A 144,179-nucleotide genomic window follows, 5' to 3' on the forward strand; every position below is an offset into this window, starting at 1 on the left:
ATGTCTCGGCAGCGTTTTGTATCTGGCCGTTTGTTGCAGCGTTGGAATGTATTGCAGCTTGTTTGTTGTGTGAGACATTATTCTTGCCTATAATGTTCCTCACACATTCATTGACCACGAATGCATGCCATGGGACTGGACAGTGCTGAGTCGGCATATCAACCACGCGCGACGGCTCTGTCACCAAATGAACATGATGGGTCCACTCTCCCTTGCGGTGACTTCTCGCCCGCTTATAAATAAACAATTATGCCTAAACAATTATACCTAATCAGACAGCTCCTCTCCCGGCGTATGGTCCGTTTTAATGCCTTGCGAGTTCTGGCAAAAACTACATGAAGGGAGGGTTATTTGCCATCATTCCTTTTTTCGCGCCCGTTGGTAACACCGTCTTGTTCTAAAGCAAGCCCGCCGTGCTTCTGCAATGTTGTCGTTCCGTTAGAATACCTATGGTGGCCTCGGTAAGCTTTACGTTGCTGCATGCTTTTGCCACACGCCTCGTCTAACTTTCTAGCCAATTGGATTGCCATACTCTGGCCGACTCCGTTGCCTACACTATTCCAGTATCCGCTTTGTAGATTTTATATGCCACCGGATGCACATCTCTCTGATCGATTGATCCTCCGATATCGGAAAGAGGAGCGCCGAAAAATGCTGCTGCTAAGGTCAATAACCGATCCTACACATGCTCGGCTGAATGTATTTTGATTCTCACTGTTTAGCAGGGCAATATCAAGTTAAGCAAAAGTAATAAATTTTACGGTGCACCCAAATCATTGAGTTTGATTTTGTTCATGCGGTCCTATGTATTGAGTGAATGAGCTTTATCGGTATCACGAATGCTCACAAAAGTAATTCTAGTAGTTCATATGACCGCATATTTATGTACATTTTTGTTTTCCTTCTTCCCAAATGCCCAACACGGTTCTGTTATACTCAATAATTGGGACGAAATCAACAACATTTTGAAAAACAACGAACGAGGCCAACGTATGTTGCATATTAATATAACATTACATTTAAAAAATTGCAACACTGCAGCTCCCCATCGCTGTGGTATGTGTACCCGTCGATACATACAATTAAGACCCTTTGCATGGCAAAAGCTGAGCATAAAGATGCCATTGCAGAACTGAAAGCAAAGACTCTTCACAGTGTTGATGAAGTTTGGGTCGCCAATTTAAGTATCTGGCATAAAGCTGCATTCTTTTTGATATCCACCAGCGATAAATTTGCAACTTGAGGATTTAGCCTACATCAAAAGATTTTGCAGTACCCACATTTTGGATGCAACACCGTAGGGTGACTTTTTGCCTCCAACTACATCTTCCAGCGCTTCGTCAACACAATTTTCTTTCGGGGAGCAAGCTCAGAACGATTCAAACAACCATGTCTCACGATACAATGCTTTAGGCGATTCATTTTTCTTCTCTTATTTGACAACCGACAAACCGACAAGAAACCCATTCGACACACCTGAAGAAGAAGTTGAAAGAAGTTGCAAGGAAGTTGTTGAAATAAGCGACAAGTTTAATTTGAAGGAGTGGTGACAAATGAACAAGAAAAAAATATCCTGGCTTATATAAGTTGGCGTTCCGAATTCACTCCATCCCAGCTAGTAGCGCAGCGGCTGAGCGATCTTTTTCTATGGCTGGCAACATTATTACCGAAAAGCGGAATAGACTTGGATCGAAAGCGGTTAATAGGCTTGCTTTTCCTAAATTCATTTTCAAAATTTTTTAATACATAAACGTAATCTGCTCCATATACAATTTTTTTTCTTTAATATGTTATGTTTATTTACTGCTTTCCACATTTTTATTTTTTTTTTCCCTTTATGTTTGTACATCTTAAATACATACATACACTCACGATGAAAATAATAGTTTTTATTAAATACTTTTCGTTAATTGAAGAAAGAGTGAAATGGAGGATTCAATCCTTTTTAAATATCATAACGAACTAGGTCATATCGGCAGAGATAAAGTAATGGAAAGTTGTGAAACACATTAGCAATTGCTTAAAGTGTGTTGCGTATTCGCCAAAGTCTGGAAAAGGGGAAGGAATGTTGCACATTATTCCTAAAGGGAATTGACCCTTTGAACTAATTCACATTGATCATTGTGGTCCTACAGCATCAGGCATATGCAAGAAAGACTTGTTTGTTATTATTGACGGTTTTACCAAATTCCAACAAAGACGACGCATACTTAAGAAGAGGGAGCTGTTTTACATTATCAGATTTTGAGAAATTTGTAAATCAGAGGGTCCCCTCAAGCTAATGGTCAAATTGAGATTGTGAATGGTACCTTGGGACCCATGTTTGCTAAATTGACGGAACCAGAGAAGGGTATATATTGGGGTTGGAGATGAGTTAAGAGAAGGACTAGAGAAGTTAGGAATAATAAATAATGATGCAAATTTGGATACAATTAGAAAGGATGGGGAAATACATCAAAAGCAAATCCAGAATTACAATGAGCAGCAAAGGGTAAATTCCACAGGATATAAGGCAGGTGAAGAATTGATTCAACTATAGCAGCGTCAAAAAAGCTAATCCCAAAACACAAAGGGGCTTATGTGATGACAAGGTTCTCAAAAATGACCGATTTCTAAGGATGTGGAAGGCTTTCAGCTTAGTCGTAACAAGGATCAAGGTGTGTGGAGTAGCCATAATATAAAACATTGGATAGTGGAAAGAAAAAGTGGCTAATGGATATAATGATAACTGTGATAGACTTTTATGTAATGTACCTTAATTAACGTTAGTCATGTAAGAATCAGGAGATCTTACGGTCAGGATGGCCGAGCTGGCACACAGGCTCTCATGCTAATCTTAGATCTCGGTTTTTAAGCACTCTCTGAGAGAGAGGTAAGTTGGGCGCGTCTGGTGTGAAAGTCAGTCTGTGTCGAGAGTTCAAAAAATAAATTTTAATAAAATAATAAAAAAATTGTTGGAAAGACTGTTTCCGAGAGACCCCGCGATATCGATCGCGCAGCTATGTATAAGTGAAAAGGTCAATATACTTGTTTGCGAATATACATATGTAACTTTATTGGAACTTTAATACACGTCTGTACAGTGCCAAGAACAGAAGCCGACTCTTTTTCTCTCTGTTAAGCGCTGCCAGATCTCCTTATAATACTAGGGATGCCAGATTGCCACTTTGATATGAACAGCTGGCGCTAATATCGAACACACCCCCACAAAGTTGCAATCTTAAATACAGCTTATTCCTAACGAAATGATACATTCATTATGTTTCTTGCCGCTTAAACCCTTCGTTAGGACGTCCGCCGCCATTAGTTCCGTAGGCATATACTCCACGGAAATATCACCACTCTTGTACATCGCTTGAATGAAGTGGTGACGCACGTCAATATGTTTTGTGCGTGGATGGAATCCAAAACCTTTGACCATATGTTGTGCGCTTTGATTATCATTAAAAATACGCACAGATCCACATTCTATACCGATTCTGTTTAGTAGGGCCTTCAGGTATAGAGCCTCCTTTACTGCCTCGGACATTGCCAAGTATTCTGATTCCGTACTAGACAATGCAACAGTACGTTGCTTTCGTGCGCTTGGCCAGAGTAGAAGCGGCGGTCCGTTAAATTGCCACCCCAATCTGCATCGACCACGCCAAAAAGATCATCTCCTGTCTTTCTGAACATAAGTCCGGTCATCTTTGTGCCTTGAAGATAACGTAAAACGCGTTTTGACGCCTTCCAGTGATCAGATGTGTAACTTGAATTAAACTGGCTCAAGAAACTCACTGCATATGCTATGTCAGGACGAGTGGTTACTGAAAGAAACATTAAAGAACCTATTAATTTTTGATAAGGGTACTTTCCCATTTCGTCCTCATTAGATTCAGCCGCAATGCTGATTTTGCCTCTATAGGTGTCGTTGCCGGCTTGCAATCTGTCATGTCTTTTCAATATGGCATCGATGTACTTCTCTTGGGATAGAAAAACGCTCTGCTGCTTTTTGATCTGATTAAATTCTATGCCCAAACAAGTCTTTACTGCGCCAAAATCCTTCATTTTAAAAGTCTTCTTAAGATGCTCCTTCGTTTGCTGCAACCATTCCGGATGATTTGATGCTATTAGCAAATCATCGACATAAATCGTGAAGATCAAAAAGTTTTCCTTTTATCATTTTATCTCGTTGTCAGTTTACAATACCATTGTAGTCCGGACTGGCGTAGTCCATATAGAGCTCTTCTTATTAGACACACGGAAATCTCATCTCAGTTATAGCTTTGCGCCATTGAATTTGCTGCTCTCTTATACTCTGCGTCGGGGCGTTGTTGATTCGATCCCATGAGAGCTCCAGAGTTCACCTTTTGCATAAACTCGTTGAACTTTTCTGGAATATCCATGTATACCTTCTCTTCCAGTTCACCGTTGAGGTACGCTGTGACCACATCCATTTGATGGATCTCCATGTCATATTCAGCTGATAAGGCCGCTAGCAGTCTAACCGATGTAAATCGCGCCACGGGCGAATACGTTTCGTGAAAGTCTTCTCCTGGTTTTTGTGCATAACCCTTTGCAAGTAAACGCGCCTTCTTTCGTCCTGTTGGAGTGCCGTTGTTCTTTGTTTGGAACACCATTTTGTTTCCAATCACCTTTCGGTCTTTTGGCCGCTCAACAATTTCCCAGGTCTTGTTAAGAATTTGAGCCATAAACTCATCTTCCATAGCTCTTGTCCAGTTCTCAGCATCGCCACTGCCTTGGGCTTCCCTGATGGTTACTGGATCTTCTGTAGCTACTGCAAATGCCATTTCGCACTCCTCGAATAAATCCTCAGCTGAGTCTAGTTCATCCTGATGACCAATGTGTTCGTCTGCCGAAACATTTCTTCCTTGTTGATAGACTTTCCGTGGCCTACCACGCTAACCGGTTCTTAGCAACTTTGGTCGTCCTCTGCCATGTCTCTCAGGTTGATTTACCTCTTCGGTATCATCCTCGTAGCTTGATGAACTTCTCTCAGTCTCATCCACTTGGTCACCTAGTGGAATATCTACGCCATTTTCTGGCTCTTCATAGAATTCTTGAAATTCGCTTTTGAATCCTGAAATATTCATAAATTTAACATCATTGCTTATTAAAATCTCGCGCCGTTTTGGTTGATACAGTCGATAGGCTTTCGACTCTGATGAATATCCCAATAATATACATTCCTCCGATCGTGACTCGAACTTGCCCTTGATTTTGCCCTTCATTAGTGCATACGCTTTTGTGCCAAATGTACGCATGTGTCTCACACTCGGAACTTTTGCAGTCCAATACGTGTATGGCAACTCTCCAGATAATTCTTTTGTTGGACATCTATTCCTGATATAGCACGCCGTGTTAATTGCCTCTGCCCAAAATGATGGTGGAGCGCCCGCTTGTTTCATCATACACCTGGCCATCTCTACCAGTGTACGATTTTGACTTTCAGCTATACCATTCTGCTGGGGTGTGTGGGGGCACAGTGAGTCGTCGGCCAATTCCATGCTCGCTCAAGTACTCATCGAATTTCTTGTTTCGATATTCCGTCCCATTGTCAGTCTGTAACATTTTGTTGAGGGGGGAAGGGGACGCACAACCCGAATAACGCAGGCAGAATAAAAGAATAGAGATAGATAGATGTATGCGTTCAAATACATACGCAATTAGAATACATGTGTGCATTGCTCTGGAAAGTTTTTGAACGTTACTTTTTTAACACCCTTCCTCAATGCAACCATGTTTACAAAGTTAGCTCAAATTTAACATACTCACAAAGTCATTATGCTTTTTCTTTGGCAAATTCTTAGTTAAAATATCCGCTATCATTAAATCAGTCGAAACATACTTCAACTCAACAAAACCTTCAGATACAGTTTGTCGTACAAAATGATATCTTATATCTATATGTTTTGTCCTAGAATGATGAACTGGATTCTTCGCCAACTGTTGGGCACTCAAGTTATCTCCATATACAACTGTTGGGGTCTCGGCATTTCCACATCCCAGCTCAATGATTAAGCGTCGCAAAACGATAGCTTCTTTGCATGCGGTCGACAAAGCTATATACTCAGCTTCAGTGCTACTTAGCGCCACACTGCGCTGTTTCTCAGATTTCCAAGATATTGGGCCTCCGGCCAAAAAGAAAACATAGCCGGTATAGGACTTCCGGTCAGTTTTGTCACCACCCCAATCGGCATCTACATATCCAGAAAAAGCTTGGCCGGTCCTTTTATAGCGTAGCTTTTTATCCATCGTTGATGCCAAATACCGCAGGATGTGCTTCACACCTGCTTCATGCTCTGAATGCGGATCTTGATTTCGCTGAGCCAACTTTGCAACTGAATGCAATATATCCGGTCTGGTGGTTAGAGCCAGCCACATCAGTTCGCCAATTTGAGTCTGGTACGACCCTATGTCAACCCTCTTGCACTGCTTATTGTCGCATGCCACTTGATGCCCTGCGTCAAGAGGAGTAACCGCCGGTCTGCAGTTTTCGATACCGTATCGAACCAACATATCGTTGATATATTGGGAATGGCCTAGAGTAATAGGCCCAAGCTCACCGTCTCGATGAATCTCCATACCCAGGAATAGCTCAGTTGCACCCTTGTCTGTGCAATCGAACGCGTTTGATATCGCTGCTTTGATGGCATCCATCTTCTGTTTTGAACGACAAGCTATAAGGAGATCATCAACATAAACAAGAATTAATGTTAAGTCTTCTTCACCATGGTTTTGGTATAGACACGGCTCACTACTACATGGTTTAAAACCCAAATCTCGTAATACAGCGTCCAGCTTAGAGTTCCATGCCCTTCCCGATTGTTTCAAACCGTAGATTGCCTTCTTCAAATGTAATGCATGTCTTACATGGAGTATTGGGCGCGAAGTTGGTCACTTAGCCCACGTACCCTTACTTGCGATTTGCGTCAGACTTTTATAATTAAGATGACCAAAGCGTTTGTGCCACAATGATACATCTTCTCCGACAGCAGCAAAAAGATTTTCCGATTCAGCTTCAAAAACAAAGTTGCCTATCTTTTTTGCTTCTAAAATACATTCACCATTTTGTATGATCTTGGCCATATGTTTTTCGAAATGTACAACACTTTTATATTCAATAACACGCGCCACTGACATAAAGTTTCCTGCCAGCCCTGGTACATAAAGCACGTTGTTCATTGTTAATTTACATATTCCAGTCCGAATAGTGACTTTTCCTTTGCCTTCTGCACGTAAATACCCCGCATCTGCCAGACTGATCTTCTCATCATGTACAGAGAAATCTGAAAACATACTCTTATCGCAACACTTATGACTCGTCGCACCAGAATCCAAGCACCACTTCTCTCTTTTCATATTCTCTGCTTCCAAAGCATTTATCAAGCTACATTGCTTGTTCTCCATTTTCTCAGTGTATTTGTACTCTTTCTCTCTTTTTATCGACTCTCTCTTTGCCGCACTGTGCTTTGACATGCCCTTGCCTGCCGCATTTGTAACAAGTAATTTGCGAACGATTTCTCTGTGTGCGTGCATTTTGATTTCTGTTTCTGTTCTGCATAGCAACAAATGCCTCTTGCCCATTCTCTTTCGTTACAGTTAGACGTTTTCGTTCTGCTTCCTCCTTTAATTTTATGCAGAGAATTTCAAAACTGGGCAAATCGTCGCGCGTCTCGATGGCGACAACGAAATTCTCATACACTGGTGGTAAACTCGATAACAAAATGATAGTACGTAACTCCTCATTTATTTGTACACCGGCGCCTGCAAGCTGATCTAACACATCAGAGAAACCATTTATATAACTGGGCATATCTTGACCGTCTGTCATGCGTAAGCTTAGCAACTTATTGTACAGCGATACCTTCCGCACCGGTCCCTTTGGCTGATGGACATCTCGTAGTCTTGTCCACGCCTCAAATGCCGTTAAACAATTTTTTATGTATGCCAATTGCGATGGTTTTACGCTCAACGTAATACTTGCTAGGGCCTTCCGATCCAATCCTCCGAGATCGAAACCTTCCACCGTGGGCAAATTTCCAGCCGTTACATCCCACAAGTCTGAATGCACCAACACGCTGCGCATTTGTATATTCCAAGAATCATAATTCTTTTCGTCCAACTTCTCGATGTGGTACAGATTACTCATGTTGTCTTTTGAGTCTCTTCCCCGAATAAAGTTCGTAACTTATTCGTAGCTTTAATGCTCTCTGATATAAATCGTTAAATATATCACTTCATTACTTTACTATTCAAAACCGTGCCCTGGGCCCATAACCTGTTGAGGGGGAGGGGACGCACAACCCGAATAACGCAGGCAGAATAAAAGAATAGTAACACGTCCGTACAACTCAGAAGTTTATTAGAGACTAATTGCGCGTGCCAGTAATTCAGTCGGGCAAGCGCAGTATTCAAATACAAAAAAGAGATAGATAGATGTATGCGTTCAAATACATACGCAATTAGAATACATGTGTGCATTGCTCTGGAAAGTTCTTGAACGTTACTTTTTTAACACATTTTTATATTGTGACCTGTAACATTCTCAACGAAAGATTTGTATGATTTAAATACTTCGAAAACTTCAGATTTTTGCTTGAGAAAATAAACTGAACAATATCTGGAAAAATCATCTGTGAATGTGATAAAATACTTATATCCACTCATAGACTGAGTACGCATCGGTCCACACAGATCGCTGTGCACAATCTCCAGTGTCTGCTTTGACCTTTTCACCGTCGAGCTCTTGTAGGCATTTGCTGCCTGCTTTTCGCTTATGCAAATCTCACACTGCGAGAGTTTTGCATTCTCCTTTATGTTCATACCATGTACCTTTCCGTCTTTGGCTAAACACTTCAGGTCAACCTCATTTAGATGACCCATACGGTCGTCACACACATTATTTGATTCGTGTTCCTCGGCATTAACGTAATACAGATTTCCGTATCTCTGAGCTCGAAACCAAACTTGCTTATTATTTTTCATAATAACTGCTTCATCCTTACGAAATATAACTTCGTATCCCTTGTTGGTAATTCGAGATACCGAAAGCAGATTTTGTCGTAGGTCAGACACATACAAAACTTCTTTTAAGGTAATTCCATTTGTATGCTGCTTCTCTTTCACTTCAATGTTGATCTCGCCGACGCCTTTCACCTCTGCGGTGTCCTTGTTGGCCAAATGCAATGTCTTATCACTACCTTGTACTTGATAAAATGCATTTTTGTTGGAACTCATGTGTGCGGTCTAGACACCACAAGTTACTTTTTCTCTCAGCATTATACGCACATTCCTCAACGTTGATCGCTTCGTTCTTCATTTGCCTTTTGTTCTCTTTTGGCTCTTTCTCTCTCTTTCTTTGCATGAAGTCTCGCTTTAGTTGGACAGTTACGAGCGAAATGTCCGATCTTGTCACACGCAAAACATTTTCGTGTCTCTTTTTTCGTGCTTCCCTCTCTGTCGTTGCCTTTGCGGCGGTCGACGTATAACGCACTCTGCTCTTCGCGCGCTTTTTTGGCTTGTCGCGCTTCTGACTCCTCCAATATCTTCACACGCAAAATATCAGGGCTGGGCAATTCGTCACGTGTTTCTATTGCGCATCGGAAAGTCTCATAGGTATCCGGTAAACTATACAATAATAGAATGGCGAGTAAGTCGTCGCCTATAGTTACCCCTATTTCTTTTAATTTCTTAACCGCGCCAAAGAAGTCATTTATATGGAGACGCGCATCACTACCCTCACACATACGGGATAGCGCCACTCGTTTGAGTAAACTGGCCTTTCGTACCGGCCCCTTGGATTGAAATGTTTCCTCTAATTTCAACCAATAATCTCTTGCTGATGCACAGCTTTCAATTAGTCCCAATTCTGCTGTACTGATGGATAGCATCGAGCTTTTTCATCTTGTGTTTACCACGCCGCTCGATCCGCTGCCGCTTCTGGGCATACCTTGGAGCCGTTCACATATTGCCATAAATCGTTTTTCACGAGAATGGCACGCATTCGCAATTTCCACGTGTCATAGTTTTCCGCGTTGAGCGGTTCTATCTTTATGAGTGCACTTGCCATTTTGCACAGCTTTTGCATTCACTTATTGTCTTTTCAATTATACGTATGGGTCTGGGCCCATAACCTGTTGGAAAGACTGTTTCCAAGAGACCCCGCGATATCGATCGCGCAGCTATGTATAAGTGAAAAGGTCAATATACTTGTTTGCGAATATACATATGTAACTTTATTGGAACTTAACTACACGTCTGTACAGTGCCAAGAACAGAAGCCGACTCTTTTTCTCTCTGTTAAGCACTGCCAGATCTCCTTATAATACTAGGGATGCCAGATTGCCACTTTGATATGAACAGCTGGCGCTAATATCGAACAAAAATAATTACTCGGTGAACACGTTAAGAATAACTATAAGTACAGTTAAACAAACAAAATAAAAGCTACTATTACTCTAAGCAATCAACAACCCGAAACTCTTACCAAGTCGTTTAATTTATCTACCGCCCACAAATGTATTTTGAAGTGTGCAAATATGCAAATTACATTTTACCGATTAATAATTTTATTATTATCCATCTCTGGCGATCGTCCATCGCTAACCATTCGTCGCTTTTTTCCTATGTACATACTCTTAATAAATCGTTTGTTGTGTACATATTATTTGAATATATTGAATATGAATTTGTCTTTTAATTCCTTTGCTTGTTGTATTTATTTGTTATATGTAATGTCTATTGGCGTTAAATTCACTTTTAAATAATGATATTCAAAGTTTGTCAGTAGATTCCTGATTTAAATATTAAATAACAGATTGGTGGATTATGACTTTAAATTCTAGTGCTTGTTGCATTAAATTGTTATATGTAACAGAGAACTGCAATGAGTAATAAAATTTACGGTGCACCCAATCATTGAGTTTGATTTTGTTCATGCGGTCCTATGTATTGAGTGAATGAGCTGTATCGGTATCACGAATGCTCACAAAAGTATTGCTAGTAGTTCATATGACCGCATATTTATGTACATTTTTGTTTTGTTCGAACGATTTATCGTCTGTTTGCTCACAATCACACTTTTCACTGACTATAATTATTTATCGAATTTTTGTCATCGCCAAAACAAAAAATATAAGTTCTTGGAACAAATGGATTAAATTAATTCGAAGTTCATAACAGAGCAAATCAAAAATGGAAACTTTACTCGGTCCACCAGGTCTGATTATACGATATTGCCAAATTAAGTATTTTGCCGCATTTGCTGTGCTGTTCTGAAATTCACGGCGAATTTGACATCCAATTTGGCTAGGCATGGCTGTTGCAAAACAGCAAAGCAACCACAATGCCTAAAAATAGCATCCACATTGGATAAGGCTGAAGCCGTTGAACGATGTGCAACGTGGGTCAAAGAAGATAAGCCTTATATATGAAGATGCCATTGCAGAACTGAAAGCAAAGACTCTTCACAGTGTTGATGAAGTTTGGGTCGCCAATTTAAGTATCTGGCATAAAGCTGCATTCTTTTTATATCCACCAGCGATAAATTTGCAACTTGAGGATTTAGCCTACATCAAAAGATTTTGCAGTACCCACATTTTGGATGCAACACCGTAGGGTGACTTTTTGCCTCCAACTACATCTTCCAGCGCTTCGTCAACACAATTTTCTTTCGGGGAGCAAGCTCAGAACGATTCAAACAACCATGTCTCACGATACAATGCTTTAGGCGATTCATTTTTCTTCTCTTATTTGACAACCGACAAACCGACAAGAAACCCATTCGACACACCTGAAGAAGAAGTTGAAAGAAGTTGCAAGGAAGTTGTTGAAATAAGCGACAAGTTTAGTTTGAAGAAGTGGTGACAAATGAACAAGAAAAAATATCCTGGTTTATATAAGTTGGCGTTCCGAGCGATCTTTTTCTATGGCTGGCAACATTATTACCGAAAAGCGGAATAGACTTGGATCGAAAGCGGTTGATAGGCTTGCTTTTCCTAAATTCATTTTCAAAATTTTTTAATACATAAACGTAATCTGCTCCATATACAATTTTTTTTCTTTAATATGTTATGTTTATTTACTGCTTTCCACATTTTTATTTTTTTTCCCTTTATGTTTGTACATCTTAAATACATACATACACTCACGATGAAAATAATAGTTTTTATTAAATACTTTTCGTTAATTGAAGAAAGAGTGAAATGGAGGATTCAATCCTTTTTAAATATCATAACGAACTAGGTCATATCGGCAGAGATAAAGTAATGGAAAGTTGTGAAACACATTAGCAATTGCTTAAAGTGTGTTGCGTATTCGCCAAAGTCTGGAAAAGGGGAAGGAATGTTGCACATTATTCCTAAAGGGAATCGACCCTTTGAACTAATTCACATTGATCATTGTGGTCATATAGCATCAGGCATATGCAAGAAGGACTTGTTTGTTATTATTGACGGTTTTACCAAATTCCAACAAAGACGACGAATACTTAAGAAGAGGGAGCTGTTTTACATCATCAGATTTTGAGAAATTTGTAAATCAGAGGGTCCCCTCAAGCTAATGGTCAAATTGAGATTGTGAATGGTACCTTGGGACCCATGTTTGCTAAATTGACGGAACCAGAGAAGGGTATATATAGGGGTTGAGTTAAGAGAAGGACTAGAGAAGTTAGGAATAGTAAATAATGATGGAAATTTGGATACAATTAGAAAGGATGGAGAAATACATCAAAAGCAAATCCAGAATTACAATGAGCAGCAGTATAATAGCAAAAGGGTAAATTCCACAGGATATAAGGCGAGGATTATATTATGGTGAAGAATTGATTCAACTATAGCAGCGTCAAAAAGCTAATTCCAAAACACAAAGGGGCTTATGTGATGACAAGGTTCTCAAAAATGACCGATTTCTAAGGATGTGCAAGGCTTTCAGCTTAGTCGTAACCCTCATCAAGGTGTGTGGATTTGGCACAATCATTAACAGATATATTAAACTAACAAATGTTACATTTGAAAGCAATCGCGTTAAAAGTAACGAAGTTATTTACAAAGGCACTGTTTGCGACCGATCGTTCCTATGGGAGCTATATGATATAGTCATCCGATCTTGATCAAATTTGGCACAGTAGTTTACTGGTGTAATAAACTCTCTAATATTAGGTTTCACGATAATATCACAGAAATTAACGAAGTTATTGAGAAAAGTCACTGTTCGTGACTTTGGGGTTTGTATGGGAGCTATATGATATAGTGGTCCGATCCGGCTGAACCCGAGATATACAACCCCTGCAGTATATACAAGTGCTCTTAGCATTCAGCTCTGTAGCTCTTACGGTCTAGGAGGAGTTTGCGTTGATCCAGACGGACGGACGGACGGACGGACGGACATGGCTATTTGAACTTGTCTCGTCGTGCTGATCAAGAATATATATACTTTGTATGGTCGGAGATGCTTCGTTCTATGCGTTGCACACTTCTGACCAAAATTAATAGCCCCTTTTTGCAAGGGTATAAAAATTGTAAAAGATGAGTCAAAGTTTACTGATAAAAAAGCACTGGCTTATATTGAACGTAAATTCTTCTCAACTGAACTACGTGTAAAATTTTAAGACCTAAAAAGAAAGCATGCCCATTTCTATGTCTTCAATGTATTCTGTGAAATGCTTAAAATAAAGATTTACTGATTTTTCCTTTTCTTAATAATGTCTATTACGTAAGTTAGTTCGATTGCTTGTACGCTATTGCTTTCAAGATTATTTATTTTTTTCTTCTAATTCGTTTTTATCGTCCTGATCAAGAATACCAATTTCTCGTTTGTTATGTTTTACAATTTGTAATCCATTAATTGCTTAGTTTTTTTGTTAAGTATTGAATATGAATTTGTCTTTAAATTCCTTTGCTTGTTGTATTTATTTGTTATTCACTTAAATTCACTTTTAAATAAAAAATATTCAAATTTTGTCAGTAGATTCCTGATTTAAATATTAAATAACCGATTGTTGGATTATGCCTTTAAATTCCAGTGCTTGTTGCATTAAATTGTTCTATGTAACAGAGAACTGCAATGAGTAATAAACCAATCATTGAGTTTGATTTTGTTTATGCGGTCCTATGTATTGAGTGAATGAGCTGTATCGGTATCACGAAAGCTCACAAAAGTATTGCTAGTAGTTCATATGACCGCATATTTATGTAGATTTTTGTTTTGTTCGAACGATTTATCGTCTGTTTGCTCACAATCACACTTTTCACTGACTATAATTATTTATCGAATTTTTGTCATCGCCAAAACAAAAAATATAAGTTCTTGGAAAAAATGGATTAAATTAATTCGAAGTTCATAACAGAGCAAATCGAAAATGGAAACTTTACTCGGTCCACCAAACGAAAAGGACGCAGTGCGATTTGGTCAATATTGTCGGAAATAATAAGGTCTGATTATACGATATTGCCAAATTAAGTATTTTGCCGCATTTGCTGTGCTCTTCTGAAATTCACGGCGAATTTGACATCCAATTTGGCTAGGCATGGCTGTTGCAAAACAGCAAAGCAACCACAATGCCTAAAAATACCATCCATTGGATAAGGCTGAAGCCGTTGAACGATGTGCAACGTGGGTCAAAGAAGATATGGTGAAAGCATTGGAGAACAGTGTCTAAGCTGCAGCAGCCGCAGAGATCACCGATATGTTAGAAATATGCAGAAAGACCGTGAAATATTTTAAAAAGGCTAGTTTGCAGCACCTTCTTCCCACCTCGCTAAAAAGCAAATGCCCAACACGGTTGTGTTATACTCGATAATTGAGACGAAATCAACAACATTTTGAAAAACAACGAACGATGCCAACGTATGTTGCATATTAAAATAACATTACATTTAAATGAAGCAAGTAAGTCGACTCGTCGACTTGGGTATACCATACACCAGGTGAAACAAATATTTCAAATTTCGAAAACCAAATGTATGTCTATTAAATTGTTTTTACATGTTTTATAGTACATATGTGCTTGCTCACTCTACGAACACACGAGCACTCTAGCGCCGCCACTAGCCAACGGCCAATTCTGGCCTTGTGGACCGCTTAGTAAAATACGTTCATACGCATATTTTGCATGTTTCTAGTCCGATTTCAATAAAATTTGGTAGTTTGGTAGAAATAGATAAGATTAATTAGTTTGCCGAATTTGAATGCGATAGTCAAAAAAAGACAGGAGAAAATCGGTTTTTTCTTAATTATGGAGGCGGAAGTGGTCGTGGCAAAATATGAAAATATATATACTCTGCGCGCATACTAAGCCAGTATACATACAAAATTTGGTGACTTTAGCTTTGTTTGTTTTTGATAAAATCAGTTGTTTAATTTGCGTGGGCTGAAGTGGGCGTGGCAAAATTTTTAAATAGCCAGTTTCTGCGCGTCTATTAGCTAGCTGGTCTGCATACCAAATTTGATGTCTCTATTATACTTTTTAAGAAAAGCAGTTTTATGTGATTCCTGGGGGCGTAAGGGGGCGTGGCAAAAAGTATGAACAATTAATTTCTGCGCGCTAACTAAACGGGTATACAAACTAAATTTGATGTCTCTAGCTGTTATACTTTTTAAGAAAAATAGTTTTATGTGATTCCTGTGGGCGTAAGGGGGCGTGGCCGAAATTCCAATTAACTCTATATATGTACATAATACACGAGTATACATACCAAATTTGGTGGCTCTAGCTCTTATAGTCTCCGAGATCTCCGTGTTCATACGGACGGACGGACGGACGGACGGACGGACAGACGGACAGACGGACATGGCTAGATCGACTCGGCTGTTCATCCTGATCAAGAATATATATACTTTATAGGGTCGGAGAAGCTTCCTTCTGCCTGTTACATACATTTTGGCGACTTTAATATACCATTTCACCCTATGGGTATGCTATAAAAATTGCAACACTGCAGCCTCCCCATCGCTGTGTTATGTGTACCCGTCGATACATACAATTAAGACCCTTTGCATGGCAAAAGCTGAGGATGAAGATGCCATTGCAGAACTGAAAGCAAAGACTCTTCACAGCGTTGATGAAGTTTGGGTCGCCAATTTAAGTATCTGGCATAAAGCTGCATTCTTTTTATATCCACCAGCGATAAATATGCAACTTGAGGATTTAGCCTACATCAAAAGATTTTGCAGTACCCACATTTTGGATGCAACACCGGAGGGTGACTTTTTGCCTCCAACTACATCTTCCAGCGCTTCGTCAACACAATTTTCCTTCGGGGAGCAAGCTCAGATCGATTCAAACAACCATGTCTCGCGATACAATGCTTTAGGCGATTCATTTTTCTTCTCTTATTTGACAACCGACAAACCGACAAAAAACCCATTCGACACACCTGAAGAAGAAGTTGAAAGAAGTTGCAAGGAAGTTGTTGAAATAAGCGACAAGTTTAATTTGAAGGAGTGGTGACAAATGAACAAGAAAAAATATCCTGGTTTATATAAGTTGGCGTTCCGAACTCACTCCATCCCAGCTAGTAGCGCAGCGGCTGAGCGATCTTTTTCTATGGCTGGCAACATTATTACCGAAAAGCGGAATAGACTTGGATCGAAAGCGGTTAATAGGCTTGCTTTTCCTAAATTCATTTTCTAAATTTTTTAATACATAAACGTAATCTGCTCCATATACAATTTTTTTTCTTTAATATGTTATGTTTATTTACTGCTTTCCACATTTTTATTTTTTTTTCCCTTTATGTTTGTAGATCTTAAATACATACATACACTCACAATGAAAATAATAAAAATAATTTTTATTAAATACTTTTCGTTAATTGAAGAAAGAGTGAAATGGAGGACTCAATCCTTTTTAAATATCATAACGAACTAAGTCATATCGGCAGAGATAAAGTAATGGAAAGTTGTGAAACACATTAGCAATTGCCTAAAGTGTGTTGCGTATTCGCCAAAGTCTGGAAAAGGGGAAGGAATGTTGCACAGTATTCCTAAAGGGAATCAACCCTTTGAACTAATTCACATTGATCATTGTGGTCCTATAGCATCAGGCATATGCAAGGAGGACTTGTTTGTTATTATTGACGGTTTTACCAAATTCCAACAAAGACGAAGAATACTTAAGAAGAGGGAGCTGTTTTACATCATCAGATTTTGAGAAATTTGTAAATCAGAGGGTCCCTTCAAGCCCCCCTCAATGGTCAAATTGAGATTGTGAATCGTACCTTGGGACCCATGTTTGCTAAATTGACGGAACCAGAGAAGGGTATATATAGGGGTTGGAGATGAGTTAAGAGAAGGACTAGAGCAGTTAGGAATAGTAAATAATGATGGAAATTTGGATACAATTAGAAAGGATGGAGAAATACATCAAAAGTAAATCCAGAATTACAATGAGCAGCAGTATAATAGCAAAAGGGTAAATTCGACAGAATATTAGGCAGGGGATTATATTATGGTGAAGAATTGATTTAACTATAGCAGCGTCAAAAAGCTAATCCCAAAACACAAAGGGGTTTACGTGATGACAAGGTTCTCAAAAATTACTGATTTCTAAGGATGTGCAAGGCTTTCAGCTTAGTCGTAACCCTTATCAAGGTGTGTGGAGTAGCCATAATATAAAACATTGGATAGGTGAAAGAAAAAGTGGCTAATGGATATAAAGATAACTGTGATAGACTTTTATGTAATGTACATTAATTAACTTGTAGTTATATTTCACCTTGTTGTAACGTTTGTCATGTAAGAATCAGGAGATCTTACGGTCAGGATGGCCGAGTTGGCACACTGGCTCTCATGCTAATCTTAGATCTCGGTTTTTAAGCACTCTCTGAGAGAGAGGTAAGTTGGGCGCGTCTGGTGTGAAAGTCAGTCTGTGTCGAGAGTTCAAAAAAATAAATTTTAATTAAATAATAAAAAATAATTACTCGGTGAACACGTTAAGAATAACTATAAGTACAGTTAAACAAACAAAATAAAAGCTACTATTACTCTAAGCAATCAATAACCCAAAACTCTTACCAAGTCGTTTAATTTATCTACCGCAAATATGCAAATTACATTTTACCGATTAATAATTTTATTATTATCCATCTCTAGCGATCGTCCATCGCTAACCCTTCGTCGCTTTTGTCCTATGTACTTACTCTTAATAAATCGTTTGTTGTGTACACATTATTTTGTCTTGTGTTGTTATTTTACAATTTCAATGTGCAGATATTTTTCACCCAATATTGGTTATCGGCCAGAACACGAAATAAAAATTGTAAAAGATGAGTCAAAGAACGTAAATACTTCTCAACTGAACTACTTGAAAAATTTTAAGGTCTAAGATCTAAGACCTAATGTATTCTGTGAAATGCTCAAAATAAAGATTTACTGATTTTTCCTTTTCTTAATGGTGTCTATTACGTAATTTAGTTCGATTGCTTGTACGCTATTGCTTTCCACATTTTTATTTTTTTTCCCTTTATGTTTGTACATCTTAAATACATACATAAACTCACGATGAAAATAATAGTCACAACCCTTTAACTTAATTGAATTTAGATTAGCATATTTTTTTGGTGGAAAACAGTGACTATTATCTGATTGTAGGCCATTCTTTCGCAAACATAAGACTTTTCAGATAAAACGTTCTTCCGCATTGATGACTAATAGGTAAGGAAAGAGTTACCAAAAAAGTTGCAAGGGTATACAAACTTTGACGCGGTCGAAGTTAGCCCCGGCCCTCTGGTTTTTTTTTTTTTTTGTTCACATAGTTAAACTGGTTTTTATAACTGTAATAATTACGTACACAGTCATATCGCAATTCATATCAATTTTGAATGTAAAACTCTACTCATATGATAACGATCACTTCGGGTTAGCGTTTTTGCTACAACAATCAGGGTTGCGACTTGTTCGAGAAGCTTTTGAGTAAACGAAGAAAACATGTTGTAACATAGGTGTTGAGCGGAATGATTTCATTTTTTAAGTTTGATTGATCCTCTAATATCTTATATCTATTAGCTTTAAATTCACTTTTAAATAATGATATTCAAAGTTTGTCGGTAAGTGCATTATGGTAGATCCAATGTTGACAATGTCCAAATGTATTATTTTTGAGAGAAAGACACAACTAACTATAGCTAAGACTGCGTAGCTGCGCTGCCAGTGGCGCCGACTCAGTAATGTCCAGCACCATGCACTCATGGGTGGTCATGTTACTTAAGAGGCAATGCACTTGAATGTTGTATACATAAATATGTTTGTAATATTATTGGTGTGTTTTACTGAGTACAGTGATCACTTGATATTTCAGAACACGCTACAACATGGTTCCAGTCTTAAATATTATGTATCCCTTCGGTGCTTTTACTGGTTTTAGTATTTATTGTTGTTGTCGATATTTGTTAAAGTGGTGTTATTTCAAAAGTTAGTTTTGTATTTTCATTTTCTGTCTTTGCGATATTGCATACTGAGCATTCATTAATAATATTTTGAATTATATTTTCAATAATATTTTGAATTAGGTTTTGAAAATCGGTTTTTAAATCCTGTATGTAGAAATTCTTTGTTCTTCAGGATTATTTCTTTAAATTATGCAAACGTTTAAAGTTCCTCCAACTTAATGCTAGACTTCGAGGTTTTTGTATTTGCGTTCGATCTTATTATTTTAATAAAGGCTTGTTGGAATATGAGAAAATCTTGTTCATTATGAAAATATAGTACAGTTTTCTTACTGCAAAGATATCCTTTAATTATATGCCTTGCGTAAGCATTGGTCATATCTCATTTTCTAATATTGGAATGTAATTTTTATCCTCATGAGCACTATGTATTGTGGCTGCTGTGCTTTCTGTTGATCATAAAAAGTTGTGATCTATATTAATTCTGGAAAGGGCATCTGCTACGTAATTTTATTGCCTACTTTAAGGCAGATCGCAAATAAAATTTAAAAGAAAAAAAAAAATGTAGTTTCCTTCTTAAATATTCTTCTTCAAAATGTATTTAGCCTTTGCAGGCTTTTAGGAAAGTTCTGCCTGTCAACTTCTCGTATTTATTTAAAAATTTATGGATATAAAATTTGTGCTGTTAAACAAAGTTTGCTGGGTGCAAGGAAAATGATTTCTTTTAATTCTACTGCTCTTTTAATCATGAGAATTTAGAAATTAAAAAAATTTTCAAACATTATATTTATTGAAGAGCCTGAGTCGACTACACATTTCAAAAGCTTATTATTCATCATTATTCTGATGAAGGACTTGTTCGGATATGTTCATTTTGCAAATTCCACTATTACTTTCTCTTTGCCTTTTAGTAGGCTGGTTTGCTACATTATTTTTTGGATAATTATTTTGCTGTTGACAATTCATTGGTTTTTGAGCCCTGTCAATATTTAATTTTTTGTTGAAATTCCTGGAAAAGTTGTTGGTTTTGTGTTGTATCGAACTGTTTTGTTTGGGAGTTGTACTATAGGGTACAAAAGGGTTTTCCACCTTTTGATTTTGGCTTTGATTTGATTTTCTGATTTCTGTTATACAATTCTCGTATAACCCTTCTCTTTGAGCTACTTGCTTCAACTTGCTGACTGTGGTTATATCGTATCTAGCTAACGCCATAAATAATCTATCGGGTAATTTTTTGTTTATTACATCTTTAATAGTGTTATTTAAAGCATTTGTATAATGAATGGTGTTATTTGCATCGTTTTCTAGACTTAGTTTGTTTGTGATAATATAGGACTTATCTTCTAATTCTGTTACAAACTTCCGAAAGTTTCCTGTATAGCGTTGTAGAGGCGTCGAAGAAGTTCCATACAGGGGATCTGCGTCTTCAATTAATTGATGAAGAGTGACCTTAGTTCCGGGTAGGTGTTGGCTTGTCCAATTTGAGAGATCCGTTGTGCCTCTACAGTGAGCTGCATCTCGATTGCATTGAACAATGTGTTATGTTACTTTATATCACTTGTTGGATATAAGTGCATGATGAAATCTATCCTCCTTATGAATGAATTTGGATAGATATGACCTGATACCCAACTTGCTGCAGCAGCAGCTGCAGGTCAAGCAAGTGGTCAGTGGAGTCATACTTTAAAAGAGCGAACGAAAAATTGAAACAAGTCCAACAAAATTTTGCATATACTTTGTTGCAAGAAACACCAACAAGGTAGAACGGCTTCCACCGTAATGAGTTGGGCTGGTTCTTTTTTTTCATAAATTGCTTCAATGAAGTTAAGTACACTATAATGTCATCCATATAAACAAGGCAATCCTTATAAATAAGGTCATCCAAAAGATTACTCATGCAGGCCCATTTTTAAGTGTGTGTTTATGCCCAACCGGGCAACACAAGGGTTAAAGGAGGCGGAAGCTTTCACCTCGCGCCGCTCTCCCGATGGTGCCCATCGCTCTCCCCACGAAAGAACTCCCCACACTCCGCTCCAAGCGGGGCTTGGTGCCCTGCTCTTAAGCTAAGCTAGAGTTAGTTGAAGTTTATACCTGAATACATCAAGTGAAGTGAAAATACTCTCTGCGTGTCAAATAATTTACTGGGAGGAAAAAGGGAAAAGGAAAAATTCACCTAGCTGCCATCAACCAGAAGGAAGTTCGACCCCCTACATAAACATTTGGTCCTTCGAGCCGGATACTAAGATCCTCTCGAACCACTAGCATCGGTGGAATTTCATCCATATTTCAAGCTAAGTAATTTTTTTTGCAAATTATAGGTATATGAGTACATGTACATGCCTCCAGCATCCGTACCCATACTCACATACATATAATTGTTGCCATTGATTCTCCTAATCCAAGTAAAAATTACTTTCACGCAAATTTTTCCTCCTCAAAGGAGAGAAAATTTTGGTCCCCAAATTTTCATACATATATATGTGTCCAGTACATAAGGCGCCATATTGGTTCGCCCACTTCAAGTTTTTTTTTTCTCGCACTTTGGCATATATAGTGAATCAAACCTACGGAAAAAGTGATCTCCTACATATAAAATATATATATATGCAAGCAGAGTGTGTGAATGTGACAAAAATTACAAACATATCCAGTGCTACATTAAATCCAAAAATAAAGGGTTTGTGCAAATACAGTCCACTCCTGGGAAAAGTGTGCGCGCAGTGAAAGGTGGTTCCAACGAAGAGAAGAAAATTTTCAATACGAATAATAAAGATTTAAAAAAAAAAAAAAAAAAACGAAAGTGAACCACCCTCTCACATATAAAAGCCACACTTAGACATTTCTGGTGACCAGACACCCTATAAAGTTGGGGGCATATCGGTTAGACACAGCAAAAGAAGTCATATTAAAAAAAAAAAAAAAAACCATTAATTTATATAAAGAAATCCGATCCATTCACACCTCTGCATATCGCCATTCCATATTTTCATATTTAAAAAAAAAAAAAAGAAATTTTTAAATACATATATATACTCCAACATTTTACATATCCATACACATACATATATATACATATTTTTCCATACATAAAATTTTACATATATATATTCATATCCATATACATATACATATTTTTTTACATACATAAAATTTTACATATTGATTCTCATATACATATCAATACATACATATATTCCACAAAAATTTCTAATTTTTTCGCACACAAATATATTTTTCCATCACCGCGAACAAATCCCGCTATCCCTTGCAGCCTATATACATACATACATACGTGCATACATAAGTACCGCTTAACTGCAGTATACCAGCACAGCTGCAAGCTCATGTGCCAAAGACCGGCACAAAGCAAACGACCAAAAGTAGCTGTGCTGTATACCCTAGGTTGGCAGGCACTTTGTGGGGTATATATGTTGAAGGGTCACGTTGAGGAAAAAATCGAATAATATTTAATTGGTAAAAATTTGTGTTCCGCGTTTTTGTTTATTCTATTCCCACGCGTTCCAAGTCGTATCTTTGGAGTTAGATTCCAATTCCAAAGTGTTTCCACGCGTTCCAAGTCGCATTTTTTGGAGTTATATTTCAATTCCAAAGTATTCCCACGTGTTCCAAGTCGTATTTTTGGAGTTATATTTCAAGTCCAAAATATTCCCACGTGTTCCAAGTCATATTTTTGGAGTTATATTTCAATTCCAAAGTATTCCCACGTGTTCCAAGTCGTATCTTTGGAGTTAGATTCCAATTACAAAGTGTTTCCAAGCGTTTCAAGTCTTATCTTTGGTTCTATTTTCAATTCCAAAGTGTTTCCACCCGCTCCAAGTCGCATCGTTGTAGTTATATTTGAATTCCAAGGTGTTCCAAGCCGTTCTTAGGGTTTTTTGGCAGTGTTCCAAGTCATTCCAAACGTACCAGCTCGTTTTCAGGTTTTTCAATCTATTTCAAGGCGTTTCAAAGCCGTTCGTCAGGTGGTTTGGTAGTGTTCCAGTTTTTCCCAAACGTTCCAGTTCGTCTTTTTGGCTAATTTTCAAGCCGTGCCAAGCCAGCTCACCACTTTATAACCGCCACTCTCTGGGGTTATGAGCACGAGCCCGTCAAAAGACGAGAAAGCTGCTGAGAACACTTCCGCCCCGAGCAAATCCTCAATTGCTGCTCCAGGTCAGCGCCAGAGGAGTACCAGCCCTACTACTCCTCCTTCCCGAGCATTTCAGACCCTCTCTAGTCCACTAACTCTCAAGTCCGCACCATCGAGCACGACCTTTCAGCAAGCCACGTCAGAGCCACGACGAGCAAGCCAAAAAGAGGTCAAATCATTGGTACCACTTCCACAGATTTTGGTAACCGCCCCAAGAGTCACTCGGTCCGAGACCAAAAGGGTTTTAGCTGCTTCCACCATGGCTTTGAAGAAGTTTGTTTCCATTTGCGATAAACTAAGTCAGTTTGAAGTCGACACCCACGTCACGTCACTGTCCGAGGTCAGCGTATTTACGCTCCAAGTCCGTCGTGACCGAGTTCAAGCGTTGTGGGAGAAGGTCGAGCAGGAATATGAGAAATGCGAGGCACTCTCAGATGGTAAAGACGATAGCTCTGAAGATTTAGCCATCCAAGCTAAATATGACAAATGCTATCAAGTTTACGAGCGATGCACGGCTCGATTAAACGAGCTTATCCATGAAGGGTCTGCTCCGACTCCTCCGAACCGTCATGCGCCTACCTCTGCACCAGCAGAACGAGGCTGTCGATTGCCACCCATTGACACAGAAGTCTTTACGGGAGATTATTTAAAATGGCCCACGTTCCGTGACTTGTTTACAGCCATCTACATAAGCGATTCGCGAATTTCCCCTGTTGAAAAGCTGTACCATCTCCTAGCGAAAACGAGGGGTGAAGCCAACCTCATTGTAGCAAAATTCCCGCTTACAAATGATGGTTTTGAAACGGCATGGAATGCACTTAAACAGCGTTTCGAAAATAAGCGACTCATCGTGAACAGCCAATTCCGAGCACTTCTTGACCTGCCTCAAATTTCCCATGAGTCCGGAAAAGCATTACAGGATCATCAGAATGCTCTGCAGGCATCCATTCGCGCTTTTGAGCACTGTGGCCTGCCAGTAACCACTTGGGGAGGCATGTTCGTATTTTTCTGTTCCATCAAATTGCCAAAGAATACCCTTTCATTATGGGAGCAATCTCTGGGAGACAAGACTGCCATTCCAGAGTGGCAAATGATGGACGATTTCCTCACTGAGCGGTTCCGTACGCTCGAAGCGGTGGAAAATACAACTGCAATGGCTATTTCGGTTCCCACATCGAAACCTCCACGAAATCCGATTCCAGCCACCCGAAAGGCTAATACATTTGAAGCCAAGGTGACCACCAAACCAAAATCCTGTGATCTCTGTATGAAGGAGAATCACCCGGTGCGTCGATGTCCCCGCTTCCTTCAGATGACGGTGCCAGAGAGGGTGGCATACATAAAGAAAAAGTCCCTTTGTCTGAACTGTTTCGCAAGAGGACATCAAGTAAAAGACTGTCCGAGTCAGCACAATTGCTTCACGTGCAAGGGGCGTCACAATACGCTCTTGCACAAGGACGCCCGACCGGAGAATAATCCAACGTCGGTCCCAGCCCAGCCCAGTTCGCACAATATTGTCCGGACTTACTTTACCTCTGAGGCAAGGTCCTCACGAGATAAGTTGCTAGGTACAGCGATCGTGGACTTTTGGCACAAGGGCACTACTTATGCTTCACGGGCGCTATTAGACCCGGCTTCTGAAGCCAATTTCATATCCGAAAGAATGTTCCGACTCATGAAGTTACCATTCCAAACTGTCAGGGCCGAAGTGACAGGCATTAACGGAAAGGTCAATAGAACCTTGAAGGTCTGTCACATAAGCATTCGGTCATCGCATGGACCTCCAGTCCAGATCGAGATAGAAGCGTTTGTCTTGTCCCAAGTTGCTGATGATTTGCCGTCATGTACGATAGCCCAAGCCACACTGGAAGGAATGCCCAATATTCCTCTAGCCGACCCCTCCTTCAGATTAAAGGCAAAGATCGATCTACTCCTTGGCATTGATGTAATACCAGCGGTGACTCTTTCCGGCATCCAGACCGAAGTGTGCGGATCTTTAATGGCTCAAGAGACGAGATTCGGTTGGGTCATTTCAGGCCCGTTGCAAGGGGTCCCCGTCAGTTCATGTGCCGCGTTCACCACAAGGGTCGCAGTTAGCAGAGAGGAGGGACTTGAAACTCTTCTCACAAGGTTTTGGGAGGTGGAGGATCTACCGGGCAAACCGGTAGGAGATTCTGACTCTGTTTGCGAGGTCAATTTCCAGAAGACCACAAGAAGAGATGTTTCGGGGAGATATACGGTCTCACTTCCGTTTCGAGATCCAACCAACATCAACCTTGGTCATTCCAGACCAGGGGCATTGGCTCAGTTCCTAAAAAACGAAAGCCGACTCCTTAAAAATATTCCGGCAAAAACTGAGTATGACGCCGTCATCCAAGAATATTTGGACTTGGGCCACATGCGTCAGGTTCCATTTGACGGCACTAATAACAATTTTTATTTGCCACACCATGCGGTTTTCAAGCCCGACAGCACCACAACAAAGGTACGGGTAGTTTTTAACGCCTCTAGCAAGTCCACCAACGGAGTAAGTCTCAACGACATACTTTACCCTGGTCCGGTACTTCAGTCCGATCTCACTACTCAGATTCTCAAGTGGCGTTTTTTCCGAGTAGTTTTCAATGCCGACATCACAAAAATGTACCGCCAAATTATGGTCGATCCAATCCATACGCCATTTCAGAGGATCCTGTTCCGAAATAAAGAGGGGCAACTTGGTGATTACGAGCTGAATACCGTCACGTTTGGCATTAACTGTGCTCCGTTCTTAGCCATCCGAGTACTTCAGCAACTCGCAAGTGATGTACAATCCAAATTTCCTTTGGCTAGCGATATTATCAAGTCCTATATGTATGTCGATGATGTCCTGGCAGGGGCTCATAATGAAACAACGGCAATCGCAATGGTCAATGAACTTCAAGACGCTCTGGGTTCAGCTGGCTTTCCCTTGCGCAAGTGGACATCGAATGTGAAGAGCGTGCTCAGTTGTATTCCAAAGAGTCATTTACTGAATGCTGATTTCCTCGACATCGAAGAGGCCAGCACAGCGAAAACACTGGGAATCCGATGGAAAGCGACTACGGATGAATTTTATTTTGTCATCTCACCCCAAGATGTCAAGTCAGCTTATACTAAGCGAGAAGTCCTCGGGCAGATTGCCAAGTTATTCGATCCCGCTGGCTGGCTGGCTCCCTTTGTGATTCAAGCCAAGGTGTTTATGCAAGAGCTCTGGTTACAAGAGCTAGGGTGGGATGATCAATTGCCCAGTGAACTCCATCACAGGTGGCAGGATTTTACAAAGAGCTACTCCTTCCTTGACCAGATCCGGATTCCACGATGGGTTCTTCATGACCCAAATTCCGACATCCAATTCCATTGTTTTTGCGATGCGTCACAGCGGGCTTATGGTGCCGCAATTTACGTGCGCGTTAGCAATGACCAAGGCATATCATGCTGCCTTCTTGCAGCGAAATCTAGAGTCGCCCCGGTTAAAACGGTTTCATTGCCCCGCCTTGAATTATGCGGAGCTACACTTTTAGCGGAACTGGCAGCTGCAGTTCTTCCGCAACTTCCAGTTGATAATGCGGAGGCTTTTTATTGGTCAGATTCCACCGTCGTACTGTCGTGGTTAAATAAGCCACCCTGCACATGGACAACGTTTGTCGCAAATCGGGTAGCAAAGATTGTGACGGCAACAAATGACGCCCCATGGAATCACGTTAGTTCAGAGGACAACCCAGCAGATCTCCCTAGCCGCGGCCTGAGTGCGCAGGAATTGGTACACAAGGATTTGTGGTGGCACGGCCCACCATGGCTACGGGAACCACAAGAGTCCTGGCAGCGAGCGACACCACTCCCACTAGACACTGCCTTGGAGAAGCGGGTAGTGAAGGTCCACGTCGCAATCGCTAAGCCAGCCAACGAGATATTATCTCGTTTTTCCAATCTGGCACGTGCCTTACGAGTGATAGCATATGTGATCCGTTTCGGCAGAAGGTGTCGTAAACTTCCAAACGATTACCCGGGGAGGTGACCTCTAGCGAGATCAATCAAGTACTCCAGGCGTTGATCCGAGTCACTCAGCGTGATTACTTTCCGACGGAACATCGGTGTCTACAGCAGAAGAAATCTCTGCCCACGTCTAGCACCATTCTCAATTTGAATCCTTTCATTGACGTATCAGGTGTGATCCGGGCATGTGGGCGCGTGCAACAAGCAGCGGCCCTTAGTTACGATGAGCGTAACCCCATTCTGTTGCCAGTAGTAAGTCCGTTGTCCCGGCTGTTGGTGCTTTTCACGCATCAGATCTCTCTCCATGGGGGCAGCCAACTGGTAGTCCGTCTCATCCGACAGAGATACTGGATTCCAAGACTGCGGAATCTAGTAAAATCGGTGGTCAATTCATGCAAAGTCTGTGTGATTTATAAAAGAAGGCTGCAATCACAGCTAATGGGCACCCTTCCGGCCCAGCGAACTACCTTCGCACGACCTTTCACGACCACCGGGATAGATTTCGCAGGTCCTTTCGACATCAAGAGTTTCACCGGCCGCGCTTGCCGCATATCAAAGGGATATGTGTGTGTCTTTGTTTGCTTTTCCACCAAAGCCATTCACCTTGAGGCAACTTCGGATTTGAGTACCGAAGCATTTCTGGCAGCATTCGCTCGCTTTGTATCGAGGCGAGGGTGTCCCCAGCAAGTGCAGTCCGACAACGGAAAAAACTTCGTAGGTGCATCCAGAGTGCTTGAAAAAGATTTCCTAAGTTCTACCCAGCAGAAAATATTATCCCACTACAGCCATCAGAATCTGTCCTGGCATTTCATCCCTCCCGGGGCACCACACATGGGTGTGTAGAACTCTGTTCTACAAGGCCACTTGCAACCAAAGGTATACTTTTGAAGAGTTCTCTACGCTGCTGGCTAAGGTAGAGGCGTGTTTGAACTCGCGGCCGATTTCTCCTATGTCTGAAGACCCCACCGACTCTTTAGCTTTGACCCCAGGCCATTTCCTAGTTGGCGGGCCATTGCTATCCGTGACGGAACCTGAAATCAAGGATCAGGTACCGTCTATCATTAACCGGTGGCAGCGTCTGAAGGCCGTGAGTCAGCATTTCTGCACCCGATGGAAAGACGAGTATCTGAAGGAGCTACATAAGCGCAATAAGTGGCGATTCCCTTCTAAAAATCTTGAAGTGGGCGATCTGGTGGTACTCAAAGACGACAATCTTCCATTTAATGAATGGCGTCTCGGGCGAATCCACCAGACACACCCTGGCAGTGACGGCAATGTCCGCGTCGTCGAACTGCTTACCGCTCGCGGTATTGTGAAGCGTCCCGTCGCAAAGTTGATCTTTCTTCCTCCAGAAGAAAGAATTCAAACCCATTACGTAAAACTACAGTAGCGTCCAGCACTTGGTCCTTCCTCCCAAGTAAGAAGGGCCGAGCTGCCAGTAGTAATATGTGTTCTATCGTCCTACATTAATCCGCTCTCTTCATTATTTGTCCCGGCAGCTTCCTGATATTCGTCAACCTAGATCCCGTTTCCATGGCTCCGAGACCGCGTTCAGTACAGGCATCGAAAGAGGAGCGCAGATGTTCGCAAAGAACTGAGTCCTTCCGTTGCCGAGTCTGTCGCGGAATCCATCCTCTGAAGCGATGCCGTCGCTTCCTGCGGCTGAACGTGGAGAAGAGGATGAGGGCAGTGCTGGCGAATAAGTACTGCGCCAATTGCCTGGCCCACCAACATTCCGGAGGAAGCTGCTTAAGCGGTGATAAGTGCCGAATCTGTGAGGAGGATCACCACACGCTGCTTCACTTCCATGAACAGCCACGTCGACGCACTCCAAGCTCCGTCGTACGCCGAGTCACCACCGAGTCCTCCAGACGAAGGGTCGCGCCAACGCCAGCCTCCGATCCGAAACTGACCTTGACCACACTGCTGCAGCACCGCAATCCACATCTGATGCCCACCGCGATGGTGCGTATTGAGACGGAGGGAAAAACCTTCGACGTGAAGGCCCTGGTGGACCCTTGTTCTGCGGTATCGTCGATGGCGACGTCATTGGCCACGGCCTTCAAGTTGACAGCCGTCAATATAGGGGCAGAGAAAGCGGTGGCAGCAGTGATCCGGTCCCCAATCAGTGAAGGATGGCGATTGGAGGCGATCCTGAAGGTGGTCGATGGCTTGTGCTGCCGCACTCCAAGCGCTCCGGTGGACCCACAGATCGCCAAAAAGTTTGAGGGCATCGTCCTGGCGGATGAGACGTTCTACCGACCGTCGTCAGTGTCTCTGGTCCTGGGCGCGGATGTGATCACGGAGGTCATGCTAGAAGGGAGTCTACCTGGGGTTGGCGGGCGGCCGATTGCGATGCGCACAGTTTTTGGCTGGACCCTGTCCGGAGCGTGCCATTAAACTGCCTGGGTCTTGCACTCCTGCAAGGGGGGAGCATGTTTATGCCCAACCGGGCAACACAAGGGTTAAAGGAGGCGGAAGCTTTCACCTCGCGCCGCTCTCCCGATGGTGCCCATCGCTCTCCCCACGAAAGAACTCCCCACACTCCGCTCCAAGCGGGGCTTGGTGCCCTGCTCTTAAGCTAAGCTAGAGTTAGTTGAAGTTTATACCTGAATACATCAAGTGAAGTGAAAATACTCTCTGCGTGTCAAATAATTTACTGGGAGGAAAAAGGGAAAAGGAAAAATTCACCTAGCTGCCATCAACCAGAAGGAAGTTCGACCCCCTACATAAACAGTGTGTATTCGTAGTGGTTTTAGTTGAGAAACCTGTTTTTGCTAATCTATTGATTATGGATCCATTTGAATTTAATGAAATCTTTTGGCTAAATAAATTTGTCGAGAATTTCATCCATGACTGGAATTGGGAATTTGTCATCTATTGTGACTACTTTATTGGAAATATTCTTGGGAACGGATGTTTGCCCGGACGGTTCGGAAACTACAACATGAAGGCACACGCAAATTTTGAAAACTTATCTAATAGTGTAAGATTATAGTTTTTGTTTATCGTGTATATGTCTATGTGGACTATGTCCATTGGTTTGCAAGGAGTTTCTGGTACTTCAAAAGGTGGTTTCTGCGGCTGTCTATCGTATTTAAGTGTGAGGCAAATTTCACAACCCTTTATTATTTGCGCTATTTTGCTTTTTTATATGTGGAAAGTAGACTTTTCTTTTAAGGTGCAATAATGTTGCATCAATACCCCGGTAATTGTTATTATTGTGATAATCATTGACTATTTTTTCTTGATCGGTCGTATTAGTGATATCGTCTAAAAGAGTTGTACACCTAAGTAATTTAAATAATTTATTGTGAGAAAAATATTTAGAGAACACTTTTAGTCTTTTACTTCTTTCTTTAAGGCATAGGGGTATCGATATGATTTAACAAAGATTGGCGTGTCGTCAGTTGTGCGTATATAATGTTTAATATCGCTGGAAAATGTTAGATTTTGATTGTCGTCATAAAAAAGGTCTGTTGATGACCAGGATGACTTCAATTCAGATGCTTTATTTTCTTAACCTAAAATATAGTACAATTGTCGGCGGGCACAGAAGGTGCAACCGCCTCGAACGATAGTAATTTTAAGAGTAAAATCAAGTACACCAAACCACGCTGTCTTTTACAAAATTCAAAGTTCTGGAAATTTCCATAGAAGAAATAAGAAAGAAAGAATTGAAGTAACGGATCTCCAAGTTTGTCACTTAAAAGTAACTTGCGCTGTTCTTGGTCTCTCTCTCTCTCTCTTCGTTCCTTTTCTCCTTTTAGCAAAGAGAGTCTGGCTTCAGTTGGAGCCCAAACATTCTCCCCCCTTGTTTGTGTTCAAAGTCACCACTCTAACTAGTCCATCGGGTCCTGCATGTGTCTCCATAACCCGACCTAGAGGCCATTGATGAGAAGGGAATCGCTCGTCCCTGATGAGCACTATGCATCCAACTGTTAGATTTTCCTTGGTCTGCAGCCATTTTGGTCTCCTTTGTAATCGTGATAAATATTCGGAGTCCCATCTTCTCCAAAACTGTTGTGCATAATATTGACAATTCTTCCATCTATCAATCAGAGTAACTTTAGCCAATTCCGGAGCAGGAGGTGCTATAGGCGCTTCACCCATCAGAAAGTGTTAATACCATTAAATCGTCAGGATCATTTGATAGGGGACATAACGGTCTTGAATTTAAACAAGAACTTCAAAGTAACTTGCGCTGTTCTTGGTCTCTCTCTCTCTCTTCGTTCGTTTTCTCCTTTTAGCAAAGAGAGTCTGCCTTCAGTTGGAGCCCAAACATTCTCCCCCCTTGTTTGTCTTTAAAGTCACCACTCTCACTAGTCCATCGGGTCCTGCATGTGTCTCCATAACCCGACCTCTTCAGATACTTCATGGACTTCACTCCAGCCTCCCACAATCCACCAAAGTGTGGCGCTGATGGTGGTTTGAAATGCGATTTGATTCCTTTTCTCAATAATGTTGGCGCAATATGTTTGGTAATGTACGAACAATATGCCAGTTTGTCCACTTGCAATTTTTTGTTGGCTCCAATAAAATTAGTACCGCAGTCACTATAAACGTCTGTGCATAGGCCACGTCTGCCAATGAAACGGTTAAATGCTCCTATAAACGCATCTGAGGTCAGATATCCAACTGGTTCCAAATGAATGGCCTTTGTCACTAGACATACGAACACAGCAATATATCCCTTCTGGGATACACGTCCTCTTCCTTTGCAGGGCGAAATATTTACGGGTCCAGCGTAGTCCACTCCAACGGATGAGAATGCTCTAGAAGGGCGTACCCGTACTGCAGGTAACATTCCCATTTTCTGACCTGCAAATTGAGGCTTCATCTTAAAACATGTGATACATTTATGAATTCCAAACCGAACTGCATTGCGTCCATTAACAATCCAGAATTTCTTCCTTATAAAATTCAGCGTTAGTGAGGTTCCACCATGCAAGGTGCAAATATGACTGTAAGATATGACGAGATCTGTGAAAGGATGTTTATACGGTAATATATAAGGATATTTTTCATTTATGGGCAACAGGGAATCTCGGAGCCTGCCTCCGAGACGTAAAACACGTTCGTTCGAATCAAAATACGGATTAAGAGACAGGAGTATGCTGTCCTTCGCTATTACCCTGCCTTCCGATAGCGCCTTCCATTCAGAGTTAAAACAATCCTTCTGCACCATCCTAATCAATTCACGTAGGCCCTCTTCTAATTCCACAATTGAGAGTCCAGGTCCTCTTCGTTCTGCCACAGATGTTCGACAATTATATACGAAACGTTTTATATATGATATAATCCAGACGAGTCGTGTATACGATGAATACTTGCTGATAAATGCTACACTTGGCATTTCTTCCACTGATATCTTATGGCACGTCACCCTTTTGACTTCAGTGTCAACAACCGACAGCGAATCCTGATCAATAGCATTACAAGGCCATTCGATGTCCGATCCTTGTAGCCATGATGGCCCATGCCACCATAATTCACACGATGCCAACTTGGTTGCACTCGTGCCACGGCTTAGATAATCTGCAGGGTTATCTTTCGAGGCGACGTGTCTCCATTGCCTTTCGTCTGAGATTTCCAGGATTTTGTTTATTCGATTAGACACAAATACTTTCCAGTTGGCAGCTCCACCACGGATCCAACTGATGGTTATCATAGAATCTGACCAAAAAATAGTGTTCGAATAATTAATGTTAATTCTTAGATTCTCTTTTAGATACTTATACATTTTGGCTGCTTCAAGCGCAGCACATAACTCTGCCCTAGGTATGGTTAGTTGTTGTTTAGTTGGCGATACTCTCCCCTTTGACAATAGCAACTCTGTGTGATACTTATCCTCTCCAATTGGGAAGCGCAAGTAAGCCGTAGCTCCATATGCTCGTGACGAGGCATCGCAAAACAGGTGCAATTCAGCCACACCACCCGGTAGCCCCCATGTAACATGCCGTGGTATTCGTATAGTTACTATGTTTGGTAACTCTTTTACGAATTTCTCCCATTCTCTTTTAATAGTGTCCGGTAGTGTGCTATCCCAGCCAATTTTCTCCTTCCACAGTTGCTGCATGAGAATTTTGGCAGTAATCATTATCGGACTAAGCCATCCCATGGGATCAAACAGTCGTGCAATTGCTGATAGTATTGTCCTCTTTGTTGGTGAGCTCATTGGTGGAACGACATGCAAAGCAAAACGGAACTCATCTTCTTTGGGACTCCAGTATAGACCTAACGTGCGAATAGTATCATTACCTTCCATGTGTAACAATCCGCTTGATTCTCGATGCTCAACTGGTATGTTCTCTAATAGCTTTGTGCAATTACTCGCCCACTTCCGTAGTTCGAATGTACCACTACGAAGCATTCCAATCACTTGGTTCTTGACATCCTCCGTTTCTGCAATACTGTCGCCACCAGACAGTATGTCATCTACATCCATTTGATGATTTATAAAATCCACAGCCAGTGGATACTTCTCGCATTCATCCATAGATAATTGTTTCATAACTCTCATGGCTAAATAAGGTGCGGAGCTCGTTCCAAACATCACCGTTGTGCAGTCATATTCTTCCACATAATCACTTGTGTCCGGATTCCATAGAATACGCTGGTACTGCGCGTCGTCGGGTGGAATATTAATACATCTGTACATTTTTTCAACATCCGCCATAAATACCCATTTTAGCCCTCGCCAATTGAGAATGACTCCTTGAAGATGTACGTGCAATTTTGGACCTATTGCTAGAATCTCATTAAGCGATTTTCCATTACTCGTCTTGCTCGATCCATCGAAGACAACTCGTACCTTCGTAGTTGATGACGATTCCTTTATGACTGGGTGATGCGGTAGGTAGCAATGATCGACTCCCCCAATGCAGGATTGCCCGTCTTATTAGCCCGTGACGTTACACGTTCCATTTGACCCAGCTCCAGATACTCATTTATCGTGCCAACATAAGCGTTCTTCAAACTCGCATCGTTACGCAACCGTCTGTCCAGAGAATGTAATCGTTTTAACGCGCTCTTATATGATTCTCCAATTAGCATTGATTCGTCCAAGTATGTTAGAAAAGGAAGACGAACACAATATTTCCCAGACGGCATTCGGCTATGTGTCTTAACGAAGAAATCTTCGCACCAGTTATCCTCTACTGAAACCCCCCGTGGCTCCTCGTCGAATTGTTCTAGCTCCCAAAACTTACATAACAATTGTTCAAGTATCTCATCAGCTTCCTTCCTTCGTACCGTTATGGTGTAGGACGATCTCCTACCAGATTCTTGATTCGTTTTTCCTGATACAATATATCCCAAATGCGTATTTTGCGCCAGAGGCATACCACGTATTCCTCGATGCACTTCTCCCAACATCAGCTCATCGTAGACGTCATTTCCCAACAAAATATCAACTCCTTGTGGACTAAAGAAGTTAGGGTCGGCCAACGGTAAGCCCTTCAGATGAGTCCACTCTTCAAACGGCAGTCGTTTGATTGGCATGCGCTTACTCACTAGAGGTATTACTGACGCGAGCAGTTTGTATTTCGCATGTGGGTTGTAGATTGATCTTATGACTAGCTCCACCTCTGCTGCCGCATCTGTAATTTTTGTATCTGCTAATCCAGTAATCGTGATGTGAGCCTGTTTGCGCCGTAAACGTAGCTGCTGAGCTGCATTCTCTGAAATGAACGAAACTTGTGAACCTTGATCCAAAAACGCTCTAAACTGTAAGGGATAGCCGTCTATCGACTCTACCCACACCATTGCTGTTGGTAATAAAACCTCGTCTTTGTGCCTTACCGCAGTTTCTGTTGTACTCTTTCCAATTAAAGCATTCGCAGATGCTGTTGGGATAACTCCCTTCCTTAGTGTGCCAAGCGGCCTCTCGCATCCTGATTTGTCTACATGAAGTAGTGTATGATGCCGTCCTTGACGGGTCCAGCGTAGTCCACTCCAACGGATGAGAATGCTCTAGAAGGGCGTACCCGTACTGCAGGTAACATTCCCATTTTCTGACCTGCAAATTGAGGCTTCATCTTAAAACATGTGATACATTTATGAATTCCAAACCGAACTGCATTGCGTCCATTAACAATCCAGAATTTCTTCCTTATAAAATTCAGCGTTAGTGAGGTTCCACCATGCAAGGTGCAAATATGACTGTAAGATATGACGAGATCTGTGAAAGGATGTTTATACGGTAATATATAAGGATATTTTTCATTTATGGGCAACAGGGAATCTCGGAGCCTGCCTCCGAGACGTAAAACACGTTCGTTCGAATCAAAATACGGATTAAGAGACAGGAGTATGCTGTCCTTCGCTATTACCCTGCCTTCCGATAGCGCCTTCCATTCAGAGTTAAAACAATCCTTCTGCACCATCCTAATCAATTCAGGTAGGCCCTCTTCTAATTCCACAATTGAGAGTCCTAATCCTCTTCGTTCTGCCACAGATGTACGACAATTATATACGAAACGTTTTACATATGTAGGAATTTGTTTTATTCACTATATTTATTTGTAGTATTTTAAATTATTTTAACGTAAAACTATTTATTGGATTATTTTAATTACATTCAGTTGGAAATTAGTCTTCTTTACTGTTTCACGTCGTTTCGTCTTTCGTCTTTTTTTGCAACCGCTCTCGCTCGTCTCTTCGGTTCGACTGCCCGTCTTTAGCTCAACTAAGCAGAGTTGCCAGACCCAATCCCACAACTCGGCCATCCTAGTACGCATTCGCCTCGAATGCATCCTGGTCGTCTATGTCAAAGGGAACCCACGGCTTCATATAGGCAGCGCAAGTCGTAGTTCGCCTAGGACCATCGTTGAACAATGTATCTTTGACCACGTCGTAAGTATCTCTGGCCGTTACCATGGTAATGCGGTACGGACCTAAATATTTGGGCTTCAGGTTCAAACCTACTCCAAGTTGGGTTCTTTTAATAGCTACCAGATCACCGACTTTGTATATGGAAGCAGGTCTGCGACGTAAGTTGTAGGTCTTCTTATTTTCTTCTTGCATACGAAGGATCTGCTGCTTCGCTATATTCCGTAGATCATCTCTGTTGTCGTTAAAAATCTGAATCATCTCATCGTGAATTATTTCTTTCAGCTTAAGGTCGTGTTTTGTGTGCATCTTTGTACCAATCAGTAGTTTGAACGGCGTTGAATGTGTGCTTCTGCTATACGTTGAGTTAATCGTTTGTTGCACTTTGCCGACAAACTTAAACCATTTGCTAGAGCCTTCTATCGAAATCTTAGACAACACGGATATAATAACAGCGTTAAGGCGTTCGACTTGTCCGTTTGCTTGTGGAAGACCAGTCGTAACTGCGTGAAGTTCGATATTTTCTGCCTTGCAATACTCTTTAAACTCCTCAGAAGTAAACGCAGAACCTCTGTCAGAAATAATTTGAACTGGATTTCCAAAAATTAAACTTTGTTGTTGTAGTCTTGTGATTACTTCCTTCGTAGATGTCGTTTTCGTCGGGTACAACCAGCAAAATTTTGTAAAACCATCGATAACTGCAAGAATGTGCTTATACTGCTTGTGAGTTGACTCTAAGGGTCCAAGAAAATCGATGTGGAACGTCTGAAAGGGCATTTCTTCTTTCGGATGGATGCAGTTCTCCTTCTTTTTTACCAAGCTTTCGATTAAGTGTTAGGCATGGAATGCAGCATCTTATTTGGTGTATTTTCTCAGGTGTTTTTGTAGAGATGGTGAAAAAATTATAATGTCGTCTAGGTATACTAAACAAATGGAACCTACTAGACAAGGACATGGTCCATTACTCTTTGGAACGTCGCAGGTGCATTCTTTAACCCGAACGGCATACGGATGAATTCAAAGTGGCCACCTTCGACTGTAAAAGCTGTTTTGCTCCTATCTGTTTGGTTCATTTCACTCTGGTGAAATCCACTAGCTAAATCAAGAGTTGAGAAGTAATTAGATTTACCAAGCTGGTCTAAAATCTCATTTATATTTGGAATTGGATAACGGTCTGAAATTGTTGTTTCGTTAAGTTTACGATTATCTAAAACTAATGTCCATTTCTGCGTTTCAGGGGAGTCATAATGTTAGCAAAAACAATAAGCCCTTTAACATAAAATGCAGGAAAATCGAGGTCTCTAAATATTAAGCGGTCTTTTTTTTTTTTTTTGTGTGTGTCTGTGCATGTACGCGTGTATGTGTGTGTGCGTGCGTGCGAAAGCGAGACTGTTAACGCCGCCAGAGATATGTTAAAATTAAAACTGACACTGTGGGAGACAACGCCAAGCTAAAAAAAAAAAAAAAAAAAAAAAAAAAAGGAGAAGAAAAATAAAAAGTGAATCTTGAACAAAACGGAACTAAAATAATATAAAGTAGGCTTTTGTTTTCTTGTTAAAGCATGACTAATCGAAGAATAATAACTAATCTAACAATTGGTTTCAAATATTTCCAGTAAAATTTAGGTGATCGGTTTTTAATTTGGTAACGTATTTGTGGACATGTGGGAGACTTTGATTGTCCGAATTTATATTGTATATTTTAATATAGTGATTTTGATCATAGGGTGTGGTTTCTAATGGCTGTTCTAAATATAATTGCTGATCTTCGAGTGAATTATTACGATCACCATCTTGCTATATCCGTTAACTGAATTGTATAGTCCTTCTGGATTCTCTAAGTGCTTATTATACATTGTCTGTTGAGAGTAGAAATTACCTTCCTTCAGCCGGACCGGAAGGGTTATTAAAGCTGGGATAATATGTACTTCAGTTACTGGGTTGTCTTGTAAACAAATTTTTAAACATGATTTTGGAGTTTCTCAACAAAAAAAGTCCAGATTAATATTGGCTTGTAACTTTCTAAGGACACCCATCCTTTGAAATCTTTGAAATGTGGGTGAAAATCGAAAAGAAGTAAGTCTACCTTCATTTGTTAATTAAACTCTTTAAGTGATTGAATCGTGTTTTTTTCTTTTATCACGTGTTGGTTCAACACTGACTGTACAGTTATAGGGTTATCAAGAGTTTTGCGATCAACATTGCTATCTATGGTTGGGCTTACAAATGAATTTGTGGAACCTGTATCTATTAAGAATGTAACGGAATTAATCCATATAAAAGGGAGTGTCGATCCGTGTGATTTTTCTGTTAAGTACCCTGTTGGTTCTCGGAGGCAGTTTGGAAAAAATTTCCTGCGTCATTAATATTACAAAGTTCAGTTGAAGATTGTTGCTCATTGATATTGTGTGATTGGTTCCTAGTTGGGCCTGTTAAATTGAAAGGATTTACAGTTGAATTTCTATTATGGCAGTTATTATTAGCCTGGTTGTTAATGTTAGGCTGAGAAATGGTTGAATTATTTCAAAATAACTATTGTTAGAATAGGGGTTGTTGTTTGGTTGATTTCTTATGTTTTGGGGGGCGTAAGTATGGTGTTACCTGTGCTCGAAAATTCTAGCTAGTATTTGGTTTTTGCGAATAGAAGGTCTTTTCGACACGGCAATGTTCATAGGCTTCCTTGATATTTTGTGGGTTTTTTGATTTTATTATAGTTTTAAGGGGTTCTCGTAGATTAATTAAAAAGGTATTCAGCATATCTCGTCGTATAATTTTGGTTTGTCGGTTGAGTTTTGATTTGTGTTTTGTAATTATGATCTTATTTTCAAAATACTATAAAATAGTTGACCTAATGACAAGCTATCGGGAAAGTTTTGTAAATCGCGAATAAGCATAGCTTCGCTTTTCTTGCTACCATAATGCTGGATGAGATTAGCCTTGACAATGAAGTCTTGCAGTGTATTAGGGATGCCGTCAAAAGTAGGTAGCTCCTTGATAAAGGCAAGGATGTCAGTTGGATTTAAAGATGTTGGGTTGTTGGCTATGCTGCTTATTGTAGGCGTAATGTTTGGAGTCGATATAGTTGTGGAAAGTGACACTGAGGCGTTTCCAGAATCCATTGCTACGTCGTTGTGTGAATGAACTGGATCTTTATAAATGAGTCTTGGCGTTCGTCTGGCAGATGTTCTTTTTGTGGCTGCTTGGAATGTAGATTTTTTTGGCATTTATGTTGGCGTGATTTGTCGACGTAAGTGTTTCTAAATTCTGTAATGTTTTAAACATTATTATATTTATTTATATACATGTACATGTAACACCCACATACACTCCTATACTTGCATGTACACATACATATAGGCATATATATATATACAAACTATACAAATCGGGATTGGCTGAGGGAACGTGCAATTTTAACACCAACGAACTCAAATGTGAATGAAATAAATGATCAAATTCATCAGAAATGACCAATATCATACAAGTCAATCGATACTGCTACAACAGAAGAAGACGCATTAAATTATCCTGTAAAATTTCTAAATTCTTCTGAGCTACCCGGTATCCCACCACATATTTTAAAATTGAAAGTGGTTTCCTCAATCATACTATTAAGTAATATCAATGCACCAAAACTTTGCAATGGAACAAGACTTTGTATAAAAAAATTAAAGCCTAATTTAATCGAAGCAACAATTCTAACTGGCAAAGAAAGAGGAGAAGTGGTATTAATACCAAGAATTCCATTGATATCAACTAACATGCCATTCAAATTGATACGTCTTCAATTCCCAGTGTGTTTATCATTTGCTATGACGATAAATAAAGCGCAAGGACAAACCCTTCAAGTGTATCGGGTAAATTTAGAAGAGCCGTGCTTTTCTCACGGACACGGACACGGACACGGACACGGACACGTCGCATGTTCCAGGGTGGGAGCACCAAATAATTTGTTTATTTATGCACCTGCAAACAAAACAAAAAATATTGTATACTCAATAGTATTAAACTAAGTTAAGTGCGTACTAAACTAAACATTTAATTTGCCAGCAAGTAAAAAAGGGGACAGAGAAACGCTTGCCGGGCCACTTATACATATATATATATTTTTTTGTAATTTTTGGTTACCTTGTGTTTTTTATTCTATTGGTCCTAATTATTTGTATACATATATTGTTGAATTTTTATTTATTGTATATGTTGCTCGTTCGATTAGGCACCTGAACACGCGGTTCTTTTTGCGCTTATGTGTCTACTTATGTATAATAAAGTACCGCAAGAGTAAGATGAGAGAGAGAGTTTTAAAGTTTTTAAAGAGCGTCATTCTGTTGGTTCGGACAGAGTTCCGTTTTGTGATACAGTGGCACAAAGTTTATTCGCAGGCCCGAATTTCGGCAACACTGCTAACTTAACTGCTGGTCTGGAGAGGACACCTAGTTGTGTCTGTACCTTCGCCTGGCGGACTTGACCGTCTTCTGCCACGTCGAACATTTAATGGATGAACTAAACATTTAATTCGCCAGCAAGTAAAAAAGGGGGCAAAGCAACGCTTGCCGTGCCACTATTTTGTTGTTAACGTTTTTTTAAAATATTTTTTAACAAACCTTTATTACTTTAATCGTATTGATATTAAAGTAAACTTTATTCAGCACGTGAGAGCGATTCTAAATTCTTTGTTATATTTGGTGTCTTCTTCTCATTTGGTGTAATTTGATTTAACAACGTGAATGTGATTCTAAATTTGTATGTCACTGTTATGGCAGCATTTGCATGTATTTATAGTATGTATATTATTATTAAAACTTGGTGTCACGAAACTTTAAACTGAACCTCTAATTTTATCAACGTCTTTGCAACTCGAGCTCACTTTTGTAAATGAGCCTACAATAAAACGCTACTACTTGTGAAAACTTTGTTTGTCAATTGCAGCTCTGCTTAGAAGATCGATTTCACTCGAATTTGACGCTTTTGCTGCTTCGTCTGCCCATCGCAGCTCAGCTATCGGATCAGTTTCGCCAGAAATTGCTCACTTTCCAGCGTCGTTCGCTCAGCGTAGTTCTGCCAGCAGATTGATTTCGTTCGAAACGTGTTTGGCAATTTCGCCGAATTATAAAATTCGAAGCAGAGTGAGCGACAAACAATGTATCGATCTTGTAGGTTTGCAGCACATAAACATTTCCATTGAATTACAAAATTTACACATACACATGTTTATCTGCATACATGTATATACATATATACAATTTCCTTTTTTTTTTTTTGTGATTGGTTTATTAACGATTATCAACAATTGATTCCGTTTCAATTACCACTGTACTTTTAGCGTCGTTTGTTCAGCGTGGTTCTGCTAGCATATCGATTCCGCTGGAAATACAATGCTACGTATTGTGGTTTTGTAGCGTTTTGGCAATTTCGCCGAATTATGAAATTGAAAGCAGAATGAGCGACAAACAATATGTATTCCGTAAAAGAGATCTTGTAGCTTTGCAGCATATAAACATTTCCATTGAATTATAAGATTTACACATACACATGTGTTGAGGAACGGTTGCTGAATTCTTAAACTTAAATTTATTTGAATGTAAACGATCTTTGTATTTTATTATTTTTAACTTTAAGTTGCATGGTCACACCGTTTTGGCTGATGCAATAGGTAGCGTGTGGTGAAAACGAAAAATGTATGTTGAGTTAGTAAATGGCTTATTGGTCAACAGAGACCATCACAGGGAATAAAACAAAAACCTATTTTTTAATACAAAACGAACCAGCAAAGTTAATTTATGTATCATCATAAATTTGGTCCTTCGAGCCGGATTTGGATTCTGTTGGGATAAGCAATTCTACTCAAGTTAAGATGGAAAAACTAAAGGCAACACGCACCAAGTTAAAGTCCAGCCTCACGCGGCTGCTGACACTTTCGGAGAATCCGCCTGAGAACTGCACAGCGGATGTGGTGGATACTATGATGACCAGACTCGACAACGTGTGGAAGGAGTTTGATCGGCCCACTGATGATATGTTTGAATTTCAAGAATCGCAAGGTTACGTCGACCCCATGGGTGATTACGGAGACTATGAGATGAAGTACTTAACTGCACAACTGCACTTAAAGAAACTGGGAAAATTGGTTAACCCAGTAAAAGCAACTAAGGTCGTGGACTCCAGTGAGGGAGTCAACGAAGTAGTGTCGCAGATACTACACAAGCAGATAGAACTTCAACGGGAGTTTTATGAAAGCATGACAGGGTAAAGATTCTGTGTATAAGAATATACTGACCAGTTCTGACACAAGGGTTAATGTGCAGAGTAAGCCTTCACAACTAAAGAATAAAAAGAGATGAAAGCACAAAAAACAAAAACACGTATCACAGAGTCGCGGGTAGGCAAAAGACGAGAGCGCAAATCAATCAAGAATAGGAAAGAGCGGGAGAGCGCGTCAAATTGAACAAATGCAACAACAATTTGTACGCAAGAGCGCGAGAGTTAGTTAAAACGGTAAAGACACAAACGCAAAAGAGATAAGCAAAACAACAACACCGCTAATGCAAGTATTGTTGTAAGTTTTGATTTTATTTAAATTTAAACAAAAGCGACAGCAAGAATTCGCGAAATGAAAATAAAATTCGGATGTTGAAATTATTATTAATTAAACCGATAATGAATTTAAGAAATTTGTAAAAGTATTTAATCGCGAGAAAAAAATAAAAATTGATAAGCGCAAAAAAAACACGTCCGTCCTCTGCAACGAGTGAAAGTGTTTTAGCACTGATACATTTTTGGCTGCTCTTGGACGTTTCATTTCACGGCGAGGCAAATGTGTGACGATGTTCAGCGACAATGGACGAAATTTCGTGGGAGCCAAAAGAAGTCTTAACGAAATGGAACAATTAGTTCAATCCCAGCTGCACAATAACAAGATAGCAGAGGCGTTATCGAATGAAGGCATCAACTGGAAGTTCGTACCGCCACATGCGCCTCAATGGGGAGGCAAATGGGAATCGGGTGTGCGCTCTGTGAAGCTTCATTTACACCGAGTAATCGGCCACGCCGTTCTTACATTCGAACAAATGCGTACGTTGTTAACACAGGTGGAAGCGGTGATCAACTCAAGGCCTCTTTGTGCCACTTCCGATACAGACGTTGGATATCTTTCGCACGCTCACCTGCTGATGGGTCGTCCTTACACCACAGTGCCAGATGGAGATTTGAACCAAGTGCCGGCAAACCGATTGGATTACTGGCAGCAATCTCAAGCCATGTTGCAAGGCTTTTGGAAAAGGTGGCATCTTGAGTACCTTACGTCGTTGCATCAAAGGCCAAAATGGTTAATGAAATCGGCAAACCCGAAGCCTGATGATCTCGTACTAGTAAAGGATTCTCATACTCCTCCGGCTTCATGGATCCTGGCCCGCATTATCCAGACGATTCTTGGCCCAGACGGTCTAGTACGAGCCCTTAAGTTAAAGACAGCTACAGGAGAGATGACCCGTCCCATAACCAAGGTTTCAGAAACATTGTTTCAGGGCCCGACGGTATGTTGAGGAACGGTTGCTGAATTCTTAAACTTAAATTTATTTGAATGTAAACGATCTTTGTATTTTATTATTTTTAACTTTAAGTTGCATGGTCACCGTTTTTGCTGATGCAATAGGTAGCGTGTGGTGAAAACGAAAAATGTAAGTTGAGTTAGTTATTGGTCAACAGAGACCATCACAGGGAATAAAACAAAAACCTATTTTTTAATACAAAACGAACCAGCAAAGTTAATTTATGTATCATCATAAATTTGGTCCTTCGAGCCGGATTTGGATTCTGTTGGGATAAGCAATTCTACTCAAGTTAAGATGGAAAAACTAAAGGCAACACGCACCAAGTTAAAGTCCAGCCTCACGCGGCTGCTGACACTTTCGGAGAATCCGCCTGAGAACTGCACAGCGCATGTGGTGGATACTATGATGACCAGACTCGACAACGTGTGGAAGGAGTTTGATCGGCCCACTGATGATATGTTTGAATTTCAAGAATCGCAAGGTTACGTCGACCCCATGGGTGACTACGGAGACTATGAGATGAAGTACTTAACTGCACAACTGCACTTAAAGAAACTGGGAAAATTGGTTAACCCAGTAAAAGCAACTAAGGTCGTGGACTCCAGTGAGGGAGTCAACGAAGTAGTGTCGCAGATACTACACAAGCAGATAGAACTTCAACGGGAGTTTTATGAAAGCATGACAGTAAGTGGAGCTGCCTGCTCGGCCAAATTAAACATCAAGCCTTTTTGGTGGCGACTACCTGGAGTGGCCAGCCTTTAAGGATTTATACGAGAGTACCATTCACAACAGGGTGAATCTGGATAAAGCTCAGAAGTTTCAATATCTCAAGTCTTTTCTCTGTGATGAGGCTGCAAGTTTAATAAATCATTTGCCGTTAACAGAAGCGGCGTACGAGAAGGCTTGGGCAGGCCTAATGGAACGTTATGATCGACCTCGTCATGTCGTTAACTCGCTTTTGTATAATTTTAGACGTCTACCATCAACAAGGGTGACAGATGTATCCGTTCTACAAAAGATTACCGATGGGGCGAGTGAAGTTGTACGTGGCCTAGATGCACTTGGCCAAACTAATCGCGACTGCTGGGTGATCTATTTTCTACTGTATAAAATTGATGCAGAGTCTCAATGCAAATGAGACTGATACTGATTTCCACAGACTCAAGAGGGTGTCTTAAATGTGAGTCTAGGGAGCATAACGTATACAACTGTGACCAGTTCTTGGCCCTCTCCGTGGAAAGGCGCTACTCATTTGCTAAGGAGAAACGTTTGTGTTTCAGTTGTCTAAGGCCTGACCATGGTATTTCAAGATGTGAATCCAAGTATAGATGCAAACATTGTCAGGACAAACACCACACGCTGTTACATCGCCAAGTCGAAGAAAAGAGCATTAATCCCACAGTAGCCATGATTGCCGAAACTAAGCAAGTAAAGGAAGCCCAATCTATAGAATCACAGAGTTATTTAGCACGTTCTGCGGTAAATCTACAGCCGCGAGGAAAACCAAGGAGTGTATTGCCCACAGCTCTAGTTTTGGCATTAAATTCAAAGGGATCATACACCACTTGTCGTGTTCTCTTTGATAGTGGATCAGAACTATTATACATATCGGAGCATTGCACGTTCTGGGGTAAATCTACAGCCGCAAGGAAAACCAAGGAGTGTATTGCCCACAGCTCTAGTTTTGGCATTAAATTCAAAGGGATCATACACCACTTGACCAGCGCTAAGCATGTGGACATTTTGTTGGGTAGCGACTACGTCCGCATTCACAGGAGAGAAGGTATTAGATAAGCATGGAAATATAATTGCAATATCCACAATATTCGGGTGGGTGGTCACCTCAATTGCAGCTAAACAAGAATCAAATACAGCATCTCTGTTATCAACGATAGAAATAAATACATCACGATTTTATTCAGTAGAACGTCGACTTCAGAAAGATAAAAGGTTAAAGGAAGAGTACACCAAGTTCATGCGCGAATACATTGCTTTGGGACACATGCGCATCCTTGATGAGTCAGAGAAGACGAGTGCACCTAAAGAACACATGTTCTATATGCCTCACCATCCGGTTATTGGTACGAAATTGTGAATTGTATTTGATGGATCTTATAAAGATAAGAGTGGCAGATCACTAAACGATGAGTTACTAGTGGGCCCAAGTATTCAGTGTAACCTAATGGATGTGTGTTTACGCTTTCGACTTTATAAGTTTGTTTTTTGCGCAGACATCATTAAAATGTTTAGGCAAATATGGATTTCTGAAAATCACCGAAATTATCAACGAATTGTATAGAGAGAAAACCCAACTGAAGAGCTGCAACATTACCAGCTTTGTACTGTAACCTATGGGACAGCCTGTGCACCGTTTTTAGCTGTACGTGTGTTAGAACAACTTGCCATCGATTTAAAGCATAAATATCCAACAGCTGCCAAGATTCAATTGGAAGATTTCTATGTGGACGATGTCCTGACCGGAGCAAACACGGAAGATCAACTTATACGTAACAAGGATGAACTTATTCAACTATTAGGTAGCGCACAGCTGGAGCTTGGGAAATGGGTATCCAATACCCACGGAATCGGCTCTTTAGAAGAAGCAGCAGCGACAAGTGTGACTGGAGATGCCTCCTCCGTCAAGGTATTAGGTATACATTGGGAACCAAAGTCTGAAATCTTCACATATGGTATAAGGTTGAGCGAATGCAAAGAAAGAAAGTATTATCAGACGTATCACGCATATTTGACCCGCTTGGTCTACTGGCGCAGGTCATTGTTCAATTCAAAATCCTTTTCCAAGAGCTCTGTCTTCTCAATCTAGATTGGGATTCACCGCTTCCAACTAAGCTGGCAGACCGATGGCGTAAGTATCGCGAAGACACTATCAACATAAGGCAGTTAAAGATACAGCGTCATATTGGGTATGTCGGCAAACGAATAGAGTTACACGCCTTCTCAGACGCCTCAATAAAAGCATACGCAGCAGTCGTATACTCTCGGATCGTGAACCAGGATGGCAGCATAGAGGTTTCACTGATTGCAGTGAAATCACGGGTCGCTCCACTTAAGCAGCAATTGCTCCCTCGTTTGGAATTATGTGGCGCACTTCTGCTAAGTCGGCTGATCGCATCAATTAAATTAGCTTGGAAGGATCTAGAAAGCACCGTATATGCTTGGTGTGATTCGACAATTGTGTTGGCATGGTTGAACCACTTGCCAGCTAGTTAAAAGACGTTCATTGGCAATCGTACTGCCGAAATATTGGAAGTAACACCAAGGGACTCGTGGCGCCATGTTAATACCAAGCAGAACCCCGCAGACTGCGCTTCTAGAGGATTGCTGGCTGACGACTTACTCCCGTTTACTCTCTGGTGGAAGGGTCCCGACTGGCTGGCTGAGACACATCTTAACTTAGGTAACGAAGATGATATACAAATCTCTAACTTAATTTCAGCTTTACACTTGAAGCTGGCAACAGACCTTAGCGGACGTTGACGATACTATGCGCAGTACGTTCAAGTGGCCCCCTACGACACCAGGACATAGCCTGTTACGCGCGAGCCCAAGCAGATAACTGCACACTTCCCACCCGACCGACCGAGGGGTGCAGCCGTATAACGCACGGCACGAATCGCGTGGACAAATACACAATAGAAAAAACAGACAAACAAATAATACTACAGCTATCTATTAACTAAATGGGATAGGATAGATGTTTTAAGCATATTAATAGAAAACTCTGAGCCGATTACAGGGAATAGAAGGTTGTAAACAGAGCAGAGGACCCTAAAAGGTTCATGCATAGCATAGTTAGAAGAACAACGACTAAGGGATAAAGGTATCAAAGGATGTCTACTCCGTCTACATGGTACCGACAGATTCACCTGAGCTTATAACTCAGGCGAGTCGATATCACCAATTAGGAGCTTGTGCATAAAAATGACACCAAGCATAATTCTACGATTAGTTAGGGATGGAAGGTTAATCAAGAGAAGTCTACTAGAATACGAAGGCAAATTGACATTGCGATCCCAGCTTAAGGCACGAAGAGCAAATAGCAAGAACTGCTTTTGAACGGATTCAAGTCTAATCTGGTGCGACTCATATTGAGGTGACTAAATGCAAGATCCATACTCTAAAATAGGACGGACAAGCGAAGTAAAAAGAACTTTAGTTGTATAGGGGTCATCAAATTCTTTTGACCATCTTTTAATGAAACCCAGGACACTCATGGCCTTTGCGACCGTGGTGGAAATATGGGTGTTAAAATTTAACTTATGGTCCATAAGTACGCCCAAATCATTCATATTATTTAGACGTTCTAGAGGGCTATTGTTTAGAAAATAAGTGACCAGTTGAGGAGAGTTACGGAAAAAAGTCATTACCTTACATTTGGTAGTGGTAGTAGATTTAGTAGATTAAATTGGCACCAGGATTGAAAGTTTTTAAGATCAGCTTGTAGCCGACTAAATGAATCTGTATCTTTATGAGTAAGACAAAGTTTGACATCGTCAGCATACATAGGTATTACATAAGCACACGCGAATGAACAATGACTGATGGAAGATCGTTAATAAATAGTGTGAAGAGCAGAGGGCCAAGATGACTACCTTGAGGTACACCAGAAGTCACAGGAATGGAAGCGGAAAAAGAAGACTAAAAAAGTACATCCTGTTTTCTATTTGTTAAATATTCTCGAACCCAAGAAAGGAAAAGCGGTGGAAACCCAATGTCGCTCAGCTTAGAAAGTAATAGGGTATGATTAACGGAATCAAAGGCTTTGCTAAAGTCAGTATATATTACATCAGTTTGCTTACCATTTTTGAACTTCTTGATAATTATTGATGTAAATTCTAAAAGGTTAGTGGTTGTAGATCTACGTTATAATTTTCTCAGAAGCTTTCAGAATAGCGGACAATTTTGAGATACCCCTATAGTTAGAGGCTTCGGACTTTTTGCCATTTTTATGCAGAGGAATGATATACGACTCCTTCCAAATAGATGGAAAAGAGGAAGATTCGACAGACAATAGAAACAATTTTAAAATGGGTTTACATAATGCGTTTGCACAGAACCTGAGTACGCATCCAGGAAGACCATCTGGCCCCGGAGAATAATTAGGTTTAACTAGTTTAAGTTCGCTAAGAAGAGAACTTTCATCAATCACTGGATTGAAAATGCAATTAGGCTTTTCTAAATGATAAGGATACGGACTTGCTCGATATTCCGTTGAGGAATAGGTTGTTTTGAAAAAATTCGCAAACATATCGGCAATTGCCTGATCAGTGCTCGCTTTTTTATTTTGAAAAGACAAAAAAGATGGGTGCACAGAGGTCTTACGTTTAGAATTAACAAAGTTATAAAATTGTTTAGGGTCAGAAGAAAACTGAAGCTTAGACCGCTGAAGATAATTCTTATAGCATTGTGTATTAAGCATCATGAACTTTGAACGAGCGACTGTATACAGAGCATAATCTGATGAACGACGTGTTTTTTGAAACTTCTTATAATACCGTGTCTTCACATTTTTCAAATTGGATAACTCACGAGAGAACCAGGGAGGTTTGTTAAGCCGCTCCAGCCTACCAAGAGGCACAAAAAGTGAATTCAGAGTATCATAGAAAAAACGAACAGCTGAGTTCATATCTCTACAATTGTACAGATAAGACCAATCGGTAGTAGCAATGTTTTCATTAAGGCTGGCAAAGTCAGTCTTACGAAAGCACCTAGTTAGAGGTAACTCATTTGAACCAAGTAATGGTGAAAGCAAGGGCAAATCAATTTTTAAATTTAATATAGGATGAAATTTGTCTTCTGGAAGAACAAATGGTTCGATCCTAGAAACCTCACAATAAGGAGAATCCAATACAAAAAAAGATCTAACGATTTTCCATTAGAATTTAAGACAGGATTGACTTCGGATAAAGATAAGCCTAGAAGGCCATCAATGAAGTCATGTGACAAAGAGGGCAGCAACGTGGTAGATTCATCTGTTAGTGACCATGCTAAAGCGGGTAAATTAAAATCACCTACAACTATGAGCAAGTCTTGACTGGAAACTAAGGAGGAGACAAACTGAATTGCCTCTAAATGATTTAAATATACCACCATGTCTGATAATGGTGGAATATAGGAACAAGTAATGAAAGCATTAAAAGATTTAAAATTTACTTTAACACCGACAAACTCAATCTCCTGGGTACTAGAAAATTGAATCATTTCAGATGATAAAGCAGCATCAACAGCTATCAGAACGCCACCACCTATGCGAGAAATCTGGTATAGAAATGTTTGAGGAAAAAACCGATGCATCAGCAATATCAGGTTTTAGCCACGTCTCTGTAAAAGCTAGAATGTTATGTTCAAAAGAAAGACTACATAGAGATTAGAAAGTTAAGATTTCAGTCCTCTAACGTTCTGGTAACCCAGGTTAAGGGACGAAGCTAGTTTTTTGACACACCGGCAGATGCTGATGTGGCAGGAATAGTATTAGTTGTTGTTGTTGGCAAGCGAATCGGTTTCCGATTTTTCTTTTTCACAGTATATTCCTTAACTAGTATATGTTTTGGCCAAAAATCTTCTCTACATATAGTGTCGAAGATATTGGCAGAAACACTAATTTTAAAGGACGAAATGTCCCGAGAGTAAGAAAATTTAAACTTCTCCACCCCAATATTCGAGACGTTAACTTTCTTCCGAATATAGGCTATTCCATCATCAGATGTGTCAACAGGGTCTAGCGTAGAAACAAATATATGTTTCTTTGGTGGTATGCCAACGAGAGGCCGCGTTCCCGAAGCGTCAGCCGCAGCAGTAACGTTGGACAAGTCACCCACTGCAGCAGTCAAAACTTGTTTACGGGGCCCTCGATACTTTTAGAACTATCGGCAATTTCCATTGGAATGGGTAATTGCCCGGACACATCGGACACTACAATAGGCATCGTTTTTAAGAGATCATTCCCAGGTGATACCGGTAATTCCTTACTAATAGCATTCACAACCGGGCTCTTAAACGAAATCAATTGCTGTACATTAGGAGTGGACGGTGCATGAGACCGGTCGGGGACGATAAGAGACGCTGGCGGATCTACAGATGCAGAAACACCCCAAGGACTGGTCCTTTTACGTTTCGGAGACTCATTCATAAGCGATAAACTTCTGAACTGAGTCTCCACCGCAGTAAACTCCGCTTGCAGTTTATTAAAACCTGCCCTTAAAGTGTCAAAACTATCTCTAGTCCCCCTCATGAAAGAGCGCATCTCATTCTCGACCTCACGACAAGCATCACATCCATATTTTAAGCCACCACCTTTAGCAATAGACTCCTTGATTCTGCCTGTGTAACCTGCACACTTAACGTGAACCGCATTGTCACACAACCAACAAAGAATATAATCGTCGGAATCATCCGCATTAGTGGCAACTATGCAATTATTTTTTGAGACAACCATTTTATCAAAAAGTTTAATTAGTTAAAAAAGGAAATACAAAAAATAAAAAATAAAAATTCTAAGGGTAAAAATTCTGTGTATAAGAATATACTGACCAGTTCTGACACAAGGGTTAATGTGCAGAGTAAGCCTTCACAACTAAAGAATAAAAAGAGATGAAAGCACAAAAAACAAAAACACGTATCACAGAGTCGCGGGTAGGCAAAAGACGAGAGCGCAAATCAATCAAGAATAGGAAAGAGCGGGAGAGCGCGTCAAATTGAACAAATGCAACAACAATTTGTACGCAAGAGCGCGAGAGTTAGTTAAAACGGTAAAGACACAAACGCAAAAGAGATAAGCAAAACAACAACACCGCTAATGCAAGTATTGTTGTAAGTTTTGATTTTATTTAAATTTAAACAAAAGCGACAGCAAGAATTCGCGAAATGAAAATAAAATTCGGATGTTGAAATTATTATTAATTAAACCGATAATGAATTTAAGAAATTTGTAAAAGTATTTAATCGCGAGAAAAAAATAAAAATTGATAAGCGCAAAAAAAACACGTCCGTCCTCTGCAACGAGTGAAAGTGTTTTAGCACTGATACATTTTTGGCTGCTCTTGGACGTTTCATTTCACGGCGAGGCAAATGTGTGACGATGTTCAGCGACAATGGACGAAATTTCGTGGGAGCCAAAAGAAGTCTTAACGAAATGGAACAATTAGTTCAATCCCAGCTGCACAATAACAAGATAGCAGAGGCGTTATCGATTGAAGGCATCAACTGGAAGTTCGTACCGCCACATGCGCCTCAATGGGGAGGCAAATGGGAATCGGGTGTGCGCTCTGTGAAGCTTCATTTACACCGAGTAATCGGCCACGCCGTTCTTACATTCGAACAAATGCGTACGTTGTTAACACAGGTGGAAGCGGTGATCAACTCAAGACCTCTTTGTGCCACTTCCGATACAGACGTTGGATATCTTTCGCACGCTCACCTGCTGATGGGTCGTCCTTACACCACAGTGCCAGATGGAGATTTGAACCAAGTGCCGGCAAACCGATTGGATTACTGGCAGCAATCTCAAGCCATGTTGCAAGGCTTTTGGAAAAGGTGGCATCTTGAGTACCTTACGTCGTTGCATCAAAGGCCAAAATGGTTAATGAAATCGGCAAACCCGAAGCCTGATGATCTCGTACTAGTAAAGGATTCTCATACTCCTCCGGCTTCATGGATCCTGGCCCGCATTATCCAGACGATTCTTGGCCCAGACGGTCTAGTACGAGCCCTTAAGTTAAAGACAGCTACAGGAGAGATGACCCGTCCCATAACCAAGGTTTCAGAAACATTGTTTCAGGGCCCGGCGGTATGTTGAGGAACGGTTGCTGAATTCTTAAACTTAAATTTATTTGAATGTAAACGATCTTTGTATTTTATTATTTTTAACTTTAAGTTGCATGGTCACCGTTTTTGCTGATGCAATAGGTAGCGTGTGGTGAAAACGAAAAATGTAAGTTGAGTTAGTTATTGGTCAACAGAGACCATCACAGGGAATAAAACAAAAACCTATTTTTTAATACAAAACGAACCAGCAAAGTTAATTTATGTATCATCACACATGTGTATGCGGCGAATATCAACGTATTATTTCAGCGCACACTTTTACTAAAATAATTTTAATTTCACTTATGATTGACCTTTAGTTATCAGCAATTGATTCTGTAGGCCAATTTTCACGTGTCATTTTTTTTTGTGTAATTGGTTTTGCCATGTAAACGATTATCAACAATTGATTCCGTTCCAATTACCACTTACCAATGCACTTAAGACACAGCTAATTTTTTTTTTGGTTTTCAATGCACTTTACTTACGAAACAAAATAATAATAGTTCTCAATGTGAACATAAGTAGATCCATTCCTGACCCAGCTGCGACAATTACCATCGGGAGCTAGATGGTTTGAATGAGGGTGTGTGAGATGTGTGTATTTAATTTTTTCCATTCAAATGTTAAAACAGAAGTGTCTTTTTATTAATAAGGGTTTTGGGTCTCTACATTTTGTCTGTATTTGTGTGTCTGTTACAATCGAATTAATGCATGTGTGTATGTATGTTATATGTATGTATGTTTTATGTATGTATGTTTTATATATGTATGATTATCATATATAAATCATAAATCGTTCTGGGAACAGGAATGAGTCGATGCCACGTGTTCTTTCCTGGGTCTCGTTTCCCAATTTAGTGACCAGGGTATTGGGTTGGTAACTAGCGCGATCAAAAGAGAAAACAAAAGAATAGAGAGCACCAACACCACGCAAACAAAAACAAAATGTGAACTGTAAATTCAGAGCGCGGGTTGCAGCAAGGAATAGAAACAAATCAAGAACTAAGCAGCACAACAACAAAATAATAATTTCGTTTTTTAATGTTTTAATGTTCATCAAAATGTAAATGTAAATATAACTTTAAACTTCGCAATGAATATGGCAATGATAAAAATTGTTTGAGATAATTTAATTTAATGTGAATGTTATAAATTTAAGTGCTCAAAAGAAGAAAAAAATAGTTGAGCGAGAGCGAAAAAAAAAACACGACCGACTTCGATGAGTGACAATAATGTATGTGACAATCATGTTTTGTTGTTATACTTATTAATACTTGTTTCAGCTTGCTAACTGTGGTAATATCATACCACTGTCAATTGAATTTTGAAAAGTTTTATATTCATATCTTGAGCCATTTTTATACCCTTGCAAAAAGGGTATATTAATTGTGTTCAGAAGTGTGAAACGCATAGAACTAACCATCTCCGACAATACAAAGTATATACAGTGGCGGACACGAATTAAAGTCGTTTTTTTTTTTTTTTTTAGTTCTAATTTTCTCGGCTCCTAAATAACTTAATCGAATCATTTTTTCTGTAATTTGTTGGTTATTGTGTTCAGATTATGAACCGTAAAAATGGTCTTCATAGTTTAATATAAATCGGTTCAGCCACTACACACACAGACCCAACGTATGCACACACACCCATGTGTATGTGTATTACTTAGGGAATGATGGAAGAAGAAAAGTAGTAAAAAGAGTTATTATACCCTTGCAAAAGGGTATATTAATTTTGTTCAGAAGTGTGCAACGCATAGAACGAAGCATCTCCGACCATACAAAGTATATATATTCTTGATCAGCACGACGAGACAAGTTCAAATAGCCATGTCCGTCCGTCCGTCCGTCCGTCTGGATCAACGCAAACTCCTCCTAGACCGTAAGAGCTACTAAGAGCTAAGAGCTGAAATTTTGCACGTAGGCTTGTATATACTGCAGGGGTTGTATATCTCGGATTCAGCCGGATCGGACCACTATATCATATAGCTCCAATACAAACCCCAAAGTCACGAACAGTGACTTTTCTCAATAACTTCGTTAATTTCTGTGATATTATCGTGAAACCTAATATTAGAGAGTTTATTACGCCTGTAAACTACTGTGCCAAATTTGATCAAGATCGGATGACTATATCATACAGCTCCCATAGGAACGATCGGTCGCAAACAGTGCCTTTGTAAATAGCTTCGTTACTTTTAACTCGATTGCTTTAAAATTTAACATTTGTTAGTTTAATATATCTGTTAATGATTGTGCCAAATCCACACACCTTGATAAGGGTTACGACTAACCTGAAAGCTTTGCACATCCTTAGAAATCGGTAATTATTGAGAACCTTGTCATCACGTAAGCCCCTTTGTGTTTTGGGATTAGCTTTTTGACACTATATCTTATAGCTCCCATACAAACCCGAAAGTCACGAACAGTGACTTTTCTCAATAACTTTGTTATTTCCTGTGAAATTATTGTGAAACTTAATATTAGAGAGTTTATTACGCTTATACACGACTGTGCCAAATTTGATCGGATGACTATATCATAAAGCTCCAATAGGAACGATAGGTTGCAAACAGTGACTTTTGTAAATAACTTCGTTACTTTTAACGCGATTGCTTTCAATTTAAACAGTTGTTAGTTTAATATATATGTTAATGACTGTGCTAAATCTGATCAAGATCGGGCGACTATATCATATAGCTCCCATAGGAACGATCGGTCGAAAACAGTGATTTTTGTAAATAACTTCGTTACTTTTAACGCGATCAAATTAAACATTTGTTAGTTTCATATATCTGTTAATGACTGTGCCAAATTTTATCAAGATCGGGCGACTAAATCATGTAGCTCCCATAGAAACGATCGGTCGAAAACTACGACTAAGCTGAAAGCCTTGCACATCCTTAGAAATCGGTAATTTTTGAAAACCTTGTCATCACGTAAGCCCCTTTGTGTTTTGGGATTAGCTTTTTTGACGCTGCTATAGTTGAATCAAAGTAAACATTTGTTAGATTGATATATCTGGTAATGCCTGTGCCGAATTTGATAAAAATCGTGTGGAGGTGCCTTGAGTAAAACTTGCAGCTCAAAAGGAAAAAAAAGGAAAAAAAAGAAAGGAAGGCAGCATTTAAAAGACCCGCGAATGCACTGCTTGATTGCAGAAAGAAAGTTCACCACAGTACATTTCTTTTTCCCATTATGCCAATAGCGGATAATGTCACTTTGACAATTGACTTCGGGTCTAAACGAAGATCAAAGCTAGGCATAGAGCATAGGCGAACTATCTTGATAAATTCTTTTCAAATTGGCAACCGAGCGGAACAGTCCTTTGCAGGAAGTGAAAAAAATTAATATTTCTTTTTTTTTTGTTGTTAAAATAACCCAAGTAAATTTTAAATCCGAGTAAATACAAGCCATCCTTCATGGGCTTGAATCAAAAAAAAAAAAGAAACCATTGATGTTGGTGTTCTCTATTTAAAGATATATTTCTTGAGTAAGTGCTAATTTTTCTTTGAATCATTAAAATTGTCATTTTTGCAAATAAAATTTTGCACGCAGATTTTCAAAGTCTCGGTATGTTCGTTCATGATGGAAAAGAAAAAAAGAAATTAAAATGTATTGCTTTGATTAAGAAGAAGGTAATTATACAGCTCTAAAGAAAGGAAAAAAACGCATTAACGACATTCATATTTTATCATGTATGTGTATATAATTTTCTTTGTTAGACAAACGTAAAGCCCAAATTTTGGCGTCAATGATTGCCAAAGCCAGAATTCCAAGACATTTATGTATGTTGGATAGTGCAAGCAGCGAAGAAGTTATTCACCAAAGGGGACGAAGCAATTACATTGGCGACCATCTGATCAGTCAAATTTCGATACGACACGCGGCAAGCGGTGAAAAGTGAAAACAGCGAAAATACGCAGCCCAAAGAATAAATTGTATCCGAGTTAAAAAGTGAAAAAGTCTAGCCAGAGTGAAAATCAAGTAAAAAAAAAAGTAAAGCCAGAAAGCCGTAGTGAAAACGAAAATTTTTAACTTCTTCTTTTGTTTAAACCTAGGTAATATACTATAATCGAAAGCTAGTTAGTGTACAAGTAATAAATTTGTAATAAGAAAAAAAGCAAAAAGGAGTTAAGCAAGTGAAAAAAAAAGGCATACAAAGAAGGAAACGCAAAGCAACATTTCGAGCCATTGTGCAAAACCAAAATTTTTTTTTAGTCGCGAGGTAACATACACTAAAAATAAAAAAATTATGAGCAAAAACAAAAAAATGAAAAAAAAGAAATCTAATGCAAAATTGAAAGGTCAAAAAAAAAAATCTATAACAGAGGGAAGAAAGTGAAAATATAAAAGAAAAAAAAAATTTTAAACAACAAGCATGAGCAATTGCTTTATTTGGTAACGAAACGAAAAAAATGTGAACACAATTAATACAAAAAAAAAAAAATTAAATTAAATCTATAGCCTCTACAGCAATTCCTCGAAGGCCTTCGTCGGACGCTACAAGGGTGAGTTTTTTCTACTACATTTTTTTGTTACCAAAATATAAAGCGAAGTCGGAGACGTTAAGCAAGAGTATTCAATGCAAAGACAAAAGGGAAAACAATTGTCGTTGCTTATCTCCACTCCGTTTGCCCCTCTATATATTTTTATATGCTTCTAATGTGTTTCAAATAAAATCATGCGTAAAGAAAAGAAAAAGGAGAATGCACTGAAAAGTGAAAAGTAAAAAAAAAAAAAAAAAAGAGAAAAAAAGGCAAGAAAGAATAAATATGCATAATTGTTTTTTTAAAACATTTTGTATGTGAAGAGTTAAAAAAATTGAACGGTTAATTTTTATACGCTGCATATGTAAGCGTTGCGTTTTGCTTTTGCACAGTGGGTCGAAGTTTTAAAAAAAAAAAAAAAAGAGAATTTAATGTTCATGAAATTATGCCGAGTATTTAGAATATTTTTTTTGGATATTGATTTAATTATCTTTGAATATAAATCGATATGCGTTAAAGTTTCGAGCTATATATGTTATTTTAGTAATTACAAATTAATTTGTTGATCATTTATGAAATTGTAAATTTTCTTATATAGGTATATATTATGGAATGGTTTTGGTTTTTTTTTGTGAGTTAACTTTGTTCTCAGAATACTACAGAATGAAACATTAGATTCTAAGAAATGAATGATTGTGAGAATACGTTAATTTAAGTGAATAATAATGATTTTTATAATGAGGTAATTTTCTGAACTTTCTTTGTGGGCAATCTAATGTGAATAAGGATGTTTGTTCTGGGATTTTCCCCTAGCGCTGAAAGGAAAATCATGGTAGGGTGGGGTAGAGAGCGCGGCTGTATATTTACAGCCTCCTATACAGCCCAACACTAGGACTATTTTCTTCTATTCTTCTCTCTCTTTTCTATTTTGAGTTTCAGCACAGGGACTTTATTTAAAGTTGCTGACGTGTGAGTGGGTGAAACACATTCATCAAAGAACCACCCCAGCCGATTGTCTTGCTAGCCGCATTAAGAGTCCCGCAGATGAATCGTGTTAACACCAAGATAGGCCTCACACAATAACGTATATTTGCCGTATGCAATGGTTGGTAAGCCTTTGTGGTGTCGTGGTTATAGATATTTAGTTACAGAAATTTTGCCGCCCAATAATGGGGCACATTCTAATTAGATACAATAATTTTTGCTGCCCATCGGCTACGTGAAGGCTTTGTACGTTACAGTAATTTTTGGCGCCCAACATGAGGGGCTCGATTCTAATTTGATAATTATCTCCTTCGGGTTTTCTCAGGTAGATAATTCATTTGGTAGATTGACCCCTTTCTCTTCTTTTTAATTTCTTTGTGCATTCTAATCTTTTATTCTATACTATCAACAATTAAAATCGTAAAGTTAACTATTATTGGAATTACCATCTCCGGCGATGCCCAGAGATCTGGTGCGGATATTCAACTAGGTTACTAATTGTTCCGAATATTTTAAAGCTAACTGTCAACATGAACCCAAGTCAAACAATAACTGTCAAAACAGCAGAAACTACTAACTTTTGGCATGTGACCGAGAGCTAGACTCTGGTTTGAAAAGTGTTGAGTAGACGAAGGCATGATGGTAGCCTAGACTCTGTAGCTCTTGCTTTAATAGAATACGCATTACCTGGAATTATGATTGTGACAAATGGCTGAAACATCATCCAAGGATACTGCAACCGCTAGTATTATTGTAAAGAGTACATTAGACTAGTCAGTCTAGTTTTGTTATCCCTTTTAGTATAGCCCGTAGCGAAGGTTAATTGTGGGTGGTCAGGACATTGGTGAGAACATTAATGGTTTAATCAGCCAACCCCAGATCTTAATTCTTCATCTCTATTCTATTTTGAGTTTCAGCACAGGGACTTTATTTAAAGTTGCTGACGTGTGAGTGGGTGAAACACATTCATCAAAGAAGCACCCCAGCCGATTGTCTTGCTAGCCGCATTAAGAGTCCCGCAGATGAATCGTGTTAACACCAAGATAGGCCTCACACAATAACGTATAGTTCCCGAATGCAATGGTTGGTAAGCCTTTGTGGTGTCGTGGTTATAGATATTTAGTTACAGAAATTTTTGCTGCCCCCAACCATGAGGCACATTCTAATTAGATACAATAATTTTTGCTGCCCATCGGCTACGTGAAGGCTTTGTACGTTACAGTAATTTTTGGCGCCCAACGTGAGGGGCCCGATTCTAATTTGATAATTATCTCCTTAAGGTTTTCTCAGGTAGATAATTCATTGGTAGATTGACCCCTTTTCTTCTTTTAATTTCTTTGTGCATTCTAAATTTTTATTCTATACTATCAACAATTAAAATCGTAAAGTTAACTATTATTGGAATTACCGTCTCCGGCGATGCCCAGAGATCTGGTCCGGATATTCAACTAGGTTACTAATTGTTCCGAATACTTTAAAGCTAATTGTCAACATGAGCCCAAGTCAAACAATAACTGTCAAAACAGCAGAAACTACTAACTTTTGGCATGTGCCCGAGAGCTAGACTCTGTTTTGCAAAGTGTTGAGTAGACGAAGGCATGATGGTAGCCTTAGACTCTGTACCTCTTGCTTTAATAGAATACGCATTACCTGGAATTATGATTGTGACAAATGGCTGAAACATCATCCAAGGATAATGCAACCGCTAGTATTATTGTAAAGAGTACGTAGACTAGTCAGTCTAGTTTTGTTATCCCTTTTAGTATAGCCCGTAGCAGCTTAATTGTGAGTGGTCAGGACATTGGTGAGAACATTAATGGTTTAATCAGCCAACCCCAGATCATAATAGGTAACGATAAATTCATTTATGTAGGTGCAACTCAAATAAAAGAGGGAAGATGTTTTTTTTTTGAGAATGGAACTATGGGATGTAGAGTCAAGTGACCCTAACCCAACCGCTTAAAAAGAAAGACGCTACCCAAAATATGAGTGTACTTATGTAAATTTCTATTTCCTGTTGCTAAGAAAATAGCAGAGAAATTAGCAGCAGATGTCCCTAACGCAGATTTCAAGAGTAGTCCCTAGTGATAAAGTAAATTATTACATCTGAATTCACTTAGAGTAACCCGAAAAGAAAAATTATTCAAAATTATTATACCCTTTTTGCAAAAAAAAAAAAAAAAAATAAGAATTTGATTAACATTTGGTTGAATTGATAACGCTATCAAATATTTAAAAATGTCAGTGGTACACAGTGATAGAGAGTACGAGGAGGCACCACGATCATCCTCATCACAAGTGTGTAGCATTTGTTCACAAGTTATTTCAGACGTACACGAAAGGGCAACGACAAAGTGTATGCACTCATTTCATAGAAATTGTATAATTACTTATGTTTCGACAAATCAAGAGTGTCCGGTATGCAAGTCTTTATGCCACCTTAGAGATGTACGAGTTAGAACTGAGTTATCAGCCAGTCAAACAAGCAGTTCCTAAAGTCCATAATACGCGACAGCAGAGGCAAGCACACCTTTTATCTGGTCCAGAACAGTCAGCCATACCTGATGACACTAGTCCGCAAAATACGGTGATGAATTCATCAGAAGAGGTAGAACCACTACGAAAAGCGAAAAGACAGGGAAGACCTCCTAAGCGAAGAGTACAACGCGCTCAACCAGAAAATTTTGAGAGACATCAGACAAGAGTCAACGCCACAGCTAGTACATCGGCACCAGCGGTCGACTACGAAAGATTGTTTGAAAGAATAGAGAATCTTATAAATCAGAAGTTTGAGAGTTTGCAGACGAATGAAGCAGCAGCCAGCATACAAGAAGTAAATACGCAGGCTAGAGCACAATCTTCACCCAGAAATTCGCCGATTTCTACATCAAGTATTAGGAGCGAAAAGGTTACACAGATTATCCAGAGTTGGGGTATAAAGTTCGAGGGATCACAAAAAGGCAGTACCGTGCAAGAATTCTTGTACAGAGTGCGTGCATTAACTATGGATAGTTTAGATGGAGACTTTTCAGTAGTCTGTAAGAACCTACATATTCTCCTAACTGGAAAAGCCCGAGATTGGTATTGGAGATACCGTAAAGAGATCACGCAAGTAGAATGGACAGATTTTTGTGACAAACTCAAAAGACAATATCGTGATAACAAGGATGATGATTTAATTTTTGAAGAAATAAGAAGTAGGAAGCAAAAGATTGGAGAATCATTTGATAATTTTTATGAGGATGTAATATCCATTGTTAGTAGGCTTTCGGTTCCATTGGAAGAGGATAGACTAGTGCAGCAGTTGCAGCGTAACCTGATACCGGAAGTGCGTGAAGCATTGTTATATATATCAGTTGTTTCGGTGTCACATCTACGACAGTTAGTACAAAGAAGAGAAAATCTATTGGGAGAGACACTAATTAAGCGTCCGATCAAGAGTGTAAATTTTTCTAAACCCGTTTACAAATCCGTAGCTGCAGCTACTAGACGCCACAGAACAGTCAGAAGACGAGTTGTCGGTGAAAGAGGTAGATGCAGTTCAGCGAGTGGCGAATTCTTTGGTTTGTTGGAACTGTGACGTAGAAGGACATCGCTGGGACATGTGCCTAGAAGATCGGATTATCTTTTGTTACGGCTGCGGAACAAAAGGAGTATACAAGCCGCAGTGCATAAAATGTTCAAATCGGACGGAAAACTATCGGAAGGGACCACCGTATGGCAACAAGCGGACGGACCCTTAGTAAATGTTGCTCACAAAAGATTAAATCGTAATTACACTGAACAAGAAAAGCAAGAAAACATTTCAGAGTTACAAACAAATAGAAAGAATATTAAGTTACATCCAATTAAACCATACCACATACGTTTAAAAGAATATGCAAGAGTCCGCGAAAGAATATTTTCTGATGATAGTAATGTCGCATGCGTCAAGAGAGCACCAAAGCGCTCAACCTTGCGTATGCGTAACTTTTGGAAAGCTGTACGAAATACCAAAAGAAGGTTAATTTGTTCAGTAATTAATGAAGCCGTAGATGGCCGATTTTATGCTTCAATTTCATTTTTACAATTTTTAGAATTAGGCTTATTAGACACAGGGGCAAATATTAGTTGCATTGGAGCAGACCTGGCTAAAATAGACTGGTCGCACAATTCAAAATTTCGCAAAATTAATTCGTCAGTAAAAACGGCTGATGGACAGCCACAAACAGTTATTGGATCCATACAACTGAACGTAAAATATAGGGAGCAGATGAAGGACATTAATTTCTTTATAATCCCTTCGATTAAGCATAGGGTAGTATTAGGGACAGATTTTTGGAAAGCTTTCAAATTGGCCCCGGGTGTAATTTCCTCGATTGAAACTTCAAATAGCAACGTGCCTAGATTACCAGAGAAAGACGGTGAGGAAAAGTTTCCGCTGACAGCAGAAGAAGAAAAACGTTTAGGCGGAATCATTAGTCTATTTCCAGACTTTGAAAGGCAAGGCCTCGGAAGAACAAAGCTTCTGCAACATCATATAGAGGTAGGCAATGCCACCCCGATTAAACAGCGATTTTACCCAGTTTCACCGGCGGTTGAAAAAGTTATGTTTCAGGAGATCGATAGAATGTTAGAGCTAGGAGTTATTGAGAAGTCAAATAGTCCTTGGAGTTCGCCCATGCGTTTGGTGATTAAACCGGGAAAAGTTCGTTTATGCTTAGATGCACGACGTATTAACGAGGTTACAAAGAAAGACGCATACCCACTGCCCAGCATCAATGGAATTTTCGCAAGACTACCAAAAGCTAACATCATCTCCAAGATAGATTTGAAGGATGCTTTTTGGCAAATTGGTTTGAGTGAGGAATCAAAAGCAATCACAGCATTTACAGTACCCGGTCGTCCATTGTATCATTTTGTGGTTATGCCATTTGGTTTGTGTAATGCCGCGCAAACAATGTGTAGACTAATGGACGAAATAATACCCCCCTGAATTAAAATATTGTACTTTTGGATACTTAGACGATTTATGTGTAGTATCAGAAAGCTTTGAGGAACATCTTATTGTGTTAGCCAAGCTAGCTGAGCAATTTCGAATGGCGAATGTGACTTTAAATGTGGCAAAGAGCAAATTTTGTGTCACAAAAGTTGCATTTTTAGGATATATAGTAGGCAATGGAGGAATTTCAACTGACACATCAAAAACAGACGCGATTCAGTCATGGCCAATTCCGAAAACAGTTAAACAAGTAAGAGCGTTTATGGGAGTAGTCGGATGGTATAGACGATTTATACCTAACTTTTCAGATATTAGTTTTTCAATCACCGAGCTTCTGTCGTCGAAAAGGAAATTTGTCTGGAACGAGCAAGCTCAGAAATCCTTTGAAAAGCTTAAGTCTGCGTTGACTTCAGCTCCAGTTTTGCAGAACCCGAACTTTGAACGGAAGTTCTATGTGCATTGCGATGCGAGCGATGTCGGCATAGGCGCTACGTTAGTTCAAATGTCAGATGAAGGAGAAGAAAAACCAATTGTATTTATGTCCAAGAAACTGAGTTCAGCTCAACGAAACTACAGTGTAACGGAGCGGGAATGTTTAGCAGCATTAGAAGCAATCGACAGGTTTAGATGCTATATTGAGATGCAGGAGTTTGAATTGATTACGGATCATGCGAGCCTTTTGTGGCTGATGAAGCAACCTAATTTGAAGGGACGGTTGGCTAGATGGGCCATGAAATTGCAAAGTTACAAGTTCACGATAAGCCATAGAAGAGGTCGGGACAATGTCGTACCTGATGCGCTTTCGAGAATGTTTTCAGACGAAATAAGTGCACTAGAAGAAGTTTATCCTGGTGTTGATTTAAATTCCAACTGTTTTAGTGATAGTGAATATCAGAATTTGAAGAAAAAGTTTTTAGATAGTCTGGGAGAATATCCAGATATACGAGTAGAAGATGGTTTTGTCTATATACGAACTGAACATGATGATGGAAATTTAGAAAATCAAGAATCGAGATGGAAACTGTGGATTCCATCTGGTTTGACGACTGAAGTCATAGGCAGTGCTCATAATAGTGTTATATCAGCACATGGAGGAATGGCTAAGACCCTAGAATTAATAAGGAGATTTTTTTATTGGCCAGGCATGGTGTCACAAGTGAGAGATTATGTACGTAACTGTGATATTTGCAAGTCTACCAAAGCCCCGAATTACATTTTAAAACCGCCGTTGGGAAAGCCAGCAGTTTCAATGCGTCCTTTTCAAAGGTTATACATAGACCTGCTCGGTCCATATCCACGCAGTAAGCGAGGGCATATTGGGTTGGTAATAGTTTTGGATCACTTTTCCAAATTTCATTGGCTTTGTCCGTTGAAGAAGTTGACATCTCGTTTAATACAGGAGTTTCTTCAGGATCATATTTTCTTTATGTTTGGTATTCCGGAAATCCTAGTGAGCGATAACGGAGCACAATTCAAAGCGGTCGAATTTAACGCGTGGCTAACGAAGCTTGGTATTAAGCATGTATATACAGCGTTGTATTCACCTCAAGCCAACGCCTCAGAACGGGTGAATCGATCAATCATAGCAGCGATTAGAGCTTATCTTAACGATGATCATAGAGAGTGGGATGAACATATTCCAGCAATTAGTTGTGCTCTGCGGAATGGTCATCATGTGAGCATTAATTGTTCTCCATATCATGCAGTTTTTGGCTTTGATATGATCACACATGGGTCTCATTATAGTCTACTAAGTAAGTTCAATTTATTAGATGAATCACTTAATCCCCTTAGGAAAGACGATCAATTGCAGTTGTTGAGAAAAGAAATAAAACAGCAAATTGCATCAGCAGCAGATAAAAACGCCAAGCAGTATAACTTGCGCACTCGACAAATTCATTTTAGGATAGGGCAAGAAGTATTCAGAAGAAACTTCAGCCAGAGTAATTTTCAGAAAAATACGAATGCGAAATTCAATCCTCAATGGGTGAAATCTAGAGTCAGGGAATGTTTAGGGAATTGTTATTATGTTTTAGAAGACCTTCAAGGAAAATTACAAGGAACATATCATGCCAAGGATATTAAACAATGAGGTTTTCAGACTAATTCCCCGAGAAAACTCTAGAATTCGTCTGTGGTTGTGGAGGTGCCTTGAGTAAAACTTGCAGCTCAAAAGAAAAAAAAAAAAAAAAAGAAAGGAAGGCAGCATTTAAAAGACCCGCGAATGCACTGCTTGATTGCAGAAAGAAAGTTCACCACAGTGGTACATTTCTTTTTCCCATTATGTTAATAGCGGATAATGTCACTTTGACAATTGACTTCGGGTCTAAACGAAGATCAAAGCTAGGCATAGAGCATAGGCGAACTATCTTGATAAATTCTTTTCAAATTGGCAACCGAGCGGAACAGTCCTTTGCAGGAAGTGGAAAAAAATTAATATTTCATTTTTTTTTTGTGGTTAAAATAACCCAAGTAAATTTTAAATCCGAGTAAATACAAGCCATCCTTCCTGGGCTTGAATCAGAAAAAAAAAAGAAACCATTGATGTTGGTGTTCTCTATTTAAAGATATATTTCTTGAGTAAGTGCTAATTTTTCTTTGAATCATTAAAATTTTGTCATTTTTGCAAATAAAATTTTGCACGCAGATTTTCAAAGTCTCGGTATGTTCGTTCATGATGGAAAAGAAAAAAGGAAATTAAAATGTATTGCTTTGATTAAGAAGAAGGTAATTATACAGCTCTAAAGAAAAGAAAAAAAAACGCATTAACGACATTCACATTTTATCATGTATGTGTATATAATTTTTCTTTGTTAGACAAACGTAAAGCCCAAATTTTGGCGTCAATGATTGCCAAAGCCAGAATTCCAAGACATTTATGTTGGATAGTGCAAGCAGCGAAGAAGTTATTCACCAAAGGGGACGAAGCAATTACATTGGCGACCATCTGATCAGTCAAATTTCGATACGACACGCGGCAAGCGGTGAAAAGTGAAAACAGCGAAAACACGCAGCCCAAAGAATAAATTGTATCCGAGTTAAAAAGTGAAAAAGTCTAGCCAGAGTGAAAATCAAGTAGGTTTAAAGCCAGAAAGCCGTAGTGAAAACGAAAATTTTTAACTTCTTCTTTTGTTTAAACCTAGGTAATATACTATAATCGAAAGCTAGTTAGTGTACAAGTAATAAATTTGTAATAAAAAAAAAAAAAGCAAAAAGGAGTTAAGCAAGGAAAAAAAAAGTATACAAAGAAGGAAACGCAAAGCAACATTTCGAGCCCATTGTGCAAAACCAAAATTTTTTTTTTAGTCGCGAGGTAACATACACTAAAAATAAAAAAAAATATGAGCAAAAACAAAAAAATGAAAAAAAGAAATCTAATGCAAAATTGAAAGGTCAAAAAAAAATCTATAACAGAGGAAGAAGAAAGTGAAAATATAAAAAAAAAAAAAAAAAATTTAAAAAAACAAGCATGAGCAATTGCTTTATTTGGTAACGAAACGAAAAAAATGTGAACATAATTAATACAAAAAAAAAAAAAATTTAAATTAAATCTATAGCCTCTACAGCAATTCCTCGAAGGCCTTCGTCGGACGCTACAAGGGTGAGTTTTTTCTACTACATTTTTTTGTTACCAAAATATAAAGCGAAGTCGGAGACGTTAAGCAAGAGTATTCAATGCAAAGACAAAAGCGAAAACAATTGTCGTTGCTTATCTCCACTCCGTTTGCCCCTCTATATATTTTTATATGCTTCTAATGTGTTTCAAATAAAATCATGCGTAAAGAAAAGAAAAAAGAGAATGCACTGAAAAGTGAAAAGTAATAAAAAAAGAAAAAAAGGCAAGAGTGAATAAATATGCATAATTGTTTTATTAAAACATTTTGTATGTGAAGAGTTAAAAAAATTGAACGGTTAATTTTTATACGCTGCATATGTAAGCGTTGCGTTTTGCTTTTGCACAGTGGGTCGAAGTTAAAAAAAAAAAAAAAAAAAGAGAATTTAATGTTCATGAAATTATGCCGAGTATTTAGAATATTTTTTTTTGGATATTGATTTAATTATCTTTGAATATAAATCGATATGCGTTAAAGTTTCGAGCTATATATATTATTTTAGTAATTACAAATTAATTTGTTGATCATTTATGAAATTGTAAATTTTCTTATATAGGTATATATTATGGAATGGTTTTGGTTTTTTTTAATGTGAGTTAACTTTGTTCTCAGAATACTACAGAATGAAACATTAGATTCTAAGAAATTAATGATTGTGAGAATACATTAATTTAAGTGAATAATAATGATTTTTATAATGAGGTAATTTTCTGAACTTTCTTTTTGGGCAATCTAATGTGAATAAGGATGTTTGTTCTGGGATTTTCCACTAGCGCTGAAAGGAAAATCATGGTAGGGTGGGTAGAGAGCGCGGCTGTAAATACACCTATACAGCCAACACTAGGACTATTTTCTTCTATTCTTCTCTCTCTATTCTATTTTGAGTTTCAGCACAGGGACTTTATTTAAAGTTGCTTTTTTGGCAAACTAAAAATAAAAAGGAGTGTTTGTTCTGGGATTTTCCACTTAGCGCTGAAAGGAAAATCATGGTAGGGTGGGTAGAGAGCGCGGCTGTAAAACACCTATACAGCCAACACTAGGACTATTTTCTTCTATTCTTCTCTCTCTATTCTATTTTGAGTTTCAGCACAGGGACTTTATTTAAAGTTGCTTTTTGGGCAATCTAATGTGAATAAGGATGTTTGTTCTGGGATTTTCCACTAGCGCTGAAAGGAAAATCATGGTAGGGTGGGTAGAGAGCGCGGCTGTAAATACACCTATACAGCCAACACTAGGACTATTTTCTTCTATTCTTCTCTCTCTATTCTATTTTGAGTTTCAGCACAGGGACTTTATTTAAAGTGGCTGACGTGTGAGTGGGTGAAACACATTCATCAAAGAACCACCCCAGCCGATTGTCTTGCTAGCCGCATTAAGAGTCCCGCAGATGAATCGTGTTAACACCAAGATAGGCCTCACACAATAACGTATAGTTGCCGAATGCAATGGTTGGTAAGCCTTTGTGGTGTCGTGGTTATAGATATTTAGTTACAGAAATTTTTTTGCTGCCCAACCATGGGGCACATTCTAATTAGATACAATAATTTTTGCTGCCCATCGGCTACGTGAAGGCTTTGTCTGTTTTAATTCTTTCCCATAGAGAAACCGGGGGGGAAACAAGTGACTTTAATCAATTTTTTTGTTTTTTCCTTTGTTTTTAGGCCTTTTTTTTCAATAATAAATATTTTTTTTAATAAAATTTTTCTTCCTATATTGTTTTTAAAAAAAGGAAAAAAAAATTAAAAAATATAAAAGTATAAAAAAAATTACTCCGGCGCAGATCACCCCCCCCCCTGTGGTTTTATTTTTTTTTTATTAAAAAAAAAAAAAATAATTTTTTTTTTTTTTACCCAACTCAATTTTTTTTATCTTTAAAAAACTTAAAAAAAAATAAAAAAATTTATATAATAAAAAAACAAAAAAAAAAAAAAAAAAAAAAATTTTTCTATTTATTTTTTTTTTTTAAAAAAAAAATAAAAAAAAAAAAAAAAAAATTTTTTCTCTTCCTTCTTTTTTTTTTTTTTTTTTTATTTTAAAAAAAAAAAAAAAAAAAAAAAAAACAAACAACATCAATAATAATAGGAAAAAGCAAAGGAAGGAACAAATAAAATAATACCAGAAGTTATATGAAAATGTGAGAAATATTAAGAGGAAAAACCAACGAAGAAGAATAAGAAGCTGTAGTAGAAGACAAAATCCCCTTAACTATAATGGACACAAAAGGCAGAAAGCGGCAGCAAATAGCAACAACAACAATTAACCAAAGTCAAATAAAAAGGCTTTTAGCAACGCTTTTGCCTTCTTGTTGTAATAATTTATGTGCCATTGTCTCCACCTCAACCAGCCTGCCCTCCTCCCGAACTCTTACATTGCTCCATGTGCTTGGTTTTTCCCCCTTTTTTTAACTGGGAAATGATTTATGATTTCCACATGTCTCCATTTAATATTTATTCATCGCATACATAGTATATGAATATACGACCAAAGTTTGCTTCATTAGCGAGTGAGTAAGGAAGAGAAAGACAGAAAGAAAGAAAATTCTCACACTGGTTTTGCCATCTTTTTTACACTGTATCTGAGCCCAGGCCCGACGCCTGCTTCGAATTTGAAGAGCAAAATGATGAAGAAGCATAACTCAAGCCTCTCTTGGTGTCTCCCTCTTTCTCTTTCTTTCCATCTCATTCTGTCTGTATATATCTTGTCGCGTTTTTCTCGCCTGCTACTGATTTTTGTCCCTCAGCTTGGGGAAATTGCTGTTGGAAAAATGTTTTCAAAACATTACGTAAATTTAATGCAAATTGCAACTTCGGTAATAAAACAAAATGGAAAAAACAACAACCAACTGATCAATATTTCACAAACAATGCCTGAATGTGGGCACCGAATTTGGCGGAAGGTGCAACAAATTCTTTCATCTTTTCCCCGGCATTTTTCCTCTCTTGTTTTTTTTTTTTTTTTAAATATTTCATAAACTGCCGGCGGTCTGAAACAAACAAGGCAACCGCAGCGCAGAAACCACAGAGCCACAGAGTGAGTATGGAGGATAAGCTGCTGCTATGCCAGAAGTTTCGACGAGCCTTTCCCTTAGAGCAGAAATTAGATCTTAAATTATGCAAACTTGGCGTCTGGAATCCTACGGTACTTCCTCGAGGGAATTGCTTCGCAGGATGGCTGCTACCTCCTATGCCACTCCAGGTCTAGCCCTGCCACGCTCGGCTAAACGCAGCTCGCGGATTGCTGACGCGGCGAAACTGCACACCGCCTCCCACATGTTCTTTCTCGCCATCATCAGTTCCACCAGGTTTTCGGCGCATATTCCCACGTTTGACTCCAGTTCCGCGTATAAAAGAATCGACCTGCAGACTGTCATTAGCAGCTTCCTGGACTCCAGCTTGGGACCCCTCGTCTTCGGCATGATCCTTGAGAAGGCACGGACGCTCGCGGCTGCCTTTTCGTTTACGTACGCCAAGTGCTCCCTAAAGCAGAGGCGGGTGTCGATCCATATTCCGAGGTAGCTAACCGCACGCTTTGATTGCAGCCTCAGGTCGCCGTCGTACATGGCAGTCCATAATCTTGGGCCTGGGAGCCTTGTGGTACACCAGCCGACACATTGTACGATTCGCAGCATACAGAGGTAGGCTCTACGCGAAGGGTATCCGTCGACTCACTATTTCTCCTCACTATTTCTCCTCCAGTTTGCGGGAACAGTGCTGCAACAATTTCCGGATCCGTAAGTGGTCGCTGCTTCGAGGCATAACTGCGCTTAGATAGGTTTTAAAAGGTCGTGAGTGCTGCAAACTGTATCCGCTGGGTTTCATCCTATAGGGTTCGCTAACAAGGGCCACATCGCTCTTTTGTTCCACTAGGGTCTGCAGAAGAAGATCCTGGGCTGCCTCACAGTGGTTTATATTTAGCTGTAGGAATCTAATCAATGCTGCGTCTGGGAAAGCAGCACATTTGTTCCGCTCCTGTATGCTGATGGGCAACGCTGGCTGCCAGCTACATGCGCTCTATTGGCTATGCCATTTGCCTCGCATAAGCAGCAATTATAACCATTTCTGCAATCCTTCACCTTATGGTCCTTACCTCCACACCTTAAGCACCAGTTTGTCCTGTCGACTGGGTCCGAGTATGCAGCGGCAACGTGACCACAAAAAGACATCTGCAGCAACTGACACTCGCCAAGTTCAGGCGAGTGCGGCTGCCAGCTTTCAAGACGGCATCGGCAACTTTTGCAGGGACACGAAGCGTAGCCCTTTGGTTACCGCCGAAGCCCGGGTGCGTACGTTTTCGCCCACTGCTATCAGCTTCTCATATTGGCTCCGTGTGACCAGTTTCAACATGTCGCTATAGGACAGATTGCAAGAGAATAGCAGCTGGCCGTTTCTTTGGCAGCGTCTGTTTGACTGTTCTCGCTGCCCTTGGCGGTATAGTCTGCCAGTGACACTCTCGTTTAATTTTCATTAGGCTAAAAAGATGGCAAAAAAGTTGAATCTCGCGGCCGATGGTTCTCCTCTGTCAACAAGGTTTCCGAAGTGTTGGCGACTGTTCTTTGGCGGGGCATCCTTGTCTGTTGTAACTTCTCCGTTTGTTGCAATCAACCACACACGTTGTGGAAAACACTTGTAATTTTAAGCTAACCCAAAAGATCAGAGCGGCAAAATGATAATAATAAACTCCCTACTTTTGTAAATAAAATCAGTTCATAATTTGAATTCAACAAATGAAGATTGGGTTATTGGGTTATTGGTCCTTCGATCCGGATGGATCATGTTTGGTCATTTGATAAAAAAGAAATCTGTTGTTTTCCCCACCAGTGGTAACAGACATAGTTTAAAATAAAAGCAGAACATTATTGATTAATAAATGCGTGTGTCCGATTATAAAGTCAGTTTGGCTAGTGGGGCAACTGTGGTATTCTTTTTATTTACCCCTAATATTACAATTTTTTCTTTTTGCCCCTAAGCAAAGCACGGCACGCATACACATACAGTTTATGTAGCGTTGCGTCTGTGTGTGTTGATTTGATGATGATTTGATGTGCTCTGTTGATTTGATGATGACGTAGTAGGCAGCAAGGAGCTGCCGGCAGCAGAGCCGAATTATATTGACTGTAACTTGTGTTCTATTTATTCGATCGGATTGAATTTTTGGGATCTCATGTTTTATATCCCATACTATTATCGCATCAGCAAATTTCATGGAGATACTCCAATTTTTATGACATTTTTTTGAAATTGTGGTACGATCTTTGTATATTAAGGAAGGATAGTAAATTTGTGTTCAGCGAGATCGAAGAGTTAGCGTTCCAACGATTAAAGGCATTATTAACAAGTGAGTCTGTGTTGAGGTTATATAACCTGAAGGCGCAAACAGAGGTCCATGCTGATGCATCGAAATTTTGTTACGAGGCAATTCTAATCTAGAAAGATACTAAGGATAATTTGTTGTATTTAAATTAGCAAAGGCTTGTGTGCAGAGGACCGAATGTAACCGAGCAGCAAAGAAAACAGTTATTAGTCGAAAAATCATATTTCATTCCTAAATTGAAAGATAAAGTGTTTTAATGTTTGAGCAATATTATAGGGACAATACCATACAACATTTAATCATTACAACTGGTGTTCCGCGTGGAAACGGACATGTGGAAGAAATGCACATATATTATGCTACCGAAATTGAGTTTGGAAAGTCTAGCAACCTGGTATAATTATGTGGGCAAAGTGCAACAAATGATAAAACACTAAGCCAAGAAGCACAAAAGTGAGCTCGTCTATGATACTGACAGGTTTGGATATGAGAGCTCCTGAAGATACAGAGCTACCTATTAGCCATCAATGTGGAAGAACGTTTTATCTAAAAAGGCTTATGCTTGTGAAAGAATGGCCTACAATCGTAGGAAATAGCGAAGATATTGATCATAGTCACTGTTTTCCACCGATCGTTCCTATGGGAGCTATATGATATAGTCACCCGATCTTTATCAAATTTGGCACAATCATTAACAGATACATTAAACTAACAACTGTTTAATTTGAAAGCAATCACGTTAAAAGTATCGAAGTTATTTACAAAAATCACTGTTTTCGACCGATCGTTTCTATGGGAGCTATATGATATAGTCGCCCGATCTTGATCAGATTTAGCACAGTCATTAACATATATATTAAACTAACAACTGTTTAATTTGAAAGCAATCGCGTTAAAAGTAACGAAGTTATTTACAAAAGTCACTGTTTGCAACCTATCGTTTCTATGGGAGCTACATGATTTAGTCGCCCGATCTTGATAAAATTTGGCACAGTCATTAACAGATATATGAAACTAACAAATGTTTAATTTGATCGCGTTAAAAGTAACGAAGTTATTTACAAAAATCACTGTTTTCGACCGATCGTTTCTATGGGAGCTATATGATATAGTCGCCCGATCTTGATCAGATTTAGCACAGTCATTAACATATATGTATATTAAACTTACAACTGTTTAATTTGAAAGCAATCCCGTTAAAAGTAACGAAGTTATTTACAAAAGTCACTGTTTGCAACCTATCGTTCCTATGGGAGCTATATGATATAGTCATCCGATCTTGATCAAATTTGGCACAGTAGTTTACAGGCGTAATAAACTCTAATATTAAGTTTCACGATAATAGCACAGAAATTAACGAAGTTATTGAGAAAAGTCACTGTTCGTGACTTTCGGGTTTGTATGGGAGCTATAAGATATAGTGGTCCGATCCGGCTGAATATGAATCCGAGATATACAACCCCTGCAGTATATACTAGCCTACGTGCTCTTACGGTCTAGGAGGAGTTTGTGTTGATCCAGACGGAAGGACGGACGGACGGACGGACGGACGGGAATGGCTATTTGAACTCGTCTCGTCGTGCTGATCAAGAATATATATACTTTGTATGGTCGGAGATGCTTCGTTCTATGCGTTGCACACTTCTGACCAAAATTAATATACCCTTTTTGCAAGGGTATAAAAAGAACCAGAAGCGGTTATCGTTTCTAAAGCCAGTTCGTAGTTCTAAGCCTCATAAAATAATGAAAAGACGGTCACACTAGACTTGGAAGTTTGCAACGACAACGAGCACTCGTTTCGGGACAGACCTGCAGTCACTTGGATTTTTGTTTAAGCCATAAGAAAATTAATTGTAACAACATCAACATCATTGCCAATAACCAAAACCGGAATATAAATAAAATACCATATGTATATACTTTTATGTGCGCATTAAGTTCTTTTAATAAATCCGTTTTAGTTAAATGAAACGCAACTGTTCTGTTCGAGCAGTGATCCAGAATGTCTGGACAGTTTATTCATATTAAAGTCTTAGCCTATACATCTTATATGTATTGAATACACTCTGCCGCTTAGGGCGCTGGCAAGGAGAGAGAGTGTGTTATTTATTTGTTTTTCTTAAATACTATGTTGTATATTTTTAATTTTTTTTTTGTAATCAATAAAAATGTTTTTTGTAAATTAGAAATAATTATATTAATTTTTTCTTTTTTTTAAAATTAATAATTTTTTTTTAATTTAAAATTTTTTTTTTTAATATGTATATAAATTAAACACTTCCTTCACTCACGGTATAAAAAATACAATTTTTATTTAAAGTCACTTTACAATTACAACTTAATGATAACTGAAAGATTCTGACTGAGTGAATTCCGCGGAGCTAAGGCGAAGTTTTACCGGATGGTTTGGACTTAGGCTTAAGACTGATTTTCTATGATTTGATTATGTTAGATGAAGGCTTGGATAATTGACGTCGTCGCAGGCGGCGGCTGAGTCCAATAGTCCACAAAGAGCGTGGGACCATTCTTTGTTTACACAAGTGTTCAGGACCATTCTTTGTTTATTGCCGAAATTTGTGGGGTGATTCTGGGTATCAGGTTTGTTGTTTATCCTAACGATCGGACTGTTGGGGATAGGCGATCATGCGACAAATTGGCATCTGACGATTGAGTGGGGTGACTTGTTGTTTATCCTAGCTATCGGACTGTTATTTGAGACAGGCGATCATGCGACAAATGGGCATGTGACGACTGGGTGGGGTTGACCAATGGGAATTGCTTGTGATGATGAAATAGGATCGGCCAATGGGCATGTGTTGACGGACTTGGGTTTTATGGTATAAGTACTTGACTCCTTGTTATGATAGAAGTGCTTAACTCCTCCCCCTTTAAGTGCGGACGTCCTCGGTCGAAACAACATATTGAACTGGCGCGATTGAGACTTCCATTGGTGGACCATGGTTGCCTGTTTCGTGGCTGCAGAATTTTTTGATGATGTAATATGTTATCACTGCGGCTGCCAGAAGGGTTAGAATAATCCAGCTTGACGAAGACATAATCAAGTTGTTTCTTTGGATTCTCTCCAGATTATTAGTATTATTGATGTGTAGTTCCTTGATCATTTCCAGAGATAACCTTTCACCTCTTTGCTGCTTATCTGATAGTAATTGCAACAGCGGTGGTTGAACCTCGACTTCCAAGCGTGTCTTCACAATATACCAGGAGTCTTCTATGACGACTGTCGCGTTTTCCGCTTGAATTATGAAGGTGCCTTCTAGGGTAATGTTTTCTCCATTGATGTTGATGTCTCCTTGAAATTGGTTCAGCAGCAAGGTACCGGGCATTATTTCCGAATGGGATTTTACGTGCTGGTTGTTGATGACCTTACATTGTGGATTCCTTCTTTGCAAGTAGGCTCCTACACATTTACTGTTTTCTAAATTAGTCAGATCTTCCAGTTTACAGATTGTCTTACCATTATGAATATTACATTTATTCTTATTGATTAACCCGAAGTATTTCTTGTTACATTTCATGATATTCTCATAGTCTATTTCTTCTATAAATTTTTGATATTTAAATCCAATAAACAATTGGTTTTTAAAGACATTGATGGGGATTTCCAATGCTGGAATGAGTTCATGACCTGAGCTTTCATCACTATAGGCTGTAGCTGACGTACTGCTAGCATTTATGCTGGTAGGGTTTCTAGAGAGTGCGTCTGCCATCACATTTGAGCTACCCGGTTTATATTTCAACTCGTAGTTATATTCCTCCAGGTAACTTTTCCATTTCTTCAGCTTTGTGTTGTTATTTTTCGGGATGAGAGCAGTGAGAGTCTGGTGGTCAGAGTAAATGATCACTTTGGATTTGCCGTATAAATACATCCTTAACTTATCCAATGCCCATACTATTGCTAGCATTTCTCTTTCGTTTGTAGCATAATTTTCTTCGGCCTCGGATAACGCACGGGAAAGGAATGTAATGGGTCTACCGTTCTGTTCTAGAGAAGCTCCTAATGCAAAGTTTGAAGCATCAGTGGTTATGTGGAACTCTTGTTTAAAATCAGGGTATGCTAACATCACATCTTGTGATACTAATGCATTTTTCACTTTCTCAAAGGCATCGAGTTCGGCTTCACCGAATCGGATTTCAATCTTGCTTGAGACATTCTTTTTAGCTCTGCCATGTTCTCCTCTCAATAACGCCGTCAAGGGTCTAGCTAACTTAGCAAAATCTTTGATAAATCTTCTGTAATAACTAGCTAATCCCAGTAAGGACCTTAGTTGTTTTAGGTTCTTTGGTATGGGGAACTTTTTAATGTCTTGAATTTTCTCTGGATTGGTTTTAACTCCTTCCCTTGAGATAACTACGCCTAGGAAATCAACGCTGTGTCTTAGGAATTTGCATTTATCTACTTGGACCTTCAATTTTGCTTTGGACAAGGTAGAAAATACTAGAGCTAGATGTCGGAAATGCTCTTCCTCAGATTTACTGAATATTATAATATCATCAATGTAGACATAGCAAACTTTTCGAATCAGGTCTCTCAAGATGTCATCGAGAGCTCTTTGGAATATTGATGGGGGAATTTTTAAGACCGAAGGGGAGTCTTGTGAACTCGTATTTCCCTCCATTTACAGAAAATGCTGTTTTTTCAATATCAGATTCCTTAAGGGAAATCTGATGAAATCCGCTTTTTAGATCAAGAACAGAGAAATACTTATTGTTGCCCAACTGCGCAACCATTTCTCCGATTTCAGGGATAGGATACTTATCCGAAACTGTAACTGCATTGAGCTTTCTGTAATCAATGACCATCCTATATTTCTTATTCCCAACGCTGTCGCTCTTTTTAGGGACTATCCATACAGGGGAATTATAGGGCGACCGTGAGGGTCGTATTATACCATCTCGTAGTAATTCTTGTAGCTGGTCTTCTACTACTTCTTTGAGAGAAGCTGGGTACGGATATTGTTTGGTGTAGACTGGAGTGTCTGTTGTCGTTCGGATTTCTCCTTGGACATTAGTAGCATAAGTCAACTTCTTATTTGGGTCTGCGAATAGCGATTCGTACTCCTCTTGGAGTGCCTTTAACCCTAGTTTCTGCTGATTGGTGAGCTCCTCTGATTCGATCGTATGGACCTGATGAGCTCGCATCTGCTTTACTTTAACAACGTGAGAGTTGTTGACAAATAATAGATCTTTCCCTATATCAATAATGACATTTAATTCTCTTAGTGTGTCATTACCTAGAATCCCCATGGAACAGATTCAAATTAGGTAATAAGAAGAAAGTTATAGGTTTGTTGGGTTCGTTAAATAAACCCAAATGGATATGGCTGGTGATTAAAATGCTACCACTTACGGTGTTCGCGTAAAACTTGTGTTCATTTGTTTTGACGTTTTTGGCTATTTCTGGTTGGACATAGTTTTTGTTGGAGCCGGTACCTATTAAGAAATTGTATGCTTTTCCGTCTTTGTCCCGGACAACAAAGTACGGCAAAGAGGAACACTTTAACCTAAAAAATTAACGGTGTCCTCAATTTGTGGCTGTTGAGGTTCCTGTGATTGTGATTTGGTTTCCTCTTTATTCTGCGGGACTAACTCTGAGTTGTCACCTTGTGAGGTAAAATATTCCTCCTGCTGTTGATATTCACGAACCTCAGAATATGAAACTAATTCGTAAAGGTCTTCTTGGCCTTGGTAAGCAGACTGATAATCGGACATATCGGAGTAATGCTCTTCTTGAGGCGATATGGTGATATATTGTTCACCTGACATACCGGTTTCGATATGGAATTGCCTCTGTACTTTATTGGGAAAATTTCCGGTGGACTGGTTGACTCTTTTGAGAGCAAATTGTTGTGGTGAATTAGCGTTTGGCTTGTTCATGTAGTTAACTTTTTTGTTAGAATAGAACCGTCGACATCCATAGGAGTTGGTGCCGGCTGAGGCTTCGGGGCAAACGGCCTCGGTGGTGCATTGAAAAACATAGGGTTTTTCGTTTGAGGGAATTTATTTTGGGGAATGAACACGTTTTGCATTGGTTTTTGATTATAAAAGTTGTTGTTATTATAAGGTTTTGGTGGAATTGCCGGTATGTATGATGGTTGAGGTTGCAAGTAATTTTTTGCATAATGCGGGGGTTTTGGTCCTACTGGTGGACGAGTGTCACGATGGCTGATATTGTTCCTAGCCCTTTTATTGTCCAACATCTCGCACAGTTGCAATGCAGGCCTCAGATCTCTGGGTTGAGCTAAGCTCATTCTGTCTGATAGATCTCCGTTAAGACCTCTGATGAAAGTATCTAGAGCCCTATCTCTGACCTGTTTTGCCATGGCTTCCATAGTCTCGGGAGTATAACCCAATGATTCGATTTGGTCTAGTATTAATGACATCTGTTGGTAAACGGCGAAGTAAAATTGATGAATGGATGCGCCTTTCTGGGTCATGGTGAATAGCTGATATTCTAGAGTGCTTAAATCTCGTTTGTCTGAGTACTCAGATAACAGACACTGAGACAGACTAAAGCAGTGCGATATACTTTCAACAGTGTATTCGCATGGCCTGTAATTTTGCCTTGAATGGTTACCAGAATTGCAAAGTATTTAGGTGTTCCCTGAATGGGGGCGTACAATTCCATCAAACGTGTGGCGGAAGCAAACCATGTTGAGAATTCTTCACGACTACCTGAGAATTTGTCAAGATTTTTTACGATATCTGGCACTTTGTCTAATTCATGCCAGTTATCCTGGACGCTAGCTGTCTGGTCCCTAAAGGGAATATGTCCTGGCTGAGAAAAATTTAATTGTTTCGCTATTTCCTGTAGCTGAGATGACAAAATTGTTTGGATAGCTACATCTAATCCTTGTATCGACAGTGCCTCTATTCTATTTACGGCTGCTGCACCTGAGGTGGATGCTGTCGGAGCATCGGAAGCTGCTGCCTGACTACCACCCTGCTGGAGGACTGCTGCTTTAACCCAGTTGTCATTAGTCATTTTGGAAAAAATATTTCGAACCAGGTTTCTTTCAAGGAAATAAGTGTTACGATATCGCGAATATTATGACGTCACGAACGATATAATGCCGCGAAAATTGGATTTTAGTTTATATTGACAAAGGTATAGCGGTATGTCCGCTAATCTTGGTGGAAATGGTTTTTGGTACTTAAATACTTAGTTTGTGGTATTATGCAAAATTTTCAATATTAGATGATTATTCTCTTTTTTTTCAAAATTATTTCTTAAATCTTAATTTGTGGTATTATGCAAATTTTTCAATATTAAATGATTATTCTCTTTTTTTACAAAAAAAATTTTTTTTAAATTTTGAATTATTTCTTTCCCTTTTTTTGGGATTACTTATTACTAGTTTCTTTTTCAATTTTTGATTCTTTTTTTCTTGAGTGGAAAAAAATTTAATTAAGGATTTTATAAATATTTTAGCTTGTGTTTTTCTTTTTTCTTTTTAAATTTAAACTTTTGGTTTTGGTTCACAAAATTTTTCTCACTGTGTTTACATAAATTCTTTTTTCTTTTCTTGATTTTCTTTCACTTAGAATTATTTTGCTTAACTTACATTATTAATAACATCTTCGGTGCTTGTACTGATCGGCTTGTAGGAGGGCTCGCTTTTCCAACGTTGAAGGTACTAACGCTCCTGGGCAAACACGTTTGGGTTATCAGTTTTCCTCTGAACGGATCTTTGAGGAAATTGCAGCGATAAATTTGACCCTGTCTGATTCTTAGTGTAGTTCAATATAGTGTTTTTATTTCGTTGACACTTTAAGGCATTTAAATTCTTTGTTTATTGCCGAAATTTGTGGGGTGATTCTGGGTATCAGGTTTGTTGTTTATCCTAACGATCGGACTGTTGCTGGGGATAGGCGATCATGCGACAAATTGGCATCTGACGATTGAGTGGGGTGACTTGTTGTTTATCCTAGCTATCGGACTGTTATTTGAGACAGGCGATCATGCGACAAATGGGCATGTGACGACTGGGTGGGGTTGACCAATGGGAATTGCTTGTGATGATGAAATAGGATCGGCCAATGGGCATGTGTTGACGGACTTGGGTTTTATGGTATAAGTACTTGACTCCTTGTTATGATAGAAGTGCTTAACTTATATATATATATTCTTATCTTTTTTCTTTATTTATTTATCTTTTTTAGTCTATCTTTATGAACTTTTCGTTCCTTATTTTTATTTCTAATAATTATATTGTTATTCTTTTCTATATTAATGACCTCAAATGGTCCTAGAGAAGATTCTAATTTGTGACCTGTTTCGTTTTTCAAATAAACTTGGTCTCCTATTTCTAGTTTTAAATCTAATACTTTCTTATCGTTTATTTCTTTCTGTTTAATTTTATTTTTTTCTAAAAGTATTCGAGCTCTCTTATACGCGTTTTCTAGTCTAAATTTAACTTCCTTAAAATAATCTTCTATATTATATATAGGTTCTATTTTATCTACGCTATTAAATTGTATTGGTAAGTTATTCTGTCTTCCAAATACTAGTTCATATGGACAATAATTATGAGTTACAGATGGTGTTGTGTTAAAACAATACACGAAATACTGTAACCATACGTCCCAATCAGTTTTATCTACTGAAATATATGAACGAATGTACTCGTTGAATGTCCTATGACTTCTTTCAACGGTACCTAATGTCTGGTGGTGGTGTGCTGTAGATGTTATGTTATCTATTTTTAGATATTTGCACAAGTCAGTTATAATGGAATTTTTGTATTCTGTTCCCATGTCCGTAATGAACGTCTTCCTTGGACCGTACTTCAGACAAAAAAGATTCAAATATGGCTTTTGCGACAGTTGTTGCACTTTTTATTTGCAATAGGAATTGCTACTAAATACTTTGTCAAATCACATATTAAAGTGATTGCGTATTCATTCCCATTTTCCGAACGTGGTAGTGGACCAATTGTGTCTACTATCACTCTGTCTGATCTCGTGTGTTTCGTCGTTTTCGACGTCAGGCATTTTGGACATTTATTAATGTACTCTTTTACATGTTTTGTCATGTTTTTCCAATAATATTGTCTTTTTATTTTTGTTATCGTTTTATTTATGCCTGTGTGACCTCCTTGAATTGGATCGTCATGAAATGTAGACAATATAGCTTCTTTTTCTTTTTCATTGTATATTTGGGTCACAGGCTTGAGTAGCGCTACTCTTAATGATTTTAAATTTTTGTTACCCATATGTTTGAAAGTATCTATCGAAATTGATTCAAAGATCTTTTCGCTCGGTGCCACTTTTGGTTGGCTGATATTATATACACCGGCTTGCCTTTCAAGCCTTTGGAAAAACTGACCTAAGTCTAGAATTCCATTGGAGTATAAATCGCAAATGTCAATTCTTGCTATAACTTTTTTCCATGTTTCAATAAACATGTCGAATCTGTCATTCGCAAGGTCACTACTTTTCGTACCTCGTCATTTGTTATGACTTCGTATACGTTGGCCTTAGAAGCTTTTTCAAGACTTTGCCTTGGCAATAGTTCTTGTTTGTTTTCTGCGCAGAAATTTTGTTGTCTACTTTGATGCCTGGTAGTGTCTTTCAGGACTTTTTTATTCATATCAATTAAATCAGTTATTGTAATTCTGGACAGAGCGTCTGCCACGAAATTATCTTTTCCTCTCAGATATTCTACTGTAAAATCGTATTCTTCTAATTCGAGTCGCATGCGAGTTAGTTTTCAACTTGGGTTTATCATCGAGAATAAATATGTTAAGGGGCGATGATCAGTTTTTACTGTGAAATGTTTGCCATATATATATGGTCTGAAATGTGTAATTGCCAAATGTATTGCTGCTAGCTCTTGTTCAGTTGTACTTTTATTGCTTTCACCTTTAGTGAATGCTCTTGATGCATATGCAACTGGGAGTTGGAGTCCATTATAGATTTGAGTTAAAACTGCTCCACATGCTTGCTTGCTTGGTACTCGGTACTGTAACAAGGTTGGTTTAACAAGTTGGCGAAGTTTTTTATGAAACGTCTATAATAATTGCAAAATGCAACGAATCTTCTAGCACTGTCTGCGTCCGTAGGGACTGGATAGTTATTAATAACATCGAATTTTGTATCATCTGGTAAGATTCCTTTGTCGGTGCATCTGTGACCTAAAAATGTCACCTCATGCCTGAAAAATGAACATTTTTCTGGATGTAATTTCAAATTGTGTTTTCTAGAAAGTGTAAAAACATCTGTTAGGTTTTTAAGCATGTGTTGTTCAGAACAACCAATAACGATTAAATCATCCATATAAAGGAATGCTTGTGAAGGTTCTAAACCCGAGAATGCTATTGTCATCATTCTCTGAAATGAATTAGGTGCTATTACTAATCGCCATTTTTTCTCTTTAAGGTCCGGAAGAAATCTCTTTGGGACCAATAAGAGTGGGCTATTGTAAGGTGAAATCGATGGTTCAACAATATTTTGTTCAATTAACTTTCCTACTTGTTTTTTAATTTCTTCGGTTTGGCTATGCGGACATCGATAGTTTTTTACATATACTGGCTATTCTCAATTTTTATTTATAAAAGTTGTTGGTTGTGATTGGTTCGGTTTCAAGTCCGAACACATCACTATACTCGGTGCATATTTCCATAAGTTGCTTTTTGAACATGATTGGAAAATTTTTCTTTAATTTACTAATAACAGACTCTGTTCTATTGTCATTTGAAGTTTGAACCACATCGTATTTTGAGAGCGGTTCTAATTTTATTTTATTAATGCCTACTAGTTGGCATTTATCTGTGGTATTTAAAAATCAGACAAAAGTATTTTTGGTTTGGGCAATAGTGTTTGCAATATAAACACCATGCTTAATTTCTTGATTTGGGATGAAAATGCTTTCTTCTTCTGAAGACAAATCTATTTTGCGTATCACTTGGGATCTCGCTGGCAGAAGTGTTAAATTATTACCAGAACTAAATGTTATCGGTACATTAATGGGATACGTTAGGTTTGGAGGTCTGATTATAAACCAATCCTCTGAATTATTATAATCTAATTGGCAATTAAAAGTCTTTATAAAATCTAGTCCTATTATTCCATCGCAAGGGATTGCAAAATCTGAATGTAGTAAATGAAATTTATACGGAATAATGTTATTCCCTGCTTGTAATTCAATTGAGGCTAGTCCTTTGGAGTTAATTACTCCTTCACCTATTGTTTAAGAATAAACATCGTGTTCATCTGAAGCGGCTTTACCAAATCAGATGCACTAAAGAAAACATAATACAACTGTACTTTTGTCACAAACAAGTAATCTAGCATATGACTAGAATTACAATCAGCCACACACATTGTAGAAAAACACTTGTAATTCTAAACTAACCCAAAATATCACAACGGCAGGATGTCAAGTGGCCGAAGCCGTGCCCAAAAATAATAATAATTTTCAATCTCCGAAATCTTGGGTTTGAGTCTAATTAGAATAAGATATTTTAAGAACAATTGTTACCTCCTAGAGCCTAAGATTCCCTATATAAACTCCATACTTTTGTTAATAAAATCAGTTCATATTTTGAATTCAACGAATGAAGATTGGGTTATTCTTCTCCTCCGGAATCCCTATTCATTTTGGTCCTTCGAGAAAAAGGAACTCTGTAGTTTTCCCCCACCAGTGGTAAGAGACTCAGAGAGTGAATCAGCTCCTTAAGAGTTTGAGATCTAATGCAAGTGTAAATGCTTAGACCAGCTAAAGGTAGCAAAATAAATAACTCTTGTTTTCCCCCACCAGCAAAATAAAAGCAAAATATTATTGCTTAATAAATTAAAAGTGCGTGCGTTCGAATTAAAAGGCAGTTTGGCTAGCGAAGCAACTGTAGTAATTTCGGTGGCGGAGTGTTTTTTGTGTGTGGCGTATTCGAAGCCCTAATACCGAAAGTTAAAAAAAAAAAAATCCTCGCCTATATATACACTATAGGCGGTTACAAGTAAACTGGCAACAAGAAGCAGATTAACGAGGCAGTTGCAAGTCGGCAACAAGAAGCAGATGAACGACGCATTTGCAAGGCAACAGGATAGTTGCAAAGAAGAGGCTACTGAAGAACAAGGAAATCTGGTGCACTGACCGGCACCGGTACCGCCTGAGCCCATAGGCCCAGGACAACAGCAGCAGATCAACAGCGAGAGGGGCAAACCGCCACTTTCGCCTGCGAGGGAGCGTCAGTGCAGCCAACCGGCGACGACCAGCTGACGCAGAGGATAATACGAGACAATCAACACCTTTACGTGAACCGATAGCGCTACAAAGAGCGCCCAACAAAAATTAATAATAAAACTGTGCGCTGCGTCGCATAATTTTTTTAATGCACTGCAATGCATATTTTTTTTTTTATATAAATTATAAAACAAACTATGTAAAATTGTGCGGCATTAAAGCTGTTCAATTAGAGTGTGGCCTGAAAACCACACGCAAAACTAGGCAGGGATATATGTAAAAAAAAAAGTAATATACATTCATATATCCTATAAGACAAAAATGTTCACTAATAAGGCTGCAAAAGTGTTGGAGAAGCAGGCAGGGTTACATACCAGGTTAAGGCAGTTGGAAGCACTAGATCCTAGAAGCATAACTAACAAAGTTATAGAGGAAGTAAAAGAGATAAGGAATCAATGGATACCTAATAACAAAAAATTGATTGAGACTGCTCCAAATTTAGATCATGATTATTTCAGAAATAAAATACATGAAGAAGCATTAACGATAGTTGCCAAAATTATAGCCATAGGAGAGTCAGAAAAACCAGGCACTAGTAAGTCGGTTTGCGTTGAAGCGGAGGCAAACATGTTAGAGATAGTTGATGATACCATAGGAGAGTCGCGCGGGAATGCAACCTCCAGTAATGAAAACCCTAAGCTTAACCAGGAGATATTTATGGATAGAGTCCGACAGCTCCAGGAATATTTGGAGGTAGTAGAGTTGAAGTCAACAGGCAATGGGACATGGACATTATATATTAATAAAATTAACTATTTGTGGGAGAAAGTACAGGCATGTCAAGTAATAACAAGTGATGCAAAATTAAAGAATATTATGGATGATTTACAATTTGATGTCCGAAATTCATTGTCAATGCTAGAAATGAAATTGAACAATAAAAAAAATTGTAAGAGTGAGAATGTTACCGTGAGAGGCGAATTACCGGTGTTGCCAAAGATTCAGGTACGCACATTTTCTGGAGAGGCTAGAAAACGGGACCTGTTTGTGGAGTTATTTACAGAATTAATTGAAAAAAGAGAAGATTTAAATCTTGCTCTCAAGTTTAATTATTTAAAATCAGCGTTAAAGGGCGAAGCAAGGAGCATGGTAGCTCATCTATTGTCAGGTTCAGCTGACAATTATAGTGCCGCTTGGGAACTGTTAACCAAGCGGTATGAATATAATCGGAGGGTATTTTCCGAACAATTAAATCGGATCGTTGATTTACCGATGATCAACAATGAATCCGCAAATAGTGTAAAAGAAGTGATTGACATAATAAATGAATCAATACACTTAATTAAAATCAAAGCAAATTTGTCCGATGAAGTTGACGTAATACTCGCTCAACACATACTTCGGAAATTTGACAGAGAGACTCTACAGTTGTATGAGAGTCAGATTAGAAAAACAAGGCAGATACAATTGCTATCGGATGTCATGGAATTCTTGGAGCAAAGATATTGCTCGCTAAGTGCCGTGAGAAAGGAAGAGAAAAAACCATTAGAAAAAACGTCGGCTGTGGCGTTTAAAGACAGTTGTCCGATCTGCAAAGGACCCTGGCATAACGCACTTCAGTGCTATAAGTTTAAAGCGCTAACACCTATAGAAAGGCTGGAAATAGCAAAAAAAGTACAATTGTGCACACGATGCTTGAAGCATTCAAGCAACAAGAGATGCAATAATGAAATGGTCTGCTCATTTTGCAGCAGAGGACACCATACGTTACTCCATTATGAAGAAAATCAGGAGAGCGTTAATACCTGTGTAACGGCACAACAAAAATTGTTGGCCACAGCCTTAATACAAATTAAGAAAATAAATGGAGGGTTTCAAACATTAAGAGCTTTGGTTGATAGTGGTTGTCAGAGTACTATATTATCTGAAGAAGCCGCTCAAATATTAAAGTTACGTAAAATTAAAAACTATACAAAAATAAGTGGCGTGTACTTAGTAAAAGCCAAAAAATCAAAATATAAAGTAAAAATAGATGTGAAGACGCGAAATCCACGGGATAAACTTCTTAAGGTTGAGGCAATTGTTTTGCCAAAGTTAATAAAAGCTCTTCCGTTAAAAATAGCAAACGTGGATATGTCAAAATGGCATTCCTACGTACTTGCTGACCCCACCTTTAATAAACCTGGTAGGGTTGACATGATAATAGGGGTAGACGTATATACCCAAATCTTAAAAGGGGGAGTTAGAAAGATAAATGGCCTACTAGGTCAAAATACTAAATTTGGTTGGATCGTTTCGGAATGCACCAAATCAAAAATGAATAAATCTGTAGTGGCACCAACAATAGATGTTACAGGTTTTAAAAAGCGTTGGGAGAAGAAAAAAGGTAAATGTGAAAATATATACAACACAAGTCCAAACAAGCTCATCAACAAAACAAAACAAGAAATAACTTTTCGGGCCCCGGCAGCACCTCACCTTAGAGGTAAGATAAAAGCTGAGGTAAAAGAAATAAGTTTATGGCCCACGTCAGGACCTCAGTTCGGAGGTAAAGTAAAATCTGGGGAAGAAAAAGTATATATCCCAGAGACAGTACAAAATGAAAATATTCAGATGGCAAACGTTAAATTAAATAATGATTATCTAAGAAATAGTGTCAAAATAAATTCAGGTTACAAATTGTCCGAGGCTGTATTACAAAAAGGGACAATATTTAATCCGAATAACCACTCAAAATTCAAATACCAGCAAAAGCCACATTGGTTTAAGCCGAGAGGTAAAAGTAGTTGGTCTTTAAAGTCTCCACCATATAAAAAGGCTAGAAGTCAGCACAGTAATACATATCAGGAGTGGGTAGATATCCCGAAACAAAAATTGTTAGGCATCGGGCGATATTAGAAAACCAATTTGGAAAATCATACAAAATAATAGGAAGTCAGTTTATAAGAAGGATAACATTGATTTGCTAGGGTTAACTTCTCTTATGTAGCTCGTCATGCTTCTGTACTGTACTTTTGTCACAAACAAGTAATCTAGCATATGACTAGAATTACAATCAGCCACACACATTGTAGAAAAACACTTGTAATTCTAAACTAACCCAAAATATCACAACGGCAGGATGTCAAGTGGCCGAAGCCGTGCCCAAAAATAATAATAATTTTCAACCCCCGAAATCTTGTGTTTGAGTCTTATTAGAATAAGATATTTTAAGAACAATTGTTACCTCCTAGAGCCTAAGATTTCCTATATAAACTCCATACTTTTGTTAATAAAATCAGTTCATATTTTGAATTCAACGAATGAAGATTGGGTTATTCTTCTCCTCCGGAATCCCTATTCACCTATGCCTCGAATGTCTATGATTTTATTGAATTGTATGTCATGAAAGACATCGGAATTTTCTTTTATAATTGAAATATCTGCACCTGTATCAATTAGGAATGTAATGATTTTATTTGTTTGAACATTTGTAAATGATACAAAATTATTGAGACTTAAGTTTTCAGTATATATTTTACTTTTTAATTTCGAGTATCTGGAGGTGTCTGCGAGTTTCCCGAAGCATCTTGGGCTACTCGGACATTGTTTTCTGTATTGTTATTGTATCTGTTTTGGCTGTTACCTCGGCAGAAATTATTTCTACCTCGGCCATTACCTCGACCACCTCTATTGTTGTTTCTGTTATTGTAATTGTTATAGTTGGAGTTGTAGTTTCCGCGGCCATTGCCTCTACCTCTTTGGTAATGGTTACTACCTCCTCTATTATTGCGGCCTCGTTGAAATAATACTGTATTTGCACTTCCAGTCATTTCCGTGCTGCAATGGATATATTTACCCATTACATCATTGAAAGTTACAAAGTTTCTAGCTTCTAATATTTTTCGTGCTCGCAATTTTTAATCATTGCAGAAACAGACTCGCTTGTAGAGAATTTTTCCGCATTGATTGGGTCTAATCCGTTATCAATAAAGGCTGCCTCCAGTTACTTCCGCAAATTATCCATTTCGGTTGCATACTGGGAAGCAGTTTTGCCTTTTTGTTTTATGTTCATTAGTTTCGGCTTTAAAACGTCAGGAGATTCTCCTTTTACATTTTCTTTGAGCTTATTTATTATCCCTGCAATAGTGGTTTCATTTTCTACTTTATAGAGGATTGTGCCGGTTATTTTTGATTTTATAACCTCAACTGCTATATCCTCTTGGTCTCCCGTAGTTCTTTCCACAATGCGTAATGCAGTTAGGAATCTGTTTAATGATAACTTTTTACCATCAAATTCAGGAACTGAAGTGGAAACCTGTCTAATTCCACTTGGTTAGCCATTGTACTTCCTTTAAGTGTTTCGATGTCACTATCGATATCACTTTCAGTATCAATAATTGGTTTGGACTCGTCCAAATCTGCTAATTGGCTTTCGTCAAATTCAGCTGGCTGACTTTGATCTTCTGGAATTACTATTACAATATTTCGTCTAGTACTAATTATGTTCAATCTTATTTTCAATGATTTTATCAGTCTTTCACACTGATGCCTATGCTCTTTTGCTAATTTCTCATTAGCTTTGTTTACTGTTGATAATATGTTATTATACTGTGTTGTCGGTATTTGAGTATGGCTTATCAGGTCTTATGACTGAGTTAATACATTTGAAAGATTTTTCAAATTTATCTTTATGATCATTAATCTTTCGTGCTAACGTATTTCATTTCATATTTTGTCTACAACATTCAGCGGTGCAATCGTACCAAAATTATTGTTGTAGAACCAAGTATGTCATGGTTTTCTTCTACTGTTTTTACCATTACATATGGTAATGTACTCATTACTATGCCCTTTTCTATTTTGTTGTTACATATTATTAATGGGCTTGCTGCACAATTAAAAGTCTTCGAAATCACAAATTTTTATAAATGCGTAATATTTACTCAATATTATCAAAGAATCTATGTGGGACTGTTAGTGCAATCCCATTTCTGACACCAATTTGTGGGACTGTTAGTGCAATCCCACTTTTTCCTCCCGAATTTCTAGGCCGTTTTTTCTCACAATCAATCAGTTTTATTCAACATTATTTCTTTATACATTTATCACTTAATTACCACATAACTACACTCTTCTTATTCGAGCAGCCACGAGGAACACAACCGGTCGACGCAACTTGACGCCATAAAACTCTTTTTCTCAATTGATATCGATGGTTTGTCATCGATATCGTTGATAAACTTTAAATTATGCACCTCTGAACTGTTTCAGTACAATCGACCACTTCTCGTCTCTCGACCCATTCCCACATTCGGCCGGACTGACTTATCATTCGCCTCGAATGTTGAATCGTCTGATGAATTCACTTGACCATGCCACGACTTCATATACTCTGCGACAGTTGAGGTTTTCCCAGGACCTTCGTGATCTCCTACCTTTTCTATGTCATAGCGTCCATGAGACTTAACTTTCACCACCCTATAAGGTCCAAAATATTTAGCCTTAAGTTTTAATCCTGAACCATATTGCGTTCGCTTAATTTCTACCAAATCATCGATTTTATACTCAACTACCTTTTTGCGTTTTTTGTTATAACTTTTACGATTCTCCTCTTGGGTTCTCTCAATATTATGCTGAGCTTCCTGACGAACGTTAGTGCGTTCAATTTCTAGCTCTTCTATGGCTTCCTCTTCCAAAAGTTCTTGTAACTCAGGGAAACTATTAGTTCTCATCTCAACCCCGGTTAATAATTTAAATGGCGACACTTTTGTGCTTCTAGGAGGGGTACTATTGATTGCTTGCTGTACTCTTTCAACGTACCTATACCACATAGTCGGTTTTTCATAACAAAGTTTTGTTAGCATAGGAATAATTATCTTATGGATACGTTCAACTTGACCATTTCCCCTAGGTACTCCGGTAGCTATCATTAAATGCTGAATATTTTGCTCTTTACAATAATCTCCGAACTGGTGAGAAACAAATGCTGCACCTCTATCTGATATAATACGCCCTGGATTTCCAAAAACTGATGCTTGACGCCTGAGTCTATCTACTACCGATTCTGATGCCGTATTTTTTGTTGGATAGAGCCTCACAAATTTCGAAAACGCGTCGACAACTACAAATAGATAGTTATAACTCTTCGCTGTCTGATCCATAGGTCCTACATGATCGACATGATAAGTCCCTTAAGGGTTAACTTCTTTATTTATTGGGGCTAAGAAACCTTCTTTCTTGCCTGCTTTACCTTCCGAAACAATGCATTCGATACAATTTTTTACAATCTCAGAGGCCTTTTGGAACAACTTCGGTATGTAAAACTTTCTCTCAACTTCCTCTTGAGTTCTTTTAGCCCAAAAATGACCCTTTCTATGTGCAATCTTAATTAATTCCTCTTCCATAAGTGATGGGACTACAATTAAATCCTTAATGGGATCCTTGTACAAAACACCGTTTTTTATAAAGAAATCTTCATAAGCCTGATGCTCTAAAACAGCTGTCACTGCCCTAATCCAATCATCACTAGCTTGAGCTATTTTAAGTCTGTGATGCATTGAATCCTCTAACATTAAACAGGACATACGACTTAGAGCATCTACATGCTTCATTTTACTGCCACTTCTATGTTCAATTTCATACTTGAATTCTTGAAGAAATAAAGCCCAACGCGAAACTCTTACTGGAATGTCTCTTTTTTTTCATTGTCATTGCAAAAGCATTGCAATCTGTTATGATTTTGAATTCTATTCCTAGTAAATATACGCGCTACTTCTTCAACGCCTCCACTATTGCTAACACTTCCAATTCGTATGAGTGATATTTTTCTTCCGCAGGCTTGGTTTTCCGGCTGAGATATTGTACTGGATGGAATAACTGATCATCGCTATCTTTTTGTAGAAGAACTCCTCAGTAACCAAACATGGATGCATCAGTGTGTACTTCAGTTACTGCCTTTGTGTTATACAATCGTAAAACTGGTGCGCTAATCAAGGCTGCCTTTAGCTGTTCAAATGCGATTTGATGATCGTCACCGAACACAAACGTTGTATCTTTTCTTAACAAGTCTGACAGTGGTTTCGCTATCAATGCGTAAGACTCTATGAAACGACGAAAATATGAAGTTAGCCCAAGAAACCTTTGTACACTCTTGTAATTCTGTGGTTTTGGGTAATTTTTCACCGCCTGTGTTTTTGCTTTAGAAGGCCTTATAGAACAATGTATCCCAAAAACTCTATACTTTCTTTTAAGAACTGACACTTCTGCCATTTAATGCGCAAACCAAACTCAGATGCCCTCTTTAACACACATTTCAGCTTGTAAATTCCTTCTTTAATATCCTTTGAAGGAATAATTAGATCATCCATATATGTTACGACTGTGCCATCTCTAATCAAATCAATAAATGTTGCAAAGATGTAGCGGGAAAACACATGAGGGGAATTCGAAATTCTAAATGGGACATACGAAAATTCGAACTGACCGCTATGTGTCACAAAAGCAGTATATTTCCTTGAGTTGGGCTCCACAGGAACATGAAAATATCCATTTTCAAGATCCAAGGTTGTAAACACTGTATTACCCTGCAATCTCTCAATTACATCAACTATAAGTGGCATTGGGAAATGTTCTCTTACAATCTTAGCATTCAAACGTCTATAATCACAGCAAAGTCTTTTTCCTCCATCCTTTTTTGGAACAAGAACTATAGCAGACGCATATTCTGATGTACTTGGTTGAATGATACCCTCGGCTAACCATTTTTCTACTGTTGAGTCCACGATACCTTTATCAACGAAAGATAAACGCCTTAGCCGTTCGTATACTGGGCATTCGTCACTTAATAATATTTTCATTTCGACTGGATTCTTCTTTGAAGACTGGGGTACATAACTGTGAATAAGCTGCTTGACTTCTTTGACGTCCGATTTGGTTAAATGGCACAAATCTATTTCACTCTTTTCTTCTTCAGCTAATAAACACAAACTCTCAAATTCCTGTAACATACCCTTCGGAGTTTTCACTTCTTCATTGTGTACAGTTTCTTTCGCTTCTGTGTTTGGCATCACTTCTACTTCTCTAGGCTTAAAAGTAGCATTTCCTTTTGTGATAACCAAATTAGCTAATTCTAAAATGTTGTTTCCAATCACTACTTCGTAGTCAATATTTTCTTTTCTATAAACGTGGAACGTTAAGGGCCATTGAAGACCATCAATAGTCACTGCGCTTTAAAGCTACCTATAGTATTTAACTCACTTTTACACACTCCCAATAAACGGTTTCGTTCATCGTTTAATTCTATACCATTAAGTTTTCTGATAATATCATCTCTTATTAAACATAGATCACATCCTGTATCTATGAGTGCAGACAGCTCAACGTTTCCACATGATATTGTTTTGAAAATAGCTTTTCCTTTTACATTGATTTCTTTTGACATTGTACTAGCCCTACTGTATTCCTTTTTAGTATCTAATTTACGTGTCGGGCATACTGATGCTTTATGCCCTATCTGATCGCATTTAAAGCACTTAATCTTCGGACACTCACTCATCAAATGAGATACTTCGCCACACTTATAGCATTTTCTCGGTTGTTTAGATATTTCCGCTTTTTTTATCATCCTTCTCATTATGATTTCTATTTCTATTTACCACTTGAGGGTGACCAAAGTAAACCTTTTCGTAAATTGTAATCTGTTCCTTCAGCTGAATGACTGTCTTTGCCTGATACAAGTTACTTTTGTTAGCTTTTGAATCAGGTATTCCTTCTATGAAATATTCTATAAGACTAGCTTCATCTAAATTTATGGAACTGCCAATTTCCCTCAGACTATAAAGGTACTCACGAAAATCTTCATTTGGGCGTTTACGTCTATTTCGCAACAATTTATGTACTTCAATTGCTGATACTTCTGCGCCGAACTCGCTTAACAAAATTCTTTTTAATGATATCCAATCAGTCACTCCTCGCTCACTACGCACAAAAACTTTTGCTGCACCTTTTAATAATTGCTTCGCATAGATAAATTTCTGAAGAGTTCCATTGAACTGCTTCTGCATTATCTTCAAAATCCCGTAACCAATTTTCTATAGACGGTTGACCTGACCCATTGAACGAAGAAAGAGAATCCTCAATGTCGCGCAAAGTAAAATTATTTCTAACTACAGTTGGTGCCGTAGACTGAAATGATCCAGCGTCATCACTTTCGGATTCAACCTCGACTTCGTCAGCCACCAAACCGAAATGTTCGAGAAGACGATCTTGCAACGATTGCTTTCTACCAGTTATTGCCAAATTCAAACTGGCTAACTTTGCTTTTAGCTCATTTACATTTAAACTTAATACTTCGTCTCTATTCATTTTGTATTCGTCGTAGCTTACTCGTTACAGCTGAAATTTCAATATATTTTACAAAAGTATAATCTTACTCTATTGTTAGTAATTTAATTTTCTCTTCTTTTAGCAATTTCAAAATATAATTATTTCTCTTTTAACATTTACTTTTCTTTTAATTCCAAATTTATTTACTTCACTTTTGAATTCCAAATTTATTTACTTTACTTTTGAATCAACATTAATTTACCTTACTTTTATTCAAGCCAATCTTTAAATTATTATTTATAATTTTGACATAAATTTATCTTGATTTAATTTAATGATTGCATCAACTCAATTTAAATTATAACATTTTTCGTTCACTTAACATACTGTTAATTAACATAAACATCTGGCTCACCACTATGTTGCCTTCTCGCTCGCTCGTGTTGACTCACCAACGCCGTTTATTCGCGCCAATTCTGCTGATATGCCGATCTTTCACGAATGCTCTCACTAACGCTGTCTCGCTCGTGACGCCAATGCCGATGTCTCGCTCGTGACGCCAATGCCGATGTCTCGCTCGTGACGCCAATGCCGATGTCTCGCTCTTGTACAAATTTTTCCACTGACGCCGCCAAACTTGTGCGTCTAATGCTTTCTCGCTCTTGCCGCCAATTGTTGTAGCTTCTCTTGCCGCCAATTCTCAAGAATTTCCCACTCTAGGTACAGCTGCTCACCACATAGATTCTATGTTCCAGGCCATTTGCCACATAAATCTACCATCTCAGTGAATAGTTCCCACGACGATACTCCAACACATTTACCAAAATTACGCTATATCAGCCTCATTGCCACGTAAATTTGTGCAAAATTCTAACGATCGTCAATCTCTTTGCGTTTTCAGCCTCTTTGCCACGCAAACTTCAGGGTTCTGTACTGTTCGCACCTCCACACTTTTCACTCTCGCTTGAACTTGGACGTTTCGCTGTCTCTCTCTAACATACAAGCATTCATCAATTGGGGTGGTTTTTTTTTACCGCTCTTTGTACATTTTTTTCGAACTTTCTGTATTTGGCGACTCAATTTTAATGAATTTTTCGCTTCGAACGATTTGTTTTAATTATTAGTGTTCTTTATTTAACAACATCTTTTAACTGCATGTAAGTTCGATGCACTATGTAAATGTACATATCTCACTTCTGACACCAATTTGTGGGACTGTTAGTGCAATCCCATTTCTGACACCAATTTGTGGGACTGTTAGTGCAATCCCACTTTTTCCTCCCGAATTTCTAGGCCGTTTTTTCTCACAATTAATCAGTTTTATTCAACATTATTTCTTTATACATTTATCACTTAATTACCACATAACTACACTCTCTTCTTATTCGAGCAGCCACGAGGAACACAACCGGTCGACACAACTTGACGCCATAAAACTCTTTTCTCAATTGATATCGATGGTTTGTCATCGATATCGTTGATAAACTTTAAATTATGCACCTCTGAACTGGTTCAGTACAATCGACCACTTCTCGTCTCTCGACCCATTCCCACATCTATTCTAAAATTGGGTTGTCTATTATACACTTTTTCTACTATGTCTATCATCTTAAACAACATCTAGGTTATCTGCCCTACTGGAATATTTTTTCTTAAGGCACTTATTGTGCAACTTATATAGTTTTGTTAAAACGTTTGTTAATAAAAGAATAACAATTATTACAAGCATTAAGGTTATGATTTTTAAATCAACCGAGACAGTTTCAACATTATTTATGACATTCGCGGTTGAATCCGCTACTATAGATTCATGATCTAACATATTGTCAACTTTTTCTATGTTACTGTCTTTTGGAATCGCATTAGGGTGCATATAAAGAAAAAAATACTTATTCAAGAATATATATATATATTTTTTTTATTTAAAAAAAAATTTTTTTTTTTATTTTTCATTGTTTATGGCCGTGGTCCATCGATTGGATTGAAGCCTCTTGCAACGTCGGCAAATCCCTTTGTTCGTTAGGAACAGCGGTCTTGAAGGAGGGTTCCGTGGACATCAGTATTTTGTTGTTGATTTATTTGGTTTCATATTAATGTTTCATATTATATTTAATTAATTTTTTTTTTTTTTTTTTTAATCCCTTATTGTTTTTAAATTCCAATTAATTTCCTTTTTTTTTTGTAAATAATTGGAGAAACGTATGTGTGTGTTATGGGAGTGCACCTTGGAGCAGCACCCAAGAGTTGATAGTAGAAAAATCACATAAATTCCAGTATCTAGATTAATCTTTCTTTTTGTTTTGTTTCATTTTTGTTCATAGCGCGCACAGTGGTTCGCAATCAATTGAAAATACATTTCACAATTTGCACAAATTATTTTCGTGTTTTTTAGTTTATGTTGAAATGTTAATTAATTTATTTCTTTTTTTTTCACATGTCACGGTCGCCATGTTATGTGCGCATTAAGTTCTTTTTAATAAATCTGTTTTAGTTAAATGAAACGCAACTGTTCTGTTCGAGCAGTGATCCAGAATGTCTGGACAGTTTATTCATATTTAAGTCTTAGCCTATACATCTTATATGTATTGAATACACACTGCCGCTTAGGGCGCTGGCAGAGAGAGTGTGTTGCAATATATAGGTTTGTACGTATTAGTATATATGTACTGAGGGTACATAGTCAAAAGTGCTTACGCTAGCGATCCCACACTCAGCGGCCAGTCCGCATAAGTGGCGGATCATATTACTATTATGAATGGGTGCATAAACATAGCAACAAAGTGTTGGTATGTTACTCTTACTTTAATGTTGAGCATATGACCACTTGTTATATTGTATACTCTACAATACTGTGGGCATATGCTCATTTGGCATACAACATACAACAATACGTACATATGTATATACATGTATATGTTTTGATACTGTAACTTTAAGTGGCTGTAAAAGCAACAAAAATGCATTAATCGATCCCAAATTTTCAACAAAAATTCATTAATGATATATAAAACGAAAAACAAGATTTTTTTTTTATTATCCTTTCTTTAGCTCAAGTAATCCTGAAAAAACTTAAAAATGAGCATGTATCCACTTTTGCTCGTATAACAAAACTTATAGGTTAAGGAATTTTTTTAATACTAGTCAAAAAGCCTTTGCCTTTAATCACGCTATTATTGCTCCTGGGCACACTCTCCACCAATTTTTCTATCAATCCGTGCGATAGTGCTCCATTCAGCTTGGAGTCGACTCCAAGGCTCGCCCATTGTCCTGGGCGGATTTTCGTCGCGCGACAGTTGCTTCTTTAGCAGAACCCACGATTTTCGATCGGATTTAGATCTTGGCTTTGAGCCAACCACTGCATCTTCAGAAAGCTTCGATTTTCGAGCCATTCCTTTACAATTTTGGCCATGTGACCAAATGGTACATAGTAAAAATGTACATACAGGTATGTAAAAGTGCGCAGGTTATGTGGAAGAACAGGAAACCTCACACTTCTATTGCCCTCTGGAAAGGGAAAGGCCGAAAGGGAATGACTTTCCTATGAAATCAACCGCGTCCAAGCACTGTGAAAGCTGTACACCCTCTAATCACAATAATGTCGTCTAGATAAGCGAAGGCCCAATCATTCAGATCCAATCACGCCATCTAAATCCTTTCCAATGACTTTCCAATGAAATAAACCGCTTCCGGGCACCGTGAAAGCTGTACACTCTCTACTTTTGACACTCTTTAAATCTGGATCAATTTCTCTGGAATATGGTGTATAGGGGGCTTAGGATAAGCGTCGCGTACCGATTGAGCATTCAGTTGTCGAAAGTCTATACCAAGAGAAAAAGGTCATTTTTTGGACAAAAATTTGTGTTTCGAGTTTTATACTGGCCATAAATAACCTTTTTGGGGTCGAGCGAGTGATCGTCGTCGAACTTGTTGACAGAAGGACGACCAAGTCCCGAATTTTGCGGGTTACCGCTGCTTTGTTTCTTTCTCTTGCTCTATGCCGGGCCCTGCTCTATCCTACTACGTCATTCGTCATTAACAGAGCACATGCATACACACACAGACGCAACACTACATAAAATGTACATATGTATGTGTATGCGCGTCGTGCTTTGCTTGGGAAATGTGAGAAGAAAAAAAATTTTTAGTAAAAAGAGTAATAATGTTTTGTTTGTGTATTGATGAATTGAGTTGCAAAGAAACAAATTTCAAAAAGAAAAAATATTATTGCCAAGGACTGCAAGGATATAAAAACTTCGGCATAGCCGAAGTTAGCTTCTTTGACATTTTTTGAGTATACAGTTTGAGAGTACAAAAAGAGAATTTTGATGTTAGCTTCTTTGATGTTTTTAATTAATACCAAACTAAATCCGATTGTGTATAAATATCAACAGAAATAATTAAATGCGCGATTTATAAAAATTAACGGCTAGAGACGGATTAATATATTACAAATATAATAAAAACTTACAAACCTGTTGAACTACTAATTTGTGTTTGATTTCCACAGTTGGCATATGAGAGAGCATTCGCTTTAAAGTTTCATTTGTTTTCTGTGTTTCTGCCAAACGATTTTTTATATTCGAATTTTCAATGGACTGACGAAGGGCCCTTCTGCATGAGAACATTTTTAGTACACAGGAACATACATAGAAAAAAAACTTACTTTTGAAGAACTTGCAATTTTTCAAGTAAATCATACTTTTTGGGATCTTCGCCCTTTAAAATGCGCCATCTATGTACCGCTGTAGGTGTCTTTGCGTCCTCTGTTAAAGCGCGAATCCGTATACGCTCCTGATTTAAAGAACGCTGAAGACGGACAATTTCTTTCCTCATATCTGCTGTGCTTTGTATAGCATGTTTTAAGCAGTCATGTTCTGTATACAGATTAGATATTTCTTTTTTCAACAATCGTATGTCATCTACACGTTGATTGTATTGGGTTGTACCGTTATCGAGAGCATTTTGTGCGATTTGAAGTTTTTCTTTTATAACAACAATTTCATCATTACGGCGAACCATTTGCAAACCAACTAAATTACGTTCTTTTCTCATTTCTTCGAGTTCGTGGCCCATTTTCATAAATCTATGTTCATCGTTTGAGATTGTCTTGGATAGCATTTCGTTCTTACATTTCATTTCTCGTAAATCCTTCCGTAAACTGGTTATTAAATTCTCTTTGTTTTTAAGTTCTGATCGCATTTCTTTGACATTATTATATAAATGTTCAATTTTAAGATTTAGTGAATTTATTTTGATTTCATTTGAACTTATTTCTGTGGTCAGTTGTTGAATTTGATGCCCTGATTTCTAAAGGAATACTTGATGTTTACATTTCTATAAAAACATACATACATACATACCGATTGAAGTATTCGAAAATTGTCCCTCTCTTGCGTAGTATTTTCTAAATTTCGTTGTAACATCATTTTTTCGGAATGAACCGACTCCAGTTGTTTTTTGAAGTTATGAACTTCTCGTTGTTTTTCATACAACTTTTCCGTTAAATCATTCACTTGACTCGACTTAAGAGCGATTTGATCTGATAGAATATGATAGAAAAAAAATGTATTTAAATATGTCCACAATACAAATTCAATAGATAAATATGCCAGATGCAAAATTTCTTTTTACATAAAACAATTGTACATAAATGGAGTCAGTAAATTATATTAATCCCATAAAATCGAAATAGTTACCTTTTAGCTTATATATTGTCTGGACGTTGACAATGTCTTTGAAACTGAGGTAAAGCCTGACATCATCCGCGTACATATGCACCCGAGAATGTGACACAACCAATTTTAGACCGCGAAGAGCAAAGAATGTACGGGGAAGAACATTTATAAAAAGGGTGAATAGCAATGGACCCAAATGACTACCCTGAGGTAATCCTGAGGTCACTTGGATGGTCTTAGAAAATGAAGATTTAAAGAGGACCTTTTGTGTACGCTTAGAAAGATATTGAAGAATCCAATCTAGCAAAAGGCGGGGGATGCCAAGTGCGTTTAATTTATATAAAAGCAGAGTATGATTAACAGAGTCAAAGGCCTTGCTGAAGTCAGTATAAATGACGTCAGTTTGGACGGCAGTCTTGAACCCTTTGATTGAGTGAGATGTAAATTCTAATAGGTTAGTAGTTGTCGATCTACGTTTTTTAAACCCAAGTGAGATGTTATTATTTTCTCAAATGCTTTGGGTATGGCAGACAATTTAGAAATACCCCTATTTGAACGAGCAACTAAATATAGGGAAAAATCAGATGCTTAATGCAAAAGACTACCATTTAAGTTCCTTTAGCAATGAAAATCCTTGGTTTTTTAGCGATAACTTGAAACTTAATCCGATTTATAACTTCTTATTTCCGTATTCGATGCATTTTGAATCAAAGATTGGTATAAGGTAAAAAGACTGTTTATAATTATATTAATATCTTTTTAAAAGTAAAAGCCTTTTTTTAATCACATCCAGAACACATGACTATTATGATTTTTCTTAATATCTTTTGAAATTACGATAAGAAAAACTAGAGGGCCGGGGCTAACTTCGACCGCATCAAAGTTTGTATACCTTTGAAACTTTTGTAACTCTTTCCTTACATTTTAGCCATCAATGTGGAAGAACGTTATCTAAAAAGGCTAAAGTTTGTAACTGTTTTCCACCGATCGTTCCTATGGGAGCTATATGATATAGTCACCCGATCTTTATCAAATTCGGCACAGTCATTAACAGATATTAAACTAATAAATGTTTAATTTGAAAGCAATCGCGTTAAACGTAACGAAGTTATATACAAAAGTCACTGTTTTCGACCGATCGTTCCTATAGGAGCTAAAAAGGCTTATGTTTGCGAAAGAATGGCATACAATCATAGGAAATAACGAAGATATTGATCAAAGTTATTGTTTCCCACCGATCGTTCCTGTGGAAGCTATATGATATAGTCACCCGATCTTTATCAAATTCGGTACAGTCATTAACAAATATATTAAATTAAGAATTGTTTAATTTGAAAACAATCGCGTTTAAAGTAACGAAGTTATTTACAAAAGTCACTGTTTTCGACCGATTGTTCCTATGGGAGCTATATGATATAGTCATCCGATCTTGATCAAATTTGGCACAGTAGTTTACAGGCGTAATAAACTCTCTAATATTAGGTTTCACGATAATATCACAGAAATTAACGAAGTTATTGAGAAAAGTCACTGTTCGTGACTTTGGGGTTTGTATTGGAGCTATATGATATAGTGGTCCGATCCGGCTGAATCCGAGATATACAACCCCTGCAGTATATACAAGCCTACGTGCAAAATTTCAGCTCTTAGCTCTTAGTAGCTCTTACGGTCTAGGAGGAGTTTGCGTTGATCCAGACGGACGGACGGACGGACGGACATGGCTATTTGAACTTGTCTCGTCGTGCTGATCAAGAATATATATACTTTGTATGGTCGGAGATGCTTCGTTCTATGCGTTGCACACTTCTGAACAAAATTAATATACCCTTTTGCAAGGGTATAATAACTCTTTTTACTACTTTTCTTCTTCCATCATTCCCTAAGTCACTGTTCGTGACTTTGGCATTTATATGGGAGCTATATGATATAGTAGTCCAATCCGGCTGAATCCGATATATACAACCGCTGCAGTATATACAAGCCTGCGTGCAAGATTTCAGCTCAGTAGCTCTTACGGTCTATGAGGAGTTTCGGTTAATCCAGACGGACGGACGGATATGGCTATTGGAACTCGTCTCGTCGTGCTGATCAAGGACATATATACTTTTTATGGTCGGAGATGCTTTGTTCTATACGTTGCACCAATTTGTATTTAAAGGATACAAAATTATTACATTCTATATTATTTATAAATAATATAAAGGGATATATCATATTAAACGTAAAAAACTATATACAGAAATCACGTCAGCAGCTATTTCAGTGAAAGCTGAAATCTAGGTACCACACGCTGACACTTGGAATCCACTCACCGATGTGTTAGCGTAATAATATATTGCAGGGATTTGATTAAAAATATCAAAGAAGCTATAATCTTGCAGTCCTTGGCCATAGTATTTTTACAGACCAGAGCCGATTTATATTATGTTCTATTTATCCGATCTGATTGAAATTTCGGGATCTGATGTTTTATATATATATAGAACTGAGTGGTTAGTTTCCTGGGGTTTATTATTCTGAGCTCTTTAGCCTAACAACACTGTTCGACATATACAAACCTATCATAAAGGTCAATTTCATACAGATACCCAAATTTCTATTTATCTATGTTTTTTCTAGAACTGTATGATATAGTGGTCTGTAGCTCAAATACCAAGTTTCATACCGAGTGCGTCTAACTTGGCTCAGCGTCACCGGTCTGGCCTTAGGCCACATTCCGATAGGTTTCACATACTTAATTAATACTAACAATAGATACTTAGAAATACTAAAAATCGATACTTAAAATACTGACAGCAATAGATGTTTAACATTAGTCAAACAGAACGATAGTTCGTAAATAAATGACATCTTACAACTCGGCCGTCCTGACGAGGAATCCACCTTGATTCTAGTTGCTAACGAAGGGGGTAAATTATTACATAAAGTGTTGCCTTTGTTTGGATATCAGAAGTACAGTTTTTATCAGGGGCTATTCATAATTTCAGTTTGAAGGCTTCTAGTACCCCATCATACCTCAGATGGTTGAGCTGAGAGCCCTCCATATCCCGGATGACATACCGGTCATTCGGAAGTTTTTTATGAACAACGTAGGGGCCACGATACCGCTTGATAAGTTTTTTGTTTGTAGCTGCCGAAGTATCCACATTCTTGATAACTACGAAATCATAATACTGTATACTGCGTATAATACTGTTACGGACAATATTCTACGGACGTCTATCTCTAAAAGCATCGACATCAGCCGTCCTCTCACCCAACCGTTCAATTAGTTCATCTACTACATCGCCTTGTTATTCGTTTCCAAATAGAAGTACGGAAGCGGTGAATTTTGTTGTGAAGTGGACGGAGTTGTTCAATTCGAATTCTTTCTTCGGCAGTTGTTGGACCCAATCCCGCTCGACTTTGCCATTGGCCCTGGGTGAGGCAGTGGCATTCTGCAGAAATTCTGCTAATTCGTAAGTAAAGCAGATCCTCGGTCGCTAATAATACGCGGGGTCTACTGTAAATCACAAAATACTGAGATATTAACGTCTGACATACTTCACGCGAATTAGTAGTGACAGCAAGGTAAAGCTTCACAAATTTAGTGAAAGCGTCAATGACAACAAGCAGATAATTTTTCTTAGAGCGTATGGACGTAAGGGGACCTACATGGTCAATATGAATGGTATCAAACAGCAGGGGCACTTTCGGAATACTGTGTAGCGAGACACGGTTGTTTTGAGCGGAAGAGGAATAGTAAATGCACTTCAGGCATCCCGGAGTTTGACAATCTCAGGGTCACGGTTCTGAGTTAACTGCAGTTGGAAGTCGATGTTTAAATCGTCAACGTATGCGGCAGTTTCTATTCTACTCAGAGCATCGGGGCCTACTAACCCCCGAGCGGTGTACAATCATGTAGTTGTAATTTTTTTAACAGCAGGGCCCAGAGAGCAATTTTAGCTGAATGTCCAACGGAATGAACTTAAGGTACGTTTCAAAGCGTTTCTAAGCGTAGATGATTGCTAACGATTATTATTATTTTATTATTGATTTTATTTTTTGATTTTTACACGACCAGCCACTTACACGTTTCGAATAGAAAAGAGGAAGTAAAACAGACACACTGCCTGTGCCCCCTAGATTAATTTGCAGGCCTTCCGTAATGTTTCTTTTGCGTGTTTAGCTAATTAAACATTAATTTCTTTTCAAAACATTACCTTAAACACTACAACAAAAAAAATACCTTTCAGTATTGCTTCATCGGGGGGGAACCTCACGTACCTCGAGCACAACAGAATTGCTGTTTTAGTAGGTCTCCATTGAGCCACCGAAGCAGGAAATTCTGAAATTTCATTTTTTGTTGTAACTTTGTTATAAAATTAATTCTCTTTTTTTGCTGATTAAGATAATAGAAAAAAGATGTGCTAATCTAAATTCAATAAAGTTTAATTTTTAGGGTTGTGCCTATTTTCATGGTGAGTGGTTGTATGTATTTAAGATGTACAAACATAAATAAACTAGACAAAAAAATATTTGGAAAGCACTATGTAAATAAACATAAGATGTTAAAGAAAAAAAATTATACATTTGCACTTGTAGACCTTTCAAAATACATTGATTTCATTCCCAAAACCTAGTCAATGTATTTAAAATTGTTTTGGTGGTGGAGTGTCACGCCTCACATAGTAGTCCGTCCACATGTCAATTGTAGCTGATGCAACATTATTGTTCACAGGGGTAGACTATTGAAATTAACGTGGGATCCGGTACTGTGGTTGTCGAAAAATTGCCGTGGATTGCCCCTCGATTCTAGTTTCTTGGTTTATTATGCATTATTTATTAAGCAGGGGAGTTTTAAAATAAACCAATCTCATTCGTTTAATTCAAATTATGATTTTATTTACAAAAGTAGGGAGTATTTTAGGTAGGGCGCCGGCCACTTGATATTTTGCCGTTGTGTTCTTTTGGGTTAGCTTAAAATTACAAGTGTTTTCCACAACGTGTGTGGTTGATTGTAATTGTAGTCATATATAGGGAATCTTAGGCTCTAGGAGGTAACAATTGTTCTTAAAATATCTCATCACCTTCCGTTTTTCACACTACAGTGATGCATGCACTTGGTGAAATTGCAAATACATTGGTGGTTGTCTATAAGAAAGACGTATTGGTGGTGGCCTCAAAGAGTGAGTTATTGGACAGACTACTACAAAAGCTAGATTTTGGCTCAAGTGTCAGCACTGATCGGGAGTAAGCTGTTCTCTGTGGTTTGTTTTGCGAATTTAATTAATTTTTAAATTGTTTCACGATTTTCTGCTGATGTAGGTTTTAAATTATTAAAATGCGGAAAGCCCATCGGATTGTGGATAGGGATTCCGGAGAATTAGAATAACCCAATCTTCATTCGTTGAATTCAAAATATGAACGGATTTTATTGACAAAAGTATGGAGCTTATATAGGGAATCTTAGGCTCTAGGAGGTAGCAATTGTTCTTAAAATATCTTACTCTAATGGATTTCGGCGATTGAAAATTTTTTTTTGGGCACGGCTTCGGCCACTTGACATCATGCCGTTGTGATCTTTTGGGTTAGTTTAAAATTACAAGTGTTTTTCTACAATGTGTGTGGCTGATTGTAATTCTACTCATATGCTACATTAGTTGTTGTGACAAAGGTATAATTTTATTATGTTTTCTTTAGTGGATCTCAATTGGTGAAGCCGCTTCAGATGAACACCATGTTTATTCTTAAACATTCACTTTATATCATTTTGCTCCCATAGGAACGATCGGTCGAAAACAGTGACTTTTGTAAATAAACTTCGTTACATTTAACTCGATTGCTTTCAAATTAAACATTTCTTATGTTAATATATCTGTTAGCGACTGTGCCGAATTTGATAAAGATCGGGCGACTATATCATATAGCTCCGTGTTTTTTTTCGTTTTATACCCTTGCAGAGGGTATTATAAAATTGGTCAGATGTTTGTAACGCACAGAAGGAGACGTTTCCAAACCCATGCCATGTCCATGTACCTCTATCAGTCCGTGCTGTGGAATTTTTCCACCTGACCATTAGATCTGCTGTGAAGGGGTGGGGCATTGACAATTTGTATTTAAAACGCAATAGGATGGAGTTTATCGACCTTTTATTACCGTAATATATTGTCTTAACATTAGCAGGCTTTAAGTCTACAATGGGTCTTGGTGCTATAGGACTATCGCAAATTTAGAAAATTTATCTATGCAAATCAGAAAGAATCTTTTATCTGCGGAGAAAGAGTCGATGTGTAAAATTTCTCCTGCGTAAGCCGGTGTTGGTTTGGTACCCATCGCATTTTTTTTTGAATAAGAGCATGAGTTGGAAGTTCGCAATGTATTGCTTTTACCACGTCAGCATTGTAAAAGTGAATCAGAGTTTGATGTGCGTATTATGTGCCCGGACTTACTCTGGAAGAGAACGAAGGTCGTTACCTAGGGGAACTCTGCTGATTTCGAAAACAATTTAAAGGCTTATCGCATACATCAATAGTGTAGTGTTATTTCCGTCAATATATGCCTTCCACCGTACTAATTTCGCATTCGAACTTTTGGAGAATGTCCGGAATCGATTATTTTTCGAGTTGTGCTTGGCCTTGCCAGCTATTGTAGATGCTTCATCAGACAGTATGCGAAAAGATATTCTATAATAGCTGGCAAGGCCACGAAATGATCTGAAATCAAAAATGGCGTTGGACAATTTTTTATTGCCCAAACTTTTTAAGTGAAGTACAACTTCAACCATAGATACGATAAATCCCAGATTTTCCAGGTCTTTTATACCCTTGCAGCCATCTTAGGAGCTATCGCGATAAGGGGGTTTTTTATTACCCTGGGAAGAAAGAAACATTATTTCTATTCAATATAACACAAGTTACAACCGCTGCTGGCAGCGCTGCTTTCTGCCTACCACGTCATCATCAAGTCAACAGAGCACATGCATACACACACACACACAGACGCAACGCTACATAAACTGTATGTCTATGCGTGCGTTGCTTTACTTAGGGAATGAGGATAAAAGAAGAAAAAAATTCTTTACAAATTTTTAACATGTAAAGGGGAATAATAATTTTACCAAGTTTACTTTCTGTTTTTTTTTCGTTTTATACCCTTGCAGAGGGTATTATAAAATTGGTCAGATGTTTGTAACGCACAGAAGGAGACGTTTCCGACCCATGCCATGTCCATGTCCTTCTGTCCGTCCGTGCGGATCCGTTTTACTCAGCCATCTTAAGAGCTAGCGTGCTGAAATTTTTTTTTTGTGTATGCGTGCCGTGCTTTGCTTAGGGAATGATGGAAGAAGAAAAGTAGTAAAAAGAGTAATATTTTGTTTGTGTATTGATGAATTATGTTGCAGGGAAAGAAATATTAAAAAAGAAAAATGTTATTGCCAGGGACTGCAATGTCTAATACAAATTGATATTATTATTGTCTTTAGTGTATACTCCGTTTTTTTTTTGGTTATTAAACCCTTGTGTTTTGTCGTTACATTTTCGAATTTTATTATTTTATTTAATTAATTGCACATGTCCTCTTCTCAGTATGTTATACCCTTTTAGTGTGACCAAATTCGGTTATCATGTCAATAATTTACTGAGGAACGAACGGGCTCTTTTTTTTTAATTCTTAGTGTTTACATTAGTAAACATTAGAGTTTACGGCTTTTGTTACCCCAGATGGCCAGTACGAGTTGGTTTAATGCCGTTTGGACTCAAAAATGCACCTTCCGTTTTTCAAAGTACATCGATGCATGCACTTGGAGAAATTGCAAATACATTTGTGGTTGTCTATAAGAAAGACGTATTGGTGGTGGCCTCAAAGAGTGAGTTATTGGACAGACTACTACAAAAGCTAGATTTTGGCTCAAGTGTCAGCACTGATCGGGAGTAAGCTGTTCTCTGTGGTTTGTTTTGTGAATTTAATTAATTTTTAAATTGTTTCACGATTTTCTGCTTTAATGATGTAGGTTTTAAATTATTTAAATGCGGAAAGCCAATCGGATTGTGGATAGGGATTCCGGAGAATTAGAATAACCCAATCTTCATTCGTTGAATTCAAAATATGAACGGATTTTATTAACAAAAGTATGGAGCTTATATAGGGAATCTTAGGCTCTAGGAGGTAGCAATTGTTCTTAAAATATCTTATTCTAATGAGACTCAAACTCAAGATTTCGGGGGTTGAAAATTATTATTATTTGGGGCACGGCTTCGGCCACTTGACATCCCACCGTTTTAATTTTTTTTTGTTAGTTTAAAATTACAAGTGTTTTTTTACAAAATATGTGTTGCTGATTGTAATTCTAGTCATATGCTACATTAGTTGTTTGTGACAAAGGTACAATTTTATTATGTTTTCTTTAGTGCATCTGATTTGTTGAAGCCGCTTCAGATGAACACGATGTTTATTCTTAAACAGTTCATTTAGTGGTTTACCACTGTGAGATTAATTTTTAGAATTAATCTTTTAAATTAATTTTTAGAATTGATCTATGGAATTAATTTGTGGTCTATAATTTATAGAATTGTTGAGGCCCACAAGTGAGGAATCGTATAGTATATAGAAAAACAAATGACGAGATAATTGGATTTTATGTACAGTAAGATATGGAAGGGCATGTTTTATTTTAAATGTCACGACGAATTGGGGCATATTTTCAAGGACAAAATGATAGAAGCAATAGGAAGAGGATTTTGATTTTTAAATAAAAAGGATGGGATGATGGGTGTGATGGTCAGCATCGACGACTCCGGCACGCGTTGAACTAGTGCTCGTGTGCCAATCAATTAGGGCAGTATTTGTTGATGCAGAAGGAGTGGCGGCAGATCGTCATCCCAGCCAAGTTCGGTTAACAAGACTTCCTGCAATACGATCTTCGCCAGAATAACAAATGGAACTAACCAGCCGGTGGGGTGTAAGAGCTTTGCGATATGGGACAGAACTTCCTTATTGGAGATCGCCTCTTTCAGTGATACTGCGCCGAAACGGTTTTAAGAAATGGAGCCGCGGGAATGGCCCCGGCCAGTTTTGACACGTCGCTAGGATGCAACAATTATGCGCAAAGGAAACAGTTCAAACAGAGTCCCTGCTGTCTAATAATTCCGAACGCCTCTGGACCGCGAATTCGCGAAGCTTAGGAACGCTGGACGAGAACGGACGAGACTTCGGAGATTCACTGAGGCTACCAGCAGACGGGGTCTTGCGACGAATGTCGGTATGCTTCGCGGTCACCGGAGTCTTGTAGTATAACAATGATAGTGTAGCGACACTACCTTGGGCTGTAACTTTCTTGCACCGTGCGATCTCTATTAGCGTGCTGTGCAATTTTTCCACCTGACCATTAGATCTGCTGTGAAGGGGTGGGGGCATTGACAATTTGTATTTAAAACGCAATAGGATGGAGTTTATCGACCTTTATTACCGTAATATATTGTCTTAACATTAGCAGGCTTTAAGTCTACAATGGGTCTTGGTGCTATAGGTTGGACTATCGCAAATTTAGAAAATTTATCTATGCAAATCAGAAAGAATCTTTTATCTGAGGAGAAAGAGTCGATGTGTAAAATTTATCCTGCGTAAGCCGGTGTTGGTTTGGTACCCATCGCATTTTTTTTTTTTTTGAATAAGAGCATGAGTTGGAAGTTCGCAATGTATTGCTTTTACCACGTCAGCATTTATTACTTCTTGTAGCGTCTGTAAAAGTGAATCAGAGTTTGATATGCGTATTATGTGCCCGGACTTACTCTGGAAGAGAACGAAGGTCGAAGGTTCTTAGGGGAACTCTGCTTATTTCGCATTCGAACTTTTGTCTGATACAGCGAAGGTTAACGGCTGATGATCGGAAAGTCTCTTTCAGCTTGGAGAATGTCCGCAATCGATTATTTTTCGAGTTGTCCTTGGCCTTGCCAGCTATTATAGATGCTTTATCCGACACTATGCGAAAAGATATTCTATAATAGCTGGCAAGGCCAAAAATGATTTTTTTTCTGTGCTTTTTATTATCTGGAGCAGATTAAGTATATAAAACATGAGATCCCAAAATTTGAATCTGATCGAATAGATAGAACACAAGTTACAGTCAATATAAATCGGTTCAGCCACTACACACACAGACCCAACGTATGCACACACACCCATGTGTATGTGTATTACTTAGGGAATGATGGAAGAAGAAAAGTAGTAAAAAGAGTTATTATACCCTTGCAAAAAGGTATATTAATTTTGTTCAGAAGTGTGCAACGCATAGAACGAAGCCTCTCCGACCATACAAAGTATATATATTCTTGATCAGCACGACGAGACGAGTTCAAATAGCCATGTCCGTCCGTCCGTCCGTCCGTCTGGATCAACGCAAACTCCTCCTAGACCGTAAGAGCTACAGCTAAAGCTGAAATTTTGCACGTAGGCTTGTATATACTGCAGGGGTTGCATATCTCGGATTCAGCCGGATCGGACCACTATATCATATAGCTCCCATACAAACCCCAAAGTCACGAACAGTGACTTTTCTCAATAACTTTGTTATTTTCTATGCTATTATCGTGACTTAATATTAGAGAGTTTATTACGCTTATAAACGAGTGTGCCAAATTATATCAAGATCGGGTGCCTATATCATATAGCTCCCATAGGAACGATCGGTCGAAAAAGTCACTTTTTTAAATAACTTCGTTACTTTTAACGCGATTGCTTTCAATTTAAACATTTGTTAGTTAAATACATATATCTGTTAATGACTGTGCCGAATTTGATAAAGATCGGGTGACTATATCATATAGCTTCCATAGGAACGATTGGTGGAAAACAGTGACTTTTGTAAATAACTTCGTTACTTTTAACGCGATTGCTTTCAAATTAAACATTTCTTAATTTAATATATCTGTTAATGAAGTGATTTATTGGGCCGTAAGCCCGGTATTTTTAGGGGAGCATTTACATTTGTGGTTGTCTATAAGAAAGACGTATTGGTGGTGGCTGCCACAAAGAGTGAGATATTGGACAGATTACTACAAAAGCTAGATTTTGGCTCAAGTGTCAGCACTGATCGGGAGTAAGCTGTTCTCTGTGGTTTGTTTTGTGAATTTAATTAATTTTTAAATTGTTTCACGATTTTCTGCTTTAATGATGTAGGTTTTAAATTATTTAAATGCGGAAAGCCAATCGGATTGTGGATAGGGATTCCGGAGAATTAGAATAACCCAATCTTCATTCGTTGAATTCAAAATATGAACGGATTTTATTAACAAAAGTATGGAGCTTATATAGGGAATCTTAGGCTCTAGGAGGTAGCAATTGTTCTTAAAATATCTTATTCTAATGAGACTCAAACTCAAGATTTCGGGGGTTGAAAATTATTATTATTTGGGGCACGGCTTCGGCCACTTGACATCCCACCGTTTTAATTTTTTTTTGTTAGTTTAAAATTACAAGTGTTTTTTTACAAAATATGTGTTGCTGATTGTAATTCTAGTCATATGCTACATTAGTTGTTTGTGACAAAGGTACAATTTTATTATGTTTTCTTTAGTGCATCTGATTTGGTGAAGCCGCTTCAGATGAACACGATGTTTATTCTTAAACAGTTCATTTAGTGGTTTACCACTGTGAGATTAATTTTTAGAATTAATCTTTTAAATTAATTTTTAGAATTGATCTATGGAATTAATTTGTGGTCTAAATTTATAGAATTGTTGAGGCCCACAAGTGAGGAATCGTATAGTATATAGAAAAACAAATGACGAGATAATTGGATTTTATGTACAGTAAGATATGGAAGGGCATGTTTTATTTTAAATGTCACGACGAATTGGGGCATATTTTCAAGGACAAAATGATAGAAGCAATATGAAGAGGATTTTGATTTTTAAATAAAAAGGATGGGCTGATGGGTGTGATGGTCAGCATCGACGACTCCGGCACGCGTCGAACTAGTGCTCGTGTGCCAATCAATTAGGGCAGTATTTGTTGATGCAGAAGGAGTGGCGGCAGATCGTCATCCCAGCCAAGTTCGGTTAACAAGACTTCCTGCAATACGATCTTCGCCAGAATAACAAATGGAACTAACCAGTCGGTGGGGTGTAAGAGCTTTGCGATATGGGACAGAACTTCCTTATTGGAGATCGCCTCTTTCAGTGATACTGCGCCGAAACAGTTTTAAGAAATGGAGCCGCGGGAATGGCCCCGGCCAGTTGACACGTCGCTAGGATGCAACAATTATGCGCAAAGGAATCAGTTCAAACAGAGTCCCTGCTGTCTAATAATTCCGAACGCCTCTGGACCGCGAATTCGCGAAGCTTAGGAACGCTGGACGAGGACGGACGAGACTTCGGAGATTCACTGAGGTTACCAGCAGACGGGGTCTTGCGACGAATGTCGGTATGCTTCGCGGTCACCGGAGTCTTATAGTATAACAATGATAGTGGGCTGTAACTTTCTTGCACCGTGCGATCTCTATTAGCGTGCTGTGGAATTTTTCCACCTGACCATTAGATCTGCTGTGAAGGGGTGGGGGCATTGACAATTTGTATTTAAAACGCAATAGGATGGAGTTTATGGACCTTTTATTACCGTAATATATTGTCTTAACATTAGCAGGCTTTAAGTCTACAATGGGTCTTGGTGCTATAGGTTGGACTATCGCAAATTTAGAAAATTTATCTATGCAAATCAGAAAGAATCTTTTATCTGCGGAGAAAGAGTCGATGTGTAAAATTTATCCTGCGTAAGCCGGTGTTGGTTTGGTACCCATCGCATTTTTTTTTGAATAAGAGCATGAGTTGGAAGTTCGCAATGTATTGCTTTTACCACGTCAGCATTTATTACTTCTTGTAGCGTCTGTAAAAGTGAATCAGAGTTTGATATGCGTATTATGTGCCCGGACTTACTCTGGAAGAGAACGAAGGTCGAAGGTTCTTAGGGGAACTCTGCTTATTTCGCATTCGAACTTTTGTCTGATACAGCGAAGGTTAACGGCTGATGATCGGAAAGTCTCTTTCAGCTTGGAGAATGTCCGCAATCGATTATTTTTCGAGTTGTCCTTGGCCTTGCCAGCTATTATAGATGCTTTATCCGACACTATGCGAAAAGATATTCTATAATAGCTGGCAAGGCCAAAAAATGATTTTTTTTTCTGTGCTTTTTATTATCTGGAGCAGATTAAGTATATAAAACATGAGATCCCAAAATTTGAATCTGATCGAATAGATAGAACACAAGTTACAGTCAATATAAATCGGTTCAGCCACTACACACACAGACCCAACGTATGCACACACACCCATGTGTATGAGTGCCGTGCTTTACTTAGGCAATGATGGAAGAAGAAAAGTAGTAAAAAGAGTTATTATACCCTTGCAAAAAGGTATATTAATTTTGTTCAGAAGTGTGCAACGCATAGAACGAAGCATCTCCGACCATACAAAGTATATATATTCTTGATCAGCACGACGAGACGAGTTCAAATAGCCATGTCCATCCGTCCGTCTGGATCAACGCGAACTCCTCCTAGACCGTAAGAGCTACAGCTACAGCTGAAATTTTGCACGTAGGCTTGTATATACTGCAGGGGTTGTATATCTCGGATTCAGCCGGATCGGACCACTATATCATATAGATCCCATACAAACCGCTTTGTTATTTTCTATGCTATTATCGTGACTTTATATTAGAGTTTATTACGCTTATAAACGAGTGTGCCAGATTAGATCAAGATCGGGTGACTATATCATATAGCTCCCATAGGAACGATCGATCGAAAACAGTGACTTTTGTAAATAACTTCGTTACTTTTACCGCGATTGCTTTCAAATTAAACATTTGTTAGTTTAACATATCTGTTAATGACTGTGCCAAACTTGATCAAGATCGGGCGACTACATCATATAGCTCCCCCATAGGAACGATCGGTCGAAAATGGTGACTTTTTTAAATAACTTCGTTACTTTTCACGCGATTGCTTTCAATTTAAATATTTGTTAGTTAAATATATCTGTTAATGACTGTGCCGAATTTGATAAAGATCGGGTGACTATATCATATAGCTCCCATAGGAACGATTGGTGGAAAACAGTGAATTTGTAAATAACTTCGTTACTTTTAACGCGATTGCTTTCAAATTAAACATTTCTTAATTTTATATATCTGTTAATGAAGTGATTTATTGGGGCAAGCATTTACATTTGTGGTTGTCTATAAGAAAGACGTATTGGTGGTGGCTGCCACAAAGAGTGAGGTATTGGACAGATTACTACAAAAGCTAGATTTTGGCTCAAGTGTCAGCACTGATCGGGAGTAAGCTGTTCTCTGTGGTTTGTTTTGTGAATTTAATTAATTTTTAAATTGTTTCACGATTTTCTGCTTTAATGATGTAGGTTTTAAATTATTAAAATGCGGAAAGCCAATCGGATTATGGATAGGGATTCCGGAGAATTAGAATAACCCAATCTTCATTCGTTGAATTCAAAATATGAACGGATTTTATTAACAAAAGTATGGAGCTTATATAGGGAATCTTAGGCTCTAGGAGGTAGCAATTGTTCTTAAAATATCTTATTCTAATGAGACTCAAGCTCAAGATTTCGCGGGTTGAAAATTATTATTATTTGGGGCACGGCTTCGGCCACTTGACATCCCACCGTTTTAATTTTTTTTTGTTAGTTTAAAATTACAAGTGTTTTTTTTACTAAATATGTGTTGCTGATTGTAATTCTAGTCATATGCTACATTAGTTGTTTGTGACAAAGGTACAATTTTATTATGTTTTCTTTAGTGCATCTGATTTGGTGAAGCCGCTTCAGATGAACACGATGTTTATTCTTAAACAGTTCATTTAGTGGTTTACCACTGTGAGATTAATTTTTAGAATTAATCTTTTAAATTAATTTTTAGAATTGATCTATGGAATTAATTTGTGGTCTAAATTTATAGAATTGTTGAGGCCCACAAGTGAGGAATCGTATAGTATATAGAAAAACAAATGACGAGATAATTGGATTTTATGTACAGTAAGATATGGAAGGGCATGTTTTATTTTAATTGTCACGACGAATTTGGGCATATTTTCAAGGACAAAATGATAGAAGCAATAGGAAGAGGATTTTGATTTTTAAATAAAAAGGAATGGCTGATGGGTGTGATGGTCAGCATCGACGACTCCGGCACGCGTCGGACTAGTGCTCGTGTGACAATCAATTAGGGCAGTATTTGTTGATGCAGAAGGAGTGGCGGCAGATTGTCATCCCAGCCAAGTTCCGTTAACCAGACTTCCTGCATGACGATCTTCGCCAGAATAACAAATGGAACTAACCAGCCGGTGGGGTGTAAGAGCTTTGCGATATGGGACAGAACTTTCTTATTGGAGATCGCCTCTTTCAGTAATACTGCGCCGAAACAGTTTTATGAAATGGAGCCGTGGGAATGGCCCCGGCCAGTTTGGACACGTCGCTAGGATGCAACAATTATGCGCAAACGAAACAGTTCAAACAGAGTCCCTGCTGTCTAATAATTCCGAACGCCTCTGGACCGCGAATTCGCGAAGCTTAGGAACGCTGGACGAGGACGGACGAGACTTCGGAGATTCACTGAGGCTACCAGCAGACGGGGTCTTGCGACGAATGTCGGTATGCTTCGCGGTCACCGGAGTCTTGTAGTATAACAATGATAGTGTAGCGACACTACCTTGGACTGTAACTTTCTTGCACCGTGCGATCTCTATTAGCGTGCTGACAATTGTATTTAAAACGCAATAGGATGGAGTTTATCGACCTTTTATTACCGTAATATATTGTCTTAACATTAGCAGGCTTTAAGTCTACAATGGGTCTTGGTGCTATAGGTTGGACAATCGCAAATTTAGAAAATTTATCTATGCAAATCAGAAAGAATCTTTTATCTGCGGAGAAAGAGTCGATGTGTAAAATTTCTCCTGCGTAAGCCGGTGTTGGTTTGGTACCCATCGCATTTTTTTTGAATAAGAGCATGAGTTGGAAGTTCGCAATGTATTGCTTTTACCACGTCAGCATTTATTACCTCTTGTAGCGTCTGTAAAAGTGAATCAGAGTTTGATGTGCGTATTATGTGCCCGGACTTACTCTGGAAGAGAACGAAGGTCGTTACCTAGAGGAACTCTGCTGATTTCGAAAACAATTTAAAGGCTTATCGCATACATCAATAGTGTAGGGTGCCCTATCGGACTCCGATTTTGAATCTGGTGCTGACGCAAAAAGGGTGTTATTTCCGTCAATATATGCCTTCCAGCGTACTAATTTCGCATTCGAACTTTTGGAGAATGTCCGGAATCGATTATTTTTCGAGTTGTGCTTGGCCTTGCCAGCTATTGTAGATGCTTCATCAGACAGTATGCGAAAAGATATTCTATAATAGCTGGCAAGGCCACGAAATGATCTGAAATCAAAAATGGCGTTGGACAATTTTTTATTGCCCAAACTTTTTTAAGTGAAGTACAACTTCAACCATAGATACGATAAATCCCAGATTTTCCAGGTCTTTTATACCCTTGCAGCCATCTTAGGAGCTATCGCGATGAGGGGGTTTTTTTATTACCCTGGGAAGAAAGAAACATTATTTCTATTCAATATAACACAAGTTACAACCGCTGCTGGCAGCGCTGCTTTCTGCCTACCACGTCATCATCAAGTCAACAGAGCACATGCATACACACACACACACAGACGCAACGCTACATAAACTGTATGTCTATGCGTGCGTTGCTTTACTTAGGGAATGAGGATAAAAGAAGAAAACAAATTCTTTACAAATTTTTAACATGTAAAGGGGAATAATAATTTTACCAAGTTTACTTTCTGTTTTTTTCGTTTTATACCCTTGCAGAGGGTATTATAAAATTGGTCAGATGTTTGTAACGCACAGAAGGAGACGTTTCCGACCCATGCCATGTCCATGTCCTTCTGTCCGTCCGTGCGGATCCGTTTTACTCAGCCATCTTAAGAGCTAGCGTGCTGAAATTTTTTTTGTGTATGCGTGCCGTGCTTTGCTTAGGGAATGATGGAAGAAGAAAAGTAGTAAAAAGAGTAATATTTTGTTTGTGTATTGATGAATTATGTTGCAGGGAAAGAAATATTAAAAAAGAAAAATGTTATTGCCAGGGACTGCAATGTCTAATACAAATTGATATTATTATTGTCTTTAGTGTATACTCCGTTTTTTTTTTTGGTTATTAAACCCTTGTGTTTTGTCGTTACATTTTCGAATTTTATTATTTTATTTAATTAATTGCACATGTCCTCTTCTCAGTATGTTATACCCTTTTAGTGTGACCAAATTCGGTTATCATGTCAATAATTTACTGAGGAACGAACGGGCTCTTTTTTTTTAATTCTTAGTGTTTACATTAGTAAACATTAGAGTTTACGGCTTTTGTTACCCCAGATGGCCAGTACGAGTTGGTTTAATGCCGTTTGGACTCAAAAATGTACCTTCCGTTTTTCAAAGTACATCGATGCATGCACTTGGAGAAATTGCAAATACATTTGTGGTTGTCTATAAGAAAGACGTATTGGTGGTGGCCTCAAAGAGTGAGTTATTGGACAGACTACTACAAAAGCTAGATTTTGGCTCAAGTGTCAGCACTGATCGGGAGTAAGCTGTTCTCTGTGGTTTGTTTTGTGAATTTAATTAATTTTTAAATTGTTTCACGATTTTCTGCTTTAATGATGTAGGTTTTAAATTATTTAAATGCGGAAAGCCAATCGGATTGTGGATAGGGATTCCGGAGAATTAGAATAACCCAATCTTCATTCGTTGAATTCAAAATATGAACGGATTTTATTAACAAAAGTATGGAGCTTATATAGGGAATCTTAGGCTCTAGGAGGTAGCAATTGTTCTTAAAATATCTTATTCTAATGAGACTCAAACTCAAGATTTCGGGGGTTGAAAATTATTATTATTTGGGGCACGGCTTCGGCCACTTGACATCCCACCGTTTTAATTTTTTTTGTTAGTTTAAAATTACAAGTGTTTTTTTACAAAATATGTGTTGCTGATTGTAATTCTAGTCATATGCTACATTAGTTGTTTGTGACAAAGGTACAATTTTATTATGTTTTCTTTAGTGCATCTGATTTGTTGAAGCCGCTTCAGATGAACACGATGTTTATTCTTAAACAGTTCATTTAGTGGTTTACCACTGTGAGATTAATTTTTAGAATTAATCTTTTAAATTAATTTTTAGAATTGATCTGTGGAATTAATTTGTGGTCTATAATTTATAGAATTGTTGAGGCCCACAAGTGAGGAATCGTATAGTATATAGAAAAACAAATGACGAGATAATTGGATTTTATGTACAGTAAGATATGGAAGGGCATGTTTTATTTTAAATGTCACGACGAATTGGGGCATATTTTCAAGGACAAAATTATAGAAGCAATATGAAGAGGATTTTGATTTTTAAATAAAAAGGATGGGCTGATGGGTGTGATGGTCAGCATCGACGACTCCGGCACGCGTCGAACTAGTGCTCGTGTGCCAATCAATTAGGGCAGTATTTGTTGATGCAGAAGGAGTGTCGGCAGATCGTCATCCCAGCCAAGTTCGGTTAACAAGACTTCCTGCAATACGATCTTCGCCAGAATAACAAATGGAACTAACCAGCCGGTGGGGTATAAGAGCTTTGCGATATGGGACAGAACTTCCTTATTGGAGATCGCCTCTTTCAGTGATACTGCGCCGAAACAGTTTTAAGAAATGGAGCCGCGGGAATGGCCCCGGCCAGTTTTGACACGTCGCTAGGATGCAACAATTATGCGCAAAGGAATCAGTTCAAACAGAGTCCCTGCTGTCTAATAATTCCGAACGCCTCTGGACCGCGAATTCGCGAAGCTTAGGAACGCTGGACGAGGACGGACGAGACTTCGGAGATTCACTGAGGCTACCAGCAGACGGGGTCTTGCGACGAATGTCCGTATGCTTCGCGGTCACCGGAGTCTTGTAGTATAACAATGATAGTGTAGCGACACTACCTTGGGCTGTAACTTTCTTGCACCGTGCGATCTCTATTAGCGTGCTGTGGAATTTTTCCACCTGACCATTAGATCTGCTATGAAGGGGTGGGGCATTGACAATTTGTATTTAAAACGCAATAGGATGGAGTTTATCGACCTTTTATTACCGTAATATATTGTCTTAACATTAGCAGGCTTTTATTATTATTTGGGGCACGGCTTCGGCCACTTGACATCCCACCGTTTTAATTTTTTTTGTTAGTTTAAAATTACAAGTGTTTTTTTTACAAAATATGTGTTTGCTGATTGTTATTCTAGTCATATGCTACATAAGTTGTTTGTGACAAAGGTACAATTTTATTATGTTTTCTTTGTTTTCTTTCTTTCTTAAACAGTTCATTTAGTGGTTTACCACTGTGAGATTAATTTTTAGAATTAATCTTTTTAATTAATTTTTAGAATTGATCTATGGATTTAATTTGTGGTCTAAATTTATAGAATTGTTGAGGCCCACAAGTGAGGAATCGTATAGTATATAGAAAAACAAATGACGAGATATTGGATATTGGATTTTATGTACCGTAAGATATGGAAGGGCATGTTTTATTTTAAATGTCACGACGAATTGGGGCATATTTTCAAGGACAAAATGATAGAAGCAATAGGAAAAGGATTTTGATTTTTACATAAAAAGGATGGGCTGATGGGTGTGATGGTCAGCATCGACGACTCCGGCACGCGTTGAACTAGTGCTCGTGTGCCAATCAATTAGGGCAGTATTTGTTGATGTCGAAGGAGTGGCGGCAGATCGTCATCCCAGCCAAGTTCGGTTAACAAGACTTCCTGCAATACGATCTTCGCCAGAATAACAAATGGAACTAACCAGCCGGTGGGGTATAAGAGCTTTGCGATATGGGACAGAACTTCCTTATTGGAGATCGCCTCTTTCAGTGATACTGCGCCGAAACAGTTTTAAGAAATGGAGCCGCGGGAATGGCCCCGGCCAGTTTGGACACGTCGCTAGGATGCAACAATTATGCGCAAACGAAACAGTTCAAACAGAGTCCCTGCTGCGAATTCGCGAAGCTTAGGAACGCTGGACGAGGACGGACGAGACTTCGGAGATTCACTGAGGCTACCAGCAGACGGGGTCTTGCGACGAATGTCGGTATGCTTCGCGGTCATCGGAGTCTTCGAAAGCCGAATTTCTGAAGAGTTGTAGAGGGATACGAGAGATTGTCAGACTTCGGCGCAGTATGGGATGGCTCCGTGAACATACTCAGTGGACGACTTCACCGATGAGGTGGTTAGTCTTCGGCGAGGTGTTGACAACAAAAAATTTAGATGGATTTATAAGTATCGATGAAAATACACATAATAACAATAAACCAGAAGGGGCTAAATTCGACCGCGTCAAAGTTTGTATACCCTTGCAACTTTTTTAATAACTCTTTCCTTACCTATTAGCCATCAATGGCTTATGTTTGCGAAAGAATGGCCTACAATCATAGGAAATAACGAAGATATTGATCATAGTCACTGTTTTCCACCGATCGTTCCTATGATAGCTATATGATATAGTCACCCGATCTTTATCAAATTCGGCACAGTCATTAACAGATATATTAGACTAACAAATATTTAATTTGAAAGCAATCGCGTTAAAAGTAACGAAGTTATTTACAAAAGTCACTGTTTTCGACCGATCGTTCCTATGGGAGCTATATGATATAGTCACCCGATCTTGATCTAATTTGGCAGGGTCGGTTATAAGCGTAATAAACTCTCTAATATTAAGTCACCATAATGGCATAGAAAATAACGAAGTTATTGAGAAAAGTCACTGTTCGTGACTTTGGGGTTTACTGTCAGATTTATTTTTAGAATTAATCTTTAAAATTAATTTTTAGAATTGATCTATGGAATTAATTCGTGGTCTATAATTTATAGAATTGTTGAGGCCCACAAGTGAGGAATCGTATAGTATATAGAAAAACAAATGACAAGATAATTGGATTTTTATGTACCGTAAGATATGGAAGGGCATCTATTTTTTAAATGTCACGACGAATTGGGGCATATTTTCAAGGACAAAATGATAGAAGCAATAGGAAGAGGATTTTGATTTTTAAATAAAAAGGAGAAGACAAATTTAGTTAGCTTATACACTACTAAAAGAAGTCTTTAAAGCATTAGGAGATTATTTTATATAAATTTATAATTTCGGATTGAGACAGTTTTTTTATTTAATACGGCTACGTTAATACGGCTCTCAGAAGCAGAGGCGTCTAGCAGGACGCGAGTCTCGAAGGACTTCGAGCCGTTTTCCAACCGGATGACTGCCGTTGGCATGACTGTGGAGATGGAAAATCATGCCCGGGGGACGATAACTTTCTGCGACGTCGGGCTGATGGGTGTGATGGTCAGCATCGACGACTCCGGCACGCGTCGGACTAGTGCTCGTGTGCCAATCAATTTGTTGATGCAGAAGGAGTGGCGGCAGATCGTCATCCCAGCCAAGTTCGGTTAACCAGACTTCCTGCATTAAGATGTCGGTGCGTACTTTGTAATGTTTGTGACTCGGCTGACACCATTTCTTTCTGTGCACATCATATTTGTAGACAAACGTTGTTCGGTTGATGGTGATGTTATTGGAAATTCTTATTGCATTCAGTTGCTCTTGTAATTTGTCCACCGTTTTTTTTTTAGATTATGAACCTCCCTTCCCTATATGAGAAATTTAGTTCCAAGGTCTGCCCCTACAATTCCCTCTTTGTACAAAGGAGTGAGTTTGTTACCATTAGTAAGATAACTGTTGTTAAAGAAGCATGACCAGCTACGTGAGGGAAGTTAACCCTAGCAAATCAATGGTATCCGCCTTATAACTGACTTCGTATTCTGTTGTATTGTTTACCAAATTGGTTTACTAATATCGCCCGATGCTTAAAAATTTTTGTTTCGGGAAATCAACACACTCCTGATGTGTATTACTCTGTTCTACTTCTATAGCCTTCTATAGCCTTTTTATATGGTGGAACTACTTCTACCTTTCGGATTAAGCCAATGTGCATTTTGCTCCACTGTTTTGACATTTCCCTGATAGCTGAAGCTATTGTCGTAAAACTAGAGAGTTTATTACGCCTATAAACGACTGTGCCAAATTCGATCAAGATGGGGTGACTATATTATATAGCTCCAATAGGAACAATCGGTCGAAAACAGTGACTTTTGTAAATAACTTCGTCACTTTTAACGCGATTGTTTTCAAATTAAACATTTCTTAATTTAATATATCTGTTAATGACTGTGCTGATGGCTTATAGGTAAGGAAAGAGTTACCAAAAAAGTTGCAAGGGTATACAAACTCTTAACTTTGATTAAGTTTAGTTTTTGGTAAGTTTCATGTTACAAATATGTTTGGTTCAATGTAATTAGTTTGAAAATTCTTATATGTTTTAGTGTATGTACAAGTAGTTGGGATTTGATTTAAAATGCCTATTATACATTCATTAATTTCTATTTTTTTTTTTTTTTTTATTAGAAAAGTGTTGTTGTCAAAATAGTATTTTTCGTATGAATTCTGTCAAAATATTTTTATTTTCATCTGGATAAATATTTTAAATATAGGGATATTTTATTATTTCTTGTTTCTGTCTTTGCCGCGATTAGTGCTATTGTGAAGTGCAAAAAATGTGACGATGATGTGTCCAAAAATCGCAAATAAATCGTTTGAAATCAATCGGCGCCTTGTGTTTGCATTTCGTCTCCTTGGAATTGGTTTACAGGGGGTAAATCTATATTGTGGTATAATAGACCTTGGTCACAGGATTGCCGTGAACACTTATTACGCGTGTTTAGACAACGCATGGACTGCTGCAAAACGAACTTGCGATATTCTTCTTAAAATGGCTGGGAAAGAAAAAGAAAAATTAACTATCAAAGCAGGAAAGGATCCATTGAAGTGGACAGTATCTGGAGATGGAACATGGAGCAGAAGAGGTTTCTCGTCATTGTTTGGGGCATACTCATAGGTAAATATTCAAACAAAGTTGTCGACGTGATCCTAAAATCGAAATTTTGCCAAGCATGTAATGCATGGAAAGGGAAGGAGAATACTGAAGATTTCAATATCTGGAATGACAGTCATGAAGAGAAATGCTTCTGTAATGATTCTGGTAGCGAAGGCAAGATGGAGGTGGACGGAATTATTGAAATGTTCACACGTTCCGAGGAACTTCACCGTGCAAGGTATGTAACATACATTGGAGATGGAGATACAAAAACTTTCAAATCTCTGTTGGACAAACAGCCATATGAAGACGACCTAGTGAGGAAATCAGAATGTGTTGGACATGTTAAGAAGCGCATGGGGTCAAGATTGAGAACGGGTAAAAAGAAAAGTAAAGGCGTTGGCGGCAGAGGCGAGGGAAAATTGACGGACAAATTAATACGGGACTTGACAACTTATTATGGCCTTGCGATTACCCGAAACTGATGCTAATCCACAGCATGACAACTGCCCCCTTGGAGCGGACTTTTGGTACACTTGGAGGAAAGCAGAAGCACTGAGTCTGCGACTCGCAATGCCATAACCTCGTCAAGCTCCGTATTACAATATTTTCTTTTGTTCAATACCAATAACTAATGCTAAGGTTAGTTTTAGTAAATTCAATTAAGGTTAGAACTATTTACTTATAGTCCCCAAAAAAATTTACCCAAGTCCGCTCCTGTCCCACGAAGTTTTCGTTTAATTTCTGCCAGCAGGTTGTCTGTCCTCTTCTAACGTATTAACTCTTGCCGCGTCCAGCTTCTGCATCTGCCAACGAGTTGCCTGTGCCTCTGCCGACGTTTCACCTCGCGCTACGTCCAGCTTTGCCTCTGCCAACGGGTTGCGTCTGCCTCGGCTGACGTTTTACCTCTTGATTCGCTCTGTCCAAAATATTTCTAGACTGTTCTAGAAAGATTCACTGAGCGCCGTCTGTTACCAAACATGCTCGTGCGTGTAGTGTCTGCGTTGTAACGTATTTGGGCACCAACGATTCTATGCAACAAATTTAGCACAGCCTATCTCGCTTGCTCTTACACAATGATGCCGACACAAAAAAATTTTGCTTTGTCACTTCGAAGAACTTTATTTGTTGTTTCTTTCACTCACGCAGTGTTATATGTATGTTTGTTAATTTCTTTAAACAATATCCCGGACGAGCCCCCAAAATGTAGAGTTGGTTTACCAAACGTTACTATATATATTTGTTTATTAATAATAAATTTAATAATTTATTTAACAACTACAACAGTGAGGCAACATACTTACAGTGTAAGTACAATACACTATGGTAGTATAAACAATAGGGTTTTGTCACTTATTAATTGTTCGTTGCTTTATTTATTTGATCTGATCGCTTTGGATTATGCTTACGAACTGCCTCTCTGCTCGCAGACAGAGTAGTTAGAGAGTTAGATATTCAACAAAAAAAGAGAGCATCTTCGCTTGCAAGGCAGAGCGAGAGACGCTTTATGAAATCAGAGAGTGAGGAATCAATATCAATAGTTATAACGGTGCTTAAACAGTGGTTGCAATACCACTGTTTCTTTTGCTTTGGACACTGGGCCTACTACAACTCGGCCGTCCTGACTTTAAGATTGTCCTCAATCTCTGCTTTACTTTATTATTCTGACGAACTTTGTCAAGTAATGTTAACATAAATTTACAATTTGATTATTTTCTTATTCTATAGTGAAATATTTACAATTTAATTATATTCTTAAACCTAGTACCGATGTATATATATATAGTTTGCTAACAATTTCCACTATTTACTTTTTTATCCAATGTCTTATATTCTGAGCACTCCAGACGCCTTGATAAGGATTGCGCGATAACTGAAATCCATCCACATCTTTTATTAAAAACCTGTCATTTTTCAAAATTTTTGCTATTATATACGGCCCTTTATTTTTCGGTATTAACTTCCTCGTTATTCCTGCGGTACTATCAAAATTGTTAACCATTATATAATCACCCTCTTTATATTCCGGTGTAACTTTCTTTTTATTGTTATAGTATTTTTCATTATTGGCCTGAGCTAACCGTTGATTTAATTCTGCCTGTTTTCTAATATTTTCTATATTTCTGTCACTGACTTCGTCTAATTTTGTCACTTCGTCTAACTTTTCTTTCAAATCATCACTAACCTCTCCTTTTTGTGCTAAACCAAAAAGCATCTCAGCAGGCAATTTTTTGATGCTACGATGTTATGTATTGTTTAACGAAAATTCGACTTTTTCAATGGCCACATCCCAATACAAAGCATTCTCAGGTTCAGTGAGTTTTGCAATCATAGGTCCTAAACTTCTATTAATCCTTTCCACTTGTCCATTTGCTTGTGGCGATCCCGTAGCTATTTTTATATGTTTTATATTCGCGTCTTTCATGAAATTTTCAAATTCTCCAGATGTAAAACAACTGCCTCGATCCGATATTATACCTTTCGGTCTACTATATGATCGAAAATAATCTCCTAATGCTTTGATGACCTCTTTAGTGTTTGTAGTTTTCGTGGTGTATAATCTAACAAATTTCGTAAACGCATCTACAACAACTAAAATATGCTTCTTTGATCTTCCTGAATCTACCGGTCCATAATGATCAATGTGAACTGTATCAAAGGGCTTATTTCCTTTCGGTATACTATGCAAAAGACCATCTACTTTTCCTGTTTTCGGTGAATACGCTATACATTTCAAACAATTTCTTATATGTTTTATTGTCTTCTTCATATTTGGAAACCAGTATCCTCTTCCTATTGCTTCTATCATTTTGTCCCAGCCAATATGACCTAATTCGTCCTGATATTTATATAATACATGCTCCTCCATATCTTCCGGTACATAAAATACAACCTTTCTATCATTTGTTTTCCTATATAATATACCATTCCGCATTTCGAACAGTTTGTGTTCCCTTTCTTCTAAATATTTTTTTATACTCTGAATCTTTTTATCTATTGATTGGCAAATAACTAAATTTGTTTCAAAACTATTAGCTTCTGTGATCATAATGTTTGTGCACCTACTCAACGCATCTACATGTTGCATTTGTTTGCCAGATCTATGCACTAGCTCGTAACAGTATTCCTGTAATTCTAACGCCCATCTAGCAATTCTTGGATTAAGCTCTACTTTATTTAAAGTCAAAGTCAACGAATTACAATCCGTTAGTATTCTAAAACGTTTTCCTTGGACATAAATTCTAAACCTGCGTAACGCATATATTATTGCTAGTGTTTCTAGCTCAAAACTATGGTATTTTGCCTGTCACTGTAGTGCGTTTGGAGAAATAAGAAATTGGGTGTAGCCGCTTATCTTTTTTCTTAGAAGCAGAACTGCTCCAAACCCTAAAGCACTGGCATCACAGTGTAATTCAGTTTCATCGTTAGGATTGTAGATAGCCAATACAGGTGCATTCATCAATTTCTTTTTTAAATTTAAGAAACAATTCAACTCATTTTTCCCAAATTCAAACAGTTTATCCTTCTTTAATAAATCATACAACGGCTTGGCTTCTATTGAAAAGTCTTTAATAAATCTCCCAAAATAGGAACACAAGCCTAAAAAAGCTGTGAACTGCTTGCGTCTTGTCTGGCACTGAATAATTTTTTATTGCTTCTAAACCCTTTTCGTCCGCCTGTATTCCCTCTTCTGTGATTAAATATCCTAAATATTTTACACTAGCTTGCATAAACTCGCATTTGTCCATTCTAAGCTCTAATTTGTTCCGCACTAATCTCTTGAATACTTCTTTTAACGTTTCTAAATGTTCCTCACTATTTTTGCTGGCAATCATTATATCATCCATATATAAAATAATTTTGTTTTCCCTAATCATGTCATCAAAAATGCTGTTTATAAACCGTTGAAACACATGCGGTGCATTTTTTAATCCCATTGGCATCCTAAGAAATTCATACTGGCCTAATGGTGTTAAAAACGATGTAAATTTAACCAACTCCTTGTCCATGAACACATGAAAATATCCATTTTTTAAATCCAATTTTGTGAAATCCTTCTTTTGTGCTAAGCGATCCAGGAGATCGTCTATTAATGGTAATGGATAGTTATCTTTAGCCATACTTTTGTTCAATTTTCTAAAGTCTATACATAGGCGCAAATCTCCTGTTTTTTTCTTGACTAAAACTATCGGCGATGCATATGCTGAATTACTGGGTTGTATAATCCCTTCTTGTAAATAATCATCTATTAATATCTGTAATTTCTCTTTTTCCGTATATGATAACCTTCTAGGTGAACAACTAAAGGGCTTCGTATTTTCAATAGTTATCTTCATTTCACATTTAAAATCTGGATTCTCTGGTCTGTTCTGCCCAATATAGCATTCTTCTAACAGTTTGACAAACTTACATCGAGTTCTATAATCAACACTTTCACCGATGTTGTATATAAGTTCTTCTTTTGCATTGTCTAATAAATTGATTTCTAACATTTCTTTCTCAAAATTTTCTATTTTTTCTCCTTTATCTACATTACTAACAATTTTTCTTTCATCTTTTCTATCAACTTGACTTTCTATTCCGTTTTCATTTTCCAGCATTTCACATAAATAATTTTCTTGCTTTTCTAACAAATTTTGACTTTCTATTCCCTTTTCATTTTTCAGCATTTTATCTAAATAATTTTCCTGATCTTCTAACAATTTTCGTTCGCTTTTTTCCAGCGTAATCATTTTCAACGCGTCTGGATTGATTTCTAAATTACATTTTTTCATAAAATCTCTACCCAATACTAAGTCGCTTCTCATAGATTCGTCAGGCACAACCATTACATCAAAATAAATTTTTATTGAATTTTTCAAAATATAACATTGTATATTTTTCCATTTCCAAAAATTTGTAATTGACTTTGATTTAGCCCGCAAAAGTTTTCAAAATTATCATTTAGCTGCACATCCTTAAGCACTTTTGATGTTTTAATAAACGAAATGGCACTGCCCGAATCTATGAGGCACTTTGTGAATATTGGTTTATGAATATAGTCTCTTAAAGATAATTTAATATATCTTACATAATTGTTTACTTCGTCCTTTGGTTTCTTCCTTTGCGGGCACTGCGCTATGAGGTGCTCCTTGGCACCACACCCATAACAAGATCCATGAACACGTAAAGGTTTTAGGCAATCCTTCGCCCAATGATTTCTTGAATTACAATTGTGGCACCTCGAGTCCTTGGGTACCCTGTTTTGCCTCTCGACGAACTTCTTACTTGGCAGCCGGACCTCCGCAAATGCTCTTAACAATTGGTTTGGATTGTCAAAACATTGTACACGCGCTTGTATACGCATACTCTCCAATGGAATTCCCTCTATGATGAAATCTAGTAGCTCGTCGTCCTCAATATTGACGTGTTGGGCTATACGAATATACGTTTTGGGTTTGCATGTAGCCATTGTATTGCTCTTAAGTTTTCCAACGCAAAGCAAATGACGTTGATTCTCGCTGAGTTCACACAATGCAGACACATTATTTAATTGTACAATCCAATTTTGTACGTCTGGTCCGCCATTATATTCCAGCGGCATTTCCTTAGCCATCTGGTAGCCAGCATAGCATAGTCCAATTATTAATTTTCTGCTCAGCTACTCTGGTCACATTGTTCTGCTGGTCCATTGCTGTTGCCATCTCTGTTACATTGTTCGTTGCTTTATTTATTTGATCTGATCGCTTTGCATTATGCTTACGAACTGACTCTCTGCTCGCAGACAGAGTAGTTAGAGAGTTAGATATTCAACAAATAAAGAGAGCATCTTCGCTTGCAAGGCAGAGCGAGAGACGCTTTATGAAATCAGAGAGTGAGGAATCAATATCAATAGTTATAACGGTGTTTAAACAGTGGTTGCAATACCACTGTTTCTTATGCTTTGGACACTGGGCCTACTACAACACTAAGATACAATACGCACACTGCATTAATATACATACATACATATAATGAAAATGACAAGAATTGCTACGGCACTGCCGAAAGTTAATGCTTCACAGCCTTATTGTTTTATTGTCGTGCCTCCGCCCCCGCTATCTGCCGTTTAGTTAATCGTAGATAAGTGGACCCGATATCATCTTCTTTAACAGGTTACTAACTGTGAGGGTGGTACCCACTTCTTGAAATAGCTCATGCCGTTTGCCAGAGAAGCGGTTGCATTGGCAATCAATGACGCCGTCTCCACAAGATGTGAAGAAGGGGGATGCGTCGTATCGGTTTTAGGTAGCGGTGTAGGTAATACCTAAAACAGCCGTACCCATTAATGATTTGCGTAAAGTGGAAATTTATGGCACCGTGTTGCCTACCAAGCCATGCACATACATCAGGAATCAATCTATGGTTCCAACGCCCCTTGGACGATTGATTCCACCTCCGCTGCCATGTGGCTAGACTTCTCCTTCTATCCTCAGCCCTCTTCTCACTCATGAATGGACCATTGTATCAATTAGAAGATTGCGTCTTGTCTTTAATGTTGACGGATTTAGAATGAATCGTCTCCCTTTATTTAATAATGGACTTAGGCTAAAGTACATTATGAGGTTTGGAGTTCTGTCGCTCAAAGTAGCGGCAGAACGGGAGTATATGGCATGTTATTATTTGTATATATGCATTTATATGCTTACGGTAGCGTTCTCAGGTGATTCGCACGTCAAGGTATATAAGTAGTCCAGTGTTATTATACCCTTGCAAAAAGGGTATATTAATTTTGGTCAGAAGTGTGCAACGCATAGAACGAAGCATCTCCGACCATACAAAGTATATATATTCTTGATCAGCACGACGAGACGAGTTCAAATGGCCATGTCCGTCCGTCCGTCCGTCTGGATCAACGCAAACTCCTCCTAGACCGTAAGAGCTACAGAGCTGAAATTTTGCACGTAGGCTTGTATATACTGCAGGGGTATAACTCGGATTCAGCCGGATCGGATAACTATATCATATAGCTCCCATACAAACCCCAAAGTCACGAACAGTGACTTTTCTCAATAACTTTGTTATTTTCTATGCTATTATCGTGACTTAATATTAGAGAGTTTATTACGCTTATAAACGAGTGTGCCAAATTAGATCAAGATCGGGTGCCTATATCATATAGCTCCCATAGGAACGATCGGTCGAAAAAGTCATCGCCATGGAAAGGTCGTAAAGAGTCCTCAACGTCCCGAAAACTCAAAGCGAACCGCGGTGGTGGCATGTTGACATTCACTGCATTTTGCGTATCAATATTGTTGGCCACGACTGTAGAGTTTGCCCTATTCGTTTTGTTTCGCATATTTTCGTTAGTTGCAACTGTTCTAAAATTCGTTTCGTCGCTCACTACTGACAACATTTCGTCTTCGTCTTGCATATTGCCTACATCGCCATCTCTTTCGCACTCATCGTCGTCATCTTCGTTTTGATCATTCTCTGTGTCAAGGTCAGCTAGCAAATTCCCAGCTTGCAAATTGCGAAATGAATGGGAAGTTAGATTCGATTTATCATGCGATAAACCCAAAACGTTAGAAATAATCACTAGATCGTTATTTGTTAAATTCTTTTCCACATAAGACACTTTACTTTTATATAAATCGCTGTTGCAATCAAAATCAAAACCTTCAAACTTTCTCAATCTTTGGCGATTTGCACGATCGCCTTCTTCGTAAATAAACTTGTGAAACAATGTAATATTAGATTTCTTTTCAGTTTTCAGTGCCTCTTGCACATTCCCAAAGTCTTCAAGTTTGCTCTTAGTTCTTTCTCTTACGCACACACACTAATATTGTACATACATATATGTATGTATATGTATATATATAGCTAAAATACTACAAATAAATATATTAAATTTATTTTAACGTAAAACTATTTGATTATTTTAATTAGATTTAGTTGGAAATTAGTCGTCTTTACTGCTTCACGTCGTTTCGTCTTTCGTCTTTTTTTGCAACCGCTCTCGCTCGTCTCTTCGGTTCGACTGCCCGTCTTTTGCTCAATTCGCCTCGCTCAGCAGAGTTGCCAGACCCAATCCCACATATCTGTTGTAGTTTACGAAACGGCCGGGCAAACATATTCCCAAGAATATTTCCAATAAAGTAGTTACAAGAGGAGCTAGTAAAGTATTGGCTGCTTCAGCTGTTGCAGCTTGTTGTAGTTCCACCCGAAAACAAATTTTTATTTCGAGGCTTGATCCTAACACTACTTCTGATAAAGTCAGAACGCTGAATCAACAGCGATCAAAACACCACCACCATTACGGATAGTCCGATCATGTCAGTAGGTTAAATATTTTGAAGTGAAAATTGAAGCATCGGCAATATCAGGCTTCAGCCAAGTTTCAGTAGGGCAAGAATATGAAAGTTAAAAGCTAAACTATCTACATAGAGCGTAGAGGGTTTAGACTTTAGTACCCGTAGGGACAAAGTTAGTTTTTTGACTCGCCTAGCCTATTCACCTTTGTTGTATCAATAAATTAAGTCGTACATAGGTTGTTGTATGAATAAATTAAAAGGAGGAAAACCAGATGGAGAAATGCACTTGCAAGACGTAATACCGTTACCATTCCGGAAAATAAATATCAATCATATGGCACCATTTCCTAAAAGCAAGAGCGGAATCATATCAGATAGAGGTACTTTATTTACATCAAAGGAATTCAAAGATTATGATCAAAAAAAATCGCATACAACATATTAAAACAGCAGTGCACACACCACATGCCAACGGTCAAGCTGAAAGCTGTATTACAACTGAGGCAAGCAAGATCGCATGTGGAGCCGTCCTCAGCCAAAAATATGATGGACTCCAATTACCCATATTATAAGCATATAACGTAACAACTAGTGGCCGTAACTCAAGCTAATTGTAGCTCGCAACCAGGCCATCTGGAACCTTAAATCCTTGTGGACGAAAAAAACGATGCCAAGATATACCCTTGCAATTTTTTGTTAACTCTTTTTATACCCTTGCAGAGGGTATTATTATACAATTGGTCAGATGTTTGTAACGCACAGAAGGAGACGTTTCCGTCCCCATAAAGTATATATATTCTTGATCAGCATGGGAAGCTGAGTCGGTATAGCCATGTCCGTCTGTCCGTCCGTCCGTCTGTGCAAATCAACTTCATGCCGCTATCTTAAAAGCTATCGAGATGAAACTTGGTACTTGGTACTTGAGATACTTATATCCCGGAGTAGATAAAGTATGGAAATTGTCAGGATCGGACCACTATATCATATAGCTCTAAAAGAAACTTTTGGTTGAAAATTGGAGTATATCCATGAAATTTACTACGATGATAGATTGGATATAAAAACTCAGATTCCAAAATTTGAATCTGATCGGATAAATAGAACACAAATTACAGTCAATGTAAATCGGTTCCACCGCTGCCGGCAGCGCTGCTTGCTGCCTACTACGTCATCATCAAAACAAAAGACTACATGTATACACACACATAGACGCAACGCTACATAAACAACCTCCCGACAGCGGACGCTGCGCTGTTTGCCGACGCTAAAGACCATGAGAAAATTGAAAGTGAAAGAGAGGGACGGCGATCGTGACGAGTGCCAAAGCACAAGCCGCATCGTATGTTTTCACCGTTAGGACATAAGTAGGCAGAGCAAGGGTGGGTTTGAACAGAGAGCTAGAATTAGAGAAAATCACTTCGCCAGTAACCACACGAGTGTCAAGTTCAAAAGTGAAACAAGTGATATCGTTTAGGAGTCCGGATTTGGCAGGTGTTGAGTCTCATCCCATTTCCCCTAGAGACAGTATCCACCCTACTAACATCATATCTGTTGTAGTTACCGAACCGTCCGGGCAAACATCCGTTCCCAAGAATATTTCCAATAAAGTAGTTACAAGAGGAGCTAGTAAAGTGTTGGCTGCTTCAGCTGTTGCAGCTACTACTAAACCTGACACTTCTAGATCCTTTGTTGTAGTTCCACCCGAAAACAAATTTTTATTTCGAGGCTTGATCCCAACACTACTTCTGATAAAGTCAGAACGCTGAATCAACAGCGATCAAAACACCACCACCATTACGGATAGTCCGATCATGTCAGTAGGTTAAATATTTTGAAGTGAAAATTGAAGCATCGGCAATATCAGGCTTCAGCCAAGTTTTAGTAAAGGCAAGAATATGAAAGTCAAAAGCTAAACTTTAATAATTTAAATGCCGCCGTGTACAGACGTGTTTTTTAAAAGTGTAAAAAAGACCGCGTTTGCAAAAATTTGTGTAGGGCTCTCAGTCGCCCCAGAGACGCCTATTTACAATCATATTGCTAGTAGATTGCTCTAATAGCAATAAATACTAAGTTGCAACAAAAAAGGGCGTATTTTTTACAAAAGCCCTGTCCACCAATCGGGCCCAAGCTCTCTCGATCCCCAACAGAGCTACAAGAACTAATTGTACAACAACAACGTGAGCGTCGACTCTCGGTCCAACGCAACAACGCGTACTTTTCGGTGGTGTCGCCGACCCCACTGAATGCTAACGTAAGCAATAACACCGAAAGTGCCAGACACTCAGCAATCAAAAGCAACTTACCGTGGAGAGAGCAGTGTGCTTCTCCATCAATAACGATAACTGGGTCACCGATTGCACCGACCAGCACCGTCAGCTCGTTGACAGCAACTACAGCAACGTCTGCCGAAGTATTGACCTGCCTCAAGCCGTCAACGACAAGTCACCCAACGACTTCTGTCCAAACTGGAATGGATAGATATATTAAAATAACTAAGCGGAAGTTAGCTTCCGCAAAAGAAAAAAGAAAAAAAGTGGCAACACGCCGAAAATAACCAAACCAAATGAACGAGTAGCACCCCTTAGCGGGAATCGTTTTAAAATTCTTGCCGATCAGCAAGATGATCAAGCCGGCGCTGTAGATAAAGTTAAATCGGCTAGACCACCCCCCCTTATACATCCGTGGAGCCAACTGCAGCGCCCTGATTTCGAAGCTAGTAGAAACAGTAGGGGCAAATAACTTTGTTGTAACCCCTCTCAATAGGGGTAACATTAAAGAAATTAAATGTCAAACCCAAACTGAGAACAATTTCAGTATCATCGAAAAGTACCTCCGTAATGCTAACATCAACTTCTATACCTACCATCTAAAAAGCAGTAAAGGGCTTCAGAACGCTGAATCAACAGCGATCAAAACACCACCACCATTACGGATAGTCCGATCATGTCAGTAGGTTATTTATTTTGAAGTGAAAATTGAAGCATCGGCAATATCAGGCTTCAGCCAAGTTTTAGTAAAGGCAAGAATATGAAAGTCAAAAGCTAAACTATCTACATAGAGTGTAAATACGCTTAAGTGTCAGCAACGTTTAATAGTTTTCAACCCCCGAAATGGGTTTGAGTCTTATTAGAATAATATATTGTTACCTCATAGAGCCTAAGATTCCCTATATAAACTCCATACTTTTGTTAATAAAATCAGTTCAAATTTGAAATTCAACAAATGAGGATTGGGTTATTTTCCTTCTCCCTGAAATCCCTATTCATTTTGGTCCTTCGAGAAAAAAAATACCTCTGCAGTTTTCCCACACCAAAACTTTGCTTAATAAATATTGCTTAGTAAATAAAAAGTGCGTGCGTCCGATTTAAAAGGCTTTTCCACCTCCCTGGAATCCCTATTCATAAATCAAGAAAGTTAATTGACTAGAACCGAGGGGGCAATCCATGGTTCTACACGCTAATCATAAAGAGGTTAACCTCGTTGATTGCATAACCAATCACCAAATTGTGATACATAACCTTAACGGTCAATAACGGCGAATCTCAGACAACTTCAACACACAGCTGTTCGTGACACGTGGAATTAAGACCACGAGGCACAGCAGCTACCGTTCCCAACCTCAAACAACACTCAAAAGCACGTGAGTTAGTTCAATCCAAACTCCTTTTACCAACAATGGTCATAAACATTACGTATGTATGTGTTTCGGTGGCCAGAATATTTTTTGGACAACTTACTGGAAAAAACGCGGCAAGAATAAAGAATAAAAGAATCCAATGCTCGTAAATGAGATATTTATTTCTTTTTGAATAATTTTGTAAAATATAATGTCGAACAGTTTTAATAATATTGGTTGAGTTTATAAATTTTGTAATAATGAATTGCTCTTGGAGAGGATGCTACAAATGCGATAAAATCTTGCATTTGGAAACAGGCAACCAAAAAGCTACATCTGCTTCTGCAAATAAAATAATGAGAGTGGAACAGTCTGAAAAAAGAGTTCACCAAAGTCAGATGTGGTCACAGCTAACGCAGTGAAAACCAGTGGAAAAGCAATAATTTAGCTAAAAAAAAACAACATTTTCCAGTTACAAACCTGGTGCAAAAACCTAGGTTAACCAGATATTGGCACTTAAACTCGCTAGCCGAACGATTAAACCAGGGGTAGGCACGCATACAATCAAAAATATGGGATGCAAACTGCCATTCAGCCTTCGAATAAAGTCCACAAATACTCCAATATCCGGACTTCAATAAAAAATTCTGTATTACAACTGAGGCAAGCAAGATCGCATGTGGAGCCGTCCACAGCTAAGAATATGATGGACTCCAATTACCCATATCATACGCATATAAGGCCTAAATAGGGATTCCGGAGGAGAAGAATAACCCAATCTTCATTCGTTGAATTCAAAATATGAACTGATTTTATTAACAAACGTCTTGTGTACATCAAAGAATTCTTAGACTCTAAGAGGCGACAATTGTTCTTAAAAATGCTTACTCTAATGTTTATATTAATGCTTGTTTATATCATGCAGAGCATTGGCGATTTGATATTGCGCCGTTGTTAAATCTTAAGTGCTTTCCCACAGAGTGTGGACGCATGTTTGGTTTGGTTTTTGAGCCATGAATCTGTATCAGCTATTTTTGTTTATTTCTTTGTTCAATCTGATTTGGTGAAGCCATTTCAGATGAACGCGATGTTTATTCTTAAACATTCTGCCAAAGGGCCACCAAATGTGACGTTTTGGTTTTTGATTTTATAGTAGTTAGTTGTCTTATACAAATTAATTTTAATATTGTCATTAGTAAGATAACTGTTGTTAAAGAAGCATGACGAGCTACATGAGAAAAGTTAACCCTAGCAAATCAATGTTATCCTTCTTATAAACTGACTTCCTATTAATTTGTATGATTTACCAAATTGGTTTACTAATATCACCCGATGCGTAACAATTTTTGTTTCGGGATATCTACCCACTCCTGATCTGTATTACTGTGTTGACTTCTAGCCTTTTTATACGGTGGAGACTTTGACTTCTACCTCTCGGCTTTTGCTCCACCGTTTTGACATTTCGCTGATAGCTGACCTTTGAGCGTTTATTCTGTTTAAATGTTGCCCCTTTATGAACATTTTGCAATATCTGCCTTTTTTGTACTATAGACTCGGACAATTTGTTACCTGAATTTATTATGACACTATTTTTTAAATGATCATTATTTAATTTACCGTTTGCCATCTAAAGATTTTCATTTTGTACTGGCTCTGGGATATATACTTTTTCTTCCCCACATTTTACTTTACCCCCAAAGTGAGGTCCTGCCGGGGGACATAAACTTATTTCGTTTTTACTTTCAAAAATTATTTCTTTTACCTCAGCTTTTATCTTACCTCTAAGGTGAGGTCCTGCCGGGGGAGTCAAATGCGGACTTGTTTCTTGAATTTTGTGGTTGAGTTTGTTTTGACATATCTTGTATTTATCCTCACTATTACCATTCTTCTTCTTTTCCCAGCGCTTTTTAAACCTGTGACATCTATTGTTGTTGCGACTACAGATTTATTACTTTTTGATTTGTTGCATCCCGAGACGATCCAACCAAATTGAGTATTTTGACCTAGTAGGCCATCAATCTTTGTATTTCCTTTTATGATTTGGGTATGTACGTTTACCCCCATTATTATATCAACCTTACCAGTAGGTAGGATTGCCATTTTGACATATCCACATTTCCTTTTTTAACGGAAGAGCTTTCATTAATTTTGGCAAAACAATTGCCTCAACCTTAAGAAGTTTATCCCGTGGATTCCGCGTCTTCACATCTATTTTTACTTTATATTTTGATTTTGTGGATTTTATTGATGACACGCCACTTATTTCTGTATATTGTTTAATTTTATGTAAATTTAATATTTGAGCCGCCTTTTCAGACAAAATGGTACTCTGTGAGCCACTATCAATAAGTCTTATATCCTCCATTTACATTTTATACTTGTATTAGAGCTGTAGCCAACAGTGTTGATTGTGCCGTTACACAAGTATTAACTTTCTCCTGTTTTTCTTCAAAATGGAGTAAGGTATGGTGTCCCTTACTACACACTGAACAGACCATTTCATTTGTGCATACTTTATTGCTTGAATGGTTCAAGCATCTTGTGCAAATCTGTACTTTTTTGACCATTTCATACCTTTCCATAGGTGTCAAACCTTTAAATTTATAGCACTTATACGCCTTATGCCCTGCAACTTTGCAAATCGGACAATTATCTTCGAACACCGAATTCGACGTTTTCTGTAACGGTTTTTTCTCTTCTTTGCTCATGGCACTTAGTGAACAATATCTTTGCTCCAAGTATTCCATGACATCAGATAGCAATTGTATCTGCCTAGATTTTCTAATTTGACTTTCATATAATTGTAGAGTATCTCTGTCAAATTTTCGAAGTATGTGTTGAGCGAATATCAGGTCAACTTCATCGGACAAGTTTGCTTTAATTTTAATTAAGTGTATTGATTCATTTATTATGTCAATCACTTCTTTTACACTATTTGCGGATTCATTGTTGATCATCGGTAAATCAACGATCCGATTTAATTGTTCGGAAAATACCCTCCGATTATTTTCATACCGCTTGGTTAACAGTTCCCAAGCGGCACTATAATTGTCAGCTGAACCTGACAATAGATGAGCTACCATGCTCCTTGCTTCGCCCTTTAACGCTGATTTTAAATAATTAAACTTGAGAGCAAGATTTAAATCTTCTCTTTTTTCAATTAATTCTGTAAATAACTCCACAAACAGGTCCCGTTCTCTAGCCTCTCCAGAAAATGTGCGTACCTGAATCTTTGGCAACACCGGTAATTCGCCTCTCACGGTAACATTCTCACTCTTACAATTTTCTTTATTGTTCAATTTCATTTCTAGCATTGACAATGAATTTCGGACATCAAATTGTAAATCATCCATAATATTCTTTAATTTTGCATCACTTGTTATTACTTGACATGCCTGTACTTTCTCCCACAAATAGTTAATTTTATTAATATATAATGTCCATGTCCCATTGCCTGTTGACTTCAACTCTACTACCTCCAAATATTCCTGGAGCTGTCGGACTCTATCCATAAATATCTCCTGGTTAAGCTTAGGGTTTTCATTACTGGAGGTTGCATTCCCGCGCGACTCTCCTATGGTATCATCAACTATACTCTTTGCGGATTCATTGTTGATCATCGGTAAATCAACGATCCGATTTAATTGTTCGGAAAATACCCTGCGATTATTTTCATACCGCTTGGTTAACAGTTCCCAAGCGGCACTATAATTATCAGCTGAACCTGACAATAGATGAGCTACCATGCTCCTTGCTTCGCCCTTTAACGCTGATTTTAAATAATTAAACTTGAGAGCAAGATTTAAATCTTCTCTTTTTTCAATTAATTCTGTAAACAATTCTACAAACAGGTCCCATTCTCTAGCCTCTCCAGAAAATGTGGGTACCTGAATCTTTTGCAACACCGGCAGTTCGCCTCTCACGGTAACATTCTCACTCTTACAATTTTCATTATTGTTCAATTTCATTTCTAGCATTGACAATGAATTTCGGACATCAAACTGTAAATCATCCATAATATTTTTTAATTTTGCATCACTTGTTATTACTTGAAATGCCTGTACTTTCTCCCACAAATAGTTAATTTTATTAATATATAATGTCCATGTCCCATTGCCTGTTGACTTCAACTCTACTACCTCCAAATATTCCTGGAGCTGTCGGACTCTATCCATAATTATCTCCTGGTTAACCTTAGGGTTTTTATTACTGGAGGTCGCATTCCCGCGCGACTCTCCTATGCTATCATCAGCTATCTCTGACATGTTTGCCTCCGCTTCAACGCACACCAACTTACTAGTGCCTGGTTTTTCTGACTCTCCCATGGGTATAATTTTGGCAACTATCGTTAAAGCTTCTTCATGTATTTTATTTCTGAAATAATCATGCTCGAAATTTGGAGCAGACTGGATCAATTTTTTGTTATTAGGTATCCATTGATTCCTTATCTCTTTTACTTCCTCTACAACTTTGCCAGTTATGCTTCTAGGATCTAGTGCTTCTAACTGCCTTAACCTGGTATGTAACTCTGCCTGCTTCTCCAACACTTTTGCAGCCTTATTAGTGAACATTTTTGTCTTATAGGATATATGAATGTATATTACTTTTTTTTTTACATATATCCCTGCCTAGTTTTGCGTGTGGTTTTCAGGCCACACTCTAATTGAACAGCTTTGATGCCGCACAATTGTACATAGTTTGTTTTATAATTTATATAAAAAAAATATGGATCGCAGTCCATTAAAAAAATTATGCGACGCAGCGCACAGTTTTATTATTAATTTTTGTTGGGCTCTCTTTGTAGCGCTATCGGTTCACGTAAAGGTGTTGATTGTCTCGTATTATCCTCTGCGTCAGCTGGTCGTCGCCGGTTGGCTGCACTGACGCTACCTCGCAGGCGAAAGTGGCGGTTTGCCCCTCTCGCTGTTGATCTGCTGCTGTTGTCCTGGGCCTATGGGCTCAGGCGGTACCGGTGCCGGTCAGTGCACCAGATTTCCTTGTTCTTCAGTAGCCTCTTCTTTGCAACTATCCTGTTGCCTTGCAAATGCGTCGTTCATCTGCTTCTTGTTGCCGACTTGCAACTGCCTCGTTAATCTGCTTCTTGTTGCCAGTTTACTTGTAACCGCCTATAGTGTATATATAGGCGAGGATGTTTTTTTTTTTAACTTTCGATATTAGGGCTTCGAATACGCCACACACAAAAACACTCCGCCACCGAAATTACTACAGTTGCTTCGCTAGCCAAACTGCCTTTTAATTCGAACGCACGCACTTTTAATTTATTAAGCAATAATATTTTGCTTTTATTTTGCTGGTGGGGGAAAACAAGAGTTATTTATTTTGCTACCTTTAGCTGGTCTAAGCATTTACACTTGCATTAGATCTCAAACTCTTAAGGAGCTGATTCACTCTCTGAGTCTCTTACCACTGGTAGGGGAAAACTACAGAGTTCCCTTTTTCTCGAAGGACCAAAATGAAGAGGATTTCGGAGGAGAAGAATAACCCAATCTTCATTCGTTGAATTCAAAATATGAACTGATTTTATTAACAAACGTCTTGTGTACATCAAAGAATTCTTAGACTCTAAGAGGCGACAATTGTTCTTAAAAATCCTTACTCTAATGTTTATATTAATGCTTGTTTATATCATGCAGAGCATTGGCGACTTGATATTGCGCAGTTGTTAAATCTTAAGTGCTTTTCCACAGAGTGTGGACGCATGTTTGGTTTGGTTTTTGAGCCATGAATCTGTATCGGCTATTTTTGTTTTTAACTTTCGATATTAGGGCTTCGAATACGCCACACACAAAAACACTCCGCCACCGAAATTACTACAGTTGCTTCGCTAGCCAAACTGCCTTTTAATTCGAACGCACGCACTTTTAATTTATTAAGCAATAATATTTTGCTTTTATTTTGCTGGTGGGGGAAAACAAGAGTTATTTATTTTGCTACCTTTAGCTGGTCTAAGCATTTACACTTGCATTAGATCTCAAACTCTTAAGGAGCTGATTCACTCTCTGAGTCTCTTACCACTGGTAGGGGAAAACCACAGAGTTCCCTTTTTCTCGAAGGACCAAAATGAAGAGGATTTCGGAGGAGAAGAATAACCCAATCTTCATTCGTTGAATTCAAAATATGAACTGATTTTATTAACAAACGTCTTGTGTACATCAAAGAATTCTTAGACTCTAAGAGGCGACAATTGTTCTTAAAAATCCTTACTCTAATGTTTATATTAATGCTTGTTTATATCATGCAGAGCATTGGCGACTTGATATTGCGCAGTTGTTAAATCTTAACTGCTTTTCCACAGAGTGTGGACGCATGTTTGGTTTGGTTTTTGAGCCATGAATCTGTATCGGCTATTTTTGTTTATTTCTTTGTTCAATCTGATTTGGTGAAGCCATTTCAGATGAACGCGATGTTTATTCTTAAACAAGGCCTTTACAAAAGACGAAAGCAATGTGGGACTGGGGTATTGTATTACGAATAAACACAGTCCCGGTTATAGTTTTATATTAGTTTTATTTAATGTTAAGATAAGTATTGATTTTTAGTTAATAGTAGATATAATTATAATTAATTGTTTAAATTCTTTCCCGTTTTCGTCGTGTGTACGTCTTACACTTTCAACTTTTCGTCTGAAAAACTTCGTCTTTTCGTCTTTAACTTCCTCTTCTTCATGCGCCTCTGTCTGACGGGCTTGCCAGATTGTCTTCCCCTTTTTAGAGTCAGCTGACTCAACTAATGCTGGCTGAATAGGATTGCCAGACCATTCCCACAGCAATAAGACAACAATAGAGCAAGAATTAACAGCAATACATTGGGCAATTCAATATTTCAAACCATACATATACGGAAAAAAATTTCTAATTAGAACTGACCATCAGCCATTAACATATCTAATTTCTCACAAAAACCCCTCGTCAAAGCTTACTAGAATAAGGTTAGATTTAGAAGAGTTCGGTTTTACTAAAGAATACATCAGAGGATAAGAAAATTTCGCAGCAGATGCTTTCTCCAGAATTGAATTTGAAAATATAAAAAACATAGAAACTAATAGAATACTTAAAGTAGCAACAAGATCAGAATTAAAAAAATGAACACATAAGGAAAACAAAAAGAAATACCAAATCTTAAAGAAAACAAAAAATACGCGCAAATTAAATGCAAACCAGAGGGCCGGGGAAAGGAGCCATTGAACTCTCAATGAGTACATGGTTATTCACCTTTTGAACTAGTCTTTGCGAAACATCCTAAAACTGTCCCTTTTTCATCTGACACTGTATATCCCATTTACAACATTGAGGACTTCAATAAAGAAATAAAATTTTAACTACAAATTAGAGCAAAACTGCGAAATTTAAAGCATTACAAAAAGAAACATATGATAAAAATACAAAAAAAGTATCACTAACTGAAGGACAAGAATTTTAAAATGAGACAGGACATAAATTGTTACAAATACACAGGGAAATATAATTTACAGAGCATGGGTCCTAATAAAAACATATTAATAACTGATAGTAAAAACAAAAAGCAAGCAGTACATTTAGATAGAATAAAATTACTATATGTAAATAGAATATAAGAAAAATATAAAAATACAGATACAAATATAAAATACAGAGCATAGGTAGAACGGGATAACGTAATTTTATATTTGAATAGCAGAAACGTTGTTGCTGATTGCCAAATGGCGATAACCACAACATTCTGCAAAAGATCGCACACAAATGGCTGCACGTAACAACTAGTGGCCGTAACTCAAGCTAATTGTAGCTCCCAACCAGGCCATCTGGAACCTTAAATCCTTGTGGACGAAAAAACGATGCCAAGATATACCCTTGCAATTTTTTGTTAACTCTTTTTATACCCTTGCAGAGGGTATTATTATAGAATTGGTCAGATGTTTGTAACCCATAAAGTATATATATTCTTGATCAGCATGGGAAGCTGAGTCGGTATAGCCATGTCCGTCTGTCCGTCCGTCCGTCTGTGCAAATCAACTTCATGCCGCTATCTTAAAAGCTATCGAGATGAAACTTGGTACTTGGTACTTGAGATACTTATATCCCGGAGTAGATAAAGTATGAAAATTGTCAGGATGGGACCACTATATCATATAGCTCTAAAAGAAACTTTTGGTTGAAAATTGGAGTATATCCATGAAATTTACTACGATGATAGATTGGATATAAAAACTCAGATTCCAAAATTTGAATCTGATCGGATAAATAGAACACAAATTACAGTCAATATAAATCGGTTCCACCGCTGCCGGCAGCGCTGCTTGCTGCCTACTACGTCATCATCAAAACAAAAGACTACATGTATACACACACATAGACGCAACGCTACATAAACAACCTCCCGACAGCGGACGCTGCGCTGTTTGCCGACGCTAAAGACCATGAGAAAATCGAAAGTGAAAGAGAGGGACGGCGATCGTGACGAGTGCCAAAGCACAAGCCGCATCGTATGTTTTCACCTGTATTGATGAACATGTGCACGTGTAGTTGTTAGCTGCCTAATTTTTCTACCTTGCTAACGATAACACAAGTGTATGCTAAAGATCGGGGTCGTGCACTTCTAGCGTTGCTCTTGCTTAGCTCGTCGGATGAGGGGAGGTTCTTTCCTACTCTAGGCATACGCACGGATCATACAGAAAAAATATAAGTGCACTATCAGAAACTAATAATTAAAACAAATCGTTCGAAGCGAAAAATTCATTAAAATTGAGTCGCCAAAGACAGAAAGTTCGAAAAAAATGTACAAAGAGCGGTAAAAAAAAAAAACCACCCCAATTGATGAATGCTTGTATGTTAGAGAGAGACAGCGAAACGTCAAAGTTCAAGTGAGAGTGAAAAGTGTGGAGGTGCGAACAGTACAGAACCCTGAAGTTTGCGTGGCAAAGAGATTGACGATCGTTGGAATTTTGCACAAATTTACGTGGCAATGAGGCTGATATAGCGTAATTTTGGTAAATGTGTCGGAGTATCGTCGTGGGAACTATTCACTGAGATGGTAGATTTATGTGGCAAATGGCCTGGAACATAGAATCTATGTGGTGAGCAGCTGTACCTAGAGTGGGAAATTCTTGAGAATTGGCGGCAAGAGAAGCTACAACAATTGGCGGCAAGAGCGAGAAAGCATTAGACGCACAAGTTTGGCGGCGTCAGTGGAAAAATTTGTACAAGAGCGAGACATCGGCATTGGCGTCACGAGCGAGACATCGGCATTGGCGTCACGAGCGAGACATCGGCATTGGCGTCACGAGCGAGACAGCGTTAGTGAGAGCATTCGTGAAAGATCGGCATATCAGCAGAATTGGCGCGAATAAACGGCGTTGGTGAGTCAACACGAGCGAGCGAGAAGGCAACATAGTGGTGAGCCAGATGTTTATGTTAATTAACAGTATGTTAACAGAACGAAAAATGTTATAATTTAAATTGAGTTGATGCAATCATTAAATTAAATCAAGATAAATTTATGTCAAAATTATAAATAATAATTTAAAGATTGGCTTGAATAAAAGTAAAGTAAATTAATGTTGATTCAAAAGTAAAGTAAATAAATTTGGAATTCAAAAGTGAAGTAAATAAATTTGGAATTAAAAGAAAAGTAAATGTTAAAAGAGAAATAATTATATTTTGAAATTGCTAAAAGAAGAGAAAAATAATTACTAACAATAGAGTAAGATTATACTTTTGTAAAATATATTGAAATTTCAGCTGTAACGAGTAAGCTACGACGAATACAAAATGAATAGAGACGAAGTATTAAGTTTAAATGTAAATGAGCTCAAAGCAAAGTTAGCCAGTTTGAATTTGGCAATAACTGGTAGAAAGCAATCGTTGCAAGATCGTCTTCTCGAACATTTCGGTTTGGTGGCTGACGAAGTCGAGGTTGAATCCGAAAGTGATGATGCGGGATCATTTCAGTCTACGGCACCA

At 38.3% G+C, this 144,179-nt stretch overlaps 5 protein-coding genes across 5 annotated transcripts; 3 read left to right on the plus strand and 2 right to left on the minus strand.

The window, feature by feature from the left end:
- Positions 1-23,479: 23,479 nt before the first annotated feature.
- Positions 23,480-27,568, plus strand: LOC137579606 (uncharacterized). The gene has a single exon (XM_068293385.1). The coding sequence runs from the start codon at positions 23,480-23,482 to the stop codon at positions 27,566-27,568; it is 4,089 nt and encodes a 1,362-aa protein (XP_068149486.1).
- Positions 27,569-32,280: 4,712 nt separating this feature from the next.
- On the minus strand, positions 32,281-34,207 carry LOC137579607 (uncharacterized). The gene is made up of 2 exons (XM_068293386.1): positions 33,548-34,207; positions 32,281-32,367 (listed from the first exon to the last, which is right to left on the minus strand). Exons 1-2 carry the CDS (start codon positions 34,205-34,207, stop codon positions 32,281-32,283), a joined length of 747 nt encoding a protein of 248 aa, XP_068149487.1.
- Positions 34,208-43,201: 8,994 nt separating this feature from the next.
- Positions 43,202-43,918, plus strand: LOC137579608 (uncharacterized). Its single transcript, XM_068293387.1, has one exon. The coding sequence runs from the start codon at positions 43,202-43,204 to the stop codon at positions 43,916-43,918; it is 717 nt and encodes a 238-aa protein (XP_068149488.1).
- Positions 43,919-52,025: 8,107 nt separating this feature from the next.
- On the plus strand, positions 52,026-52,742 carry LOC137579609 (uncharacterized). The gene has a single exon (XM_068293388.1). It carries the CDS (start codon positions 52,026-52,028, stop codon positions 52,740-52,742), a length of 717 nt encoding a protein of 238 aa, XP_068149489.1.
- A 17,759-nt stretch (positions 52,743-70,501) lies between these two features.
- LOC137579611 (cilia- and flagella-associated protein 58-like) lies at positions 70,502-99,411 on the minus strand. Its single transcript, XM_068293389.1, has 5 exons — positions 99,336-99,411; positions 99,000-99,178; positions 98,303-98,946; positions 98,112-98,250; positions 70,502-70,714 (listed from the first exon to the last, which is right to left on the minus strand). The coding sequence occupies exons 1-5, from the start codon at positions 99,409-99,411 to the stop codon at positions 70,502-70,504; spliced, it is 1,251 nt and encodes a 416-aa protein (XP_068149490.1).
- Positions 99,412-144,179: the final 44,768 nt, after the last annotated feature.

Source organism: Drosophila tropicalis, unplaced genomic scaffold, assembly GCF_018151085.1.
Source record: "Drosophila tropicalis isolate 14030-0801.00 unplaced genomic scaffold, ASM1815108v1 contig_717, whole genome shotgun sequence".
In the NCBI taxonomy this organism is placed as follows: domain Eukaryota; kingdom Metazoa; phylum Arthropoda; class Insecta; order Diptera; family Drosophilidae; genus Drosophila; species Drosophila tropicalis.

What these genes read in the sequence shown, in the direction of transcription:
- LOC137579606 (XM_068293385.1), top strand. Translation starts at nt 23,480, where the DNA reads ATGAGCACGAGCCCGTCAAAAGACGAGAAAGCTGCTGAGAACACTTCC.
- LOC137579607 (XM_068293386.1), bottom strand. Translation starts at nt 34,207, where the DNA reads ATGTACAGATGTATTAATATTCCACCCGACGACGCGCAGTACCAGCGT. An exon ending in AAAGAGAATGGGAGAAATTC is followed by an intron (nt 32,368 to 33,547) that starts GTAAAAGAGTTA and finishes CTCAATTTGCAG; the next exon opens with GTCAGAAAATGGGAATGTTA.
- LOC137579608 (XM_068293387.1), top strand. Translation starts at nt 43,202, where the DNA reads ATGTTCAGCGACAATGGACGAAATTTCGTGGGAGCCAAAAGAAGTCTT.
- LOC137579609 (XM_068293388.1), top strand. Translation starts at nt 52,026, where the DNA reads ATGTTCAGCGACAATGGACGAAATTTCGTGGGAGCCAAAAGAAGTCTT.
- LOC137579611 (XM_068293389.1), bottom strand. Translation starts at nt 99,411, where the DNA reads ATGTACGCGGATGATGTCAGGCTTTACCTCAGTTTCAAAGACATTGTC. An exon ending in GACAATATATAAGCTAAAAG is followed by an intron (nt 99,179 to 99,335) that starts GTAACTATTTCG and finishes ATATTCTATCAG; the next exon opens with ATCAAATCGCTCTTAAGTCG. An exon ending in ACAAATTAGTAGTTCAACAG is followed by an intron (nt 70,715 to 98,111) that starts GTTTGTAAGTTT and finishes AACCACTGTGAG; the next exon opens with GCAGCCCAGGATCTTCTTCT.